This window comes from Coregonus clupeaformis, chromosome 6, assembly GCF_020615455.1.
Source record: "Coregonus clupeaformis isolate EN_2021a chromosome 6, ASM2061545v1, whole genome shotgun sequence".
NCBI lineage: Eukaryota > Metazoa > Chordata > Actinopteri > Salmoniformes > Salmonidae > Coregonus > Coregonus clupeaformis.
This window is the reverse complement of record NC_059197.1, coordinates 6,050,336-6,194,514: the sequence shown is the minus strand read 5'-3', so window position 1 is coordinate 6,194,514 and position 144,179 is coordinate 6,050,336. Positions and strand designations below refer to the sequence as shown.

The 144,179-nt window shown below is 44.6% G+C and overlaps 5 protein-coding genes across 28 annotated transcripts in view; 4 read left to right on the top strand and 1 right to left on the bottom strand.

Annotated features, from left to right (window-relative positions):
- LOC121567563 (histone-lysine N-methyltransferase MECOM) overlaps positions 1 to 14,364 on the top strand; it is a 160,205-nt gene extending 145,841 nt beyond the window's left edge. For 15 of the 17 annotated variants that reach the window (XM_041877730.2, XM_041877727.2, XM_041877726.2 and 12 more), the window contains 5 exons: positions 4,104 to 4,273; positions 7,334 to 7,478; positions 9,597 to 9,842; positions 10,089 to 10,290; positions 12,128 to 14,364. In XM_041877730.2, the coding sequence (XP_041733664.1) occupies positions 4,104 to 4,273; positions 7,334 to 7,478; positions 9,597 to 9,842; positions 10,089 to 10,290; positions 12,128 to 12,262 (898 nt within the window). In that variant the 3' untranslated portion in view covers positions 12,263 to 14,364. The remainder of the gene's footprint in view (positions 1 to 4,103; positions 4,274 to 7,333; positions 7,479 to 9,596; positions 9,843 to 10,088; positions 10,291 to 12,127) is intronic. The other 2 variants (XM_041877722.2, XM_041877720.2) reach the window with 1 other exon arrangement.
- Positions 14,365 to 25,564: 11,200 nt separating this feature from the next.
- Positions 25,565 to 123,504, bottom strand: LOC121567562 (multiple epidermal growth factor-like domains protein 6). The gene is made up of 37 exons (XM_045217795.1): positions 123,214 to 123,504; positions 121,676 to 121,810; positions 121,213 to 121,322; positions 120,939 to 121,043; positions 86,037 to 86,159; positions 80,380 to 80,502; positions 78,677 to 78,802; positions 78,101 to 78,223; positions 75,346 to 75,468; positions 74,876 to 75,013; positions 74,455 to 74,577; positions 68,658 to 68,780; positions 67,869 to 68,063; positions 67,609 to 67,740; positions 64,012 to 64,140; positions 63,504 to 63,632; positions 63,042 to 63,176; positions 62,727 to 62,861; positions 61,895 to 62,020; positions 61,394 to 61,525; positions 61,128 to 61,256; positions 60,395 to 60,526; positions 58,643 to 58,771; positions 40,505 to 40,633; positions 39,341 to 39,469; positions 38,781 to 38,909; positions 38,228 to 38,356; positions 37,362 to 37,490; positions 36,614 to 36,745; positions 31,185 to 31,313; positions 30,877 to 31,005; positions 29,732 to 29,860; positions 29,003 to 29,131; positions 28,563 to 28,691; positions 27,791 to 27,919; positions 27,360 to 27,488; positions 25,565 to 26,876 (listed from the first exon to the last, which is right to left on the bottom strand). Exons 1-37 carry the CDS (start codon positions 123,294 to 123,296, stop codon positions 26,767 to 26,769), a joined length of 4,728 nt encoding a protein of 1,575 aa, XP_045073730.1. The 5' UTR covers positions 123,297 to 123,504; the 3' UTR covers positions 25,565 to 26,766.
- Positions 123,505 to 126,284: 2,780 nt separating this feature from the next.
- On the top strand, positions 126,285 to 131,518 carry LOC121567561 (mitochondrial fission factor homolog B). Of its 5 annotated transcripts, none has more exons than XM_041877708.1 (8): positions 126,285 to 126,467; positions 127,173 to 127,349; positions 127,544 to 127,716; positions 128,040 to 128,131; positions 128,905 to 129,060; positions 129,848 to 129,904; positions 130,455 to 130,545; positions 130,662 to 131,518. In XM_041877708.1, exons 2-8 carry the CDS (start codon positions 127,175 to 127,177, stop codon positions 130,791 to 130,793), a joined length of 876 nt encoding a protein of 291 aa, XP_041733642.1. In that variant the 5' UTR covers positions 126,285 to 126,467; positions 127,173 to 127,174; the 3' UTR covers positions 130,794 to 131,518. The 5 variants fall into 5 exon arrangements, with proteins under 5 accessions (XP_041733642.1, XP_041733641.1, XP_041733643.1 ...); XM_041877707.1 differs by having other exon boundaries at positions 127,135 to 127,349; XM_041877709.1 differs by lacking the exon at positions 128,905 to 129,060 and having other exon boundaries at positions 127,135 to 127,349.
- Positions 131,519 to 133,597: 2,079 nt separating this feature from the next.
- LOC121568283 (39S ribosomal protein L44, mitochondrial) lies at positions 133,598 to 136,801 on the top strand. Its single transcript, XM_041878843.2, has 4 exons — positions 133,598 to 133,831; positions 135,314 to 135,782; positions 135,914 to 136,092; positions 136,327 to 136,801. The coding sequence occupies exons 1-4, from the start codon at positions 133,656 to 133,658 to the stop codon at positions 136,499 to 136,501; spliced, it is 999 nt and encodes a 332-aa protein (XP_041734777.1). The 5' UTR covers positions 133,598 to 133,655; the 3' UTR covers positions 136,502 to 136,801.
- Positions 136,802 to 138,759: 1,958 nt separating this feature from the next.
- The window catches only part of LOC121567560 (arf-GAP domain and FG repeat-containing protein 1), a 26,178-nt gene continuing 20,758 nt past the window's right edge, over positions 138,760 to 144,179 (top strand). For 3 of the 4 annotated variants that reach the window (XM_041877705.2, XM_041877704.2, XM_041877702.2), the window contains exon 1: positions 138,760 to 139,104. In XM_041877705.2, coding sequence (XP_041733639.1) covers positions 138,938 to 139,104 — 167 coding nt within the window. In that variant the 5' untranslated portion in view covers positions 138,760 to 138,937. The remainder of the gene's footprint in view (positions 139,105 to 144,179) is intronic. The other variant, XM_041877706.2, reaches the window with a different exon arrangement.

Below are 144,179 nucleotides of genomic sequence, written 5' to 3'. Positions count from 1 at the left end.
CATAGACACACAAAGACCCATAAAAAAAACACAAAAGCATACTGGACCCAAGCATGAACACACAACCATAAACACATACACACACTTTCTCAGAGAACGTTATCAGACACACTGATTCCTCCCAGACAGCCATCGTTCATCTATCAGACCCAGTCCGCTGCTACACGGATGTTTTCCCAGAGAATTCCTGTCCACAGTTTGGGCAGCATTCTTGTATGTTTTCCTACGCCGTTAAAAGCTTGGAACAATTATCATTCTACTAAATAATTTGCCTTATGAAAAATGGTGGCCGATGTCTTGGTGACAGGAGGGGGGTTTGAACTTGAAGATGGGGGGAGGGTGTGGCAGGGAGAGGGAAGGGGGAGGGGAGGGGGAGAGGGGGGGGTAGTAAAGAAGGAAGTTTGGTGAATAATGGAGGTGATGAGGAGTGCGGGCAGATGTCCGGGGTTAGCAGCTGGAATAATGACTGTGATGTCGGAGGGGGCGACTCGGAGCACACACACACACACACACACAGAGACACACACACACACACAGTACACAGTCCAGGAGAGGCCAGTTGACCACAGGGGAGAACCTCAGGCCTCTGCAGCCCGCCTGATAGATTGAGCCTCTACCCACTGGCACATCATTAAAGATCTCTGCTGTTTATTGCAATTTTTGCGAAGATAACAGGGTGCTCCTGAGGGACGGCCAATCGGGTGAGCTAATTCCAGCTAGAAGAAAAGATGTAATCATCTTGTATAATTTTGCATGGAGGAGGGGGGGCTATGCTCAAACAGATGTGGAGGGGTTTCTAACAGATTTGTTGCATGCCTGTTTTGTGAGAGAAGAATGTGATTTGTATTGCGCTGGCGGGAGATAAGAGACAGAGCTGGTTTCACCTTGAACGAGCTCCTCCATCATGTCTGAGAGAGAGAGAGTGGGGGATGGCGGGGGCTGGCCATGAATACGTGTGTGTGTGTGTGTGTGTTCCACTGTGAATGTGTACAGTATCATTCAAATAGGGGTGATTGTTAAAACCTCTTAAGGATCTGACCCTTTTTTTCAATTTTCACCTAAAATGACATACCCAAATCTAACTGTCTGTAGCTCAGGACCTGAAGCAAGAATATGCATATTCTTGATACCATTTGAAAGGAAACACTTTGAAGTTTGTGGAAATGTTAAATTAATTTAGGAGACTATAACACATTAGATCTGGTAAAAGATAACACAAACAAAAAAACATGCATTTTCTATTTTTCTTTTTGTTTCATCATCTTTTAAATGCAGTTTAGGCGCAATTTAGATATTGGCCACTAGATGGCAGCAGTGTGTGTATGCAAAGTTTCAGATTGATCCAGTGAAGCATTGCAATACTAGACTATTTTGTATCAAGTCTGCCCAAATGTGCCGAATTGGTCAATTGATACATTTTAAAGTACATAACTATAGACAACATGCAAAAATGATATGGTAATAGAAAATGTAAGTTTACACACTCCCAGGAATGTCATACATGATGGATCATTAGTTTATACACTAACTTTCACACATCTAGATGGCCGGGCGGGGTGGGTGTGGAGCCAGAGACAGCAGGGGTTCAAACTGTAGAACCAAGTTCCTACATTTGAATATAAAAATTGATTTGATCAAACAAAACTATGCTACATTTTATCTCTGGGACCCTTGGGATGACAAATCAGAATGTAAGTACATTATTTACCTTCAGAGGTGAATGTATCAAACCAGCTGCTGTGATACGTTTTTTGTTGTTCTGCACTCTCCTCAAACAAAAGCATGGTATTTTTTCACTGTAATAGCTACTTTAAATTGGCAGTGCAGTTAGATTAACAATAATTTAAGCTTTCTGCCCATATAAGACATGTCTACAGTGAGGGGAAAAAGTATTTGATCCCCTGCTGATTTTGTACGTTTGCCCACTGACAAAGATATGATCAGTCTATAATTTTAATGGTAGGTTTATTTGAACAGTGAGAGACAGAATAACAACAAAAAAATCCAGAAAAATGCATGTAAAAAATGTTATAAATTGATTTGCATTTTAATGAGGGAAATAAGTATTTGACCCCTCTGCAAAACATGACTTAGTACTTGGTGGCAAAACCCTTGTTGGCAATCACAGAGGTCAGACGTTTCTTGTAGTTGGCCACCAGGTTTGCACACATCTCAGGAGGGATTTTGTCCCACACCTCTTTGCAGATCTTCTCCAAGTCATTAAGGTTTCGAGCCTGACGTTTGGCAACTCGAACCTTCAGCTCCCTCCACAGATTTTCTATGGGATTAAGGTCTGGAGACTGGCTAGGCCACTCCAGGACCTTAATGTGCTTCTTCTTGAGCCACTCCTTTGTTTCCTTGGCCGTGTGTTTTGGGTCATTGTCATGCTGGAATACCCAACCACGACCCATTTTCAATGCCCTGGCTGAGGGAAGGAGGTTCTTACCCAAGATTTGACGGTACATGGCCCCGTCCATCGTCCCTTTGATGCGGTGAAGTTGTCCTGTCCCCTTAGCAGAAAAACACCCCCAAAGCATAATGTTTCCACCTCCATGTTTGACAGTGTGGATGGTGTTCTTGGGGTCATAGGCAGCATTCCTCCTCCTCCAAACACGGCGAGTTGAGTTGATGCCAAAGAGCTCGATTTTGGTCTCATCTGACCACAACACTTTCACCCAGTTCTCCACTGAATCATTCAGATGTTCATTGGTAAACTTCAGACGGGCCTGTATATGTGCTTTCTTGAGCAGGGGGACCTTGCGGGCGCTGCAGGATTTCAGTCCTTCACGACGTAGTGTGTTACCAATTGTTCTCTTGGTGACTATGGTCCCAGCTGCCTTGAGATCATTGACAAGATCCTCCCGTGTAGTTCTGGGCTGATTCCTCACCATTCTCATGATCATTGCAACTCCACGAGGTGAGATCTTGCATGGAGCCCCATGCTGAGGGAGATTGACAGTTATTTTGTGTTTCTTCCATTTGCGAATAATAAAACTGTTGTCACTTCTCACCAAGCTGCTTGGCGATGGTCTTGTAGCCCATTCCAGCCTTGTGTAGGTCTACAATCTTGTCCCTGACATCATTGGAGAGCTCTTTGGTCTTGGCCATGGTGGAGAGTTTGGAATCTGATTGATTGCTTCTGTGGACAGGTGTCTTTTTTACAGGTAACAAGATGAGATTAGGAGCACTCCCTTTAAGAGTGTGCTCCTAATCTCAGCTCGTTACCTGTATAAAAGACACCTGGGAGCCAGAAATCTTTCGGATTGAGAGGGGGTCAAATACTTATTTCCCTCATTAAAATGCAAATCAATTTATAACATTTTTGACATGCGTTTTTCTGGATTTTTTTGATGTTATTCGGTCTCTCACTGTTCAAATAAACCTACCATTAAAATGATAGACTGATAATTTCTTTGTCAGTGGGCAAACGTACAAAATCAGCAGGGGATCAAATACTTTTTTCCCTCACTGTATGTCCTGGAAGGTTTGCTGTTACTTACAACAGTCATGCTAATCACATTAGCACACGTTAGCTCAACAGTCCCTTATATGGGACACCGATCCTGTAGAGGTTAAAGGGATACTTCAGAGTCAGATTCATTTATGGATACCATTTGTATGTCTCTGCATCCAGTATGAAGGAGGTTAGAGGTAGTTTTGCAAGTCAAGGCTAACTAGCGTTAGCGCAATGACTAGAAAGTCTATGGTATCTACTAGCATGCTAGCAGTTACCATAGACCTCCAGTAATTGCGCAAACACTAGTTAGCAATTGCAGTAACGCTAGTTAGCAACTTCCTTCAAACTGCACGCAGAGATATATAAATGGTATCCATGAGTTCATATGACTCTGGGGAAGTAGATAATAATAATAATAATAATAATATGCCATTTAGCAGACACTTTTATCCAAAGCGACTTACAGTCATAGATGAAGGGCTTCATTGCAAAAATCCTGAAGTATCCCTTTAAGACCTATGTCTTTGTTTGTGTGTATGCTTTTACTGTATCTACTCCAGCATGTGTGTAGTGTATTTGTATCGTTCCCCATGAGTCCCACCTGTTTTGACCTCTAGGAGTGACCCCTACCTATCTGCCTCCTCAGGTGTAAGTACTGCGACCGCTCGTTCAGCATCTCCTCCAACCTGCAGCGCCACATCCGCAACATCCACAACAAGGAGAAGCCCTTCAAGTGTCACCTGTGTGACCGCTGCTTCGGCCAGCAGACTAACCTGGACCGCCACCTCAAGAAGCATGAGAACGGTAACCTCTCAGGTGAGAGAGCCTCTCAATCAATCAATCAATCAAATGTATTTATAAATACAAAGTAGTTTGTTACAAAGTGCTTTACAGAAACCTAGGAAATTAACCTGTTTAGTACTAGTGTACGTACATCCTGTAACTTGCAGGTGCAGGGTGTCATGTAGAAATCTTCCTAGCGTGAAATAGTTCCCAATCGTTCTGATTGTGACATCATGTTGTAAAATTTCTCACAGCGTAATAATGTTCCCAGCTCTTTATATGGATGGCTGAGCTCGTGCGGATGTCTCTCTCTCTCACCCTCGCTCACCCTTGATTTAGCTAGCTAGCTGGTGGAGATGGCTTGTTCTCAGAGGTGTGCCGTTTTAGCTTGTTTGTATATCTAAATACAAAAAATAACGTAAGGAAAGAAACACAGATACAGGTTTTAATGCTCCCGCAGTTTTATTGTGAAATGTTTCGACCCTTACGGACTCCTTTGGGTCCAAACGTTGCACAATAAAACTGCAGGAGCATTCAACAGTGTGTGTGTATCTATCTTTCTTGAAATGAACTGGTGACCAACAAAACTGCTGATGATTCAAATTGGATATATTTATATACTGCATGAGCACTCACTCACCCTCAATTGCCTCCGTAAATTCTCCAGCTGTATATAATGTGAAATGTAATTTACTTACGGTTAAATAAGGCATTTGGGGTAGCTAAGAAATTAGATTAAATAAATCTGTCGTCCGTCTCCGCGACAACACAATTGCACTCTGAATGTTCGGCAACTCAGCTGCTTTCGGCGGTACAAATCATCGCTGGTTGAGTTTGATAGGTCGCTCTACGTCGCAGCGACTCACTGAATCACATCAGAAACATGGAGGCAAGCAGGCGACACCTGTCCAGACACCTGTTGTAAAGCTAGTCCAGTTGATCAGATACATTCACTTATTAAAGCAAACATTGGCGTTCTCTGGAAACCTAGAGACTCATACACTTGGTCCCATCACTTAGTAGAGTCAAGATAATATTGGTTCACTTAAATACAGTGGCGGCTCCTGAAAAAATTCTCAGCGGGGGCAATTTTTCTGGTGATTTAGGTGACCTACACACATTTAAAAAAAGATATGTCCAGCAACAACATGAAGACAGGGGCAGCATATAAGTCAATACTGATATACACATTACTTGCTTCAAAAAGGCCTCATGGTTGAATTGGAAATATGTGCACCTGAGCATAATTCACAACAAGCAAGCAGGAGCTTTTGATAGAGGCTACTGAAAACATTGATGCAAGTTATTGGTAATAAGACATTTTTATAGACTTCCATATTCTGCCCTCTTGTATAGATTTGTGAAAATGAACAGTGATAGACATTTTGCCTGAAAACAGAATTTGAAAATAATTTCTAGAAAAGGTAAACACAGCTATCTGTATGGCTTTGTAAAAATGAACAACCATATTCTGGCCAATTGTATAGATTTGTAAATATGAACAAGCATATTCTGGCCAATTGTATAGATTTGTAAAAATGAACATGAACAGATTTTTTTTAATTTTTACTTTTTTTTAAATGAAAAATAACTATTTTAAACAACATCAACTGTGAACTGATTTGGGCGTGTGTGTGTTAAAGAGACAGACAGGGAGGGACAAAGAGAGAGAGAGGCTACATTACTTGTACTGAAACTGTTCTAGCTTGCTGCATGATCAAATTCAGCTGATGCGCATAGCAATGCACGTAATGGGCATTCTTGAAATGCTCACGCACATTTTGCTGCACACCAGCATTCTCTCCCCTCATCAGACTGGCTCCATCGTAAGCTTGCGCAATGAGTTTGACTTTCTCGTCGTCGGCAAAAAGACCGTTCAGTCTCTCCAAAAGCACACTGGCGATTGAGACTGAGGTTGATTCCGAGATGGGAAGGAACTCAAAAAAGCGCTCCTGCACTTTGTGGTTGCTATCTATGTACCTCAGCACAAGCACCAGCTGTGTCTGTGTAGAAACGTCCGTGGTCTCGTCAGCTTGGATAGCTACGAAGTTCGCCGACTTCACCTCCTCCACAATATGTTCCCTCATGACCGCTAGCATACACTCCAGTAGCTCGTTTTGAATGGTCTTTGATGTGCCCTTGAAAACTTTAGCATTTTTAAGATGGTCATCAAACACCTCATCTAATTGTGCCACAAAGTTGACAAGTCCAAGAAAAATACCAGGGTTGGTGGAGCCCTCAGTTTCATCTTTGCCTCGCAAAGCTAGCCATCTTGACAGTAGTACGTGAATTGATTGACGCTGCTACCCGCTCTTTTCTTAGTTATGTTCATGGTTACTTATGTTACGTATGACGAAAGCGCGTAAGTGCAAGCCCTCCCGGAACCCATAGAGATTGTATTGAAAGCTCTGATATTTGAAAAAAAAAAGATTTTACATGAGAGTCTATGAGAGACTCCTGGGCGATTTTCAACCTGACTGAAATCGCCCCAAAAGGGGCGGGGCCATTTGAAGCACGACTTTAGCCTGATTGGACATTTAGTGGCAGATCAGACGTCTAGATTAGAACACTGATAACTACTGTTGCCGTGATATAATTGATTAGAAAAAAAATCCCTTCCTTTTCCCGTTTGGCAGTGCGTCGCCCATATCGCCCTAATGAACACACCGCCCCTGCTTAAATATATACTTACTATACTCTCTACCGGATACTATCTTGGGGATTAGTACTGCCAGGTAAAACAGACTACAGGGTTAGGGTCTGCCTTGTCAATTCTGGAAGTAAACTGAAATTCCAATTCCAAATTGGACTGAATTGAAATGGAACAATTGACCTCAACCCTGCAGTAACTTTACTTCCGGGTAATAAGGCCAGTGTAAGTGTGCTATTCCTGCAGGCCTTGGTCTAACACCAACAGGAGATACAGTACATACTGGTACACCAGGCCAGTGTGGGATTGGTTTCTCGTCAAGTATCTGATTCCAAATAGTTTATTGTCATCCAAAGGGAAATCCAATGGGGCTGTCACTGTGGTCTTAATTGTATTATTTTAATATATTAAAACTGACTGATTATAATGTTGTCTTTCTGTAGGCACGGCTGCATCCTCCCCTCGGTCAGAGCTGGACAGCAGCAGCGCCATCCTGGACGACAAAGAGGACTCCTACTTCAACGAAATACGAAACTTTATCGGCAACACAGGCCAGAACCAGCTGTCCCCTGACCATTCTGAGGAAGGGTAAGTCATATGTTTTGTCTGGATGAGCGTGTGAATGTGCATATAATATATGTATGTGTGTGTCAAAAAAAAATGCTTTGACAAACAGTATACACATTCATCATTCATCTTATCCTCTGTAACACACACACATGCACACATGCACACACACAAACGAGAGGCCTGATTTTCTGCAGCACATATTCAGTGCTTGAGGCTAAACAGGGAGATGATTATAGACAAACATGGGTGGACACGGCCTCTCTGTGCTGGCCTGCTGGGGCATTCTGATGCACTTCAGCCTTTATTCATTTCTGTGTGTGTGTGTGTGTGTGTGTGTGTGTGTGTGTGTGCGTGTTTGTGTGTGTGCGTGTTTGTGTGTGTGCAAGCATGGGTGTATTAATGAACATGTCGTCCAGGGAGGTTCGGAGCAACAAACAATCATCACTGACGACATCTGGGATAATTACCACATTTGGAAACATGCAGGAGCTTTTTACAACTGTTGACTTTCGGCCATGCATGTGCACCGGTATCGGCCTTGCATACAATTATGTCTGATGATTATGCAAATCAATTCTTGGAAAACTATGATCAGCTTGGGGATAGCTGTTGGCTACAAGTCGGGGGGTTTATTTTTATGTGCCTTGTGTTTGATCATGTGCTAGAGATCTTTCAAAGTTTTGATTGTGTAAAAAAGGGGTTGTGGGTGCAGGCGGTGGAGCGTCAGAGAGACGTGGGGAGAGAGGGGGGAGGAGGGGGGTGAGACAGGGGGAGGCGGGAGGGGGGGTCTGCAGCCTGTGAGTGACTAGCTCCCACATCTGGAACCAACATGTCCGCCTACAGGAAGAAAGTCAGAGAAGGTGGGGTCAAGGGTTCGGCCCGTGTTTCCTTTCAAAGTGCGGCGCTCCTGACTACTTCTGATAGATACTTTATCCCCAGCAAATTACCACGTTTGAAAGCGTAATTAGCAAATCTGTTTTCTTAATCACGGAGGCTCTCGTCTCGGCCGGCGCTGCTGGTCTCGCTATGCGGTGCGCTGCGATGTCGACGACATGGCAACTACCGCCTTGGCAGCCCTGGCCCTCTCCCAGTCCCACCCAGGGGGCGCGTTGCTTTTCAACTCTGTCCAATTCCTGCTATAATCGCCCCACTCTGATAAATGCTAGAGATGGATAGCAGATAGCAGATAGCCTTGTGCTAAAATATGTACCGCAATTATTCTCCCACTCCTTCTCTTCACGACTCATTGCAAACTCAGCTTTCTTCTCCTTCAAATAGATCATTTCCTGGATACTTCAGGGTCCTCTAATCTACGAGGTGATTTTGGCGGGTGTAGAACTAGGGTCCACAGCCAGACTTTGTGTGCTAGCCTCGTCTAGAAAAAGACATAGTTGGGAGCTGACGAGAGACGTCCCAGAGTGTAATTAGTGAATCCGTCTTAATGTGGTTCCAGATGATTTACCAAATGGTGGTTTCCTGAGGCTGCAGAGACAGTTGGCAGATTAAACCCCAGTCAGGTTTTGATAGCTGGGCCTTTTCTCTCCGTGGGGACCAGGGAAATGGACCGCTTGGCAAGGCCCTCATAACTCTCCCACCAAATGGGGCTGTCAGCTAAATATTTTGCCTATTAGATGAATCTGAGATAGAAGGAAAATAAACAACAGGAGAGGCTGAGCAGTGCTGTTAAGTGCTGCAGCGATCAGTGAGACGCTCATAGAGCCTGTGCCCAGAGAGGCCCTCGAGACTCGATGACAAACGGGATTCCGGCTCTGCCTCTCTCTGCCCCAGCTCAGCTGCCATGGCTTGCTCCGCGCTGCTCTGCTCTACCTACTCGCTCTCTCTCTACCCTCTCTCTACTCCCATTGTTCACTCAGGAAGGAGGGACTCTTACAGGGACTGACTGGACAAAATACATTTCATTATAACGTTTTCTGTAAGAATGTGTGTGAGTTAGCCTTGTATCCATAAGTATATGGTGTATGGCAATGATAGAAGGTTAGAATTGGCTTCAGCACAAACAGTATGGATACAACGTGGCTAAGTGTGAGTGTGTATATTGCTGATGTAAAGGTTTTGCAGTACTCTGCTAGTGATGTGCTAGGTTTTACTCATGTATTTCCTGGTCTCCACTCCTAGGTTGAACGGTGGTTCTTTCGAGGAGGAGAAGCCCCTGATTGTCAGCCACGGGTCACTTGACCTGGAGGAGGGGGAGGGGGAGGAGCTTGGCGCCAAGGAGGAGGAAGGGGAGCAGAGAGACTCCGCTGCTGGGAAACCTAGAGACGAAGCTCCCCCCAGCAACCTAGATGATGACATCATACACAACGAAATAGAATTTGATGGACCTAGCGATTTGGAGCTCAACTGCAAGACCTCCCCAAGGAGGTAAGAGTAGTGGGGATATGCCTCCAGCATAAATATCCACTCACACAACCATGGAGACTAAAATATATGGACACATACGTATATGTACCAAGCTGAGACATTGTGACAGTATATTGGCATTCTTTAAACCCCCTGAAGGGATCATTGAATGGAATTGAGTTGATTTGAATTGAATTGAATTGAATTGAGTTGAATTAAATTAAATTAATTTAAGTTGAGATGAGAAGTTGAATTAAATGTTGACAGGGATTCGGTTGTCTCCCTCCTCTCCAGCTATGAGGAGGAGGAGGATCAGAGTAGCTACTCTGCACACGATCACATCCGTCACTTCTCTGACATGCATAAGATGGAGGACAGTGAGTTCAGTGACGGGGACGGCACTGCTTTCGGCTCCCCCAGCCTGCCTGAGGCCGTCAAACAGCCCCTGTACAGGAAATCCAAGTCCCAGGTAAAGTGTGTGTGTTTGATGTGTGTGTGTGTGCGTGTGTGTGTGTGTGAGATATAACATGATAATGTACGAAAAAGTGTGAAAATGTATGTACAGTCGTGGTCAAAAGTTTTGAGAATGACATAAATATTAATTTTCACAAAGTCTGCTGCCTAAGTTTTTATGATGGCAATTTGCATATACTCCAGAATGTTATGAAGAGTGATCAGATGAATTGCAATGAATTGCAAAGTCCCTCTTTGCCATGAAAATTAACTTAATCCCAAAAAAACATTTCCACTGCATTTCAGCCCTGCCACAAAAGGACCAGCTGACATCATGTCAGTGATTTCTCGTTAACACAGGTGAGAGTGTTGACAAGGACAAGGCTGGAGATCACTCTGTCATGCTGATTGAGTTAGAATAACAGACTGGAAGCTTTAAAAGGAGGGTGGTGCTTGAAATCATTGTTCTTCCTCTGTTAACCATGGTTACCTGCAAGGAAACACGTGCCATCATCATTGCTTTGCATAAAAAGGGCTTCACAGGCAAGGATATTGCTGCTAGTAAGATTGCACCTAAATCAACCATTTATCGGATCATCAAGAACTTCAAGGAGAGAGGTTCAATTGTTGTGAAGAAGGCTTCAGGGTGCCCAAGAAAGTCCAGCAAGCCCCATGACCTTCTCCTAAAGTTGATTCAGCTGCGGGATCAGGGCACCACCAGTGCAGAGCTTGCTCAGGAATGGCAGCAGGCAGGTGTGAGTGCATCTGCACGCACAGTGAGGCGAAGACTTTTGGAGGATGGCCTGGTGTCAAGAAGGGCAGCGAGGAAGCCACTTCTCTCCAGGAAAAACATCAGGGACAGACTGATATTCTGCAAAAGGTTCAGGGATTAGACTGCTGAGGACTGGGGTAAAGTCATTTTCTCTGATGAATCCCCTTTCCAATTGTTTGGGGCATCCGGAAAAAAGCTTGTCCGGAGAAGACAAGGTGAGCGCTACCATCAGTCCTGTGTCATGCCAACAGTAAAGCATCCTGAGACCATTCATGTGTGGGGTTGCTTCTCAGCGAAGGGAGTGGGCTCACTCACAATTTTGCCTAAGAACACAGCCATGAATAAACAATGGTACCAACACATCCTCCGAGAGCAACTTCTCCCAACCATCCAAGAACAGTTTGGTGACAAACAATGCCTTTTCCAGCATGATAGAGCACCTTGCCATAAGGCAAAAGTGATAACTATGTGGCTCGGGGAACAAAACATCTACATTTTGGGTCCATGGCCAGGAAACTCCCCAGACCTTAATCCCATTGAGAACTTGTGGTCAATCCTCAAGAGGCGGGTAGACAAACAAAAACCCACAAATTCTGACAAACTCCAAGCATTGATTATGCAAGAATGGGCTGCCATCAGTCAGGATGTGGCCCAGAAGTTAATTGACAGCATGCCAGGGCAGATTGCAGAGGTCTTGACAAAGAAGGGTCAACACTGCAAATATTGACTCTTTGCATAAACTGAATGTAATTGTCAATAAAAGCCTTTGACACTTATGGAATGCTTGTAATTATTCTTCAGTATATCATAGTAACATCTGACAAAAATATCTAAAAACACTGAAGCAGCAAACTTTGTGAAGACCAATACTTGTGTCATTCTCAAAACTTTTGACCACGACTGTACTCACTACAGTAAGTCACTCTGAATAAGACTAAAATGTAAATGCATGTGTTTGTGTGGTGGGGTGGCAATGCGTATATATGCAACTGTGCGTGTGTGCTCATGCATTTGTGTGAGTGTGTATGTACACTTTAGGTGTGTATTGGAGTCAACCTGTCCTCCCTCTCCCTCTCCCCAGGCATACGCCATGATGCTGTCTCTGGCTGACAAGGACGCACTCCACCCAGCCAACCACACACCAGCCACCATGTGGCACAGCCTGGTGCGGGCCGCTGCTGAGTCCAGTGCCATCCAGTCCCTCAGCCATGTATGATACCCCGATCCCTAACCCCTGACCCCTAAACCCCCCGACCCCGACCTATCGCACTGGGAGCCCTTGGGGGCCGTCAGCGGGGCCCCTGGCCCTTGGCCCGTCACAGACTGCTGAGCAGAACCACGGCCCATCTGACTGCTGAGCAGAATACCTTACACACGAGCAGGGTCACCGTCCACAGAGAACCACCCAGCCCAGCCCAGCCAAGCCCAGCCCTCCAAGAGATCCAACAAAACATCCCTCCTGAGACCTTAAATTGAGTCATTATGTTTAAAATCGACGACCATGATGATAATAGTGATTATTGATTGTGGTGATGAAAATAAAAATGATAATTAATAATAGCTGTATTTATTCTGTTGAGTTTCTATGTTTTGCACAGCAGCGGCAGCTGGCAGGGAGGGATGATGGAGGTGATGTTGTTAGATGTTACATTGCTAGAGCATGTCATGTGTCCACTCAATGGAACAGTGTCATGTGTCCACTCAATGTCATGTGTCCACTCAGCTGAGAACATTCTTCCTCCGTGTGAAGTCGGTTGAATTTGGAGAACCCATTCGGGACCGCGGTCCAACCACGGTTTGATATGTGTACAGAGTACAGACCCTACCAAGCCCCACATAGCCCAACCTAGACCAATACCTGGCCACACCTAACCACCCCTAGCTCCACCTAGAACCACATAATCCTACCTAGACCTACCATGCCACAATACAGCTACCTAACCCCACATTGCCCAACCTAGACCTATACCTGGCCACACCTAGCCTTCCCAGCCCCACAGCTTCAGACATTCTCAGCTGAATTGGAGTATCAGTGAAATATGTTACGAGATATGTTACCCTTTAACCCCTGGATAAAAACAGGTGTTTTCCATCAACATGTACTTATATAAATGCTAGGATACTTGGAAGGGTGGGGCTGAATAACAACTCGGGTCCAAATAAACTTCACCTCTCCAAGAAAGATGGTGCCACAAGCGCATTACGACAAGATTGTTGATGAACGAAGAACAAAAGAAAAGGAAAAATTGAAAACAGAGAACAATCTGACTGGTTTTACAACCCAAGAAAGAGTTTGCATAGCTTTGTGTGTCTGCACAATCACAGAACTGTACACGAGTGTCTGCAAACTGTGGCTCTGAAACTGCACTCCGTGTTACCCTCCTCCACTCTCTGTGAAAGGATCTAAATAGTTTGTTGTTTTAGTGGAAGAAAAGAAGAAACCACAATCTTTTTTTTTTTACTCTGAAAAAGTAGCAAGTGCTGAAGTTTATCGTTGTTAAACAGTAAAAAGGTCATCTCTCCCCCTTCTAGAAACCCCAAACTCATCGTAGTCGGCCAACGATACCACTAATTAGCCTAAATGCTAGTCGTTAGCTATCCCCATCCTCGTGTCTTTCATTTTTTAGACAATCATGTTTTTTTCTGGGGGGGTTTTCTACATTTATGTTGTTGATGTTATTGCTGTTGTATGTTGAGAATTGTATTTATTTCTTGGCAAACTGTAGTTTGTTTACTGAATAGCACTGCTCTTACCCTTAGCGAAGGGGAGATTCCTCGCTGGGGCCTACTCCAGAACTCAATGGGGTTTGTAGATGACGTTTGAGTGCCGGATAGTATTAAACATACCATTCACTCTTTATTCTTCTAATGAAACTGGTTGATGATGAATAGATATTACTTAGGGTTTTTTTGTATGACAATTTATTGATTCAATTGTAAATGGAAAAAACAAACATTATAAAGAAATGAACAAATAAAAAAATGCCAGGTATAGTTTCTTCATAATCGCATGATTGGTCTGATTAGATCTGTGTCTGACATTTTCTACGGTTGTCTGCAAGCTTGTGTGACGTTCAGTCAATGTTAATCCCTTGTGCCAATCCTATAATAAATAACAGATTATATTCATTTATCCTCCCATTTTGAGGGACCAGATTGTTTGTTTTTTGTCGTTGTTGTTTTTGTTTATAATCCATTTAAAAAAGTAATCAGCAAGTTGAGGTACTTTGTTTTAATGCTTTCTACAATGTAACTGTAATGCATTTCAATTCAATACTGTGGGAGGAGCAACTAAGAAATAAAGGACTACAATGTGGATTAAGTATGAGCTCTCGCTTTCTCTCTCTCTTTCTCTCTGTCTCCCGCTTCTCTTCCTCTCTCTGACTTTCTCTCCCTCTCTCTCTCCCTGCCCCCTTCCACTTCCCTCCCTCCCTCCTGTCCAGACAGTGTGTTAAAATAAGAGCTGGGAGTCAGAGAGACACCTGGCCCTTTCTCCTGGCTCTCCCAGGGCCTCAGAGCGCGAGACTGAACTCTGGTCCCCCCTTTCTTCCCAGGCCCTGGCACAGAGACAGAGGGAAAGAGAGATTGAGCCAGACACAGAGGGAGAGAAAGAAAGAGAGATTGAGCCAGACACAGAGGGAGAGAGAGAAAGAAAGAGAGAGAAAGAGAGGCTGAGGGAGAAAGGGATAGAGGAGCTGAATATGGTAGTGCAGGGGAAGCGGAGGCAGGAATGTGTCCTCTTTATTTGGGGCCATGTTGTGGGCCATGATGGATGAGGTGGGGAGATGTGATGACCTGGCTCATCGCTCAAATGCTCAATAAGACTTCCCATCCTGCAGGCGTCCCTGTCAGAACCCCCCTTGCCCCTCCTCATCCCTCCCACACCCCCTCTGTCACGGCTCGCATATCTTGGCGGACATTGTGGCTGGGAAGCCCCACTCCCTTCCATTGTCCAGTCATGAGTGGGTGGTTAGAGTGGGGGGGTTTGGGGGACTGACAGTGGCTGTCCCAAGCCCTGACTCTCCAACACACTTACAGTGGCTCTCACCAAGCCTAATGGATGGGATGTTTTTTTAAGCGGGCCTCGTCGATCAGCCCCGCCGTTCCGTCAGTCCTCCTCCGAGCAGCTCCGCGGGGCGTCCAGCTTTGATGAGGTCATGGCGGGTCAGGCAGCGTTGATGAGGTCAGTGTGGGTCGTCCAGCATTGATGAGGTCAGCCTGTGCGAACGGTGCAGGGTCGTAATGGAGTGGAGGTGATAATAGCCTGGAGTATAGGAGGAGTATAGGCTGTATGGACCAGAGGGGACAGTATGTATGTATGGACCATTACTGACCTGCCTCACCACAGGGTCATGACACACCCTGCACTACACCCTCTGCTGGAGATGATAATAATAACAACTTAAAGACATGCTCTGGAACTTTGGCAACTGGATGTGTCAATGTGTAGTTCATACATGCATAATCTATGAGCAGAATTACTGTCTTACCTCAATTAGCCACAAAATCCCTAGTTTAAAAGCAACTGTTTTCTGGAAGCTGTGCAGCGCCATTTTCCCTACATTTTCCCCAACGTGGGCCAGCCCCCTAGAAATTCGAGTTACAGCCAATGAGCTTCAGCCCCTTGCCATTTGAGTGACAGCTAGCAAGATGCACACCCAGCAGAGAGAGAGAGAGAGAGAGAGAGAGAGAGAGAGAGAGAGAGAGAGAGAGAGAGAGAGAGAGAGAGAGAGAGAGAGAGAGAGAGAGAGAGAGAGACAGATGAGAGCAATGACGTGCTGCACATATCTGCACAGATATGAGGTAGTACGACATTTTCGGGGACCCGTTTCGTTTCTTGAGTGATACTTTCAGAACTACTGGCTAAAAAGTATGCAAATCTTATGGAGTCTCTTTAAGTGTTTTCAATCTCATGCTCAAAGGCTAAACTAAGATACTTGTCATTGTAAAGAGCACTAGCCAGGCAATTACATCACCAAAGTCGAACCCGTAGACCAAAGAGGGGCCATTCCCTCTTGAAATAACTCCAAAATATGAATTGAAACTAGGGTAGTGTGTGTATGAATGTGATTGAGTGTGTGTGGGCGGGGGGGGGGCATGGGTCCTGGTTTGGCAGTGTACCCTGTTGGGCTCCTCAGCATTGCTAATTTGATCATGGTGGATTAGCATGTCAGTGTCGCCCATGCCTCGGCTCACACTTAATCCACACGCTGAGACCCGTTATTACCGCCATTAACCCACAGCTCCACATAAAGACCTCTGTGTGTGAGAGTGGGGCTGGCAGGGCCGAAGGGACACTGTGTGTGTGTATGCATGTGTTTACCCAGGCTGGGGGAACACAGAACAGCAGTGTGGATTAGTTAATGCGATCTGGTTTATTTAATTGCAGTGTGTGTCAAAGAGGCGGGGTGTGTGGTGCCCCCGTGGGGTGTGTGTGTGCGTGTCAAGTGTGTGTGTGTGTGTGTGTGTGTGTGTGTGTGTGTGTGTGTGTGTGTGTGTGTGTGTGTGTGTGTGTGTGTGTGTGTGAGTAGTAGTGGGCTGTGGCGGTCCTCTCCTCAGTAGGGCTGGGAGCCACTCAGCTAATGGGGAAGCTGGCAGAGGCTCAGAATCCATCAGGCCTCATTATGGCATCGCCCCCCTCCCTCCTCTCTCTGCTGCCACTGCCACCCGCCCAGTGGGCCCTTGTGTGGCACACTGTCGCTCGTTCACTGGAACATACATCACGCCCCAGAGAGAGAGAGAGGCGAGGGGCCGTCGCAGCTGGCTCTCATACTGATTAACTTGGCACCCCTGCTGACTCAGATGCCAGGTGAAACATCGTTGAAGAGGAAGGCATGGGTGTGTACAGTACAAGGGGGGTGGAGGGTGAGGGGCGTGGGGGTATGGAAAGGAATGTGCTTGCTTGCTTACAGTTGGCACCAAGCAACAGCCAAAAAGGGGGGAACTCCAACAAATCATCACACTGAGTTTTTGTCTGGTTGTTCAATAGTGGCAACACCCCCAATGTTTCCCTACATCCCTGGGTGCTTGTGTAGTGAAGGGATAAGCCAGCCATCCAGCCTGGTCAGGCTACAGACAGGACAGCCTACCCAGGCATATCCTCTCCTCTCTGGGAGCAGAGAGCTGCTGAGCTCCTTAAGGCTCCTGGTGGTTTCATTACGCTATTTGTTTTTCTCCCCAGGGGCTATTGGTCATTAGTGTTATTGATGGGGGCTTTATTGATGGGGGCTCAGCGTGGGCCAGCTAGAGGGATCAGCTAGAGGAATCAGCTAGGGGAATCAGCTAGGGGAATCAGGAAGGGGAATCAGCTAGAGGAATCAGCTAGGGGAATTAGCTAGAGGAATCAGCTAGGGGAATTAGCTAGAGGAATCAGCTAGGGGAATCAGCTAGGGGAATCAGGTAGGGGAATCAGCTAGAGGAATCAGCTAGGGGAATTAGCTAGAGGAATCAGCTAGGGGAATCAGCTAGGGGAATCAGGTAGAGGGATCAGCTAGGGGAATTAGCTAGAGGAATCAGCTAGAGGAATCAGCTAGGGCAGGGGTGTCAAACTCATTTTAGCTCAGGGGCCACATGGAGGAAAATCTATTCCCAAGTGGGCCGGACCGGAAAAATCATGGTATATATAACTTAAAAACAACAACTTCAGATTGTTTTCTTTGTTTTAATACGATCAACATACAACATAAAGCTGGAGCCTGAGGACAGTGTGTCCAAAATAGTACAAGCACAACATCACTATTAATCATAAAACACGTCAAGTTTATTTGAAAATTCTAAAGAAAAAGAACACACAAACACACAATGCCTCAGTGATTAACAGAACTGTTTCACAGATCACAGAACTATATCAGGGTGTCATTTCTCAGGCAGAAATGTAGATAAAAATAATGAAATCCTGTTCCCCAAACAAGTGCAAGAACCACAGAGTCAAGAATAGGTTAAATATACAAATAAAATAAAATCAATTAAAAACAATAGCACATCAACATAAAAAATATAAACATAAAGCTGGAGCCTGAGGACAGTGTCCAAAAGCACAACATCACTATTAATCATAAAACACCTCAAGTTATTTGAAAGTTCTGAGGACAAAGAACACACAAACACACAATGCCTCAGTGATTCACAGAAGTATATCACAGATCACAGAACTATATCAGGTGTCATTTCTCAGGCAGAAATGTAGATAAAAAGAATGAAATCCTGTTCCCCAAACAAGTGCAAGAACCACAGAGTCAAGAATAGGTTAAATATACAAATAAAATAAAATCAATTAAAAACAATAGCACATCAACATAAAAACATATAAACATAAAGCTGGAGCCTGAGGACAGTGTCCAAAAGCACAACATCACTATTAATCATAAAACACCTCAAGTTATGTGAAAGTTCTGAGGACAAAGAACACACAAACACACAATGCCTCAGTGATTCACAGAAGTATATCACAGATCACAGAACTATATCAGGGTGTCATTTCTCAGGCAGAAATGTAGATAAAAATAATGAAATCCTGTTCCCCAAACAAGTGCAAGAACCACAGAGTCAAGAATAGGTTAAATATACAAATAAAATAAAATCAATTAAAAACAATAGCACATCAACATAAAAACATATAAACATAAAGCTGGAGCCTGAGGACAGTGTCCAAAAGCACAACATCACTATTAATCATAAAACACCTCAAGTTATGTGAAAGTTCTGAGGACAAAGAACACACAAACACACAATGCCTCAGTGATTCACAGAAGTATATCACAGATCACAGAACTATATCAGGGTGTCATTTCTCAGGCAGAAATGTAGATAAAAATAATGAAATCCTGTTCCCCAAACAAGTGCAAGAACCACAGAGTCAAGAATAGGTTAAATATACAAATAAAATAAAATAAATTAAAAACAATAGCACATCAACATAAAAACATATAAACATAAATCTGAAAGCGTTGCTTAAACTCCCGTAACAGTCCCGTTATTTTATCTTTGAACCGCTTCATGTCTGCCACATGTTGGGTCGCGCACACATTTTTCAGACAGGGGAAGTGAGCTGCATCACCACCGGCAAGTTGCGTCTCCCACAATGACAGCTTTAACTTGAAAGAACGTATGCTGTCATAATACTGCGTGACAACTTTGTTGCGCCCTTGCAGCTGTTTGTTCAAGTTATTCAGGTGCTCTGTAACATCCACCATAAATGCAAGGTCCTGCATCCATTCTGCGGAATGAAATTCTAACACTGGTTTGGCCTTTTCTTCCATGAACTGTTCAATTTCTTCTCGTAAATCAAAGAAACGCCTCAGCACAGCACCTCGGCTTAACCATCTTACCTCAGTGTGGTATGGCAGGCCATAGATGTGGTCTTTCTCTCTGAGAAGGCTGTCAAACTGACGGTGATTCAGGCTTCTGGATCGGATTAAATTAACAGTTTGGATGACCACCTTCATGACGTTATCCATCTTTAATGACTTGCAACACAAAGCCTCCTGGTGCAAAATACAGTGAAAAGTCAAAAAATCACGTCCTCCATTTGCAGATTGCACTTTCTCTCTGAACTTTGTCACAACGCCTGCTTTCTTCCCGATCATTGAGGGCGCACCATCTGTAGCCAGGCTGACAGCGCGGGACCAGTCCACTCCGACCCTGTCCAGCGCGCCGACGAGTGCGGTAAAAATATCAGCTGCTGTCGTTGTATCTGTCATCGGCACCAACTCCACGAACTCCTCGGTGACGGTCAATGTGTCATCAACTCTGCGGATGAAAATGGCCAGTTGTGCAACATCTGTAATGTCCGTGCTTTCATCAATTGCAACCGAAAACGCAATAAATGACTTTACTTTTTGCTTCAACTGGCTGTCCAAATCCACTGAAAGATCGGAAATCCTGTCTGCAACTGTGTTTCTTGTCAGGCTGATATTTGCAAAAGCCTTCCGCTTTTCAGGGCACACAATCTCCGCTGCCTTCATCATGCATGTTTTTACAAATTCACCCTCACTAAATGGTTTTGAAGCCACTGCGATTTCATTAGCAATGAGGTAGCTAGCTTTCACTGCAGCGTCACTGATGTCTCGGCTGTGAGTAAACACAGACTGCTGTTTCTTCAGACCCGCCAACAGTTCATTCACCTTCTCTCATCTCCGCTGTCCTTGAAAGTTGTCATATTTGTCGGCATGAAGACTCACATAGTGGCGGCGAAGGTTATATTCTTTCAGCACTGCAACATGCTCTGAACACACCAAACATACAGCTTTCCCATTCAATTCCGTGAATAAATAGGATGACCATTTTTCTTGGAACACTCTGCACTCTGCGTCCACTTTTCTATTTTTTGACAGAGACATATTGGGGCAATGAGGGTGCCAAAGCACATAATGTTAAAAGTAGAAGCCGTAATAAATATCGCGGGCAAAACAAAGTAGCTCATTGGCTGCACGTGCTTGACCTACTTGCTCTGCCCCGGTATAAACAGTTTGCTTGCTTAACACAATTGCTATTGCGCCATCCAGTGGACGCAATTGGAACAGCAGTTTATTTAATTGAAAAATTGCAGCGCATATTTTTTTTTTTTTTTTTTTTATCATCTCGCGGGCCGGATTAAACCCGTTTGCGGGCCTGATCCGGCCCGCGGGCCGGACGTTTGACACCCCTGAGCTAGGGGAATTAGCTAGAGGAATCAGCTCGGGGAATCAGCTAGGGGAATCAGGTAGAGGGATCAGCTAGGGGAATTAGCTAGAGGAATCAGCTAGGGGAATCAGCTAGGGGAATTAGCTAGAGGAATCAGCTAGGGGAATCAGCTAGGGGAATCAGGTAGAGGAATCAGCTAGAGGGATCAGCTAGGGGAACAGGCCAAGGGAACAGGCTAGGGGAACAGGCCAAGGGAACCACCATGCACATGGTTTTAATATGAAAAGTCTTAATCAGGGCAGGCGTGTTAGTGGAACCACTTTGAGTTTGTTGTTGAAATTCTCTTGGAGTTGGTGAATACCGGAAGGAAGACTAGGCCTACCAGTCTCTGTGCGTCCCAAATGGCACCCTATTCCCTACATAGACAATGTAATGTAAATGTAAATAGCACACTACATTTGACCAGAGCCCTGGTCAAAAGTAGTGCACTATATAGGAATTAGGGTGTCATTTGGGACAGAGAATGATTCAGAACAAAAACATTCAGATATCCCCCTCACACATCTCTATCACACACACACACACACAGTGTTCTCTTGGTCAGGTAAGGAGAGTCAAGTTCATTAGTATAAAGTCTTGTTTTTTGCACCATGCTCAGCGCCATCCAGTGGTGGACAAAGAACAAATGTACCAAACTGGGTTTGTCTAGAAAATATAAATTCACAAGAGCCCCAATTCCGACCTGAGTTAAGTGCACATAAATGGAAAGCTATTGCCTTTTTATGCACTTTTCTCTCTATGGCCCGATTCTGACCCGAGTTAAGCGGGCATTAATGGAATGTTATTCATTTTTTATGCACTTTTCTCTCTATACTTATTCTAACCTTGAACTTAAGCATGAGAATAGCATGCTATTCTCTCACTATTCATACATGGTGGAGATCTAAGAAATGTAGGTGTGTCGGAGGAATGTCTACAGGAAAAAGCATCTACTTTATTTTTTCCGATAGAAATAACAGCATTCTCCATGCACTGTAATTTATAAATGGATAACAGCTATTGATATGAGCTAGGTAAAGGAGTAATCCGTTTGGAGAAGGGGATTGTAAATGCACATAGCAATTGTTTTAGATGATTTTCCCTTATGATACCTGGAGATAAATGTGAAACTAGCCACATGGACGCAAACTGAAAATTATATCAACATAACATGTATTGCGGCCCATTTTCCACAGTGAAATAGGCTATAAATAGATGTGCCGTTATTCAGATTCTTTTTGGTGTGCTCTCATAATTTGCGTGGATGAAATTTGGACACCCAATCTATAGGCTTCTGTAGAGCTGAACCTGCAGAGTTGATGTATGCGCTTTAGGACGCTTTAATTAGAGCCTATGCCCGGCCTTTTCTCCTTTTACAATTTGTATCATGTTCAATATTAGCCACTATCGGGAGCGACCTTCAGTAATACCCACATACATTTATAACTGTCACTTTAGTGTTCGTTTTCTTCTATTTGTAGCTTACATTTTGCATCATTCCATTCTATTCCGTTTACCTTTCTTTCCTCTGTCATGTCTGTGTAGTTTTTTCCTGAGGGTCGCTAACATTAGTGGATCATATCAGGCTAATGTTGCGCAATAATTTGCAACATGTAGCCTATTTGAATCATTATGGATCTCAGATCACACGTAGCAGGTTAAAGCTGGAGCCTGGGGCACGGTTCACAGACGACTGGACCGTTGTCACACAGTTCCATGATTAGTGAGAATTAGGGTAGATTTATAGGACTATTGTTCAACCATTATTGTACACTTTTTTCCACCTTCCAATATTTCATGATTTGAACTTAAATATGACATTTACATCATTTAGCAGACGCTCTTATCCAGAGCGACAACTTTCAGGATGAATCAAACATAATAATAATATAATAATATGCCATTTAGCAGACGCTTTTATCCAAAGCGACTTACAGTCATGTGTGCATACATTTTTACGTATGGGTGGTCCCGGGGATCGAATCCACTACCCTGGCGTTACAAGCGCCATGCTCTACCAATTGCGCTACAGAGGACCACCACTGTATTTTTTATGAATCAATATATTTTGTGCATAAAGGCTCTCCAAACCGGATTTTTTATGATTCATACATAATTTCCTAACCCTAAAATTTGCCTAAATAATCTAAAATATCAGAGTTTTTTTTTTATCTACCAGTTGGTGCTGAAACAGAGACAAAGATGCATTGATGGCATTATTTCATTGATCCCTATATTCTGAACCCGTTCTCTCAACGTATTCTAGTCTGTCGACAAAATACAAATTAAAGGTACACCGTATTTAAGTGATAGCTTAAGATAAATGTACTGAAAATCCTATTGAATGAAAACTCCACAAGAAAATCTGTTGGCCAGCAAGTGGGAGGGTTTTCAGCAGTTTAATTACATTTATTCAGCATGCAATGGAACCATGCCTGGAAAGCGCGTCATGCACCTGCATAAGGTGTCTGAATACCAACTACTGAGAAGCACTTAGTAGTGGGGATGTTGATGTTATAGTTTCAATGAGCAAGGAAGAGGCAAAAAGCCTGATATGGACAGTGATGGTGCAGAGATGGCAGGAGCAGTGGAATAGAGATACTAAGAGCTGGCATTTATTTCAAGTACAGAGGAAAGTCAGGGAGGGGAGGACGGCAGCAAGGGACAGAAGAGAGGAGGCTATTTTTACAAGATTAAGGGTGGGACACAGCCGGTTGAATAAGACTTTAAATGTGATAGGAAAGCATCCAACAGGAAAGTGTGATTATTGCCAGGAAACCGTGGAGCATGTATTGCTACAGTGTGGCCAGTATCAGAGGGAAAGAGAGAGGATGAGATCTAGTATGAGGGAGAAGGGGATACAGGAAATTAGTTTAAATAGTATATTGAGTAGAACTTCATTAGATATAGTCTCAAATATGTTGTTATCTTTTTTAAGAGCAACGGGGCTGGCAGGTAGGATTTAGTTTCTCCCTGACACTGGCCCACACTCCAGTACAGTAGGTGGCGGTAATGCACCATAACGTTGGATCCCAACCGCCGATAAACCCCACCGAAGAAAACAACTATTGAGAAGTGCATAGGTAAGGCGTGCGTGAGAAAGGCATAATTGTGCTCTACACTTTCACACTTATGAGGATTTATTATCATCACAGGGCCTTCTTGATTCAACAGAGAGAACATTTAGTTGTTGGAGTAGATATTGTGGGTTGATAGTGATAATAATTCAAGTAAACTACACACATTGTCAGACTAGAACAGATAAATAAACAAAGAATGCCTTTACATCCCTTGCTTTGTGTTAACGGTCAGTGTGGGAGAGTACCTAGATACCCATCTTTTAGCAGGCTTGGCATTTCACATTTATTTTCCTACGCAACAACCAAATAAGTGGCGCAGGACGACGCGTTGAAATGATTTCCTGGTGTTTTATCGGAGCCGCTTGCTTTGTCAGTTCCAGTTCAAACGACTTGCCCTCGTGGGATCTAACTGAACACAGAGGGAGAGCGAGAAGTAGGCTAGTAATCTTCACGACATAAGACAGCGAAGTGATAGAAATCGCTCTTTGCCGAGAGAGTGGAGTGTACGCTTAATTACAGCGAAAGAGTACCCAGATGCGATCTTAACTTGCAACGGGCTATTTCATCGCCGGTTTCCTGCCTACCCCTCCTCCTAACCCCCTCCTGCTCTGATCACCCTCACTTGGCCCTGAAAACCCTGCCTGCTCCCACCAGGACCACAGTGCTGTGTTGTGTTCAGGCCTGGCACAGCCCAGCCTCTGTCTAGCCCAGAGAGATTACAGTAGGTCTGTAGTGAAGGGGTAGTAGTATGGTGGGGAGGGGAGGGGAGGGGATGGAGGCCTGTATAGGTGGGTTTGGGGATGAGAGGTGGGGAAGGGATGGAGGCCTGTAGAGGTGGGGGCGGGGGTGAGAGGTAGATCAATGATGTGCAAGGAGCCCTTTAGTGATGGGAAGGAAGAGGTGGATAAAATATGGGATTAGGGTTGAGGAGGATAGATAAAATATGGGATTAGGGCTGGGGATGGAGGGTTGCACAGGGGAGACTGGGGGTTGAGAGGTGGATTAGAGATGGGGAGGGAGCTGTGTGATGGAAATGGTTGGGTATTAAAGCTGGGGAGGTGGATAAGGGCTGGAAATAGAGCCCTCTGTGGCCACCCAGGTCTGGGAGGATGGATGGCCTCTGTGGGGCTGTTTGACTGGAAACAGGTGTGTGTCATCTGAAAATGAAGGCCCGGCTGATAAACATTATTGGAGAACATCTGTTGCTTGTCATAACACGGGTCCAGGCCGAGCAGCCCCCCATCCATCAGCCAGGGGCTCGGTCTTGCGCTCGCGGCCCAGCTTGCACATCACTCACCCGGGGACGGAGGCGGCCGATGTGGGCTGCCTGGTCCACGCCTGGTCCAGACACCTGCCCGGCGGCGGATGCTGGAGACGCTCCACTGCACTTGAGAAATGCCTCGGACGGACGTCCCAGCCCCCCTCCTCCCCTCCACCTCTGCTACGCTCAGGTGCCCCAACCCCCATCCACCCACTTTCTGACAGGTATCGTACCAGATAACGGTCTGGCTCGTTGCGCGCCTCTTGACCTCCCTGGCTGATCTGCGGAGAGCCTGTGCTCCCTGGCCTCCAGTCCTCCATCACTGCTCTGTGACAGGCCATCTCGGACCCCCTCTACTCTCCCCCATCTACCCTCTCCACGCCCCACTGCAGTGCCTTTCTCTAAGCTCCCAGGCAGAGGACCCAAAACCATGCTACACTGCTCCCAAATAAAATGGCCTCTCTCCTAAATGTGGTGATGCGATGTTAGGGACAGAAATACAGACAGATGTACCACATTTAGTAAAAAGAGAATTTGATAAAAATTCAAGATGTATCAAAATAGCACCATTTACATAAAGCCTGCCATCAGGCACATAGTACAGTACATGTTATGAGTGGTATGAATGGCAATATCCTGAGGTACAGTTCAAATGCTTTGTAATATTCAAAAAACCCTTCTACATGAAAATATACTGATTAATTGGCTAAAACAGACTTCTATAGGTCATATTGTCATTGAACTGATACAGTTACAGTAACAGCAGTAATTAATTGATATGTGACTTTCCTGATCTGATAGTACAGTAAGTGATCTTATCAAATCAAACATACAACCAAAAGCAATTTCTAAATATATTAACACTTTATGACAAGCAATCAGGCACACACTGTCAAAAGAAACCAGTAAAATACAACACACAATATTCTCACTGTATATGATATGAGAGTATGACAGAGTTCAATGGACTGACAATACCAGTGGACACTTTTGGAGTGATGGCTGTTGCACAGAAGATTGTGCTCCCATGTCAGTCTGACCATTGATTCGGAGGGTAGGCCATGGGTAAGCAATAGGAGGCTGCAGGCTTTTGTTCCAGCCCAGCTCTAACACACCTGATTCCACTAATCACCTAATCATGGTCTTTGTCAATCACGTGTGATAGTGATGGTCTGCACACACTGTGCCCCTCCAGCACCGTAGTTGCCCACCCCTGTACTAGACTGTACAAAGCTGCATGGTGGGGAGGACAGAGATGTTATGAATGTACAGGAAGTGTTTGACCTGTGGTTAATGACAGGTTCGAACAGTTAACTTAGGGCAGGGGTCCAGTCCTGAGACAATCAGGCAGGGAGTGTCATAGAGCTCAGGTGACATTTCCAATGTCCATCACCCAGCAGAATATCAATGTTCCAGCTCCTCTCTCTCTCTCTAACTAAACTGGCATTCTGCACCTTTCTGCAGGCTCCCAACAAGCCATTGCACATTTCTCAACCAAATGTGCAGAATACAGGTGTAGTCATAAGAATACATTGCCTTGTGTGTCTGGTCCAGACCTGAATCACCTTCTGGCTGTATACCTCTGTCCATCTATCCATCTCTCCAACTGTACACAGCCTTCCCATGATGCCCCAGGATCCCTGGGGCGTCATGGGAATATTTAGGGCACCTTGTTCAGTGTTCAGTGTTTGAGACGTCTGGCAGGAGTATTTGGGATGTCTAGTTTGGGATATGGGGCCTCCAGCGGAGCTCAGAGTGGGAGAGACCAGACGGACTCTTCAGGGAGGGAGAGAAGCCCAACGCTGGGACCTCTGCAGTCTCTAGGAGTCCTGAAAAGAGAGAAGAGGCAGACAAAAATACATTTGGCACCTTCTAAAAATCAAAAGCAAATGTTCTTTGGCGTTCGGGGAGTTGCTGGTGTGCTAGGGTGTTTGCTGGTCGATCTGGACAGTCTCCCGTGAGCTGGGCTTGTTGGGAAAACCGAGACAGCTTCAAGCCAGACACCCCTCTGGGTGTGGATTAAAATAACTGTCAGAGGCCGGAGTGGCAATTGAGGGAGACAGGGAGACACAAAGAGCTGAAGGCCTGAGCCTGACACACTATTTCATGAAAACCTGGTTCAGCTTTACAGCTCTGGTCCTTGGTGTCTGCTGTGATGGGCGGGCGGTAACACTCACTCATCAGGGCGATGTGTGTGTGAGGTGTGTGTCTGTGCGTGTGTGTATTTGTGTTTGCGTGTGTGTGTGTATGTGTGTGCATGCATGTGCGTGTGTTTGCATGCATGCATGTGTGTTTGTGCGTGTATACAGTACCTTCTGTGCATGTAGGGCCCAGCCAGGTAACAGGACACAAGCAGCGGCCATTACGAGCGTCACACTGGGCCTGATGGGAACACTGGCACTGCAGGGAGCAGCCCGGACCAAAACGATCTCCTCCACAGTCTGATGGACAGACAGGAGAGACAGAGAGAGAGAGACAGAATGACAGAAAAGAGAGGAAAGAGTGGCAGAAGAAGACACAACGAGAAAAAGATGGAGGGAGACAGCACGCAAAAAATAAAATGGCAGATTAAATACAGTAAATGACTAGTTCTTTTTCTATTAGGTAAAGGCATATAATACATACACAAAACATTACAAATCAATATGTAGCAGCCGGTGAAGTCTCTCTTTGTTGTACAGGCCTACCTAAGATACAGTACTGTAAGAGATAGAGTGCTGTTGCATTGTAGAGGAGGTCATACCTTTTTCACATCTCTGTCCAGTCTTCCCTGGGGGGCAGAGACACTGTCCCGTGGCTGGATGACAGGGGGCCCCTCCAACACAGTCACATGACTGCTGACAGCCCTCCCCAAACCGGCCAGCCTCGCACCCTGGGACAGACACACACAGACACGCACACGCACACACACACACGCACGCACACACACACACACACACACACACACACACACACACACACGCACACACACACACACACACACACACACACACACAGGTGTGTCTCTATTACTTCATTATAGAGGGTAAACTATCTGGCTGTCTTGCAGCTGCTCTGCAGTGCTCTCCTGCTGGGGCTGAAGTGGGCATGTAGGCCCTCACACTGAGCTGAGGAGCCCAAAGCAGGCAGGAGGGAGGAGGGAGGAGGCCACAGAGATGCAACAGGAATGCATTAAACAGCCTGTCTCCGCTGTGGCAGCCTGGAAACACTTGTATCTCATCAAATAACCACGTCTGCCTGCCTGTCTGCCTGCTCACAGAGATGTGCCAACACATGCTCATATTCATACTGTATGTACTCTCTCGCTATCGTTTTCATAGACATGCACGCACACACTCACATTACCAAAAATGCCATCATAAATGCATATGTACAGTATGTTTGTAATACACACACGTATGGCTTTTCTTGTTATTAAAGAGAACTGAAGTGCTGACCCTCCTGTCTCTATATGAGAACAGAGTGTGAATCAGATTGTGTGATCTTCACCTCCCCCTCTGTCATCCAGTACTCACGTCTCTGACACTGGGAGCCATGATAGCCAGGCGGACAAACACACCGGCCCGTCACATGATCACATGTCTGTCCCGCCCAGCAGTCACACGGACGGGCACAGTTCTGTCCGAAGAAGCCAGAGTGACACCCTGGGGACAGGATGACAACACAGGAAAAAGCTTTGTTGTTAGCTTCTCATACAAGAGCACAACCAATCATCACAATCAGGGTCATGTTCATTTGGCACCAAATGTTAGAAAACAGATTGAAACAAGAAGAAACTAACAATAAGAAACGCTCATTTTCCTTTTTTGTTGGAAATGTAAAACATTGTGTGCCCACATGAACACAACCCACCTCCTCTTTCATTAGAAATATAGGACCAGGAGTTTTTCCTGGACAGGTCACATGCTGAGGAAAAACTCCTTGCCCTAACCATAATTACAACAATCCAACGTACGGTGTTCGCAGGAGTGTCCGTAGTGTCCGGCTGTGCAGCTGCAACAGCCAGTGAAGCGGTCACATGTTCCGTTGTTCTGGCAGGGACAATCCAGTGCACAGTCTGGTCCATACTTCCCCTTGGCACACACTGGAAACAAAGACATATGGTAGAGACATACAGTAACAACAACACAACACTCACAACCAACATACCTTCTGTCTGTACTTTTACCACAGGCGGCTGGTGGCACCTTAATTGGGGAGGATGGGCTCATAGTAATGGCTGGAACGGAATTAATGGAATGGTATGTGGTTTACATGTGTTTGATACCATTCCATTCACTCCATTCCAGACATGATTATGAGCCGTCCTCCCCTCAGCAGCCTCCTGTGACCTGTAACTGATACTGCACACATTAATAGTGGAATTACGTAATATAAACATAGAGACACATTGTAAGCCAGGGATATGGGAAGTTACTGTGCTCACAGTGACTGCTGGTAGCTACTATTCATAATAACACAAGTCTTCATTGTTTTGTCATGGCTGTTGGGTCATCTAACATTGTTTCAATGTTGTAACAAAACTTTAACTTCAACAAAGCAACTTCAAGAACAGGCAGGTAAACTAATGTAGTACTGAACCACAATTAAACTCAGCTGACCCTTTGCTCTGCCAGAAGCTACTTTTAACCTGACGTTATACTGACGTTATCCTGATGTTGTGTTGATGTCATCCTGAGGTTACCTGTCTCACAGCGTGGTCCTGTCCAGCCCAGCCCACACCTGCAGCTCCCATCCCTGGGCTCACACAGCGCTCCGTTCTGACACACACACGCGTTCCTGCACTGCAGGCCATAGCGCCCCCTAGGGCAGGCTGGAGGAACAGCAAGGCTTTAGATATTAGTAATTATCATCATCATCATCATCATCATCATCATCATCATCATCATAGCACTACCAAGGCCAGCATTACATGTAGTTCTGTTCTTTAGCTACCCAGCCAGCAGTGAGCCCACCACACAGTTAAACACACACACTGCACACCAACACACACACAAACACACGTTTATTTAAGCAACACTTAATTAGCGAGATGGCAAAGTGGTCTCATTTGGCAGCGATATAAAATAATAATCATGTTTCTCTGGGTAATTTAGATTGGGAAAACAATAAGCGAATCACTTTGATTCCCCTGTTTATTTATTTGTTTCCTCGCCAACGCCATCGACACGGAACATGGAAAACGAGCTACTTATAGGTCTCTGTAAACATTCAACACAGGAACATAAACAGTGGCACGTCCACAGACGTATGGTGCTCACTAGGAGAGCAGAGCGCTTACGAACACCATCATCTGTAATGGATGGAAACTCCCGTTTGCACCCCAGTGGAACTGCTGATAAACGGCGAGATTAGAGAAACTCAAGAACCCTGCTTCTGTTCTGCAGGAAAATAAGAACCTCTGATCATTAGTATTTTTCACTGAGGAAATTGAGAATGTTTAACTAAATACACATTGAAAGCTAATTTGGTTGGTTGGGTCGATTCCACAGGAGGCTGCTGAGGGGAGGAAGGCTCATAATAATGGCTGGAACGGAGCAAATGGAATGGCATCAAACCCATGGAAACCATGTGTTTGATGTATTTGATACCATTCCATTAATTCCTCTCCAGCCATTACCACGAGCCCGTCCTCAACAATTAAGGTGCCACCAACTGTCAACTGTCACCAGTTGTCAATCAGACTCTGTGTTCTTGATGAGTTCATAGCCTGCTACAAACATTTACTGGTGCATGATAAACAGTTCCGGACTGGGACCAAAAACTGGTCTTTACATCCTCAATGGCCTATAGACATAAGGTTAGTTATGAGGTAAAAGTCATTATTACCTTGCTGGCAGGACTGTCCGATTTTGCCTGGGGCGCAGATACACCTCCCAGTCACAGGGTGGCACTGCCCTCCCTCCCCACAGGAACACAGATGGGCACAGTCCTTCCCATAGTGCCCCGCCAGACAACCTGGCAGTACGAAGAAAGACATGAAGGCAGCATCTTTTCTTCCTCCCTTCGTTAAAGGACTAATTCCTAGCAGAACACTCTGTATATCTTTATTCTATATAGAAGACTCTGATTCATAGTCAGAATGACTTATCAAAGACTGTTCATTTTCACCCTTGACAGGTATGCTGCAGACTTACCAGTGCTGCAGTCAGCTCCTAGGAAGCCAGGTGGGCACTCACAGGTCCCTGTCTTAGTGTCACAGCGACCGCCATTGCTGCACTTACATCTGGCCTTGCAGTTTGGCCCATATGAGCCCTCTCGACACTCTGGTAGGGAGAGAGAGAAAGAGAGACAGAGACCATATTCACATTAAGGATAACAAAGGGACATTTTCAAGAGGTTTTCAAGAGGTTCTCGGAGGTCGCGCATGACACTCGCCCAAAAGTTGCACCCCTCTGAGCAGGGCACTGTAAACATAATTTTTTAGTTGAGCTCAACACAATACAACATACTACACTATAAATGGTAATACATTTACATTTTAGTCATTTAGCAGACGCTCTTATCCAGAGCGACTTACAGTTAATGCATACATTATTATTTTTTTCATACCCCCTGTGGGAATCGAACCCACAACCATGGCATTGCAAACGCCATGCTCTATCAAATGAGCTACATCCCTGCCGGCCATTCCCTCCCCTACCCTGGACGACACTGGGCCAATTCCGCGCCGCCCCATTGGTCTCCCGGTCGCGGCCGGCTATGACAGAGCCTGGATTCAAACCAGGATCTCTAGTGGCACAGCTAGCACTGCGATGCAGTGCCTTAGACCACTGCGCCACTCGGGAGTAGCAGAGCAATGTTTTTGAAACAGCTGAAATGTATAGACATTTCCCTTATATTTGAGACTTGTTTTATTGAGTTTTTACCTGAAATTGCAGTAACAGCCTGTTACATTCTGAAACGGTCGCAGTAGCTGCCGGCTGCACTGAGCCACGTAAAACTATGGAAGCCCATTCCCGCCACCATTTTTGAAATGTGTCATCTAGAATAAATATGTGACAACATATCAACAATTCCCTATGTATAGTGCCTTCAGAAAGTATTCAAACCCCTTTGTTATGGCAAGCCTAAAAGTTTGCTTAACCCTTTGAGCATGGTAAAGTTATTAATTACACTTTGGATGGTGTATAAATACACCCAGTCACTACAAAGAAACAGGCGTCCTTCCTAACTCAGTTGCCGGAGAGGAAGGAAACCGCTCAGGGATTTCACCATGAGGCCAATGGTGACTTTAAAACAGTTACAGAGTTTAATGGCTGTGATAGGAGAAAACCAAGGATGGATCAACAACATTGTAGTTACTCCACAATACTAACCTAAATGACAGAGTAAAAAGAAGGAAGCCTGTCCAGAATAACAATATTCCAACACATGCATTGTGTTTGCAATAAGGCACTTAAATTAAAACTGCAAAAAATGTGGCAGAAAAAATTACTTTATGTCCTGAATAGAAAACGTTATGTATGGGGCAAATCCAACACAACACATCACTGAGTACCACTCTTTATATTTTCAAGCATGGTGGTGGCTGCATCATGTTATGGGTATGCTTGTCATCTGTTTTTTTTTTAGGATAAAAATAAATGGAATAGAGCTAAGCTCAGGCAAAATCGTAGAGGACAACCTGGTTCAGCCTGCTTTCCAAAAGACATTGGGAGACAAATTCACATTTCATAATAACCTCAAACACAAGGCCAAATATCAAATCAAATCAAACTTTATTTGTCACATGGGCCGAATACAACAGGTGTAGACATTACTGTGAAATGCTTACTTACAAGCCCTTAACCAACAATACAGTTCAAGAAAGAGTTAAGAAAATATTTACCAAATAAACTAAAAATAACAAAAAGTAACACAATAAAATAACAATAACGAGGCTATACACAGGGGGTACCGGTACCGAGTCAATGTGCGGGAGTACAGGTTAGTCGAAGTAATTTGTATATGTAGGTAGGGGTAAAGTGACTATAAATAGATAATAGACAGCGGGTAGCAGCAGTGTAAAAACAAATATACACTGGAGTTGCTTACCAAGACGACATTGAATGTTCTTGAGTGGCCTAGTTACAGTTTTGACTTAAATCGGCTTGAAAATCTATGGCAAGACTTGAAAATGGCTGGCTAGCAATGATCAACAACCAAATTGACAGAGCTTGAAGAATTTTAAAAATAATAATGTGCATAATAATGTGCCCTGGCTACCACTACCCCGGCCACCAGCTCTGCACCCTCCGCTGCCACTTGCCCATGCCCCCCCGCTTCTCCTTCACACAAATCCAGACAGCTGATGTTCTGAAAGAGCTGCAAAATCTGGACCCCTACAAATCATCTGGGCTAGACAATCTGGACCCTTTCTTTCTAAAACTAGCCGCCGAAATTGTCGCAACCCCTATTACTAGCCTGTTCAACCTCTCTTTCGTAACGTCTGAGATCCCCAGAGATTGGAAAGCTGCCGCGGTCATCCCCCTCTTCAAAGGGGGGTGACACTCTAGATCCAAACTGTTACAGACCCATATCCATCCTGCCCTGCCTTTCGAAAGTTTTTGAAAGCCAAGTTAACAAACAGATCACCGACCATTTCGAATCTCACCGTACCTTCTCCGCTATGCAATCCGGTTTCCGAGCTGGTCATGGGTGCACTTCAGCCACGCTCAAGGTCCTAAACGATATTATAACCGCGATCGATAATAGACAGTACTGTGCAGCCGTCTTCATCGACCTGGCCAAGGCTTCGACTCTGTCAACCACCGCATTCTTATTGGCAGACTAAATAGCCTTGGTTTCTCAAATGACTGCCTCGCCTGGTTCACCAACTACTTCTCAGATTGAGTTCAATGTGTCAAATCGGAGGGCCTGTTGTCTGGACCTATGGCAGTCTCTATGGGGGTGCCACAGGGTTCAATTCTTGGGCCGACTCTTTTCTTTGTGATGTCGCTCTTGCTGCTGGTGACTCTCAGATCCACCTCTACGCAGACGACACCATTCTGTATACATCTGGCCCTTCATTGGACACTGTGTTAACAAACCTCCAAACGAGCTTCAATGCCATACAACACTCCTTCAGTAGCCTCCAACTGCTCTTAAACACTAGTAAAACTAAATGCATGCTCTTCAACCGAACGCTGCTTGCACCCGCCCACCCGACTAGAATCACTACTCTCGACGGGTCTGATCTAGAGTATGTGGACAACTACAAATACCTAGGTGTCTGGTTAGACTGTAAACTCTCCTTCCAGACTCACATTAAGAATCTCCAATCCAAAGTTAAATCTAGAATCGGTTTCCTATTTCACAACAAAGCCTCCTTCACTCATGCTGCCAAACATGCCCTCGTAAAACGGACTATCCTACCGATCATTGACTTCGGCGATGTCATTTACAAAATAGCCTCCAACACTCTACTCAGCAAATTGGATGTAGTCTATCACAGTGCCATCCGTTTTGTCTCCAAAGCCCCATATACTACCCACCACTATGACCTGTATGCTCTTGTTGGCTGGTCCTCACTACATATTCGTCGCCAAACCCACTGGCTCCAGGCCATCTATAAATCACTGCTAGGCAAATCCCTGCCTTATCTTAGTCATTGGTCACCATAGCAACACCCACCCGTAGTATGCGCTCCAGCAGGTATATCTCACTGGTCATCCCCAAAGCCAACACCTCCTTTGGCCGCCATTCCTTCCAGTTCTCTGCTGCCAATGACTGGAACAAATTGCAAAAATCTCTGAAGCTGGAGACACTTATCTCCCTCACTAACTTTAAGCATCAGTTGTCAGAGCACCTTACCGATCACTGCACCTGTACACAGCCCATCTGAAATTAGCCCGCCCAACTACCTCATCCCTATATTGTTATTTATTTTGCTCATTTGTACCCCAGTATCTCTATTTGCACATCATCTCTTGCACATCTATCATTCCAGTGTTAATACTAATTGTAATTATTTTGCACTATAGCCTATTTATTGCCTTACCTCCATAACTTGCTACATTTGCACACACTGTATATATATTTTGTTGTATTTTTGACTTTATGTTTTGTTTTACCCCATATGTAACTCTGTGTTGTTGTTTTTATCGCACTGCTTTGCTTTATCTTGGCCAGGTCGCAGTTGTAAATGAGAACTTGTTCTCAACTGGCTTACCTGGTTAAATAAAGGATAAATAAAAAAATAAAAAAAATAAAAAATATTGTACAATCTTGGTGTGCAAAGTGCTTAGAGACTTACCCAGAAAGACTCACAACTGTAATCACTGCCAAAGGTGAATCTATGTAATCAAGATATATTAGTGTTTTAAATGTTAGAATTTTTCTTCCACTTACAGAGTATTTTGTGTTGATTGCTGACAACAAATGACAATTAAATCCATTTTAATCCCACCTTGTAACGCAACAAAATGTGGAAAAAGTCACTTTTTTATTGATTGAAACACTATGGGATGGTACATATCATGCTAACATCATGCTTTCATTTGTGTTTGGAGCTCATTATCAGTTTCTAAGTTATAATGTCAGCAAGCTAAATGTCCCTTACCTTGAGCTAAGAGCTTGTAGGTTTTCTAAACCCTTGTGGGGCATTTAAGCCCTGAACAATGCCTGACAGGTAGCTCTGTCTCCAAAGCTGTGTGCCACCCCCAAGACCACAGCCAATCGCATGCAAGCAACAATGCAGCTAACTTGGCTAGTCTTGCGAGCGAGTGAACTAGCCAGCTAGTTAGCTAGGTAATAATAATAATATAATATGCCATTTAGCAGACGCTTTTATCCAAAGCGACTTACAGTCATGCGTGCATACATTTTTGTGTATGGGTGGTCCCGGGGATCGAACCCACTACCTTGGCGTTACAAGCGCCGTGCTCTACCAGCTGAGCTACAGAGGACCAGGTAGTCTTATTAGCTTTAATCCCACCTTGTAACACAACAAAATGTGGGAAAAAATAAGGGGTGTAAATACTTTCTGAAGGCACTGTATAAGTCTGGAGATTATGTCTAAGGATAACCAAAATAAATTGGTAAATGACGATGCCTCTGAACCGAAGACAAATGTGTTGGCTTGTGGGAAGACAAGGACACTGACTTTTGAATACCAATTTAGACCCAATCACCATCTCTTCAAAGTAAGTTACTACATTCTGTCCAGTTTGTAACATTCTTTATGAAATGGGCTTTTAAATTATGTGTGTTTCAATATAGTGAGTATGATAAACGAACAAAAATACTAATACTAATGGACCAAAATACCAAAGAATCAGAGTTTACAGGCTACCACAACCAAAATTAACCCGGGGCCATTTTTAGCCTGTCCTGCACGGAGAAACTGAGAGAGAGAGAGAGAGGACAGAGAGAGAAAGCGAGAAAGAGACAGAGACAGAGAGAGCGAGACAGAGACAGAGACAGAGAGAGCGAGACAGACAGAGACAGAGAGAGCGAGACAGAGACAGAGACAGACAGTACACTTACTCAAACTCATTCTTTGCATAGTGCACTGCAATTCCATTGTTGTATCCACACAATCATTTAAAACAAAAATCTGTTCACAACAGTAGTCACTACTTACTGAGTTCACAGCGGTTGCCGTAGTAACCAGGTAGACAGACACACCTTCCAGTGACAGGGTGACACTGCTCATGGTCCCCAGAACACTGGCACAGCTGGCTACAGTTCAGCCCGAACACACCTGATGGACACGCTGCAGGAGACACAAGCATGTACAATAAAGACTGGAGGAGATGTGCATAGAGGCATGCATGCGCGCGCACACACTAAAACACTCAATATGATCTGGTTTACATTGCAACATGGTGTGTGTATGCTTGTACATTAATTTCCAAACCCAATCTCTATGCAGACATAATAAAATGTAAGCACTCACTCACATTCAAATACCCATTCACACTCAGACAATGCAGTAGTTCACAGACACTCACATAGTCACACAAGGGAAGATAAATCTACGAAACAAACATGTTTTTTCCCTCCCTCTCTCTCGGCTGAATCCACAGCACTTACTGAGGCAGCGTGTAGGACAGATAAGAAATGACTCCAGACTAAAGAGGCAATTACAGCGCTGTCATTATACATGTCTGCCTTCCAAAAGCCCTTATCCACCCAGGAGACAAAAACAATGTCTCCTGTTTTACTTGGCAACCCGAGTGTAACATTTATCAGATGTCTGCTGAGTGTGTGAGGGAAAGAAGGGAGTGGGGGGAGATGAGAGGGGGGGATGTGTGGGGTGTGTGTGTGTGTCTGTGTGAGCATGTGTGTGTTTAAAGAGAGGGTGGTAAGTGGTAGTGATGTGCTCTTACTCTCCTCACAGCCGTTCCCAGTGAGACCAGCAGGGCAGCCACATGTCCCAGTAACATGGTGGCAGGACACCCCAGACTGGCACTGGCACCGCTGGGCACAGGAAGCACCGTAGACCCCAGGCAGGCAGGCTGGGGCACATCAGACACACATCAGACACACATTCATCACTAACTAAGGTATATTCACTTGTCACTTCCAAAGTTGTGGCAAAATAGCTTAAGGACAACAAAGTCAAGGTATTGGAGTGGCCATCACAAAGGCCTGACCTCAATCCTTTAGAAAATGTGTGGGCGGAACTGAAAAAGTGTGTGCGAGCAAGGAGGCCTACAAACCTGACTCAGTTACACCAGCTCTGTCAGGAGGAATGGGCCAAAATTAACCCAATTTATTGTGGGAAGCTTGTGGAAGGCTACCCGAAACGTTAAACAATTTAAAGGCAATGCTACCAAATACTAATTGAGTGTATGTAAACTTCTGACCCATTGGGAATGTGATGAAAGAAATACAAGCTGAAATAAATCATTCTCTCTACTATTATTCTGACATTTCACATTCTTAAAATAAAGTGGTGATCCTAACTGACCTAATACAGGACATTTTTACTAGGATTAAATGTCAGGAATTGTGAAAAACTGAGTTTAAATGTATTTGGCTAAGGTGTATGTAAACTTCCGACTTCAACTGTATCTATCTCAGTCCCAGGTAAGTATTCAAATGTGTTCAAAACATGTATGGATTTGAAAAAAACGAATGTCCATTTTTTTCTATGGTAATTGACCTCTCATAGTATAAAGTAAGTATGCATGATTTGATAATGTGTTTTTTCCAAAGTGGCCTTTCCGGCCCCTGTCCAAGTCACACTCACGTTTGTCGCACTGGGCCCCTCTCCATCCTGGGTGACATTCACACCTGCCCGTCACATGGTGGCAGCTTGTCCCGTGGTCGCACTGACACCTCTGCTCACACCCTTCTCCATGGAGACCGTCTGGGCAGGCTGCAGCACAGACATATGGATGGTGTTCAGTAGGGCACAACATAGCAATATGGTTTAGAAACGGTCTGAAAATGAAAATCTGTGTTCTTATTTGAAAAGTACAGGTAGGACTTTCCCATTTCATTATGTTTCAAAACGTTTTCTCCCTTCAGAACAAGACCCAACTGCAGTCTCCTTAAAGACAGAAACATGAAAGGAGGAGGAAAGATGCATTTGGGTATATCTCAATAGTCATTAATGGCTCTCTTTCCTCAACTCCATTCCTTCATCAACACTGATCTGCAAGAACAGGGTAGCAGAAAGCATATCTCTACGTTGGCTTCTGAGAGATTGCTTTCACCTATCCAAAGAGATGAGGGAGGAAGCCAGTCTAAACTATTGGGATGCACCCCTTGCATTTGGAAGTAGTGATGTCACAGGTCACCTGTCTGACAGTGCTCTCCAGTCCAGCCAGGGGGACAGCTACACCCCCCAGTCACTCTGTCACACTGCCCTCCATTCTGACAGCTGCAGGTTTGTGTGCACCCCTCTCCATAGGGCCCCTCCCCACAGTCTAGGAAAGGCAGAGAACAGAGGCCTCAGATCACACAATATATCCACCACACAATGAGCTGAATCCTAACCAGGAATCCATGTTCCTGACTGGGGCTTTCTAGTAAATCATGCATTGATGTCAATGGGAGATTTGCACAAAAATTCGATCCCAGGTTAGATTTGGACCAAAGTGAGTACAGCTATGAACGCCCTCAATCGTACAGACCAAACACACATACAATAAACCGTTTATTCATATACTCACCGACTGTTCTGATATTTCATCATAACTGGAATGTTTTACGTAAATATATTCTGGTAGAAGAAAGATTTCAGTTCCATGCAGAGCTCCTGATGTTCTGGGTTAGGTTAAGTTTAGGTTAAGGTTAGGTTAAGGTTAGTTTAAGGTCAGACTGGGCCCTATACTGAGTTTACCGATGAGCCACTCACCCTCTTGGCAGCTAGCTCCGGTCCATCCGGCTCCACAGCTGCAGCGGCCGCTGACGTGGTCACAGGTGGCCCCATTCTGACACTCACAGCTCCGGCTGCAGTTCTCCCCAAAACCACCCTCAGGGCAGGCTGCCTCCCACACAGGACAGGATGAACAGTCATATACTTAAATACAAGTCAGCATTTTATACAGTAGCACTCAACATGAAGTGGTCTGCTCTACTGAAGTCTGCACACAGATATACAGATGTGGAATCTTAATTTGAGCCAGTTTGCTACATAATAATTCACATTTCCTGTTGCTGCAGGATTATTTTCCTGCTGTAGCAAACTGGCTCAAATTAAGATCCTACATCTGTATGTGGTTTAGCCAACTCCTTTTGTCATTCACTGTCAAACATATGCATAAGAATGACAAGGGACACGATGGAGCGGTTGACTAAAGCAGAAACATATCTGATCTATGGAGAGATATGGCTTAAATGTACTTGTCTTGTATTTCTTGCTTGAGATATGGCCAAATCCATATGTTTGCGCGTTTGTATAGAGCACATTCATTTGACCTATCTGAACTAGTCACTAATGATCAATGTCTGAAATGAAATTACATTTGAGTAACGGGAGAGATGGGAAACCAACTAACCACAGCAACTTGTCATTAAGTCACGCAAGTGGGTTTGGGCTGACTCTTGGCTTCGGGTAATCAGGACCACAAAACATGCGTTGGGGAGACCAGGCCCTCTCGAATAAGACTTGAGAATGACATAGTCTGAACTTTAAGAGGGCATTTCACTAGATCCATTAAAACTGCATGAAGACTTTGTGGAGCAGCGAATAGAGACTTTGAATGAGAGTACCGAGGGTAAAACTGATGGTCCTAAAAGAGCTTTGCCAAATAGCTCCTTTAAATGTATCCCTATAAACACGTGGATGTATTTATCCAGAATCTGACCCAATTAACAATGTACGCTGGAGGGACATCCTACCAGCCCCCCTGCACCCCTCCCACCCCTTACGCATCCCTAAAAAAGGAATTGGCAGGGTATCATTAAACAGATAATTGTTCTCAAACACATGGGAGATGGTATTTAGGGAGAGAGGATGCCGTGATGGGTTGGTAGAGAGGCTCCCTCACACCCTGTTTTAATGATGTGGCTACCCTACCCAGAATGCAGTGTGGTCCCGACCAGCCAGGGGTGCAGAGGCAGGCTCCTGTGATGTGGTGGCAGCGGGCACCGTTCCTGCACTCGCACATCTGGCCACAGTCAAGACCGTAAAACCCGTCCGGGCACACTGCAAGCCAAGATAAAACATCCTCTGGTTAGGGACTGGCAGCTTCACACACAGAGGGAAGAATGCCAACTTTTTTTCCCCCCTCTGTGTATCTGTATCTCTCTCTCTCTCTCTCTCTCTCTCTCTCTCTCTCTCCCCCCCCCCCCCTCTCTCTCTCTCTCTCTCTCTCTCTCTCTCTCTCTCTCTCTCTCTCTCGATCTCTCTCTCTCATCTCTGTCTTACCACCTACCAAAAATACCATATGAAATTGCAGTACCCTGCTCTAGCTGTTCATTTGTGGAGTATCTGTGCCACATCAAAGCCTGCAGAGACACGGGGGCCGGGCCGCCACCCTGAGGGGGTGGGAGAGAGGGGCACACACACACCAAGGACTGGTAATTAGAACACCTGCTGAGTCCACAGGCCTGTCGTCAGGGTCTAGGAACCCAGCCCAAAACAAAGCCAGGTTACTGCGCGCGCGCACACACACACACACACACATACTGTAGATTGTGCATAGACATTTATATAGACACTTGCGCGCACACACACACACACACACACACACTCCTGATACCACTGCTGGTGTTCAGTAATGCCAGTGGCCCAGGTCTGTTTTCCATTCATAGAGAGAGAGAGAAGAGAGAGGGGGGGAGGGGGGCTGACAGTTGAAGAGCTGACAGTTGAAACTGTCTGTGGAGTCAGTAGACAACCAGGGAGTTTAGTAAACACATTGTCTATGGCCCAGAACAGGTCCACCAGTGCTGTTATGGAAAAACATTATGTAACTGTGGAGGGATATTAAGGGGGCTTTCCCAATGTGCTGTAAACATAGCCTATACGCTCGACTAAACCATGAAACAGGCAGGAATGCCAGTGTTTACTCAGTGATTCTCGTTGATTGCTCAATTTGTCACCGAAAAGTGCAAGATCATAGAGCAATAGCCCTAATGACAACACTTACTATAAGTTTGTATGTTAACCAATTTGTAAGTCGCTCTGGATAAGAGCGTCTGCTAAATGATGTAAATGTAAATGTAAGAGCAGTTACTACAACTCAGGCACAGCATCATTTATGTCTTAGTTTAGAGAAAAGCTGTGCCTGCTTGACTGTGTTTCTGATTGATTAACAGATGCAGTAGGACACACCTCCTTTCAGCCCTAGTGGTGTGTGGGGAAGGCTGGCACTGGTTTGGGCACTGGCCTCTGCCCATTCTGAACATATCTCTTGTTCCAATTGACCCTATGCCAAATAGCCCCTCTCATTTACTGTGCATACAGTAGTACTACTGTACCTGGCCTTCTATTGGGAAATACATGAGGACAGAGTCAGACTTTTGGCCTGGCTGTGCCTTTTCTCTTAGTCTGGTCCCAGATCTGTTTCTGCTGTCTTGCCAACTCCTATGGACATTGTCACGCCAAACATGACCAAAGCATAGGAGTAGCCAAGACAGTACAAATAGATCTGGGGGATCAGGCTACTTTTTCCCACACTGCCACTATAATCTGCCTATGTGGTGGTTCTACAATAAAGTTATCCAGCTGGACACTGGCTATACTGTCTCATTACAGCCTGAGCAGGGAAGACGCTGCCATGGATCCATCTGTGTGTCTGTGGTGCTGTGCAGTGGTGTAGTGCTATTTTTTTTAGGTGCTGGAGCGCACATTTCTTTTTCAATGATGTCATAATTTCTCAATCAAGGTTTGTACCGACAGACGCAGCTTATTGAATATATGATTCACGTTTACCAGTGAAATGTCACATTTTTTTTGTTGTCATTCTAGTTTTTATTGTTTCCCTTCACAATATAACAACAATGCAATTGAATAACATTTGGCATTAAACAATAATTTGACAGACATTAATATACAGTGCACCCGGAAAGCAGTTATTCTGTCCTACCTTAAACATACTGGAGATACCTCCAACAGCCTTGTTTCTGTAAATTATTCTTGGAACTTAGTTCTTCAAAAGAGGTAAAAGTGTTTTCTTGATACAGACAACCAATGTTCTTTATCCCCTGTCTATACCAATCTTTCCAGAAAACCATGTGTCCCCCGATTTTCAATTTAGGGTTGTTCCATAACGAAGCAGAGCTTGTCAAGAAAGGTGAAGATTTCTCTCTCTTATGAATCTGGCTCCATATATTTTTAGTATGGGACATTATTGCATTCTGCAGTCCCAATTTTTGTTGACTCAAATTATCTGATGCTCCGAATGGGGCATTAAGTTCCTCTTCCATGTCCACCCAAATTGGCCTAGTTGAGTTCTCAATAAAGAGAGCCTATTTGGGCAGCTACAAAGACTTCTTGATATAATTGCATGTTAGGGAGCTTTAATCCTCCCTTCTCAGTCTTTGCCTGTAATCTTGCTAGTTTCATCCTGGCCCTTTTACCGGCCCAAATAAACTCAGTAATAATTTTGTCTATGGATTTAAAAGTATAGACAGGTATGGATAGTGGTAACATGCTGATGATGTAATTCAGTTTAGGAGCTATGACCATCTTTATAACCTGTATCCTACCCCATAATGAGATTTGTAGCTTATCCAAGCTCTTACACTGGAGTTGAATGTTTTCAATAGTGGGTCAAGGTTTTCAGAAATGTTCTCTAGACCAGGATTTAAAGCGATCCCCAGGTAGCTCAAGTTTTTAGGGACCCATTGAAACCTCCAGTTGAGGAAGTCATTTCTCAGACAATGTTTTGATAGGGGCATTACTTCAGATTTGGTACAGTTTACTTCATAGCCCGATATCTCTGAGAATGCATTTACAAGGTCCAGTAAAGGAGGTATGAAGAGTTGGGGGTCTGACATTACTAGTAATATGTCATCTACATAAAGCAGTAGTTTATTCTCCCTACCTCCCATATTAACCCCTTTGATTGACTGATGCAGCCTAATGGCTTTGGCTAATGGTTCTAATGCTATAATAAATAGGAGAGGCGAGAGACAGTCACCTTGTCTCGTGCCTCGTCCTACTGTAAATGGAGATGATCGTAGTCTGTTAGTGACTACTATGGATTTGTGGTCATTGTACATACGTTTAATAATATTCTGAAAGCCCTGTCCAAATCCAAATGTATTTATTGTATAATGCTGGTAGTCCCAGCCCACCCTATCAAAGGCTTTCTCTGCATCTAGGGATAAGGCTGCCACTGAAGTATCCAAATATTTTTCCTTCCAGATAACATGCAATAGGCATCTAAGATTATCAGATGAAGTTCTGCCTTTACAAATCCCACCTGGTCTGGATTTATGATGTTCTTAATGATTTGATTTACCCTCATAGCCAGATGTTTTGTAAACATTTTTCCATCACAAGTAATCAAAGAAATTGGACGGTAGCTCCCACACTCATGGGGATCCTTTCCCTTTTTGAGGATTAGGGTGATTACTGCATCCCTCATAGAAGGTGGGAGCTCACCTGTGTCAATCGATGTGTTAAATGTTTTCAATATTTATGGGCTAAGCAGCTCTGCAAACCTTTTATAGAAATCACTGGCTATCCCATCCAACCCTGGAGTTTTACCACTGGGTGCTTGTCTTATAGTTTCGGTCAATTCCTCCAAAGCAATAGGGCGGTTGAGCCAATTCCTGTCTTCCTCTGTTAGTTTAGGAAGGTTCAAATTCTGAAAGAATGTCTCTGTTTTCTGCATATCTAAAGGACCGTCTGAAGTATAAAGTTCCTGATAGAAGTCTCAAAATATATTGTTTATTTCTTTATGATTGGTAATCAGCTTGCCTGTCTTATTTCTGATTCCACATACTTACATCTGTTTCTCTAGATTTCAATTGACTGGCCAACAGTTTTCCTGCCTTTTTACCTGGTCCTCTGTAGCTCAGCTGGTAGAGCACGGCGCTTGTAACGCTAAGGTAGTGGGTTCGATCCCCGGGACCACCCATACACAAAAATTTTTAAAATGTATGCACGCATGACTGTAAGTCGCTTTGGATAAAAGCGTCTGCTAAATGGCATACTATACTACTACTATACTATCTCTGCTTCAGCCTGTACAGTGAATATTCAGCTTTTTTACTGAATAAAGTTTTCAGCTCATATTTGGTTTTCGTCAGATTTACCAGAGAAATGTTGTTAGGATTGGACCAATATTCCCTATCCAGCATTTTGAGCTCTGTTTCAAGTTTCTCAATTTTCTGTTTATCTAGTTTCTTAATAGTAGCTGATCGTTGTATCATTACTCCACGTATGTAAGCTTTAAAAGCTTCCCAGACGTACCTGTTTTGCACTATTGTTGTTCGTTTCAAAGAATATCATAATATGTGTTTTAAGGAATTCACAAATGCCTTGTCCTGTAAAAGGCTGGTGTTCATTCACCAACCTTTAAATTTTTCTCTTCTTCTCCTATTCCAACAGTCAGATCAATGGGAGCATGATCTGTCATAGCTATCGTGCCCACACTGCAAGCACCCACTTTATCTATGAGAGAGTGTGAGATCAGAAAGTAGTCAATGCGTGAATAAACATTGTGCCTATTTGAAAATAATGTGTAATCACGAGCAGTTGGATTGATCAATCTTCATATATCATAAAGACCAGCATCTTTACACGGTGTTTTAATTGCTTCTTGAGTTTTTGAGGTCCTGATTAGACCAGTTTTGGATTTATCTACAAAAGCATCAGGGACCTGATTGTAATCCCCCCCTAGTACCAGAGGAAAATCACAGAAATCCAGTATTATTTTGTTAAGTTGAAGGAAGAAGTCTGGGTCCTACTCATTTGGAGCATAAATATTTCCCAATATTATGTTTTGTCCTGAAATCTTTACAAGTGAAATCAAGATTCGCCCCTCTTTGTCCTTAAACACTTTTTGCACTTGAACATGTATACTTTTTGAAGATAGAATAGAGCCACCTCTTTTTTTGGTTGAATGTATTATGGTAAGCACTGCCCACCCATCTGTCTCCCACCCTAGGAGCATCCTTTTGGTAAGCACTGCCCACCCATCTGTCTCCCACCCTAGGAGCATCCTTTTGGTAAGCACTTCTCACCCATCTGTCTCCCACCCTAGGAGCATCCTTTTGGTAAGCACTGCCCACCCATCTGTCTCCCACCCTAGGAGCATCATTTTGGTAAGCACTGCCCACCCATCCGGCTCCTACCTTAGGAGCATCCTTTTCCAGCAGGTGGGTCTCTTGGAGCATAATCATGTCTGAGTTTTTTTGTTTAAGATAATTAAATACCCTACGTCAAGCAAAGTTCATTCTTTGTCTCCTCGGCTATAGAAGGTTGTAGCTCAGCTTCTGAATGTCAAAGAAACTAAACAATGATATCCCAATATGCATCTGAGTCACCTCTTTGCCGGGTATTTTACAGCTCGTTTCTAGCATTGTGGACCAAAGTCCTGTTATAGATTACATTATATAATCAGATCTGTTTTATTTCTTCAAATTCTTAAGCTAACAATAGGTAGGCCTGTGCTTTTTGCTATTTTCTTTAAAAAAAGGAAGTCCTATGGCATACCCTCTCATACCTCTCTCATACCCCCTCAATACTAACTTAACTTAACAGCCCTTCACTGACACAGAGGTAGGCTATTTAAAGAGTGCATGGTGGGTGGAGGAATTGGCAGACAAATCTATGGATATAGCAGCCTATAGCCTAATTTCGTCTGTCAAACAGGTAGGCCTACCTCTTATTTCTTAAATAGGAAGACATAGGCTCCAACACAAAGCCCTCTTGTTGTTAGTAAAGTTTAATTAAAATAATGGTTGAAATTAATTATGCTTACTCGAATGTACCTACTTTCAGCACCATGAGCTGTCAATTTCCGATTGATTGTGCCATGGTTGCTGCTTCAAGTTTCAGCACCACAATGTAAGTTAATTGAATCTGGCTTATTGTGAGGTCAATAACTCTGATAAATACATCAAGGGCAAGAAACATATTGTTTATATTAAAATCAATTATAGTAGTTGCAAGCTATCAAAGTTGACATCCGGTCCTCCGGTCCTTCTAAAACTGAACAGAACATATGCTATAGGATAATATAGCATTTTCTGGAATAGCCCCCCCTCCAGAAGAATGTTGGTTAGGCAGCACAAAAAAAAGTTTGGATCAGCATGAGCAGAGCAGGCCGGGGCTCATTGTTGGAATATCCATTGTAATGTGTAATGCAGCCTAATTTTATTTACACCATCCCAGCAGCGCAAAAGACTCAGGAAGGAAGTACATTTTCTTTTAAATATAACTTTGCTCTGTGCTTCTCCGAGCATGGACTTCATAGGATTTACAGTGCCTTGCGAAAGTCTTCACCCCCCTTGGCATTTTTCCTATTTTGTTGCCTTAAAACCTGGAATTAAAATAGATGTTTTGGGGGTTTGTATCATTTGATTTACACAACATGCCTACCACTTTGAAGATGCAAACTATTTTTTATTGTGAAACAAACAAGAAATAAGACAGAAAAACAGAAAACTTGAGCGTGCATAACTATTCACCCCCCCAAAGTCAATACTTTGTAGAGACACCTTTTGCTGCAATTACAGCTGCAAGTCTCTTGGGGTATGTCTCTATAAGCTTGGCACATCTAACCACTGGGATTTTTCAAGGCAAAACTGCTCCAGCTCCTTCAAGTTGGATGGGTTCCGCTGGTGTACAGCAATCTTTAAGTCATACCACAGATTCTCAATTGGATTGAGGTCTGGGCTTTGACTAGGCCATTCCAAGACATTTAAATGTTTCCTCTTAAACCACTCAAGTGTTGCTTTAGCAGTATGCTTAGGGTCATTGTCCTGCTTGAAGGTGAACCTCCGTCCCAGTCTGAAATCTCTGGAAGACTGAAACAGGTTTCCCTCAAGGATTTCCCTGTATTTAGCGCCATCCATCATTCCTTCAATTCTGACCAGTTTCCCAGTCCCTGCCGATGAAAAACATCCCCACAGCATGATGCTGCCACCACCATGCTTCACTGTTGGGATGGTGTTCTCGGGGTGATGAGAGGTGTTGGGTTTGCACCAGACATAGAGTTTTCCTTGATGGCCAAAAAGTTCAATTTCAGTCTCATCTGACCAGAGTACCTTCTTCCATATGTTTGGGGAGTCTCCCACATGCCTTTTGGCGAACACCAAACATGCTTGCTTATTTTTTTCTTTAAGTAATGGCTTTTTTTCTGGCCACTCTTCTGTAAAACCCAGCTCTGTGGAGCATACGGCTTAAAGTGGTCCTATGGACAGATACTCCAATCTCCGCTGTGGAGCTTTGCAGCTCCTTCAGGGTTATCTTTACTTCACCAATTTGGACTATTTTGTGTATGTCCATTACATGAAATCCAAATAAAAATCCATTTAAATTACAGGTTGTAATGCAACAAAATAGAAAAAACGCCAAGGGGGATGAATAATTTTGCAAGGCACTGTAGCCTATAGGCTATGGATCATTTGATTGAGACCACACTAAATAGCCTATAGGCTTGATATTGTGCGCCCAGCAGAGAATCAGAGATGAGGGACGATTTATAGCCTAATAACCAACTAATTCTAAAACAATGAGAAATATTGAAATTTCATCAATTACAAATTACATGACCCTCCTATGGACTAGATTTAAAAAATACTAAACATTCCCCTTGACTGAAATTGAAAAAGCATAACCCTCCCCCATTTTCCTCCAGGTACCCATTCTATAAATGTTGATCCATCCCTTACATCGGATTCGGCCCGCTCAAAGTGAGTGAGCACAGAGCATGATGGACCAGGAAAGAGCTTGCCACCCAGAGCGTTCCCAATGCTCACCCTACTTTTGCCACTTGTTGCTGCAGTTTGGCAGCACACTCAGCGAGTTGGTTACCTCTAGGCTGCTGTACATATTTATTTGCTTTGTCATTCTACATACACATTTAAAATACGTAGATAGATATTGGGATGCCTGGTTTGAGGTTACCAAACGCCAATGTCAATCCTTCTTTCCACAAGAAGAGAGCGCTTGGTTTCCACTTAATCCCAGAGTGAAGTGTCAGTTGAGATTAGCCTGGGCTGGGCTGCTATTTCAACTGTGGATGGAAGGCTTAAATTGTCTGCTGTGCCTCTGTTTATAGTCAGTACTGGGAGTCCTCACACTCCACCAGCCACCAGTGTGCTGCTAGCTACATCGCCAATTTAATTAGCTATTTAAAGGGGCAATCCGGGCTTTGAAAAACAACAAACTGGCCCCACCACTTATTTTGGTAAAAAGCTGAGGGATGGGGCTGGAAAAATGTAACCACTCGCAAATTCATGGATGTAAGGACTGGTCATCCATAGATCAAAATGATAGTTTTAACCATGTTTTGATATGTGGTTTTACAAACAATGGAGTAAAACAAACTCATATTGACAGGGGTACGAGAGTTGAACTAAGCTCATGAGGCATTTATACGTTATATTCTTTAAGAATCAATGGCTATATGTCATTCATTCGAAAGTCCAAATATTGATGTACCAATCCCTGATTGCCCTTTTAAGGAAGTAATGAGGATTATTTCCAGATCCCTGACTGTGTGTTAAAGCGCTGTGTCCTGTCAGCCTAGTCAGCCTATAAACCAAGGCAGGAGACCACACAGCCAGACAGACATACAGACATGGAAGGGGAAATTCTGGCCCTCGCTGACTAGTAGAAATCACTTCCTGACTGCCCTTAAAGGAAGAGGCCCTTGTACAATATGGGGAAACTAGACACCTTATTTAAAGAGGGGAAAAACTTGAAAAACAGAACAGTGGGAGACAGAGAGAGAGAGAGAGAGAGAGAGAGAGAGAGAGAGAGAGAGAGAGAGAGAGAGAGAGAGAGAGAGAGAGAGAGAGAGAGAGAGAGAGAGAGAGAGAGAGAGAGAGAGAGAGAGAAATATATATATTTGAGTTTCCATTGTCATTGTCATTCCATTGAGGCTGATGTCTATGTTGGAAACCATTGGCTTGTTATGGCTAGGAATTGTAAATCCTGCAGGTCAGAAGGGTGTGTGTTAGTGTATCTTATGATATAATGTGACATGACTGTGATTCACGCAGGAAGCAGGCTATATTTTACAGTACTGGTAAATTATCTTACACCACAAATGTACATTAGACCGTTTCAGTCAAAGCCCAATCAAAATCAAATCAATTAGCTAGTCAAACTTGAGACCAGCTACTATAGTTGGTCTTGTTTTACTGTAACTGGATTATGTGTGTGAGAATCTGCACAGGGACCATGAGACATCCACCAGCGCCCTCCAGAGTCTAACATAGGACTTTTCATTGGAAAAATTGCCTTGGTAGTTTAAACTAAACCGCAGTGAGTGGCTAAACAGATTCTAGAGAAGGGGTATGATCAGTGGTGGAAAAAGTATCCAACTGTACTTGAGTAAAAGTAAATATACCTTAATAGAAAATGACTCAAGTAAAAGTGAAAGTCACCAAGTAAAATACTACTTGAGTAAAAGTCTAAAAGTATTTGGTTTTAAATATACTTAAGTACAGTACCAGTCAACATTTTGGACACACCTACTCATTCAAGGGATTTTCTTTATTTGTACTATTTTCTACATTGTAGAATAATAGTGAAGACATCAAAACTATGAAATAACACATATGGAGTCATGTAGTAAGCAAAAAAGTGTTAAACAAATCAACATATATTTTATATTTGACATTCTTCAAATAGCCACCCTTTGCCTTGATGACAGCTTTGCACACTCTTGGCATTCTCTCAACCAGCTTCACCTGGAATGCTTTTCCAACAGTCAAGAAGGAGTTCCCACATATGCTGAGCACTTGTTGGCTGCTTTTTCTTCACTCTGCCGTCCGACTCATCCCAAACCATCTCAATTGGGTTGAGGTTGGCAGATTGTGGAGGCCAGGTCATCTGATGCAGCACTCCATCAAATCAAATCAAATTTGATTTGCCACATGTGCCGAAAACAACAGGTGTAGTAGACCTTACAGTGAACTGCTTACTTACAAGCCCTTAACAAACAATGCAGTTTTAAGAAAAAAAGTATTAAGTAAAAAATAGATAAGTAAAAAATAATTAAAGAGCAGCAGTAAAATAAAATAACTGTAGGGAAGCTATACACAGGGGGTACCGGTACAGAGTCAATGTGCGGGGGCACAGGTTAGTTGAGGTAATTGAGGTAATATGTACATGTGGGTAGAGTTAAAGTGACTCTCCTTCTTGGTAAAATAGCCATTGTCCTGTTGAAAAACAAATGATGGTCCCTGTCACGATCGTTACATGAAGACACGGACCAAGGCGCAGCGTGGTAAGCGTACATTTTATTTGTACTGAACACAACACGAACAAAACAACAAACGATACGTGAAGTCCTGAGGTTACATACAACAAACCTATACGGAACAAGATCCCACAATAAACAAGTGAACACAGGCTGCCTAAGTATGGTCCCCAATCAGAGACAACGAGCTACAGCTGTCTCTGATTGGGAACCACCCTGGCCAACATAGAAATAAACGATCTAGAACAAAACCCATAGAAAACTAAACATAACAAGTCTATACCCTGGCTCAACATTTAAGAGTCCCCAGAGCCAGGGCGTGACAGTACCCCCCAAAGGCGCGGACTGCGACCGCGCCAACCAAACACAACAGGGGAGGGGCCGGGTGGGCATTCCGCCTCGGAGGCGGATCCGGCTCCGGGCGTGACCACCACTCTCCCTCTACCCCCCCCGTAGCGCCCCTGGTCTGGTCTGGCCCCGCTGGCCGGAGCTGGACTGGACACCGGTGGAGCGGATTGCTCTGGCTCTGGAGTGGAGCAGCTGACCGGTGCCGGACCAGGCACCGGTGGAACAGGCACGGACCGTGCCGGACTGACGACGCACACCACTGGCTTGGTGCGGGGAGCAGGAACGGGCCGGACCGGGCTGACGACGCGCACCACTGGCCTGGTGCGGGGAGCAGGAACGGGCCGGACCGGGCTGACGACGTGCACCACTGGCCTGGTCCGGGGAACAGGAACGGGCCGGACCGGGCTGACGACGCGCACCACAGGCTTGGTGCGAGAGACAGGAACAGGCCGGACCGGGCTGACTGACGCCGCACCACTGGCTTGGTGCGAGGGACAGGAACAGGCCGGACCGGGCTGGCGACGCGCACCACTAGTTTGGTGCGAGGGACAGGAACAGGCCGGACCGGGCTGGCGAAGCGCACCACAGGCTTGGTGCGAGGGACAGGAACAGGCCGGACCGGGCTGGCGACGCGCACCACTGGTTTGGTGCGAGAGACAGGAACAGGCCGGGCTGGACTGTGGAGACGGACTGGAGGTCTGGAGCGGAGAGCTGACACAACCCGTCCTGGCTGAATGCCTATTTCCACACAACCTGTGTGAGGCATCAGCACAGGACGTACAGGGCTGTGCACTCGTACTGGCACTACAGCACGTGGCACTGGAGCAGGATATCCGGGACCGAGGAGGGGTACTGGAAGCCACGAGCGTTGAGCCGGCACACTCCGTCCTGGCTGCATGCCCACCTTAGCACAACACGTGCGTGGTGCTAGCACAGGACGTACAGGACTGTGCCGGAACACTCGCGGCACAGTACGTGGCTCCGCATAACTCGGAACCTGCCCAGTCTCACGCTGCCTAGCCTGAGTACGGGGAGTTGGCTCTGCTCTACCTCTAGGCTCCGCCAACCACCCTTCCAGCCCCCCAAACCTGGTGGCCTCCTCTCCTAGATCGCCGATGCGCCCTGTAGCTGCCTCCAGCATCCCCGTCGTCCACGCCGTGTGCCCCCCCAAAAAAATTACTTGGGGTTGCCTCTCGCGTGTCCGTCGTCGGCACGGTTGGCGCCGTTTCTCCTCTCCTGCCTGGGCATTTATTTTTGCCCATGGCCCTCTGCCCGCTAATATGTCCTCCCAAGACCACCATTCGCCCACCTGGGACATCGCCAACTTCTCCTGTTTGGCACGCTGCTTGGTCCTCTCTTGGTGGGATCTTCTGTCACGATCGTTACATGAAGACACGGACCAAGGCGCAGCGTGGTAAGCGTACATTTTATTTGTACTGAACACAACACGAACAAAACAACAAACACTACGTGAAGTCCTGAGGTTACATACAACAAACCTATACGGAACAAGTGAACACAGGCTGCCTAAGTATGGTCCCCAATCAGAGACAACGAGCTACAGCTGTCTCTGATTGGGAACCACCCTGGCCAACATAGAAATAAACGATCTAGAACAAAACCCATAGAAAACTAAACATAACAAGTCCACACCCTGGCTCAACATTTAAGAGTCCCCAGAGCCAGGGCGTGACAGTCCCACTAAGCCCAAACCAGATAGGATGGCGTATCGCTGCAGAATGCTGTGGTAGCCATGCTGGTTAAGTGTGCCTTGAATTCTAAATATATCACAGACAGTGTCACCAGCAAAGGACCATAACACCTCCTCCTCCATGCTTTACGGTGGGAACTACACATGCGGAGATCATCCGTTCACCCACACCGCGTCTCACAAAGACACGGCGGTTGGAACCAAAAATCTAATGTCCATTGCTTGTGTTTCTTGGCCCAAGCAGGTCTCTTCTTCTTATTGGTGTCCTTTACTAGTGGTTTCTTTGCAGCAATTCGACCATGAAGGCCTGATTCCCACAGTCCCCTCTGAACAGTTGATGTTGAGATGTGTCTGTGACTTGAACTCTGTGAAGCATTTATTTGGGCTGCAATTTCTGAGGCTGGTAACTCTAATGAACTTGAGGACGTGAGGAGGGACAGTGTTTCTCTAGTGGGAGGTAAGCTTGGCTTCTTATAGGGTGTCGAGTAAAGCTTAAACCATGTATTTAGATTGTAGTTACGTATTGTAGGTAGTTTATCTAGGTAGTTATTTTAGGTTATTGTAGGTAATTATTGTAGGTAAGTATTGTATTCGACTGAGCCCGGTGAAGCACGAGGCTAGCTAACCCACTACCTGGACCAATAAAGCTAGCTAGCTAGCGGGTAGCTACTGGTAACTATTAGCAACTGTGGATAGTTGTTTCCAATGTTATTTCACGCTTAAGAGCACCTGTAATTATGCCAGCTAGCTATCTACCATTCAGCTGTTTTTCTAACCTCATTATCGGAAGCGTTAACGTTAGGTAGTTAGTAGCTACTGTACTCGAAATGTAGCTAGCTTGTTGCTACCTGGATAGCTAACTAAACAATAGCTGGAACGACCTAGCTGTAATATTTGGAGACGCTTTCTCTCCGTTGGGACAGACGCGAACTGGCTGAATCGATTCAGAGGCTAGCTTTGCACTACACTGGCTAACAGTAGCTACTAAGGGTAAGTTATAACCTAAATGTATTTTTGTTTTGTTTTTACATACTGGTAACCAGAGTCGTTCAAGGAAATTCAGGACATGTGTGACTAGTTAAAGTTAGCTTGGCTCTCTCTGTGTGGTTCGTGCCGTGGGAGGAGGGGTTGGTTCGTTGGCAGAGTGCAATGACTAGCTAGTATGCTAACTATTCTAGCTAACTAACTGGCTGAATAAGTTGATGACGTACTCACTCAAACTGTCAAAACTAACCCAAAACTTTACACAACGTTACGGACACAAATTATCTGTTTGGCGTGTTAAAACACTGGTGGTATGTTGTAACCGAGTATTGGTGCTAAACCGTGTTATTGGAGTCTGGCATGCTAGTTGGCTATGTCGTCATAGGATTCGGTGCCCTGGACGGTTTTCACAGAAGAATACTGTACCAAGTTAGCTAGCTGAATAAACTAAGTTAGAGTCTATTCCTAGAAAACATTGAACCGCTGTAGTTCACAACAATTATAATTTCTAAAGTGGAAGTTGGGAGAGTTATATTTGAGTGTTTCAGTGACACGTAAGTGAGGGAGGCCCCGCACTCTCGCTTTCCCAGATGTTTAGTTCATTTCATTCCGATCTCCTTTGCATTATTGTAGCCTTTTTCTGTAGCCTGTCAACTATGTGTATGTCTATCCCTGTTCTCTCCTCTCTGCACAGGCCATACAAACGCTTCACACTGCGTGGCTGCTGCCACTCTAATCTGGTGGTCCCTGCGCGCACGACCCACGTGGAGTTCCAGGTCTCCGGCAGCCTCTAGAACTGCCGTTCTGCGGCCAACAAGGCAGAGTTCATCTCAGCCTATGCTACCCTCCAGTCCCTCGACTTCTTGGCGCTGACGGAAACATGGATTACCACAGAAAACACTGCTACTCCGACTGCTTTTTCCTTGTCTGACCATGTGTTCTCGCATACCCCGAGAGCCTCTGGTCAGCACGGCGGTGGCACAGGAATCCTCATCTCTCCCAAGTGGACATTCTCTCTTTTTCCCCTGACCCATCTGTCTCATTTCTCCTCATTTGAATTCCATGCTGTCACAGTCACTAGCCCATTCAAGCTTAACATCCTTGTCATTTATCGCCCTCCAGGTTCCCTTGGAGAGTTCATCAATGAGCTTGACGCCTTGATACGTTCCTTTCCTGAGGATGGCTCACCCCTCACAGTTCTGGGTGACTTTAACCTCCCTACGTCTGCCTTTGACTCATTTCTCTCTGCCTCCTTCTTTCCACTCCTTTCCTCTTTTGACCTCACCCTCTCACCGTCCCCCCCTACTCACAAGGCAGGCAATACACTTGACCTCATCTATACTAGATGCTGTTCTTCTACTAATCTCACTGCAACTCCCCTCCAAGTCTCCGACCACTACTTTGTATCCTTTTCTCTCTCGCTCTCCTCCAACACTACTCACTCAGCCCCTACTCAGATGGTAATGTGCCGTCGCAACCTTCGCTCTCTCTCTCCCGCTACTCTCTCCTCTTCCATCCTATCATCTCTTCCCTCTGCTAAATCCTTCTCCTTCCGATCTCCTGATTCTGCCTCCTCAACCCTCCTCTCCTCCCTTTCTGCATCTTTTGACTCTCTATGTCCTCTATCCTCCCGGCCGGCTCGGTCCTCCCCTCCTGCTCCGTGGCTTGACTACTCATTGCGAGCTCATAGAAGAGGGCTCCGGGCAGCCGAGCGGAAATGGAGAAAAACTAGACTCCCTGCGGACCTGTCATCTTTTCACTCACTCCTCTCTACATTCTCTCCCTCTGTTTCCGCTGCTAAAGCCACTTTCTACCACTCTGAATTTCAAGCCTCTGCCTCTAACCCTAGGAAGCTCTTTGCCACCTTCTCCTCCCTGCTGAATCCTCCCCCCCCCCACTCCTCCCTCTCTGTGGATGACTTTGTCAAACATTTTGAAAAGAAGGTTGACGACATCCGATCCTCATGTATTAAGTCAAATGACACTGCTGGTACTGCTCACACTGCCCTACCCTATGCTTTGACTTCTTTCTCCCCTCTCTCTCCAGATGAAATCTTGCGACTTGTGATGGCCGGCCGCCCAACAACCTGCCCGCTTGACCCTATCCCCTCCTCTCTTCTCCAGACCATTTCCGGAGACCTTCTCCCTTACCTCACCTCACTCATCAACTCATCCTTGACCGCTGGCCATGTCCCTTCCGTCTTCAAGAGAGCGAGAGTTGCACCCCTCCTCAAAAAACCTACACTCGATCCCTCTGATGTCAACAACTACAGACCAGTATCCCTTCTTTCTTTTCTCTCCAAAACTCTTGAGCGTGCCGTCTCTAGCCAACTCTCCTGCTATCTCTCTCAGAATGACCTTCTTGATCCAAACCAGTCAGGTTTCAAGACTGGTCATTCAACTGAGACTGCTCTTCTCTGTGTCACGGAGGCTCTCCGCACTGCTAAAGCTAACTCTCTCTCCTCTGCTCTTATCCTTCTAGACCTATCCACTGCCTTTGATACTGTGAACCATCAGATCCTCCTCTCCACCCTCTCCGAGTTGGGCATCTCCGGCGCTGCTCACTCTTCGATTGCGTCCTACCTGACGTGCTCTCACCACTGGTGTCCCCCAGGGCTCAGTTCTAGGCCCTCTCCTATTCTCTCTATACACCAAGTCACTTGGCTCTGTCATATCCTCACATGGTCTCTCCTATCATTGCTACGCAGACGACACACAATTACTTTTTTCCTTTCCCCCTTCTGATAACCAGGTGGCGAATCGCATCTCTGCATGTCTGGCAGACATATCAGTGTGGATGTCAGATCACCACCTCAAGCTGAACCTCGGCAAGACGGAGCTGCTCTTCCTCCCGGGGAAGGACTGCCCGCTCCATGATCTCACCATCACGGTTGACAACTCCATTGTGTCCTCCTCCCAGAGTGCAAAGAACCTTGGCGTGACCCTGGACAACACCCTGTCGTTCTCCGTTAACATCAAAGCGGTGACCCGATCATGCAGGTTCATGCTCTACAACATTCGCAGAGTACAACCCTACCTTACACAGAAAGCGGCACAGGTCCTAATCCAGGCACTTGTCATCTCCCGTCTGGATTACTGCAACTCGCTGTTGGCTGGGCTCCCTGCCTGTGCCATTAAACCCCTACAACTTATCCAGAACGCTGCAGCCCGTCTGGTGTTCAACCTTCCCAAGTTCTCTCATGTCACCCCGCTCCTCCGCACACCCCACTGGCTTCCAATTGAGGCTCGCATCTACTACAAGACCATGGTGCTTGCCTACGGAGCTGTGAGGGCAACAGAACCTCCTTACCTTCAGGCTCTGATCAGACCCTACACCGAAACGAGGGCACTACGTTCATCCACCTCTGGCCTGCTAGCTCCCCTACCTCTACGGAAGCACAGTTCCCGCTCAGACCAGTCAAAGCTATTCGCTGCTCTGGCACCCCAATGGTGGAACAAGCTCCCCCACGACGCCAGGACAGCAGAGTCACTGACCACCTTCCGGAGACACTTGAAACCCTACCTCTTTAAGGAATACCTGAATACCCTCCCTACTGTTATTTTATTTTACTGCTGCTCTTTAGTTATTTGCTGAAATTTTTTTTACTTAACACTTTTAAAAAAAAAAAAAAAAAAAAATGCATTGTTGGTTAAGGGCTTGTAAGTAAGAATTTCACTGTAATGTCTACACCTGTTGTATTCGGCGCATGTGGCAAATAACATTTGATTTGATTTGAAAGTACAGATACCCAAAAAAACTACTTAAGTAGTACTTTAAAGTATTTTTACTTAAGTACTTTACAACACTGAGTATGATGATCTCAAAAAACCCAGTCAAACCTTAATCATTAAAGAGTACCTATAACAGCTAGAATAGCCTAAGCTAGACCGATCTATGAGGGACCAATACAATAGTCCCACAACAGAAGTTTATAACTTACACATATTTAATCAAAGCGCCTAGGACAACTTGACACCAGATTAATTGTCAATCTCTCCTCCATGTAGAGATCTGTTATATAGCTGTATATTGTTACACTAGTCACAGAACTGGGTGGTGGTTTGTGAATTCTGAGTGGTTTCTCTACTAGACCTTTTCTTACTAGACCAATTGGAGAGACCATAAGAGAGGGGTTCCGCTTTATTTAACAGACACGCTTATCCAGAGTGACTTACAGGAGCAATTAGGGTTAAGTGCCTTGCTCAAGGGTACATTGACAGATTTTTCCACCTAGTCGGCTAAGGGGATTTTAACTAGCAACCTTTCGATTACTGGCCCAACACTCTTAATCGTTATGCTACCTGCCGCCCTATAAATGAAGGGTTTCATTACAAAATGCGATATTTAACTGTTCAGTAATGTTGGTGAATCGACTTTAATTAAAAATGCATCTTGAGATAGAGCTATTATATTTTTCATCTTACCATGACATGGGCTAGTGAAAAGACAGACATGATTTTGTTAGAAAAATATTGCAAGGTAATTTTATTTTAGAGATAAAATGTGGTTACTGACGACCTTTCGGTTACTGGCCCAACACTCTTAACCCTTAGGTTACCTAAGTATTTGGTGACAATGGTTAGTTTCTGGTACTTACCTCAAATAATTCAAGTGTACAAACCTACACTTGTCTCAATGAATCTCAAAGAAACTAAAATGTAATGAATATGCTATTATTAGGTAAATACCAGGATGTAAAATAAAAGGTTGCCCATAGAGAATGGGGCCCCGTATTAGTAATTGGTGCTTAAATGTAGTACACTTTTTTCACAAGTCTTACTTTTCTCACAGAAGGTTCCGGCCCATCCAGAGGAGCAGGTGCAGGCTCCACTCACATGGTCACATAGAGCCCCGTGCTGACACAGACAATCCAGGGCACAGCTCAAACCATAGCTGCCCTCCACACACTCTGGGGGAACAGGGGAGAGACACATGGACAACATCAGACAGAGATACTACTAGCCAAAATATATACACATTTGCTGCTGTAAGGACATGTGTTTTGCCACAGCAAAAATATTGTCACAGCAAAATAATCCTGCAGCAACAGGATTTTAACATTTAGTCCATAATTTTGATTGATTGATGGTTAGGCTATTAGCTGGCCAAAAGTAGGCCAGTGGAGGCTCCTCAGAGGAGGAAGGGGAGGATTTCTAAAAAAGTTATCCTTTTTAGATAAAACTATACTAAATATAATCACGTCACCAAATATTTGATTAAAACACACTATTTTGCAAAGAAGGTCTACAGTTGCCTCAACAGCACTCTGTAGGGTAGCACCATGGTGTAGCCGGAGGACAGCTAGTTTCCGTCCTCCTCTGGGTACATTGACTTCAATAAAAAACCCAGGAGGCTCATGGTTCTCACCCCCTTCCATAGACTTACACAGTAATTATGACAACTTTTGGAGGACGTCCTCCAACTTATCAGAGCTGCATGAACTGACATGTTGTCCACCCAATCAAAGGATCAAAACATTTATCTAGTACTGAAAGCATAAGCTAAAGCTAGCTAGCACTGCAGTGCATAAAATGTGGTGAGTAGTTGACTCAAAGAGAGAGAAAGTTGAACAGTTTAACAAAGTAATTTCTTCCAAAATGAAGGAGAAGCAAGAGAGAGAGAGAGAGAGAGAGAGAGATTGTCTTTTTTTTTTTTTAACTTTCAGTTTCATTTACTTAGCTAGCAAATGCAGCTAGCTAGTTTAGCCTACTGAAACACCCTGCTCAAACAGAGGGATGCTATGTTAGCTAGATGGCTATGACTTTCCAACACAACACTGGAACTCTTCCAAGTCAAGGTAAGCTTTTGGTTGCTTACTGACTGTACACTGTAACGTTAGTGCATGATTGTAGCGAGTTTACTAACGTGTTAGTTATATTAGCTATGCTGACTATGACGTTACTTTAGCTAATATGGTGACAATGATGTAGGCTGTGTGTAGCAGTTTGGCTTGGAAAGCTTTTTTCGCCTGGTCACATACAGCTGATGTGTTGTGCATTGAAGTCACTGTCTGTCCATGCGTCACTGTCTGTCACCTCAAATTTGTCTCTCGACCTGTGTGCACCTACGTTGTAAACTGTCATTCATAGGCTAGGTTGTAGCAACCTCATGATGGGTATAGGGAAATTTTGAGTATCATGTAGTAGCCTAAACCTATCGCTCATACATTGAACTGGGTGAATGAAATATGAATGACAGTCATCCAATATGCTGTAATAGAAATAAGGCCATGCTCATGAAAAAAATATTGCCCTCCCTCATCTTAAACAGCATTGACTGCCACTGAAGTAGGCTACAAGAAAAGTGCAACACTATATTTTATAACCGTGTGTTAGCGTGGGTTTTCAGTGAATTTATGTAAATCACAAAGCTCATCTGCATTTCCTGTGGTGCAGGAAATTTATAAGCAACAAAAGAGTGATCAAATTAAGATCCTCCATCTGTAGGACACTTGCTTGAACCAGATCTGATCCCAAAGATGTGTTACAGTGTATTACCTAAAGATGGCAGTGTTTCCAAAGAAATGTCTTACTCTGTTCACAGTTGTCTCCAGTGAAGCCAGCCTCACACACACAGTGTCCAGTCACAGCATCACAACTCAGGGCTCGGTCTGCACACTGGCACCTGCTGGAGCACCCAGAGCCCCAGGACCCCACTTCACAGGCTGTGGAGACACGCACACGCACACACACACACACACAAAATGTAGTTTTCTTGACCAACCTGTGTGTGTGTGTGTGTGTGTGTGTGTGTGTGTGTGTGTGGACGTGTTTAACTATTCTTGTGGGGACCAGAAGTCCCCACAAGAATAGTAAACAAACAAACATTTGACCAACTGGGGACATTTTGTTAGTCTCCACGAGGTCAAATGCTATTTCTAGGGGGTTTAGGGTTAAGGTTAAAATTAGTGTTAGGGTTAGAATTACATTAAGGGTTAGGAGATAGGGTTAGTTTTAGGGTTAGGGTTAGGAGCTAGGGTTAGGTTCAGGGTTAGGGTTAGGTTTTTGGGTTAAGGTTAGGGTTAGGGTTAAGGGCAGGGTTAGGGTAAGAGTACAGGTTAGGGTTAGGGTTAGGTTTAGGGTTAAGGGTTAGGGAAAATAGGATTTTGAATGGGACTGAATTGTGTGTCCCCACAAGGTTAGCTGTACAAGACCGTGTGTGTGTGTGCGTGTGCGTGTGTGTGTGTGTGTGTGTGTGTGTGTGTGTGTGTGTGTGTGTGTGTGTGTGCACACCTGCCTGTGTGTATGTGTGATAGTGGTGCTTACACGTAGTGCAGTCGTGTCCTGTCCGGCCCGGGGGACATGTGCAGTGTCCGGTGACAGGGTCACAGCTGGCATCAGGGTGACAGACACAGGTACTCACACAGCCTGGCCCATAGGACCCTGTTGGACACACTGTGGAGCAGAGGAATTGTCAGAGTGAAATATAACGCAGTATATCATAAGGTCTTTCTCTCTCGCTGTCTCTCTCTTTCCTTTCCCCCTCACTTTAGTAAGACTGAAGGCTATTGTCGTTTATTTGTTTCACTCACCAGTCTGGCAGAGTTGTTCTGTGTACCCAGGGCTGCAGTCACAGACTCCTGTCTGCTTGTTGCAGGAAGCTCCATTCTCACACGCTCTACATGGGAACTGGCACTTCAACCCCCATAATCCCTCTGGGCAGTCTACGGGGGGAGGAAAAACTCAGGGCTATAGCTATTGACCAGTTATACACCAGTTTTAAAGGTCAGGTAATTTGGTCAGGATAAGCCCTAATTGAGATGTATGACCATCAACACCACATGGTTTAACTGACTTCAGGTCATTGGTTTAAGAGCAGATGAAGAGCAGGTCTGCTTGGTGGACCGATGTCTTCCAATACTACTGTACTGTTTGAATTTAGATCCTCACCCCAGATTTGAAAAACAGTGAGGGACAATATGGAAGAAACGGCATGAGATTAGGTGAAAGATAAATACAGTATAATAATTAGTAATAATACATTTAACAGTAATACAGGTATTAAATACTGAGTTATGAAGCATTATAACTACCTTGATGACATGCCTTTCCTGTCTTCCCAACAGGGCAGATACACTGTCCTGTCATTGGGTCACAGGGTGCTCCTCCACACACACACGTCTGGAGGCAGTTCTCCCCAAACTGACCAGCCCTGCAGGCTACATACATATACACAGAGGATAGAATGATGGAGGGAGAAAGAGAGAGACAGAGAGAAAGAGACAGAGAGAGAGAAAGAGACAGAGACAGAGACAGAGACAGAGACAGAGACAGAGACAGAGACAGAGACAGAGAGAGAGAGAGAGAGAGAGAGAGAGAGAGAGAGAGAGAGAGAGAGAGAGAAAGGGTTACACAAACCTTTTTTCATTTCCTTTATATCTCCCTCACTGGGATCGTGTGCAGTGGCAAGGCGATCTCAAAGTGGACTGATGTTCCATGTCCCCCTCTCACAACCTCACATCAATTAAAAGCTAAACAAAACCCTAAAGAGATGGATGATTTGTTTGCTTTAATAAAGGGACCCTCATGGATGTCTGGACAATGCATTAGGTCTAAAATAACCCCTCCATTTTACCTTGGCCAGCCTGTAGGGAGACAGAGTTATGATTTAAACAGAATTCCTGAACGTTCTTTAATATCTCTAGACCATAGGAGAGACTGAAGCCACTGAAACTTTCCACTGGTCTGCAGAGCAAGCTGCCAGAAGAGGAACACTACTGAAGCCTTTTGAGCAAACTAATACACACACATGTACGCACACGCATGTAAGGTCAGGAGTTGTTCCTGAATGGACCAGGAAACACTCCTGTCCCTAACTACATGCATTGTGGTTGGGGAGTCTCCTCCACAAGGGGGCTGGCTCACCTAGCTGACACAGGTTCCCATGGAGCCCTGCAGGACACCTCCGGGTGCACTCTCCACTCCTAGGGTCACAGGTCGCCCCACCTGGACAGTCGCACTGCTGCCCACAGCCACTACCATAGAACCCTGGATCACACTCTGGAGAGAAATACACGCACGCACACACGTACACACATACAGACACACACATGTACACACATACATACACACAGGAGAGGAGCTTCACTATCATCCAGACAACCATGAAACAATGTCATTTTTCTTTTTTCAATAACCTCAATATCCGTGTACAGTATTGTCTGAGCCAGAACAGCTTACCTTGCTGACACTGAGAGCCGTGGTAGCCAGGTTTGCACAGACAGGTCCCGTTCTTGGGATGGCAGCCCAGGGAATGTTCCAGAACACAGTCACACTCCTCAGAGCAGCCGACACCGTGGGTCCACCTGGGACAAGCTGGAGAAGGGAAGGTAGTGTCACTACAACTCTAGGATTAGGGACCAAGCTACAGAAAGGGAATTGACATCATTTTCTTCATCTGTCACTATTGCAGTGTTCCTAAAATCTGGTCCAAGAGACACACACAGGCAGTGCAGGCTTTTGTTCCAGCCCAGTACTAAGACACCTGATTCAACTGAACAGGTAGTTGATGTTTAGTTTATTAGTTGAATCAAGCTAGGACAAAAGCTTCAAGACGAGGGCTGAAGAACACTGCTGTACTACATTAAGATGGCAGTCATGGTGGCTGCTGGGTACTGTAGTGTAGATGATATGGGTACTCACGCAGGTGGCAGAAGCGCCCGTACAGCCCCGGGGCACACAGGCAGGCTCCATAGAGACGGTGGCAGCGCCCGTTGTTGGGGCAGTTACACTTCCGCCTACAGTGTTTCCCAAAGGATCCTTGTGGGCAACCTGTCAACATGTCAACAAGACACAGAAGAGTGTTAGACCAGATGTTGCCTTCCAGCATGTATACAGTCACCTGGTCCCCAATCTGATCAGGCACCAGGCTATGTCTACAGGGCAGAGCCAGTTCCTAACCTTATGGGTGGTGAAATGAACAGGGTCAGATAAATAGGATTAGCCACTTAAGGCAAGGAGACTGGTCTGCGTCTGGACATGGATGTGATGGAGCTATGAGATAAAACCATGCAGTGGGGAGGAGGGGAGAGGAGTGGTGGGCTACTGAAGTGCCAGTAATAAGGGAAAAAATTGCTGTGTTTGGACCCCTGTAGGAGAGCAGTCGGCTGAGTGCTGGGGAGAGTGTGTGTGTGTGTGTATCAGTCCCTACCGTCCTCACAGAGCTGGCCCTGCACCCCTGGTGGGCAAACACACCTCCCGGTCACTGGTTCACAGGAGCCCCCGTTCTGGCACAGACACACGCTGTTACAGGACTGTCCATAGGTCCCCACAGGACAAGCTGGGGGGGAGAGCGAGAGAGAGAGAGCGAGAGAGAGAGACATTCTAACGCTTTGCTTTTATATTATCTTCTCCACATGTGGGTCTTTCTTAGCTTTTTGCGTTTCCCACATGAATCCCACACGGCTTGTATAGCAATTACCACACACAACCCAGCTGGAACTTTTAAATGGGTTCAGTCAAAGCCAGTCAACATTCCATGTCACACTTGTTGTGCACAACTATTTTATGAATCTCTGAGGGAAAATGTGTCAGTTAGCAATTAGTCATGTGGCAAGGTAGACTAGTGCAAAATCAGTACATACAGTGGGGGAAAAAAGTATTTATTCAGCCACCAATTGTGCAAGTTCTCCCACTTAAAAAGATGAGAGAGGCCTGTAATTTTCATCATAGGTACACGTCAACTATGACAGACAAATTGAGAAACAAAAATCCAGAAAATCACATTGTAGGATTTTTAATGAATTTATTTGCAAATTATGGTGGAAAAAAAGTATTTGGTCACCTACAAACAAGCAATATTTCTGGCTCTCACAGACCTGTAACTTCTTCTTTAAGAGGCTCCTCTGTCCTCCACTCGTTACCTGTATTAATGGCACCTGTTTGAACTTGTTATCAGTATAAAAGACACCTGTCCACAACCTCAAACAGTCACACTCCAAACTCCACTATGGCCAAGACCAAAGAGCTGTCAAAGGACACCAGAAACAAAATTGTAGACCTGCACCAGGCTGGGAAGACTGAATCTGCAATAGGTAAGCAGCTTGGTTTGAAGAAATCAACTGTGGGAGCAATTATTAGGAAATGGAAGACATACAAGACCACTGATAATCTCCCTTGATCTGGGGCTCCACGCAAGATCTCACCCCGTGGGGTCAAAATGATCACAAGAACGGTGAGCAAAAATCCCAGAACCACACGGGGGGACCTAGTGAATGACCTGCAGAGAGCTGGGACCAAAGTAACAAAGCCTACCATCAGTAACACACTACGCCGCCAGGGACTCAAATCCTGCAGTGCAAGATGTTTCCCCCTGCTTAAGCCAGTACATGTCCAGGCCCGTCTGAAGTTTGATAGAGTGCATTTGGATGATCCAGAAGAGGATTGGGAGAATGTCATATGGTCAGATGAAACCAAAATATAACTTTTTGGTAAAAACTCAACTCGTCGTGTTTGGAGGACAAAGAATGCTGAGTTGCATCCAAAGAACACCATACCTACTGTGAAGCATGGGGGTGGAAACATCATGCTTTGGGGCTGTTTTTCTGCAAAGGGACCAGGACGACTGATCCGTGTTAAGGAAAGAATGAATGGGGCCATGTATTGTGAGATTTTGAGTGAAAACCTCCTTCCATCAGCAAGGGCATTGAAGATGAAACGTGGCTGGGTCTTTCAGCATGACAATGATCCCAAACACACCGCCCGGGCAACGAAGGAGTGGCTTCGTAAGAAGCATTTCAAGGTCCTGGAGTGGCCTAGCCAGTCTCCAGATCTCAACCCCATAGAAAATCTTTGGAGGGGAGTTGAAAGTCTGTGTTGCCCAGCGACAGCCCCAAAACATCACTGCTCTAGAGGAGATCTGCATGGAGGAATGGGCCAAAACACCAGCAACAGTGTGTGAAAACCTTGTGAAGACTTACAGAAAACGTTTGACCTGTGTCATTGCCAACAAAGGGTATATAACAAAGTATTGAGAAACTTTTGTTATTGACCAAATACTTATTTTCCACCATAATTTGCAAATAAATTCATAAAAAATCCTACAATGTGATTTTCTGGAAATTTTTTCCTCATTTTGTCTGTTATAGTTGACGTGTACCTATGATGAAAATTACAGACCTCTCTCATCTTTTTAAGTGGGAGAACTTGCACAATTGGTGGCTGACTAAATACTTTTTTTCCCCACTGTAACACATTCTGAGAAAACTGAATATTTTTGGTATAAAGATCTTTCCTTTCCTTCTATCCCTCTCTCGTTACACTGTATCCAGGCATATACATTTACATTTACGTCATTTAGCAGACGCTCTTATCCAGAGCGACTTACATTATTTATTTTTTCATACCCCCTGTGGGAAACGAACCCACAACCCTGGCGTTGCAAACACCATGCTCTATCAACTGAGCTACATCCCTGCCGGCCATTCCCTCCCCTACCCTGGACGACGCTGGCCCAATTGCGCGCCGCCCCATGGGTCTCCCGGTCACGACCGGCTACGACAGAGCCTGGATTCGAACCAGGATCTCTAGTGGAACAGCTAGCACTGCGATGCAGTGCCTTAGACCACTGCGCCACTCAGTGGTATACAGTGGTATACAGCACTGTCTTCCCATATCTAACAAATGTTGTCATACAAAATGCAATAGCATGTCTACATACACTGAGAGTACATTATGAACACCTCCTCTTTCCATGACATAGGGAAGGGGATACGTAGTCAGTTGCACAACTGAATTCATTCAACCCTTATTGATGAAGGGGAGGAGACAGGTTAAAGAAAGATTTTTAAGCCTTGAGACAATTGAGACATGGATTGTGTATGTGTGCCATTCAGAGGGTGAATGGGCAAGACACAATATTGAAGTGCCTTTGAATGGGGTATGGTAGTAGGTGTCAGGCGTACCGGTTTGAGTAAAGAACTGCAATGCTGCTGGGTTTTTCACGCTCAACAGTTTCCTGTGTGTATCAAGAGTGGTCCATCACCCAAAGGACATCCAGTCAACTTGACATAACTGTGGGAAGCGTTGGAGTCAACATGAGCCAGCATCCCTGTGGAACGCTTTTGACACCTTGTAGAGTCCATGACACGACGAATTGAGGCTGTTCTGAAGGCAAAAAGGGGGGAGGGGGTGCAACTCAATAGTAGGAAGGTGTTCTTAATATTTTGTACACTCAGTGTATAATAACATTAAGGATGGAAACATTGTAGTTGTCTTCTTCCCAAGCTAACGATTAAAACTTAATGAGATGACAAAAATTGCCATTCTCTGCTACGTTTTCAATCTTCCCCACAGGTCAGGTAAAATGGCCTCAACATAACCTAACTCTTCTTGGTGTGAATTTGAACACTAGTCCAAAGGAGGATGTTTAAATATATAAAAATGACTGATTGTAATGGATTTATCCCCACGTGGCTCCACAATTCCACAATTATATCCCTGGTTCAGGTCCAGCCCAAAGACACTCATTAATCATGCTTGGTTGTGAAACAATGGCTTCTGGCCTCTTTCTAGCCCAGTGTTTGACAGTGGACATCCCTGGCCTGGGGGCTGCATTCTGTCTGTGGGGGACTTGGCCACTCTCCAGGCCAGATCTGGGTTCAAATACCTAACCCCGATGACTAACCAATCAAATATCTGCCTGCTCAATAATAGACACTGAATAACACTGTAACTATATCAGGTGATGATTTCCAAGGGTTACAGTGATAATAAGAGATGCTGGGGAGAGAAGAGGAGAGTGACTTACTCTCATTGCAGATGACGCCAGTCCATCCATGTGTACATTCACAGCGGTCTCTGTCCACACCACACACTGCTCCGTTCTCACAGTCAGCACAGCTCACACTGCAGTCATCCCCAAAGGAGTCATCTAGACACACTGATACACACACGCACATAGTCCTGTAAAATCTTTGCCACATATGGTAGGGCCAATGTCTGAGACAGAGTATATGTGGGAAAACATTGAGCATCAACCAGACATGTATGTAAGCAATGATTGGCTACCTATGTGGCTGACCAGGGTGAGTTCCCCTCTCTGTGCCTCTTCCTCCTCATCATCACCATAGGGTGAGTGCAGGCCTGCAGTGTACTGCAGGAGCTGAGGGGGCTGTCGGAACAGCAGATCTGGCAAACTGTGCACTTCCAGATCCTCCTCTGCGTCATCCTCCTCATCGTCATCCAGGTCACTGTCGTACAGCGCTGCAGACAGGTGGAGAGGAGACACACATTCACATTCATCACACTTACATTACATCTAACTATACTATACTGTATTATAAACTGGGTGGTTTGAGCCCTGAATTCTGATTGGCTGAAAGCCATGGTATATCAGACTGTATAAAATGAAAAAATATTTAGTTTTACTGCTCTAATTACGTTGGTAACCAGTTTATAATAGCAATAAGGCTCCTCGGGGGTTTGTGATATATTAACAATATACCATGGCTAAGGGCTGTGTCCAGGCACTCCGCATTGCATCGTGTGTAAGAACATCCCTTAGCCGTGGTATATTGGCCATATACCACATCTAATTATTGCTTAATTATACTATACTATAATTTACATTACATTCATCTGAATGCTCAAAGTGATTGTTCATTACTATAGTCTGCTGTTGGAAAACATCACAAATGTCTCTCAGAGTTACTTTTATACATTTAAAAACAACGTATACAAATTCACTGTGTAATTACAGTATAGTATAGCATAGTATAGTTTAGCATAGTATAGCATAGTAAAGTATAGTATAGCATAGCATAGTACAGTATAATATTAGGATCAAATATCACTCACGAATGCAGGCTCTCTGGTCGTAGTCCAGACGGAAGCCCAGTCTGCAGAAACACTCGTAGGTCCCCAGGGTGTTCACACAGTAGTGTTCACAGGCAGAACTCTCTGCCAGGCACTCATCAATATCTGACAAGACCACAGAACAATGGGAAGTACTTTGAAAATGTAGAAGGTAGTATACAAGTGTATTATATTTGCATTATCAAAACTAGTACAATGAGTTATTAGACACTGTCAATGCATAATCATCTTCTCTGTGATCGATCATTAATCTTGACCGCAATTGTCAAATGGGTGGCTAAACATGCCCTAAACGTGCCCCTTCATGTATATATCATCATTCAAGAGTTTCTACATCACTGTGTTGTATTTCATACTAACTATACTTAACATTCAGTCATCTCTGTCTTATAAAATAATGTAAACTCAATCCAGAGTCACTTTGGTCTAAGATAATGAGTGGATACTGATCAAGGTATTGTCCTCTTAGGCCAGACAAAATTGATTCACTGTTTAATAATAAATAATAAATAATAATATGCCATTTAGCAGACGCTTTTATCCAAAGCGACTTACAGTCATGCGTGCATACATTTTTGTGTATGGGTGGTCCCGGGGATCGAACCCACTATCTTGGCGTTACAAGCGCCGTGCTCTACCAGCTGAGCTACAGCGGACCACATGTTTAACGGCTTTCCCCCCGAGAAAAGTGAGGCGAGCGAGCGAAAAAAAATCATAAATAAATAAAAAATATTAAGTGGATAAGGAATAACAGTACTTTACCACATTGTCATAGGCACTTCTGCAGGCTCTAGGCCTAATTTGAGCTTCAAGAGTTATATTATTCCATGCAAAAACCTACACAATTTTTCTTAAAAAGAATGCAGATGTTATTATGTTGTTATAACCATGAGAAATGAACCACAATGGGAAGTATAACTTGTGACAGTTTCTTTATTCCTGATTTAAAAAAAATCTCTGATAAAAATCAAGAACAGCTTCACAAGACACCAATAACTAAAGTTGGCCGTGTGCATTAGATCACCTACTTGGTGTCAACAAGCAATGGCGATTCAACATGTAGAATCGTCTGGAAATGAAAATGACGGCCAATGTTCTCTGGTCAGAGGCAATAGCACAATCACCTGCTGATTTTTACTGTTCAACAGCACGGTCTGTTTTGTCCTTTATTTGTTGTTTATTCTGGTCTCCATGGTGTTCATTTCTTTTTAAGATTTATTGGAGCTCTCGTAATGAACTGCTTTCCTTCTTGCTTACACACCGGGCACATTGGCCTGACATGTTGGAATTGTTGTTTGAGCCTCACCACCTCTTCCCCCTCAAGAACATCTGGACATCCACAATGGACACACATCTGGGAATGACACTGTGATTGCTGAGCAATACTGCGTCTCCACTTGCATTCCACAGGTTAGCCCCTTGAAAGCAACTATCTGCTTGTGATATGGATTGTCTTCTTGGAAAAGCTCTGAACCACATGTAAAAATGTTCTCATCCCGAATGCATTGGACTGCTTTCTGTTCTTCTTTAGACAGCTTGCTTTTTGCATACAAGCACCTTTGTTTCTCACATTCAACACATTTGATGGTCGCTCTCACTTTTGCACTGACCATGGCAGCAATCCTCTTTACATTTTCTATATTTGGTGTCAGAGAAGGCCTATCCTTGTCAGTGGTGTCCAAGCTGTACAGATCATCACATTTCTGGTACTCACGTCTGTCTGCTGTCAATGTTGGATCAGGCACAAACCTTCATTTATTAAATTGTTCTTCTGGCAAGCGTGGAGGATTCATTAAGCAGTACCAGCATGGATATTCTCCCTCGCATTTCTTGATCTGTACCATGTATTGTGACATCTTGAAAGGTCTGTCCTGGAATTGCTTGTACTGTTCATTGTCAAGGCCTTTTCTGCTGAGGTCTTGCATCATGTCAACTTCTGTATCAATGATGTTGAATTGTTGTGCAATATTGGCAATTTCTTCCTGTGTTGCGGGCTGATGTAGTTCTACGTGTGTACCTTTCCACTTCAGGCGCTCAAACCGGCCACTCACAAGAGCTGTAACAGGATGCATACTCTTTTCAAAAGCCTCTTTCAGGTCTGGTTGTTTGGTGGTTGTTTCACGTAGGCTTGTCATTGTGCTACACTTCTTCACACGCTTCTCATTTGATTCTTCCATCTTCTCCCTAGCCAGGGCTGTTCCCTGAAGCCCCAAGTTTAGAAGATAATTAACTATCTCGGAGGGTTGGCCCAGCTGTCAGCTGGCACTGTTCTACAGGCGATAAGCATGTCAAGATCCAGTTAAACAGACAGGGGTGTGTGGCATGCTTGAACAGAGGCATATGTGGTTCTGTGGTCTGGCCCACCATCAAATTGAATGATCAAGATTGACTTGTTGAGAGAGACATCATCTTCACTGTAGTTCTCTCCTCTGAGGATGCTGAGATTTTCAACTGTGTCGAAGGGGGCTGGATTGCTTGAAAACCTTGTCCTTGACAGTGACATGAACTTTCCCATCATATAATGAACTAGATGGAGATGCTGGGATGTCTGGGATCAACATGACAGATGGTACAAGTCCACTGATGTGGTAATCAAGGTCGGCAGCTGCTAGAACTGGCCCACTCACAGGAGCAATGCTTGGATGTCTGCCTCTGTTACAGGTCCCTATAGGCTGGCAAGGTTCTCCGACAGGAATGATTGCCTTATCATCCACACATAACATTTCACAGTCCTTCTGCCACATGCAGGCATACTGTTTAATGTAGTTCCACTGTACTGCAACAAACTTTGAGTCTTGATGTCCCTTTCTTTTCACCCGAGACTGGACCATGAACTTGAGGTCAAACCTTCCTATGTACTGGAGAGCAGACATGGACCATGGATTCTTGGGTGTAAACTGCAGTCTTAGCCACTGTATTGATGGGATTTTAGTTTCTGGTGGATGCCGCTTTTCCACTGTGTCACGTAAGTCCTCAACTGATATAGCAAAAGGTAAGTACAAGTACTCCCCATGTCTGCGATCGTTGACCTGAGCTGTGTATTCGTTAAAATACTTCTGTACTTCCTCCCAAAAGGGCTGGAATGAGGATTGTGGTTTGCCATTCAGCTTCCTTAAATCCATGATCAGGTCTGGGTCATCACCATCAAGGAGGAACAAGGATACTCTCTCATCAAGTAGGCCCTGTTCATCATCGTTTGCTGAACTCTTGTCATCTGTCAGAAACCGATACATTTCTCTCAGGAAGTAGCTGTTCACTTTGGCAGCATGTGCGTATTTGTTCAGGAATGCTTTTTGCATTGCTCTAGCGTGGTATGTTGGTATTTCTTTTCTCAGTGTGGAGATGACAGAAGCTTGCCTGGTCTCATGAACGCCATTGCTATGTGAGGATACATTCCATATGAATGTCCGAGTGCCTAGGTAGTTACCACAGGCATACTTATACAAAGTGAAAGTCAATGGAAGTTTCAAGTTGTCAATCCATTTCCTTCTATGGAATCTATCTTCAGGAGCAAAGTCCAGTAGAAAGAGGGGGTGGTATTGGGGCACTTTCTCCAAAGCTTGTAACAGAGTGCTGTACTGGGGTCTGACCGGTCTGCATGATGCTCTCACAGTGTAGCATAAAACATCAGGCTCTAGCGTATGTAGGGGAGCGGGCTGTTGGTGACGTCTGGTCATTGCTTGATTCACCTTCTCCAAGTGGGATGCATAACGCACCACATCTTCTCTGAGATCTAATGTGAACAAGGAATACAGGCAGTTTTAGTTGAGAGGTTTAAAACATAAAGCTTACACTTACTTTTGAAAATAAACGTTTACAATTTCCTGAATAAATTGTGACATTTTACAATATTAGACACAGTATGTTTGACATTAATCTACAAGGAGTAGTAGTGTGCCACAAACTTAATTGATATAGAAAAATGACACAATGCGTTCATTAAAATACCTGTGATGTGATTCCGGTGTACCCAGGGCTGGGATATTGAGATAGAGAGCTGAATGCAATGATCCTGAAGCTGATCTTGACTTAGTTTTGGTGCCTTGTGTTGTGTTTCCTGGTATCTGTTGTAGGATCCAAGGCCTGTCTGGTATGGCTAAGCCTCTCTCTTTCAACTTCTCTAGATGGGGGTCCATATACCAGAGTGCTTTTGATAATCGGGTAACGAATGCCCAGGCTATATGGACATGAAAAATAGGAGAAATATTACATTTCAGCCTGATTATTATTATTAATACACAAATTAACATGAATGAACATTATTCACATAGGATGCATAATAGGATGCAATATTCTATCATATTCAAAAATCATTGGGGAAAAAAGTAATGTATGAATGTATTATCAGTTCATTAATCTACTTAATTGTATAGCCTAACAAGGCTTTAACAAATTAAGACAATACAAATATAAAGGCATATCATAGACTACCCTTTCTTGGAAAAAATGCTATTGTTAATAAAGGGCAATCATTCGAATTAGGTCAAATGAATGTAACACTGGAAAACGTGCAAACCAATCTCGTATAATTTAATGTGATGTATAGGGTAGACTAAAAAAATTTCTATTTCAAGAATGGAGGATGCTCCAATAATAATTGTAATCAAATTAAAATGCTGATTTATAATAATGAGTACATCTCTATAACCTATAGGCGTTAACAAAATATTCATACAAATATGATTAGGCCTCTCATAGACTAGGCCTTGTAGAAAGAGGGTCAAACAAGTTAGATCTGCCAAATTCATGTAGCGTTGGAAAAAATATATACATCCAGCCATAGAGTATAGCCTATCATCATAAAAATTAAAAATGTTGTTTATAACATCGACAATTAGAAGCATCAATAGAGCAAGCTTGACTAAATTTGAGCCCAGTAACTTCGCTCACCGCATCCTCCTTCGATTGTCTCGTCTGGCTGCAACGAAGAGGCCCTACCTTGGAGACAGTTGATCACATCATTGTGGAGCTGCTGATCTGCACGAGGTGTGTGCGTGCCACTGGCGATGTACTTTGCTGGACATGCTAGATGTTTTCGGCGGCTCATCATCACTTCAAATGCATTCCATCTTGGTGTTATCGGGTGGCCTACTACTACTGGTAGTACCGGTAAAATGTAAGTTATGAATCGCAAATCACGATACAGCTGACACACTTCAATTTCATCAATCATTTTGACCTCAATTGGTTGTCCAAAATACTATCAGCTTGCACTGCATCTTTGCTGATGAATGCCCTGATCTCTGGCCAGTCAATTGGCTCAATTACATTTTTGTTTCGTCTATTAATCGCTTCTAATAGATCTGAAAATGATGCATTAACCAAATTGCATATTTGTATTTTAAAAAATGTATGCATTCACCAACTGTAAGTCGCTCTGGATAAGAGCGTCTGCTAAATGACTAAAATGTAAAATGTAAATGTAATTTAACCGACTGTTTGTTTGTAATGAGGGACGTCCCACGTTTAACCTGGACACATAAATTGTAGGAATTTGCGCTGGTTTCTGTCATGACTGCATGAGAAATTGAACATCTGCACGTCGCCTGCAGGTGCGAGCGTGTGTGTTTCACTGTCCAATCCGAGGCTCGAACATGATCTAAGCGCGTGATCTGAGGCTGTTTGGTCTCTTGCGAGAGCGGACAGTGCATTGTAAACAAAGCGCCGCATATATTGACCAAAAAAGAAAACATCTGATTATTTATTTTTTTTGGTGGGGTGTGGAGAAAAGTAAGGCGGGGCATCCGTTAAACAGTAATTCAACTTTGTCCGGCCTTACCATTGCAGCCACAGCCGTCTGCGTGGAGCCTGTAGCCAGCCTTGCAGCTGCACTCATAGCCCCCTGGGTAGTTCTTACAGAACTGACTGCAGCACGCCTCCCCACTCTCACACTCATCACTGTCTGGGGAGATACAACAAAAGATGATTGTTCATTTGGGCAGGCAACGGAAAACATTTCAAGACATTTTGCAACAGAAATTGAAATGGAGCATTTCAAGTCCAGGTGGTCCCTACCTATTTCAGAAAAAAAATACATATATTTGGTGCTTAATGAACAAGACCCATATTTGATCTGTTGCTTCTATACTCATCGTAGAGACAGAGAATGACTATAACCAGGAGTTTTTCCTTACATTATGACCTGACCAGGAAAAACTCAGACAAGCTCTGACAATGATGACCCAACAGAGAGTACCAACCCACACAGGTCTTCCTGTCCTCAGCCAGTTGGTGTCCTTGGTTACAGGAGCAGAAGGGTCCGTTGGTGGTATGTTCACAGTGGTGGGAACATCCTCCTTTGTTCTTCTCACAGCTGTTCACTATCTCCATCTCAATACCTGCAAATAGGAGGATACAACCAGTGAAGTGAAGGCTGGCACCCAACAACAGTATCTGTTTGCAATAAACCAAAACATTAGCCATATTTCACACATTAGCTTCACAAGAACATACTACAATTAGGGTCAGGGAGTTTTTCCTGATCGTGTCACCTGACCAGGACAAATTCCTGACCTTAGTTATAAGCCTACGATGAGGGACCCAGACTTCTTCTTGGTCAGAAAAAACTATTAGCCCTAACTATGATGTTACACAACTGTGATTTTGCTGCTTTAGTTGAATTTACTGATTGTAAGTCGCTTTGGGTAAGAAGAGCATCATGTGTACTCACGGTAGCACTGTTTGCTGTCAGCGCCCAGCTCAAAGCCAGGGTTACACACACAGCTGAAGGAGCCCAGGGTGTTGACACAGCGATGGGTACACATAGCCTGGCTCGAGCTGCACTCATCTATGTCTACAAAGGATAGCATGATATACTGTAAATCAATAGGGCACAGTCACATAGCACAAGTAGAGATTATATTACAGGGATCCACAGAGTAATCATTTTTATTGATATGAGGCTATGAATATAAGCTAGGTACAACATGACTACTTCCTCTGTTTCCGAGGGGGGGAAAGTGCTTCAAGTGGAACAAAATAAATTGTATTTTGTTCCACTTGACTTGTGGGTCAGTGATCTGCTCTTGACCTTTCGTCATAGCAATGCTAAAGCACAGGCCAGGTGGTGGGCTGCTCTGGGTGATTATGAAGCATACCGCAAACACACACACACACACACACACACACACACACACACACACACACACACACACAGACTGTTGTGTTTAATGAAGTTGCCTGAACCCTATAGCCTTCTAGCCACCCCATGTTATAGTAGTATCTTCCAGCCATAGAGTTAATCAGCTTTAGGTCTCCCACACACAGACAGCACAGCTCCAGTCATGGCCCATACGGCCCCAGAGGGCCGGGTCATAAAGTCTCAGCTCTAATGGGCCGGGACAAAGGCAACTCTCTGATGAATGCCACCTTTGTTTTGTCCAAGCGCACTGATTTTGGAGAATAACAAACGTTTACATTAACGGAGTGTCAGTTAAACCACCATTAAAACTCAATGTTCACATGTTGCTTTACACTAATGTGGAAACGTGAGAAAGTTCATGAGATGGATAGAGGTGATGGCTATGTTTTTCAGTGGCCAGTTCTCAATGAGGGCTTTAATGGACTAGGCTTGCTTTCTTAAGAGGGTTCAGGATGCTGGAGATTTATAGACAAGTTCGTAAAAGTCTCTTTCACTCTAGGACATTTCTGGGAAGGTATGTCTGCATGTAACAGCATATTGAAATATGAGAACCATAGTGTGTGTGTGTGTGTGTGTGTGTGTGTGTGTGTGTGTGTGTGTGTGTGTGTGTGTGTGTGTGTGTGTGTGTGCGTGCGTGCATGTCAGTGCATTTCCAGACATACAGTGGGGAAAAAAAGTATTTAGTCAGCCACCAATTGTGCAAGTTCTCCCACTTAAAAAGATGAGAGAGGCCTGTAATTTTCATCATAGGTACACGTCAACTATGACAGACAAATTGAGGAAAAAAAATCCAGAAAATCACATTGTAGGATTTTTTATGAATTTATTTGCAAATTATGGTGGAAAATAAGTATTTGGTCACCTACAAACAAGCAAGATTTCTGGCTCTCACAGACCTGTAACTTCTTCTTTAAGAGGCTCCTCTGTCCTCCACTCGTTACCTGTATTAATGGCACCTGTTTGAACTTGTTATCAGTATAAAAGACACCTGTCCACAACCTCAAACAGTCACACTCCAAACTCCACTATGGCCAAGACCAAAGAGCTGTCAAAGGACACCAGAAACAAAATTGTAGACCTGCACCAGGCTGGGAAGACTGAATCTGCAATAGGTAAGCAGCTTGGTTTGAAGAAATCAACTGTGGGAGCAATTATTAGGAAATGGAAGACATACAAGACCACTGATAATCTCCCTCGATCTGGGGCTCCACGCAAGATCTCACCCCGTGGGGTCAAAATTATCACAAGAACGGTGAGCAAAAATCCCAGAACCACACAGGGGGCCTAGTGAATGACCTGCAGAGAGCTGGGACCAAAGTAACAAAGCCTACCATCAGTAACACACTACGCCGCCAGGGACTCAAATCCTGCAGTGCCAGACGTGTCCCCCTGCTTAAGCCAGTACATGTCCAGGCCCATCTGAAGTTTGCTAGAGTGCATTTGGATGATCCAGAAGAGGATTGGGAGAATGTCATATGGTCAGATGAAACCAAAATATAACTTTTTGGTAAAAACTCAACTCGTCGTGTTTGGAGGACAAAGAATGCTGAGTTGCATCCAAAGAACACCATACCTACTGTGAAGCATGGGGGTGGAAACATCATGCTTTGGGGCTGTTTTTCTGCAAAGGGACCAGGACGACTGATCTGTGTAAAGGAAAGAATGAATGGGGCCATGTATCGTGAGATTTTGAGTGAAAACCTCCTTCCATCAGCAAGGGCATTGAAGATGAAACGTGGCTGGGTCTTTCAGCATGACAATGATCCCAAACACACCGCCCGTGCAACGAAGGAGTGGCTTCGTAAGAAGCATTTCAAGGTCCTGGAGTGGCCTAGCCAGTCTCCAGATCTCAACCCCATAGAAAATCTTTGGAGGGAGTTGAAAGTCCGTGTTGCCCAGCGACAGCCCCAAAACATCACTGCTCTAGAGGAGATCTGCATGGAGGAATGGGCCAAAATACCAGCAACAGAGTGTGAAAACCTTGTGAAGATTTACAGAAAACGTTTGACCTGTGTCATTGCCAACAAAGGGTATATAACAAAGTATTGAGAAACTTTTGTTATTGACCAAATACTTATTTTCCACCATAATTTGCAAATAAATTCATTAAAAATCCTACAATGTGAGTTTCTGGATTTTTTTTCCTCATTTTGTCTGTCACAGTTGACGTGTATCTATGATGAAAATTACAGGCCTCTCTCATCTTTTTAAGTGGGAGAACTTGCACAATTGGTGGCTGACTAAATACTTTTTTTCCCCACTGTACATGTGCGTGTGCTCTTACCATCACAGCCCTGGCGGTCTCTGGCCAGTGTGTACCCAGGTCTGCAGCTGCACTCTGCTTGACCCTCCATAGAACGACACAGCTGGGCACAGCCTCCATTCCTGTCCACACAGGGGTCCCTCACTGACAGAAAGACAGACAGACAGACAGACAGACAGACAGACAGACAGACAGACAGACAGACAGACAGACAGACCAGAGTCAGCACAGCATGTGACTTTATGACCTTCATGTAACTCAGTGTCAATTCACTGAGACAGTTTTACTTAGTAATATCCTGGCACGCCAAAACCTTTATATGTAACTCTTTGCTCTCCATTCTAACATAAAGTGACTATTGTTGTAAACTGTAGGGAAGTCAGAGCACCATATCCAATGTAGTCATTGGGGCGGCAGGTAGCTTAGTTGTTAAGAGCGTTGTGCCAGTAACCAAAAGGTCGCTGGTTCTAATCCCATAAAAAATCTGTCGATGTGCCCTTGAGCAAGGCACTTAACCCTAATTGCTCCTGTAAGTCGCTCTGGATAAGAGCGTCTGCTAAATGACAAAAAATTAAAATAAAAATAGTCAGAACTCACACTCGCAGTGCTTCCCATCCCTCTTCAGCTGGTAGTTCCTATGACACTCGCACTTGTAGTGGTCGTTGCCCATGTCCACACACTTGTGTTCACAGCCGCCATTCTTCACCGAGCAGGAGTTCACAGCTTCATAGTTGGGACAGACAGAAAGACAGACACAAGAAATGAACAACTTCACACATGACCGACACATGACTAGAGAAAATAAAATCTGTGTGCAAATGAAGTGATGTGGCAACTGTCAGGAGAGAAGTATTCAACAGCAGGGTGAGGCAGTTACATAAGTAGGATCTTAATTTGATCACTCTTTTGTTGCTGAGAATTTTCCTGCTCAGTAGGAAAAGCAAACTTTTAGTGTATTTTGAGTTTTAAAAAGGTTTCTCAAGTTTGACATTTTAGACTTGATTTGCCCCAACGAAGAATGTATCAACCCCTACAAAAATGTCCATGAATTATAATCCACATAATAATTATCATTTCCTGTTACTACAGGATTATTTTCATGCTGCAGCAAACTAGCTCAAATTAAGATCCTATATCTGTACTTCCGCTAATGTTGTCTTTGATCACCATTTGGTGAGTAAACGAGTAACCCTTCCTGTCACTAAAGTATGAATCCAAAGAAGGAAGAGCCATATTGTGGGCTACAACACTGTTGGACCAGCACCGTCTTTTCACACCGCCATAGTGGGAACTTGTGATTACAGAAAGCTCTGGAAATTGGAAAATTATGGTTCCAGGTTCCAGCTTCTCCAGAGGGTGCCCCTGGTTGGGTTCTAATGATCTTTCCATCCCTGTGTATCCCTCTTATGATTTACTCCTGTGCTGAATAAGGAAGTCAGTGCTGGGCCTTTAGGGTGCCTTAAAGACAGACCTGATATCACAGACGGCCTGTAAAACCAGAGGGGGAAAGGTTTGCTTTAACTGTGATGACTTCAGCAGATGCAATTAGGAAGCCAAGCAGAGACACCTCCCCTCGCATCCCCCTCATCCCTCCACCACCACCCACCAATCTTGAGTCTACACACTGAGGGCTGAAGACGACAGTGAACTTTGTCTTCACTAACACTAATGCTCCAACACAAGTGATATTTGTTCAGGTTTTATTGATGATAGGAATTGAAGATCACTTGTGAGAGCAGCAAATAGTGAGTGTGCATTACGTTTTTTCTACAGGTCTTTTTTGTCCAGCTCCTGTGCCAACGTTGGGAATCTAAAACCTTCTCTTGTCCTCCTCCTCAAGTTATTGATGTAGAGCCCCTCACTACAGACCAACTGGTAGTCGTGTGGTAGAGTGTCTGTGTTCTCTCACGTTGGAACTGTGTGTTGGCGACAAAAAACAAATACTCCTTTGGTGGAAGTGTAAATCGCGGTCCATTCTCCTGGAGTTTCAAAGGCAGCACCAGATGTTAGCTTTGTTAGCTATGCAGGCGCAAACCAAAAAGTAGCGTCATTGGAAATGGCAAGAAGCAAAACCTAATAAAATGAATTAGGTAGTAAGTTATGGAACAGATCATGGAAAATGTGTGGGGGAGATTGTTTGGTGAACTGTGCTTGTGTAATGAGTAACCTTGACTGAGACCTGAATATTGGAGTATTAGCTCTCAATGCGTAAACCAATGCCTTTAGCTCAGAGGGCTAACATAATCTTGAGTTGTGCTGATGACCGGGATCGAATCCGGTCTCACATGGCCACTACTCACCAATGCAGGTCCTTCCATCAGTGTGCATGCGGAAGCCCTGGCTGCACTCACAGTGGTAGGAGCCTTCCATGTTCACACAGGTCTGCTGGCAGCCGCCATTCAGCTCCTCACACTCATTCACATCTACAGAGGCAACAGATGGACAGACAATCAAACCTGGGTTCATAAAATATTTGAAATTGTTCAAACTTTGAGCATCTGCTTGAGCATGAATGGAGTGCCAGATGGGCGGAGTTTGCAGTTTTGGTTGTATTCCATTGGTTCCCTTGAGCCAGGCAAGCTGAAAAAAAGGTTTTTGAATGATTTCACATACTATTTGAACCCAGGTCTGCAGGCAATATTCTCAGACACTCTCATAGCAAGAGTGCTGCAGAACAAGTCTATTTTGATAGGAGAAGGTTGTGCCAGTGTTTTCCCTGTATCGGCACTGAAGAACAGTGAGGTGTTTTTGATGGAGTTTGAAGGAATGCTTTATAATGATGGAATAATACACAAACCTTTAGACAACATTTGTGACTTGAGCACTCTAACAGACATGAACCCAAACAGGCCACATTCATTAGGAGACTAATATTTGTGTTACAGTTTATGCATCCCAAATGGCATCATATTCCCTATATAGCGCACTACTTTTGACCAGAGCTCTAGCATTGAGGAGTACACCACATCAGTCACTGGCTTCATCAGTAAGTGCATCGATGACGTTGTCCCCACAGTGACCGTACGTACATACACCAACCAGAAGCCATGGATTACAGGCAACATCCGCACTGAGCTAAAGGGTAGAGCTGCCACCTTCAAGGAGCGGGACTCTAACCTGGATGCTTATAAGAAATCCTGCTATGCCCTCCGACGAGCCATCAAACAGGCAAAAAGTCAATACAGGACTAAGATTGAATCATACTACACTGGCTCTGACGCTCGTCGGATGTGGCAGGGCTTAAAAACTATTACAGACTACAAAGGGAAGCACAGCCGCGAGCTGCCCAGTGACACAAGCCTAACAGACGAGCTAAATCACTTCTATGCTCACTTCGAGGCTAGCAACACTGAAGCATGCATGAGAGCATCAGCTGTTCCGGATGACTATGTGATCAAGCTCTCTGTAGCCGATGTGAGTAAGACCTTTAAACAGGTCAACATTCACAAGGCCGCAGGGCCAGACGGATTACCAGGACGTGTACTCCGAGCATGTGCTGACCAACTGGCAAGTGTCTTCACTGACATTTTCAACATGTCCCTGACTGAGTCTGTAATACCAACATGTTTCAAGCAGACCACCCTAGTCCCCGTGCCCAAGGACACTAAGATAACCTGCCTAAATGACTACTGACCCCTAGCACTGACGTCTGTAGCCATGAAGTGTTTTGAAAGGCTGGTCATGGCTCACATCAACACCATTATCCCAGAAACCCTAGACCCACTCCAATTTGCATACCGCCCCAACAGATCCACAGATGATGCAATCTCTATTGCACTCCACACTGCCCTTTCCCACCTGGACAAGAGGAACACCTACGTGAGAATGCTATTCATTGACTACAGCTCAGCATTCAACACCATAGTGCCCTCAAAGCTCATCACTAAGCTAAGGATCCTGGGACTAAACACCTCCCTCTGCAACTGGATCCTGGACTTCCTGACGGGCCACCCCCAGGTGGTAAGGGTAGGTAACAACACATCTGCCACACTGATCCTCAACACGGGGGCCCCTCAGGGTGCATGCTCAGTCCCCTCCTGTACTCTCTGTTCACCCATGACTGCATGGCCAGGCACGACTCCAACACCATCATTAAGTTTGCCGACGACACAACAGTGGTAGGCCTGATCACCGACAACGATGAGACAGCCTATAGGGAGGAGGTCAGAGACCTGGCCGTGTGGTGCCAGGATAACAACCTCTCCCTCAACGTGACCAAGACAAAGGAGATGATTGTGGACTACAGGAAAAAAAAGAGGACTGAGCACGCCCCCATTCTCATCGACGGGGCTGTAGTGGAACAGGTTGAGAGCTTCAAGTTCCTTGGTGTCCACATCACCAACGAACTATCATGGTCCAAACACACCAAGACAGTCGTGAAGAGGGCACGACAAAGCCTATTCCCCCTCAGGAGACTGAAAAGATTTGGCATGGGTCCTCAGATCCTCAAAAAATTATACAGCTGCACCATCGAGAGCATCCTGACTGGTTGAATCACCGCCTGGTATGGCAACTGCTTGGCCTCCGACCGCAAGGCACTACAGAGGGTAGTGCGTACGGCCCAGTACATCACTGGGGCCAAGCTTCCTGCCATCCAGGACCTCTATACCAGGCAGTGTCAGAGGAAGGCCCTCAAAATTGTCAAAGACTCCAGCCACCCTAGTCATAGACTGTTCTCTCTGCTACCGCACGGCAAGCGGTACCGGAGTGCCAAGTCTAGGTCCAAAAGACTTCTCAACAGCTTCTACCCCCAAGCCATAAGACTCCTGAATAGCTAATCATGGCTACCCAGACTATTTGCACTGCCCCCCCACCCCATCTTTTTACGCTGCTGCTACTCTGTTAATTATTTATGCATAGTCACTTTAAGTCTACCCACATGTACATGTTACTTCAACTACCTCTACTAGCCGGTGCCCCTGCACATTGACTCTGTACCGGTACCCCCCTGTATATATAGCCTCCCTACTGTTATTTTATTTTACTTCTGCTCTTTTTTTCTCAACACTTTTTTGTTGTTTTATTCTACTTTTTTATTAAAAATAAATGCACTGTTGGTTAAGGGCTGTAAGTAAGCATTTCACTGTAATGTCTGCACCTGTTGTATTCGGCGCATGTGGCCAATAAAAATGGATTTGATTTGATTTGATTTGAAGAGGGCACGACAAAGCCTATTCCCCCTCAGGAGACTGAAACGATTTGGCATGGGTCCTCAGATCCTCAAAAAGTTATACAGCTGCACCATCGAGAGCATCCTGACTGGTTGCATCACTGCCTGGTATGGCAACTGCTCGGCCTCTGACCGAAAGGCACTACAGAGGGTAGTGCGTACGGCCCAGTACATCACTGGGGCCAAGCTTCCTGCCGTCCAGGACCTCTATACCAGGCGGTGTCAGAGGAAGGCCCTAGAAATTATCAAAGACTCCAGCCACCCTAGTCATAGACTGTTCTCTCTGCTACCGCACGGCAAGCGGTACCGGAGTGCCAAGTCTAGGTCCAAAAGGCTTCTTGACAGCTTCTACCCCCAAGCCTTAAGACTCCCGAACAGCTAATCATAGCTACCCAGACTATTTGCATTGCCCCCCCCACCCCACCCCAACCCCCTCTTTTACGCTGCTGCTACACTGTTTATTATCTATGCATAGTCACTTTAACTCTACCCACATGTACATATTACCTCAATTAGCTCGACTAACCGGTGCCCCCGCACATTGACTCTGTACCGGTACCCCGTGTATATAACCTCCCTACTGTTATTTTATTTTACTGCTGCTCTTTAATTATTTGCTATTTTAATTGTTTTCTTAAACTACATTGTTGGTTATGGGCTTGTAAGTAAGCATTTCACTGTAATGTCTACACCTGTTGTATTTGGCGCATGTGGCAAATACAATTTGATTTGATTTGATTCTATGGGGCCCGGTCAAAAGTAGTGCACTAAATAGAGAATAGGATGCTATTTGGGATGTAGTCTTTTCATGGGTGTTCCAGAGGAGAGTGTTAAGGCCGAAGTTATAGGGATGCTTGTCATGACCCATGACCGTGTCACACTTAGGAATGCAGTAAAAAGTTTCGGCACTGAAGTTCTCTTTTGTTTGACATCAATCTCTGTTAAGCATAGTTGGTCGCTGATGCAATAAGAAGGTTGGCTTGATGATGGAAGTGATGACTTCACGAGAGACTGTTTTAGGAACACAATGTTTATGACCCCTTTATAGACTAACACACCACTTTAATACAAATAAATCAACCATTAATATTGAATCACCAATTGGACACACATTCTCTTCATCAGTGGAAGTTCGCGTACAACGCTTTGCTGTTAACTGTAATGACTAGGACCAGGAGTATGTTCTGACCACATGACCTGATTAGGAAAAACTCATGGGCCCTACTTATAGCCCTATAATTGGAGTCCAGAGTTCTTCCTGGTCAGGTCATGTGGTCAGGAATTCCTCTGGCCCTAGTAATGACGATTCACCACTGACAACACAGGTTGTCCACTATGCAGCAGACCTGAGTGTTTAGGACCATTCCAGAACCATTCACATGTGGTACATCTAGGCATATGTTCCATGTTGTTCCATGTTCCAGGGAGCAAAGGCATGATGAGAAGAAAACATACCTGAGTGCTCCTCCAAGGACAGTCAATGTTTACTACCCATCTGGAGAACACAAAATGTATGCACACATGACTGTAAGTCGCTTTGGATAAAAGCGTCTGCTAAATGGCATATTATTATTATTATTAACACAGTCGAGCTGTTTCAACTACTTTCTGGTTCCTGCTAATCCTCATAATGAACTAAATACTACTTTAATTAGGTAACCTCCACTAGAAGAGGCTAAGAGGGGGTCAAAGAGGAGGGCTGTCTGCCGTATAAGGAGCCTTTTCATAACCGGCGCATAGATGAATGTGATCAGGTTCAAAGACTGAAAATTCACATGCCAATCCATCTAGACCAATCCGCTGCCTCGCTGAGTGAGGATAAAGGATATTCCAGCATCCCCTGTGGTGGATGACATATTCAGGGAAAATCCTAAACTATTTTTCTAAACCCTGTTCTTTTTTTCAAAAGACAGCCTTTTTTCTTTAGTGGATGTTTCTCAATACCTGAATGGTAATAGATGCAGCTAAGGTTCGTCGTGTGAGAGGACTTCAGCAGGATACAAAGGACATCTTTCATTCAGCCGTGAGGCTGAGACTCTGGGAGTTGGGTTGGGGGTTGAATGTTGTCTGAATGTTATTGTGTGTCAATCTTGACCTGAGCAGAAGAGGCTGGGTCTGCAGGAGAGGCTGACACCCACGTCTGTCTCAATGGTTGCCTAACAGCTGTTTGGGGAGATGTCCGCCCATCCCCCGCATCTCAACTCCCAACCTCCACTCCTAGGTTTAACACCATCCTATGTGGAGGGTCGCAGACAGAAACATTTAGCCCTGGCATGCTCTGTTCCAGAATCAAAAAGCTGTTACAGAGCACACTAGCCCTGGAACATGGCTCCTACAGACTCCTACATCATTTCTGAGATGTCTTCAGTTTATCTCTTCACTGGTGTACAGTGCTTAAACCCTCACTAGCTAGTGACAACGTCCCGTGTCAGGGGTCAAATGCTAGGGGCACCTGTTGACACATGCACCCCCTCAGAGCAACTGGGCCTTAGCACTGTCAGCTAACTCAGCCAACTCAGCATGTTTCTGTCAGAACAAACAGGCAGGGTTTTGATTTTACGGGTTGACCATGCCTGTACAGATTGTGTTCCCTGTGTGTGTGTGGTCTGCTAAGCTCTTTTGTGTCTCTGTCTCTTCCTGTGTCTCTGTCTGAAGTGGAGAAAACAGCACAATACAGAGCCTGCAAGAGGACATTTGTGGATGACCTACTCCCGATCCTCAAGGAGCTTAAGGTTTAAGTCTTTCTTTGCCCCCCACCCAGGAGGCCCAGCTCGCCCTCTTTCTCACCCTGACAGGCCTTGCCGTCCGGGCCCAGTCGACTGCCCTCGGGGCACTTGCAGTAGAAGCTTCCAATGGTGTTGCAGCAATGTCCCTCACAGCCACCGTTAGCAGTCGAGCACTCGTTGACATCTGGGAAAGAAGGAAAGACAGAACCTCAGTTTTCATAGCCTACAAACTGCACAGTCAGCAAAACTGAACCCAAATCCATTGTACACTGTGGCGCTTTGGAGCTTCTCCTTCTTTGGTTGAATCATTCCCCTCTGTTTTGTAAGACGTTTCTCTCTCAAGCATAAAGGATGTCTCTCCAAACATTCAGTGAGTCCATTTTCTCCCCCTCACTTTGTAGACGTCCCAGCTGTCCAACAAAGGGCCATCTTTAAGACAGACCCAGTAGTGCTTTGATGACCCTGTTTCTAGAGAGAAAACTAAATGTCCTAACCTTAGTCCTGTTGTTCATCTACTGGGGCCAATGTAGCTGGAAGCTCGGCATAAGGTACAGGAGAAGCTAGCTAGCTACACAATATAGTTTACATATGCAATACACTTTGGTTAGGAAGAGCCCGACAAACTCATGTTTTGAGGTTCAGAGTCAGTGTAAAACAGGTTGAAGCAAAAGGTTAAAGCAAATGCATTCTCTTTTCATCACTCCACAGACAGATGCTTTTACTTAAATTGCGGTCATTACTTTGCATGTGAATGTAAACAGGTATTTCCAATTAAATTACAATGTTGACAGAGTCAGTCAGGCATGAGAACTGTTTTCATGCTCTTCACATTGTCTCGCTTTATTTTTCTTTAATGGTTTCCAGCTTGTTGCTGCCTGGTTGTTTACCCCTTGTTCTCTTGCATTGATACTTCAGGCTCTGTGGTGCTGGTATAATGACTCCTATCAGCTCCTTTTTACAGTGAGTTTGTGCATGGAGTGTGGAATGTCTTTAAAGGAGATATCATTCAACACAATATACAGCTAATAAGATCAAGCTGTGTCAATCAACCACACACAACATTATTTTCTCATTCAGATATTTGAGCTTGCTCCATTTCAAACCCAAATGTGCATAGAGTAATGTTATGAGAAGTGTTCCTCTGGTGGGTCATATCTTATGGTGGAGGAAGACGTTTGACATTCTGTCCCTGTCTGTTTGCTAATGATTTACTGTGGACCCGTGGCTATAAATATACTAATGGTGCCATTGACCCTTAAATTACAGAACATTTCACAAGCAGAGTTCCCCAAAACTTTCAGTGTGACATCTTGAGAGAGTGAGAGAGAGTGAGAGAGAGAGAGTGAGAGAGAGAGTGAGAGAGTGAGAGAGAGAGAGAGAGAGAGAGAGAGAGAATGAGAGAGAGAGAGAGAGAAAGAGTGAGAGAGAGAGAGAGAGAGAGAAGGAGAGAGAGAGAGAGAGAGTGAGAGAGTGAGAGAGAGAGAGAGCGAGGGATAAGGAGTGGAGTTAGCAGGCTTTTACAACCATTTGGCTCTTTTTTGTTTGTGTAGATTGAGACCATATGACAAATCAGGGTCTCCCCATAGCAACACTGTGTATGTTGGAGCACAGATAATTACTGAGCGCAGTCTTAACTCCCTAACCACATTGCTGCCTGTGGCTCTTCTCTTTCCTATCCGAGGGAAGCAGGAAGCACACCACATTATTACCGTAACCGTATAATAATTATGGTCATTAATGTTTGTTTAGGCCTTGCAGGGGAGACGTTGACAATAAGGAAGTCTCCTTTTAATCCCCCTTTGAACTTCTAAAGCAAAGGGAAATCTAAAGAACACACAGCAAAAGAGAAGAGTAATACAACAGAGAGCACTGAAAGACATACAAATGCTCTAAAAACATTACAAATAAGCAGGCTGAGAGCTTGCCAATCTGCTCCTGTTGAAGTGCTCAGTGAGTTTTCACACACACACGTGCATGCTCACACACACGTGCACACACACACACACATGCATGCTCACACACACACACACACACACACTGTCCATGAGCCTCTGTGGCCTAGCGCGGAGGGAAGACATCCATCCAACAAGACAAACTGTACAAGAATTCTAAACAGACATTAGAATGACACAGTTCCTCCAACTCCGATAGAACACACACACACACACACACACACACACACACACACACACACACACACACACACACACACACACACACACACACAGCCACCAGAGCCCCTGTGCTGCTGTACAGAGACACTATCTATAAAACAGCAAATGGTGTTTTATGTCTCTACGAAGTGTTGTTGGTCATGTCAGAGTTTGGTAGCTGGCCATGTCATTATCATTGCACAAATATTATAGGCTGCCATACAGAAGACACACAGCAGCACAGCCGTTAACTGTAATCAGTAGCAGGTGAGAGCAGCAGACAGACTGTAGCTAGTGTCACGACTTCCTCCGAAGCTGCCACCTCTCCTTGTTCGGGCAGGCTTTGGTGTTCGTCGTCACCGGCCTTCTAGCCACTGCCATTCCTCATCTCATCTCATCATTCCATTTGTTTTGTCTTGTTTATTACGCACACCTGGTTCATATCCCCTCATCAGTACCTGTATAAGTGTTCCCTCTGCCCCCTTGTCTTTGTGTGTGATTGTTTATTGTGGAGGATAGTGAAGCTCGGTGGAGCTCCGTGTATTTTGTATCGCCGGGATATTTCCCAGAGTGCCTTGTATTTTCCAGTGCGCCTATTTTGCGCACTAGAGTGTTTGACGCATTTCTGCGTAACTCTGTATTTGCGGAATAAAGCCTGTTATTCTGTGATTTACCCTCCTGCGCCTGACTCCTTCGACATCACCTCATCACATCACACACATGACATGGAGTCAGCAGGAGAGGAGCACATGCCTGGAGTCGTGGCACAGGTCCGGGAGCATTTGACGATGCTAGCCAGCTTGGGAGAAGCGATGGATCGGGTTATACTGGAGTCATACTATTTGAACATCAGCTCGCCTCCATCGGAGCGGGAGAAGGTGTCCGCCCTCGTCTCCTGCCTCTCGGGGAAAGCCCTGGAGTGGGCCAACGTGGTCTGAAGTGAAGGAGGAGCCATTCTTTTGGGTCTGGAGGCGGCAGGGAGGGCACTCTCGTGTCACACCAGGTATCGAACACCCACACTCGTTCAGAGCCCTCTGCTGCGCACTGTACCCTACACATCCACTTTCCTGATTACACAGTAGTTCCCCAGTGTAAGGCGCTGGTCGATTCAGGCGCAGCTGGGAACTTTATGGACAGGTCATTTGCACATAGTCTAGGCATTACATTGGTTCCCCTATCCATTCCAATCCCCATCGCTGACCGCCAGACAGTCGACCATTAGGGTCCGGGTTCGTTAGGGAAGTTACAGCACCAGTCACTATGGTTACGCACGAAACCCATAGAGAGCAAGTCACCTTTTTTATTATTGAGTCTCCTGATTTCCCTGTTGTGTTAGGTCTTCCCTGGTTAGCACTACACAACTCCACCTTTTCATGGCCGCAGAGGGTTCTCACAGGGACGTCGCGAGAGTGTCAGGGTATGTGTCTCGGTGTTTCCGTTGGTGCAACCACGGTGGAAAGTCCAGACACTACCTCCACCGTGCGCATTCCCTCCGAATACCTCGATTTGGCACACGCGTTTTCCAAAAACGCAGGCCACCAAATTACCACCTCATCGGGTGGGGGATTGCGTGATAAACCTCCGGGTAGACGCTGTGCCTCCCAGCAGTCATGTGTATCCCCTGTCGCAGGCTGAAACGGAGGCGATGGAGACATACGTCTCCGAGTCCCTGCGCCAGGGGTTCATACGTCCCTCCATTTCACCCGCCTTCTCAAGTTTATTTTTTGTGAAGAAAGACGGAGGTCTGCGCCCTTGCATTGATTACCGAGCACTGAACAAGGGGACAATATGTTATAGTTATCCTCTACCCCTCATTACATCTGTGATCGAGTCAATGCATGGGGCGCGCTTCTTCACAAAATTAGATCTCCGGAGTGCGTACAACCTGGTGCGCGTCCGAGAGGGGGACGAGTGGAAGACAGCATTCAGCATAACCACGGGGCATTATGAATACCTGGTGATGCCGTACAGTTTGATGAATGCTCCATCAGTCTACCAGTCCATTGTGAACGAGGTGTTTCGGGACATGCTTGGTCACGGTGTAGTGGTCTACATCGATGACATTCTGGTGTATTCTGCTATGTGCACCGAGCATGTGTCCCTGGTTCGCAAAGAACTGGCATGACTGTTGGAACATGACCATTATGCCAAGGCAGAAAAGTGTCTGTTTTTCCAACAGTCCGTCTCCTTCCTCGGATACCGCATTACCACCTCAGGTGTGGAGATGGAGGGAGATCGCATTTCAGCCGTGCGTAATTGGCTGACTCCAACCACGATTAAGGAGATACAGCGCTTTATTGGCTTTGCCAACTACTATCGGAGGTTTATCCTTTGGCAAGGTCGCAGCTCCCATCACATCTCTGTTGAAGGGTGGGCCATCCCGGCTCCGCTGAGGCTGACAGGGCCTTCAGTAGCCTGAGGGTTCTGTTCACCTCAGCCCCTGTACTGGCCCATCCCGATCCATCACTACCGTTCATAGTGGAGGTGGATGCGTCCGAGGTAGAGATAGGCGCTGTCCTATCTCAATGCTCAGGCACGCCACCCAAGCTCCGTCCCTGTGCCTTCTTCTCCAAGAAGCTCAGCGGAGCAGAACTACGACGTTGGTGATCGGGAGCTGTTGGCTGTTGTCCGAGCCCTGACCGTGTGGAGGCACTGGCTCGCCAGAAGGCCAACGCTGACCGCCACGAGGCCCCGGTCTTGGTACCGGGTGATCGAGTCTGGCTCTCGACCCGGAATCTGCCCCTCCACCTGCCCTGCCGGAATCTGAGCCCGCGGTTTGTGGGGCCGTTCAAAGTCCTGAGTTACCATATTAACCCCTCGTTCCATGTGTCTCTCCTCAGGCCGGTGGTGGCAGGTCCGCTCCAGGAGTCTGAGGTGCGGGAGGTTCCTCCGCCCCATCTGGACATCAAGGGGGCCCCGGCGTACTCCGTCCTTTCCATCCTGGATTCGAGGCGTCGGGAGGGGGGCCTTCAGTACGTCGTGGAGTGGGAGGGGTACGGTCCGGAGGACCGGTGCTGTGTTCCGGTGAGGGACATCCTCGATCCCTCCCTACTGCGGCTCGCCCTGCTCCGTGTCCTCCTGGCCTCGCCCTGCTCCTTGTTAGGGCAGGCTTCGGCGTTCGTCGTCACCGGCCTTCTAGCCACTGCCGCTCCTCATCTCATCATTCCATTTGTTTTGTTTTGTTTATTACACACACCTGGTTCATATTACATTTTTTACATTTAGCAGACGCTCTTATCCAGAGCAACTTACAGTTAGTGAGTGCATACATTTTCATACTGGCCCCCCGTGGGAATTGAACCCACAACCCTGGCGTTGCAAGCGCCATGCTCTACCAACTGAGCTACACGGGGGGCTGTATAAGTGTTCCCTCTGCCCCTTTGTCTTTGAGTGTGATTGTTTCTTGTGGAGGATAGTGAAGCTCGGGTGGAGCTCCGTGTATTTTGTATCGCCGTGATATTTCCCCATGTGCCTTATATTTTCCAGTGTGCCTGTTTTGCGCACTAGAGTGTTTGACGCATTTCTGCGTAATTCTGTATTTGCGGAATAAAGCCTGTTATTCTGTGATTTTACCCTCCTGCGCCTGACTCTTTCGACATCACCTCATCACAGCTAGACATAGACAGATAGAGACAGATACTGGAACTAAGTCACTGCTACAGGCAGAGGGGGACAGAAGGACAGGAAGGAAGAAGAAACAAGACAGTGAGATAAATCGAGGGAGGGAGAGATGAAGAGAAGCAGAAGGGACATACGGATGGAGAGAAAACAGTAGTGAGAGAGATGGGGGCAGAGGGATAGGAGAACCAAAATATGTTTTTTTGACTGACCCAGCAGAGATCATATGTAGCAATCCCTTATGGGTTGAGAGTGCCCTTACTGCATAGAATTAAGGACTGGTGTGCTCAACTGAATTCTTTGCATAGAAGCAGTCTCTTTGGCTGCAATGTTAGAAGTTCATAACATAGCCTAAAACCAACTAACACTGATTAAGGCTGTTGCTGAAACACGTCTTTTCATCTCGACTCCTAAAAATGAATGAAATCGTTCACGCCTTTTTCCAAAGAGTGTGGCTAGCCATGTGAGACTCATCAGGACTATTTTCCACTGCTGTGATTAGGTCATGTCTGAGCAGCACCTGAGAAACATTGCTTACAAACACGTAATGGATGAGATGTGCAGGAAGTGTGTTTGACTGGGTAGTACTGACTATGACAGGAATGTTGTATCCCTGTTGGTGGGTTGATCTCTATTCTCAAGTCATTTGATCAGTGCTTTCACATTCATTTCTCTACATGCAAATAAACATTGACTCCATTGAGAAGAAATATATTTGCAATGATAATGACATGGCCAGCTACCAAATTGTGTTTATGATATGCTTTTGGTGTAACATGATACTCTATTGCAGGGTTTAATCAAAGCTTGATGACTAATTGGTTATTTGAATCAGCTGTGTAGTGCTAGGGCAAAAAACAAAATGTTCACCCAGGGGGGGCCTCAGGACCGAGTTTGGGAAACCCTGCTCTATTGCGTAACACAAAAATAATACCCAACAGCTCTTGAACGGGTTGAAAATGTGTATGTCCGCACGGCCTCAGAAACCAAGGATGGGTCGCCATATTGTCATCCCAGGCCACACCCACACTTGGTTTCTAAGGACAAGCAGGGTCACCTGGAAGAGAGAGAGAGAACGAAAGGAAAAGGTACCCTTGTTACCCCTCCTACTTCAACCCTGCCCTACACCACCTCACCAGAAACTGATCGACCCCTAGCCTCTACCCCATTGGCACTAGATCTGAGAGGATTGGATAGGTGTATCCAAGAGGCAAGAGGAAAGGTGGAGCTATTCCTTCCAAACTATCCGATCTTTTCAGATATACAGTACTTTAATTGTCTAGGGATAGTGGTTGATTAGGAGCTCAATATTTGAGAGTGAAAGTAGTAGGACCTCCCACCCCAACACTGCCCTATACACCACCTCAACACACGCTGCTCAACACACTGCTCAACACATACCACTCAATACACACTGCTCAACACACTGCTCAAAACACACTCCCTCAACAAACACTACCTCAACACACACTACCTCAACCAACACTACCTCAACACACACTCCCTCAACAAACACTACCTCAACACACACTACCTCAACCAACACTACCTCAACAAACACTGCTCAACACATACTGCTCAACCCAACGTTGGTTCAGCACATTCTTTCTCAGCAAGCGTTATGTAAGGAGCCCTGCCGCCCAGTGCCCCACCCAGCTTCCCTGCTCTTTTCATTAACTCATTGGGAGGTCACATCAACACCTGACCCTGTGACCCCATCCTCCAGAGATGCCCACTTTGTTCCCATTGGGACTGCAGACACTAATGAGCTCTCAATAACAGGTCCCCATCATTAATCATTATTCTCCAAGAGCCAGGAGCAGGAATAATCTAGTTGGCAGATGTCCTGCACGCTCAATTAGCATGTGCTGCAGCAGGGGGAGAGGAGAAGACCATAGGAGAGGACAGTGGTGGTAGGCAAGAAGTCAGGAAGTTATCCATTGTCTCAAGCAGGAAGAGGTGACTAGTAATAGCAAAGACGGAAGAGGACACCTCATTCGCTGTTTTTTTCTGGTTCAATAAAAGTCAATGAACTAAGTAGACCAGACCCAGCTGCTATTGTTGCATTGTTGTCTATGGGAGACACACCCAGTTAAGTAGACCGGAACCAACTATTTATTTTCAATGGTAAACTGAGTGAACTATCTTCATTTATCTACCATCTTTGGTAATAGCCAGCAGGCATGTGTTGATGGACTATCTGCATTGACCCTTTTTGCACCATCTCTTTTGACTCATCACTTACGCATGTTGCTCCTACTGTCTATTATCTATCCTGCTGCCTAGTCACTTTATCCCTACCTTTATGCACATATCTACCTCAATTACCTCGTACCCCTGCACATTGACTCTGTACTGGTACCCTGTGTATATAGCCAAGTTATCATTACTCATTGTGTATTTATTCCTGGTGTTATTTTTCTATTATTTCTCTTGTTTTCTCTCATTGTTGGGAAGGGCCCGTAAGTAAGCATTTCACCTGTTGTTTACAAAGCATGTGACAAATAAAATGGGATTTAATTTGATTTGGAGGGTTAGCATTTCCCATGCACAAGATGATGAGGACCCAATTATGACCCAACAATGACCCAAATAATGACCCAACAATGACCCAAATAATAACCCAACAATGACCCAAATAATGACCCAAATAATGACCCAACAATGACCCAAATAATAACCCAACAATAACCCAAATAATGACCCAAATAATGACCCAACAATGACCCAGATAATGACTTAAATAATGACCCAACAATGACCCAAATAATGACCCAACAATGACCCAAATAATGACACTAGCAAGCTGTTGCATATGAACAGCTGCAGTTGACAGTTTCTTGATAGTTTGAGCATCTATAGATCAATTTGAAGAATTCAATGAAATGTGCAGCCAAAAATGTCTGTAGTCTACTATCAAATCAAATCAAATCAAATCAAATTTTATTGGTCACATGCGCCGAATACAACAGGTGCAGACATTGCAGTGAAATGCTTACTTACAGCCCTTAACCAACAGTGCATTTATTTTAAACAAAAAAAGTAAGAATAAAACAACAACAACAAAAAAGTGTTGAGAAAAAAAGAGCAGAAGTAAAATAAAGTGACAGTAGGGAGGCTATATATACAGTAAAATAAAGTGACAGTAGGGAGGCTATATATACAGGGGGGTACCGTTGCAGAGTCAATGTGCGGGGGCACCGGCTAGTTGAGGTAGTTGAGGTAATATGTACATGTGGGTAGAGTTAAAGTGACTATGCATAAATACTTAACAGAGTAGCAGCAGCGTAAAAGGAGGATGGGGTGGGGGCAGTGCAAATAGTCCGGGTAGCCATGATTAGCTGTTCAGGAGTCTTATGGCTTGGGGGTAGAAGCTGTTGAGAAGTCTTTTGGACCTAGACTTGGCACTCCGGTACCGCTTGCCGTGCGGTAGCAGAGAGAACAGTCTATGACTAGGGTGGCTGGAGTCTTTGACAATTTTGAGGGCCTTCCTCTGACACCGCCTGGTATAGAGGTCCTGGATGGCAGGGAGCTTTGCCCCAGTGATGTACTGGGCCGTACGCACTACCCTCTGTAGTGCCTTGCGGTCAGAGGCCAAGCAGTTGCCATACCAGGCGGTGATGCAACCAGTCAGGATGCTCTCGATGGTGCAGCTGTAGACTTTTTTGAGGATCTGAGGACCCATGCCAAATCTTTTTAGTCTCCTGAGGGGGAATAGGCTTTGTCGTGCCCTCTTCACGACTGTCTTGGTGTGTTTGGACCATGATAGTTCGTTGGTGATGTGGACACCAAGGAACTTGAAGCTCTCAACCTGTTCCACTACAGCCCCGTGCTCAGTCCTCTTTTTTTTCCTGTAGTCCACAATCATCTCCTTTGTCTTGGTCACGTTGAGGGAGAGGTTGTTGTCCTGGCACCACACGGCCAGATCTCTGACCTCCTCCCTATAGGCTGTCTCATCGTTGTCGGTGATCAGGCCTACCACTGTTGTGTCGTCGGCAAACTTAATGATGGTGTTGGAGTCGTGCCTGGCCATGCAGTCATGGGTGAACAGAGAGTACAGGAGGGGACTGAGCACGCACCCCTGAGGGGCCCCCGTGTTGAGGATCAGTGTGGCAGATGTGTTGTTACTATGTGGTCCTCTGTAGCTCAGCTGGTAGAGCACGGCGCTTGTAACGCCAGGGTAGTGGGTTCGATCCCCAGGACCACCCATACACAAAAAAAATTATGCACGCATGACTGTAAGTTGCTTTGGATAAAAGCGTCTGCTAAATGGCATATTATTATTATGTAGCTATTGTAAGTGTGGTGACGAGTGGCTTTTATTTAAGTCTACCTCAGATTTATAGTACAGTAATTATCAGTCTGATTCCTCTGGACCAGAAAGTGAGTTTTTGAAAGAGGTCAGTAAAACAAGCAGCTGTTAGATTAAGTCCAATATCAACACATTGGTTAATGTAATCAGTGCAATGTGCCGCGAGGCCTCATAATACATGGTGTCATTTTCAAATAGAGTTGGACTGAATGATACTCAGGTGGGCGAACGCTTAAAAAAACACCCATATTAAGTGCTAAGAAAAATAAATTCCCATACATAAATTGTATTATGAATGACTCCATAGAGTACAAGTGAAACAATTTGCTTTGAGGCATATTTGAGGCAGTCTATTAGTGTGGTGCTTTGAGGCAGTCTATTAGTGAGGTGAAGTATTTGGATCTGAACAAGCTGATCCAAGACCAGACAAGCATACAGACGGTAGCGGTTCAGTTAAAATCACATGATGGGACTGGCTGTATAAGATACTGTTTATGCAAGACGGATGTCAAGGTAAAAGGTGTCAATCAAAGACACAATGAGAGCAAAGTTGATAATTACAATAATAGCTGAGGATATGGTTAATATTATGAGTGAGGTGTAAGGTATGAAGTGTTAGCGTATAAGGGCTGAAGTGTTGAGTTATTACATGTATGAGGCAGAGTGGCATGAGTCAAGTTAATATCCAGTTGGGTTGTTAAACATATTAATGATAATATGGCCATGATACAGGTCCTACATCTGGGTCCTAAAGGATTGTTATCCTTGACATTTCCAGTCAGTTGATGAGATGGCGTAGTCACAGTGGGTGGGCAGAGGAAGCCATAATGCAACAGCAGGCTGCACTGCATCATGTAGCTGGGTGTCACATCAGTACCTGTATCCTCTGACGATGGCCATCTGTTTTCCCCTAAGGGTCGGACCAGGCCAGGTAACCATGAGTCGTATGACATCAGAGTGTGGAGGGGTTTCGTAATGGATGCCATGCGGCCTGGGTTGGAGTCAGAGGGAAACATCAAGGCAACATTCCTTTTGGCACTCAGCTCATCCCTTCTGCCCAGCCTAATGTGCTACACTATACTGGTGACACTCTCCTCTGAAGCCCCCTTAGACCATGCTGAAGTCATACTCTGTGTGTGTGTGTGTGTGTGTGTGTGTGTGTGTGTGTGTGTGTGTGTGTGTGTGTGTGTGTGTGTGTGTGTTCGTGTGTGTGTGTGTGTTTACATATATACTGTGTAGATAAGTAGGTCTCCATTGAGACAATATAGTACATCCAGGGTCTAGAGGACTAACAGATGCCATAACACATACAGTTGAAGTCGGAAGTTTACATACACCTTAGCCAAATACATTTAAACTACGTTTTTCACAATTCCTGAGATTTAATCCTAGTAAAAATTCCCTGTTTTAGGTCAGTTAGGATCACCACTTTATTTTAAGAATGTGAAATGTCAGAATAATAGTAGAGAGAATGATTTATTTCAGCTTTTATTTATTTCATCACATTCCCAGTGTGTCAGAAGTTTACATACACTCAATTAGTATTTGGTAGCATTGCCTTTAAATTGTTTAACTTGGGTCAAACGTTTCGGGTAGCCTTCCACAAGCTTCCCACAATAAATTGGGTGAATTTCTACAATCTAAACTAGTTGCCCTCAATCTCACACAAATTATCAAGGAACCTACCAGGTACAACCCTAAATCCGTAAACATGGGCACACTCATAGATATCATCCTGACTAGTTTACCCTCTAAATACACCTCCACTGTCTACAACCAGGATCTCAGCGATCACTGCCTCATTGCCTGCGTCCGTAATGGGTCCGCGGTCAAACGACCACCCCTCATCACTGTCAAAAGCTCCATAAAACACTTCAGCGAGCAGGCCTTTCTAATTGACCTGGCCCGGGTATCCTGGATGGATATTGACCTCATTCCGTCAGTAGAGGATGCCTGGATGTTCTTTAAAAGTGCTTTCCTCTCCATCTTAAATAAGCATGCCCCATTCAAAAAATTCAGAACTAAGAACAGATATAGCCCCTGGTTCAACCCAGACTTGACTGCCCTTGACCAGCACAAAAACATCCTGTGGTGTACTGCATTAGCATCGAACAGCCCCCGCGATATGCAACTTTTCAGGGAAGTCAGGAACCAATATACACAATCAGTTAGGAAAGCAAAGGCTAGCTTTTTCAAACAGAAAAGATTTTGGGACACTGTAAAGTCCATGGATAATAAGAGCACCTCCTCCCAGCTACCCACTGCACTGAGGCTAGGAAACACTGTCACCACCGATAAATCGATTGTAATTATTTTGCACTATTGCCTTTTTATTGCATAACCTCCATAAATTACTACATTTGCACACACTGTATATAGATTTTCTATTGTGTTATTGACTGTATGTTTTGTTTATTCCATATGTAACTCTGTTGTTATTGTTTTTATCGCACTGCTTTGCTTTATCTTGGCCAGGTCGCAGTTGTAAATGAGAACTTGTTCTCAACTGGCTTACCTGGTTAAATAAAGGTGAAATAAAAACATTTAAAAAAATGTTTTTTGGCCCATTCCTCCTGACAGAGCTGGTGTAACTGAGTCAGGTTTGTAGGCCTCCTTGCTCGCACACACTTTTTCCATTCTGCCCACAAATTTTCAATAGGATTGAGGTCAGGGCTTTGTGATGGCCACTCCAATACCTTGACTTTGTTGTCCTTAAGCCATTTTGCCACAACTTTGGAAGTATGCTTGGGGTCATTGTCCATTCGGAAGACCCATTTGCGACCAAGTTTTAACTTCCTGACTGATGTCTTGAGATGTTGCTTCAATATATCCACATAATTTTCCGTCCTCATGATGCCATCTATTTTGTGAAGTGCACCAGTCCCTCCTGCAGCAAAGCACCCCCACAGCATGATGCTGCTACCACTGTGCTTCACGGTTGGGATGGTGTTCTTCGGCTTGCAAGTACCCCCTTTTTCCTCCAAACATAACGATGGTCATTATGGCCAAACAGTTCTATTTTTGTTTTGTCAGACCAGAGGACATTTCTCCAAAAAGTATGATCTTTGTCCCCATGTGCAGTTGCAAACCGTAGTCTGGCTTTTTTAATGGCGGTTTTGGAGCAGTTGCTTCTTCCTTGCTGAGCGGCCTTTCAGGTTATGTCGATATAGGACTCGTTTTACTGTGGATATAGATACTTTTGTACCTGTTTCCTCCAGCATCTTCACAAGGTCCTTTGCTGTTGTTCTGGGATTGATTTGCACTTTCCACACCAAAATACGTTCATCTCTAGGAGACAGAACACATCTCCTTCCTGAGCGGTATGACGGCTGCGTGGTCTCATGGTGTTTATACTTGCGTACTATTGTTTGTACAGATGAACGTGGTACCTTCAGGCGTTTGGAAATTGCTCCCAAGGATGAACCAGACTTGTGGAGGTCTACAATTTATTTCTGAGGTCTTGGCTGATTTCTTTTCATTTTCCCATGATGTCAAGCAAAGAGGCACTGAGTTTGAAGGTAGGCCTTGAAATACATCCACAGGTACACCTCCAATTGACTCAAATTATGTCAGTTAGCCTATCAGAAGCTTCTAAAGCCATGACATAATTTTCTGGAATTTGCCAAGCTGTTTAAAGGCACAGTCAACTTAGTGTATGTAAACTCTGTCTGTAAACAATTGTTGGAAAAATTACTTGTGTCATGCACAAAGTAGATGTCCTAACCGACTTGCCAAAACTATAGTTTGCTAACAAGACATTTGTGGAGTAGTTGAAAAACAAGTTTTAATGACTCCAACCTAAGTGTATGTAAACTTCCGACTTCAACTGTACCAAACACGCTTCAGTCCAGCTTGAAATACAACAACATCCCATTTATCATCCTTGACATCCACCAGCCATAAAGCATCTTGTGACCCGGTGGGCCTACAATAAACCTGCTCCCTGAACCCCTCAACTCTCCTGGGTCTCTTACACCTGGGAGTCCTTCCTCTACGTTAACCTTGACCTCCCCTCCCAGCTCACTGTCCACCTCCCTGGCCTCCACTGCACTGGGTTGATCCATGGGTTTGCCAGCTGCCCATCCCTGCTCTGGATCATTAATCATCCGCTAACTGAAGAACTGAAGGACAGACTGACTGACCCAAACTGGTTAGGGCCATTTGAGGAGGTGATGGGGTTTCTAGATCAGTTCTGTATGGAGACAGATAAAGAAACACACAAGACTGTCTCCCTGATGCAAGAGCTGTTTCTAACCACAGTATGAGCCTGGTTGTAGCCACATGGTCTTCTGACAGATAACAAAGGTAACTCCACTTGTTGAGGAAACACACACACACACACACAAACTATCTCCTCTCTCTCACGTCCCTTAGGATAATGGGTTAAGCTAGCCATACCTCAGGGACGCCACTATACAATTTGGATGCACTCATGCTTTCACATCGGTGGAACAAGTCCATGTATAAACCTGTAATAAATGGAAAGTGTTTCTCCCCTGACAGTTCTTTGACAAATGGTGATTACCGCTTCCCTTCAGCTCCCGGAACAGAACAGACAGCCTGTGGAACAACACTCCGGTGCTCCAATGGTCTTACATAGACCACAGGCCCTCCGAGAGCTCCCTCCTGCTAACCTCATTAAGTGTTATTGACATTGTCGGCCCGGTCCTCCCCCCAAATCCTTCCCCCCTCCACCCAGGACCGTCTCTCTTCCTTCCCCCAGAAGACTGACCTGTTTGAAGTGCAAGAGCACCAGATAAATCAGGTCCTGTGCTGCTGAATCCTAACATGGTCTCTTCACGCAGTGGACCACTGGTGTGCAGCTCTATGGAAACATGTAGGTCTCAAAACTCGGAGGACAGAACCGATACCCATACTTTCATTTATTATTCAACTCCTCTGAATAGCTGGAATTTGAACCTCAGAGAGGAATTAATTAGATTTCCAGCACACTGTATGTCTTGAGTTCCCACATTTATTTTGTAACAGTTTGCTGGACATACGCTGTCTGGAGACTAAGGGGGAAATATTGATCAGTGGTCATGGCAATATCTGATTTCTAACACATCCTTTAGATCCAGCTTTTTTTCTAGAGAGAGTATAAAAGGAAATACAAAGTGAAATAAGTATTCTGATATGATTAGGCCAAGGCGTCATTATTTCCCCCGAGAACTACTCATCAAAAACAAACACCATTTTCGACAGCTTGTTTGTTCCGTTGTAATGATAAATTATGAAAGATGCAAGCATAGCAATCCGATATTTCATAACTCAAACATCCGCTTGGTAAACAAGAATCCCAGACTGAATTTTGTCAGAGAGAGATAGTAGCTATGTTTCCATTAACTTGTCCAGTGATTTTTTTGTAGACATTTAGAAAGTTTGCATATAGAAAATACAGTGCATTCGGAAAGTATTCAGACCCCTTGACTTTTTCCACATTTTGTTACGTTACAGCCTTACTCTGAAATGGATTAAATAAATAAAAATCCTCATCAATCTACACACAATACCCCGTAATAACGAAGCCAAAACAGGTGTTTAGACATTTTTGCAAATAAAATAAAAAACTAAACAGAAATACCTTATTTACATAAGTATTCAGACCCTTCGCTATGAGACTCTGGTGCATCCTGTTTCCATTTATCATCCTTGAGATGTTTCTACAACTTGATTGGAGTCCACCTGTGGTAAATTCAATTGATTGGACATGATTTGGAAAGGCACACACCTGTCTATATAAGGTCCCACAGTTGACTGTGCATGTCAGAGCAAAAACCAAGCCATGAGGTCGAAGGAATTGTCCGTAGAGCTCCGAGACAGGATTGTGTTGAGGCACAGATCTGGGGAAGGTTACCAAAAAATTTCTGCAGCATTGAAGGTCCCCAAGAACACAATGGCCTCCATCATTCTTAAATGGAAGAAGGTTCCAGAGCGCTCAGGAACCACCAAGACTCTTCCTAGAGCTGGCCGCCTGGCCAAACTGAGCAATTGGGGAAGAAGGGCCTTGGTCAGGGAGGTGACCAAGAACCCAATGGTCACTCTGTGGTTCCTCTGTGGAGATGGGAGAACCTTCCAGAAGGACAACGTTCTCTGCAGCACTCCACCAATCAGGCCTTTATGGTAGAGTGGCCAGACGGAAGCCACTCCTCAGTAAAAGGCACATGACAGCCCGCTTGGAGTTTGCCAAAAGGCACCTAAAGAACTCTCAGACCATGAGAAACAAGATTCTCTGGTCTGATGAAACCAAGATTCAACTCTTTGGCCTAAATGCTAAGCGTCACGTCTGGAGGAAACCTGGCACCATCCCTATGGGGAAGCATGGTGGTGGCAGCATCATGCTGTGGGGATGTTTTTCAACGGCAGGGACTGGGAAACTAGTGAGGATCGAGGGAAAGATGAACAGAGCAAAGTACAGAGCGCTCAGGACCTCAGACTGGGGCGATGGTTCACCTTCCAACAGGACAACGACTCTAAGCACACAGCCAAGACAACGCAGGAGTGGCTTCGGGACAAGACTCTGAATGTCCTTGCGTGGCCCAGCCAGAGCCCGGACTTGAACCCGATCGAACATCTCCAGAGAGACCTGAAAATAGCTGTGCAATGACGCTCCCAATCCAACCTGACAGATCTTGAGAGGATCTGCAGAGAAGAATGGGAGAAACTCCCCAAATACAGGTGTGCCAAGCTTGTAGCGTCATACCCAAGAAGACTCGAGGCTGTAATTGCTGCCAAAGATGCTTCAACAAAGTACTGAGTAAAGGGTCTGAATATTTATGTAAATGTGATATTCCCGTATTTTTTGTTTGTTTTACATTTGCAAAAATGTCAAAACCTGTTTTTGCTTTGTCATTATGAGAAATGAATTCTCTGGCAAAAACTCTGATGGACATTCCTGCAGTCAGCATGCCAATTGCACGCTCCTTCAAAACTTTAGACATCGGTGGCATTGTGTTGTGTGACAAAACTGCATATTTTTAATGGCCTTTTATTGTCCCCAGCACAAGGTGCACCTGTGTAATGATTATGCTGTTTAATTGGCTTCTTGATATGCCACACCTGTCAGGTGGATGGATTATTTTGGCAAAGGACAAATGCTCACTAACAGGGATGTAAACAAATTTGTGCACAACATTTGAGAGAAATAAGCTTTTTGTGCATATGGAAAATTTCTGGGATCTTTATTTCAGCTGAAGAAACATGTCTGTTATCAATGGTACAGTGAGAGAAAAAAGTATTTGATCCCCTGCTGATTTTGTACGTTTGCCCACTGACAAAGAAATGATAAGTCTATGGCGCCGGAGAAGATGGCTGCCGTTTTACAGCCCTCTAACCAATTGTACTATTATGTGTGTTTTTCCGCGTTATTTGTAATTTATTTTGTACATAATGTTTCTGCCATCGTCTCTTATAACCAAAAAGAGCTTCTGGATATCAGGACAGCGATTACTCACCTCGTATTGGACAAAGATTTTTTCTTCAACGAGGCGGCCGCGAAGGATATCCTACAGACACCCGACAAGGCCCAAATCCCCGTCATTCGCATGAGGAAGAGACGGAGATATCGTGGACGTAGGTCGGGGTGCCTTGTAAGGATCTGACGGCGAGAAAGTAAACTGCCTCTCCCATCAATCCTATTAGCCAATCTTCAATCATTTGAGAATAAATGGGATGACCTAAGATTACGGTTATCCTACCAACGGGACATTAAAAACTGTAATATCTTATGTTTCACCGAGTCGTGGCTGAACGACGACATGGACAACATACAGCTAGCGGGCTATAGGCTACATCGGCAGGATAGAACGGCTGACTCCGGTAAGACAAGGGGTGGCGGTCTGTGTATATTTGTAAACAACAACTGGTGCACAAAATCAAATACTAAGGAAGTCTCGAGGTTTTGCTCGCCTGAGGTAGAGTATCTTATGATAAGCTGTAGACCACATTATTTACCAAGAGAGTTTTCATCTATATTTTTCATAGCTGTCTATTTATCACCACAAACCAATGCTGGCATTAAGATTGCACTGAATGAGCTGTATAAGGCCATAAGTCAACAGGAAAATGCTCATCCAGAGGCAGCGCTCCTAGTGGCCGGGGTCTTTAATGCAGGGAAACTTAAATCCGTTTTACCTAACTTCTACCAGCATGTTAAATGTGCAACCAGAGGAAAAAAAACTCTAGACCACCTTTACTCCACACACAGAGACGCATACAAAGCTCTCCCTCGCCCTCCATTTGGCAAATCTGACCATAACTCTATCCTCCTGATTCCTGCTTATGAGCAAAAACTAAAGCAGGAAGCACCAGTGACTCGGTTAATAAAAAAGTGGTCAGATGACGCAGATGCTAAACTACAGGACTGTTTTGCTAGCACAGACTGGAACATGTTCCAGGATTCTTCAGAGAGCATTGAGGAGTACACCACATCAGTCACTGGCTTCATCAATAAGTGCATCGATGATGTCGTCCCCACAGTGACCGTACATACATACCCCAACCAGAAGCAATGGATTACAGGAAACATCCGCACTGAGCTAAAGGGTAGAGCTGCCGCTTTCAAGGAGCGGGACTCTAACCCGGACGCTTATAAGAAATCCCGCTATGCCCTCCGACGAACCATCAAACAGGCAAAGAGTCAATACAGGACTAAGATTGAATCGTACTACACCGGCTTTGATGCTCGTCGGATGTGGCAGGGCTTGAAAACTATTACAGACTACAAAGGGAAGCACAGCCGCGAGCTGCCCAGTGACACAAGACTTCCAGACGAGCTAAACCACTTCTATGCTCGCTTCGAGGCAAGCAATACTGAAGCATGCATGAGAGCACCAGCTGTTCCGGATGACTATGTGATCACGCTCTCCGTAGCCGATGTGAGTAAGACTTTAAAGCAGGTCAACATTCACAAGGCCGCAGGGCCAGACGGATTACCAGGACGTGTACTCCGAGCATGTGCTGACCAACTGGCAAGTGTCTTCACTGACATTTTCAACATGTCCCTGACTGAGTCTGTAATACCAACATGTTTCAAGCAGACCACCATAGTCCCCGTGCCCAAGGACACTAAGATAACCTGCCTAAATGACTACCGACCCGTAGCACTGACGTCTGTAGCCATGAAGTGCTTTGAAAGGCTGGTCATGGCTCACATCAACACCATTATCCCAGAAACCCTAGACCCACTCCAATTTGCATACCGCCCCAACAGATCCACAGATGATGCAATCTCTATTGCACTCCACACTGCCCTTTTCCACCTGGACAAGAGGAACACCTACGTGAGAATGCTATTCATTGACTACAGCTCAGCATTCAACACCATAGTGCCCTCAAAGCTCATCACTAAGCTAAGGATCCTGGGACTAAACACCTCCCTCTGCAACTGGATCCTGGACTTCCTGACGGGCCGCCCCCAGGTGGTAAGGGTAGGTAACAACACATCTGCCACACTGATCCTCAACACAGGGGCCCCTCAGGAGTGCATGCTCAGCCCCTTCCTGTACTCCCTGTTCACCCATGACTGCATGGCCAGGCACGACTCCAACACCATCATTAAGTTTGCCGACGACACAACAGCGGTAGGCCTGATCACCGACAACGATGAGACAGCCTATAGGGAGGAGGTCAGAGACCTGGCCGTGTGGTGCCAGGATAACAACCTCTCCCTCAACGTGACCAAGACAAAGGAGATGATTGTGGACTACAGGAAAAAAAAGAGGACTGAGTATGCCCCCATTCTCATCGACGGGGCTGTAGTGGAACAGGTTGAGAGCTTCAAGTTCCTTGGTGTCCACATCACCAACGATCTATCATGGTCCAAACACACCAAGACAGTTGTGAAGAGGGCACGACAAAGCCTATTCCCTCTCAGGAGACTGAAAAGATTTTGCATGGGTCCTCAGATCCTCAAAAAATTCTACAGCTGCAACATCGAGAGCATCCTGACTGGTATGGCAACTGCTTGGCCTCCGACCGCAAGGCACTACAGAGGGTAGTGCGTACGGCCCAGTACATCACTGGGGCCAAGCTTCCTGCCATCCAGGACCTCTATACCAGGCGGTGTCAGAGGAAGGCCCTCAAAATTGTCAAAGACTCCAGCCACCCTAGTCATAGACTGTTCTCTCTGCTACCGCACGGCAAGCGGTACCGGAGTGCCAAGTCTAGGTCCAAAAGACTTCTCAACAGCTTCTACCCCCAAGCCATAAGACTCCTGAACAGCTAATCATGGCTACCCTGACTATTTGCACTGCATTTCACTGTAATGTCTGCACCTGTTGTATTCGGCGCATGTGGCCAATACAATTTGATTTGATTTTATTTGATCTATAATTTTAATGGTAGGTTTATTTGAATAATTTCTTTGTCAGTGGGCAAACGTACAAAATCAGCAGGGGATCAAATACTTTTTTCCCTCACTGTAACGGTGTTTTTAAAACTATATGAAGCGAGAAAGCCAAATAAATTTCTCGCTGTTGGGATAACTTGAATTAGGGTCACTCGTGGGGGTGGCCACACAGTGCATTACTCAACACTCTAACTGAGCTCCCGAATAGCTGAACGAGCATATCATGTCTTGTTAGGCAAGGCACAACAACCTAATGAACGAGACCATAGGTCAAAGTGCAATGTTAAAATATTCTAGGACGAGCAGATTAGCTTTTCAAGAGCCTGCCAGCAGAGAGAAATGCACTGAGAGCTCCAACAATCATTCTCCAATTCCGGGGGAGACAGAAGTAGAATGTAGAAGTTTCAGTAAGTAGTAGCGGAGAATGCCATATCAGGGTGTTGTGGTGAATTCTGTTCCAACAGTCGTAACAATTTAATGTTTTCGTCTATAACGAGAGACTAGCAAGGATGTGATGTAATGAATGAAAATGCACTATTGAAAATTGGAAGACGCCGGAATGTGTTGCGGTCAATATACCTTGAATTATTGGTGCACTTAAATCTGGTTTAGAACATATGGTCACTCAAGCAGAATCAATTTGACATGAGTACTCCTCTAGCTGCGCCGTGAAACTAAATAACATTTTGAGAAATATAAACACATCAAATGGAGGGTGGACGACACAGATGTGAAGCAATGCCCTAAAGGGGCAATATGCAATATTTACTACTGTTCATGTTTTTCTCATGGACTGTCAGTACTGTCAGGCCTGCAGCGGTTTGACTGAAAAACAGATAAAGGATTGTGGCATTAAAGATGACTGTTTAGTTTGTAAATGTGGCCTGCTTCTCTCTATAGCCATTGTCTCCATAGACTCTCTCTGTGCCGTAGTGTAGGACATCGATTTAGTACCTAACATAATAAGGATTTTCACAGAGTATATGTTTGAATAAGATTTTCAGGATGCTGGTTGTTTGCCGGGCTCCTTACTGTGCACATATTTTCCCTCTCTCATTGTTTTATGGAGTTCATAAAACTGTATTTGTTTTCTCTGAGTGCTGGACAAATGAGTTGAAGGATAAAAAATGTTGTATACATAAGCAATATCACACAACTGTCACCCTCGGGAGATGAAGCACTCACTCATTAAATAAACTGAAGCATATGCAGCAGATCTATGTGAAGAGTTATGGACCGAAGGATGACAAACACCAGTAGATCTTCCCAGGCCCGGTCATGATATGAATAATACTAGTGTTCCTACAAAGTTTGAGTATTCCCCTGTGTGGGTCATAATTGTGACGAGGTGTGAATGAAGGAGTCAGGCGCAGGAGGTAAAACACCGAAGTCCAGAGTTTAATCCGTTTACATAAATCAAACGCCCCAAGCGTCAAACGGAACTATACAAAGGAAAACATCCACCTTGGCAATAACACAGTGAAATGTAGCTCAACCGAGCTACACGCTCTCACAACAAACAATCACTCACAAAGACAAGGGGAACAGAGGGAACACTTATACACATACTAATTAGGGGAATGAGCACCAGGTGTGTGTGATTGACAAGACATGACAAGTGGAGTGATGAGAATGGGATCGGCAGTAGCTAGTACTCTGGTGACGACGAACGCCGAAGCCTGCCCGAACCAGGAGGGGGGGGCAGCCTCGGCGGAAGTCATGACAATAATAAAACATGGGATGGTTGAAATGTGCAATCAGAACCCAATAAATAATGACGAGCATTGTGATGGCAGCCCATCTGTGTGCAGTGTATTTGATGCAACCTGATCAATCATGTTTGAAGAATGTACAGTATTAATATGTTCAAGATTGAATAGCCAAGCATTATGTTTGTCATAGCTAAATATGGAGGTGACATAACAAGTCTGAACATACAGACCTTAATGCACTAATGTTTTGACCATAAAGATACATCTATGTCTGCGTTCCAAATGGCACCCTATTCCTTACGTAGTCACACCATATACATTCTAATGTAAATAATGTTTGTCTCTATGGATCAGGCCATAGCGTTAGCATGGAACACCTACAATGGAACACCAAGAGCATACAGTCCTGTACTGTATCTCTTATTTGGATCGGAACAGCCTTCCACTGTGTCTTCCTGTAAGGCAGTTGGCCGAGGGGGCTTTGGCTCTTCCTCTAACTCCCTAAGAGCCTCTATACTATCCTCGGCTCTAACACAGGCCCAGTACACATGGAGAGGCCATTCCGGCCCCACCAATCCATTGCCAATTCACTGGTAATGTGCTGAGGGCTCAGGAAGGGAGAAGGCCTCAGGAATCTGCTCAAGGTGACAGATGATTAATGCCTTAGACAGAAACCGGTAGATTTCTTCTGTTTTTGCTACATGTTGTTGATTTATATGAGGCGTATTGGAGGTATGTTTTGGAGAATGTTCTCTCTTATGACTGTATCTGAACATGGCCCTCTTTAGTTTCACACACAGGTATGAGGAAACTAATAATAGAATGGCACTTTTATTTTACCATGATTAAATTACCTTTATTGTAATTAGACAGAAAATCCATTACTTAAGCCCGTAGGCTGGCGCCGGGTGAGGCTAGGACTGGTTTCAATCAGGTCCTCCAGGATAAGAACCATCAATCAAATTGAACCATCAATTTGATCTGGTGTTCGACTGCTACTGAGGGAATCTCACCGCAGAGCAGATCGATGGGCATATGGTGAATCTCACAGACGATTACCTAGGATCCTCGCAACTAACGTGGTAAACACAGCACCTTAATGCACAGAGAGCAACAAGGAATAATTTGTTTAGCGTTCAGGGAAGTTAATTGCCATATAGCAGCCATTATGGCCCTAATGATGCTAATGCTAAGCACGTAGCGCACTGGGCACTCAGGGTACGTATGCCTGTCAGTTCTACCTAGAGGCTTCTATCTACACTCAGACACATGGTTCCACAGTCCATACACATCCCACATTTACAGCAGAATCACTTGCAGCTCTTACAACTGGAAAAATATCAATACAAAACTTTGAATAAACTTCTATTATCATTTTATCAGTCATATGATGAAATTATGAGATCTATATCTAAGCATGGTCAGTTCAGTGGAGGATGGTTTTGGGTCTACTAATGCCAGCAGACTCAATCTATCTCTATCAGCTTGGAAGTAAGTGAGACCTTGGCCTGGCCAAGTGACCCAAACCCTCTGTCTCCGCCTTGTCCTCACAAAGCCAACTCTGCATCTACTTTGCTTTTGAGGAAGAACTTATCTCTTGACTGTTCATAACCTACAGAATAATAATTTTTTTGCGTAACAACTAACTCTCAGGCTTTGGTGAAGACATATATGGCGGACTGCAGCACGTATCCAATTACCAAATGCAAGATATGTAGCGTTTTTTCCGCTATTAACGCCAGAACTCAGACATTAGTGATAATGGAGTCTCTCTCCTGGTGCGTGATGGTCCTATGGAGTTGCAGGAGAAGGTCAGTGTCTTGAGGTGGGAAGCTGGCGGCTTCACACTAGTCAGAGACCTCAGATCTCTACACCTTCCACATCCTGTCAGTCAGAAAAACACTCTTCGCCGGCAACATCTGTGACATCGCGTGTGGGAAAAAACCTACAGTGTTTTCTAATTTTAACACAGCAGCTTCAATTGAAAAGCCAAGCCACCTTGCCTGCCTTAGGGCCTCCCAGTGGACCAGCGCTTAGAGCGCTGAGCAAGCCTTCTCTCACAAAAGCAGATATTCATTACAGCAACAACAAAAAAAAAACAGTCCAGACTCAAACTTCTCTCAAACATTCTTTGGCACCATTGTGACCATTCAATGTTTTTGCAGCTTGAAATATATACGCTTATGAGGATTCTTGTTTATTTGATAATGTTTAAGGGTTCAATAATCCGCCCTTATTGCTGGCTTCGTCTCCGATGTGTTTGGTGAAGCCTGCCAGGCAGCGCCCCCAGAAGTTATACAACAAGGGCATTTGGCAATTTGTCCCTACAGAGCTGGAAATAATCTGTGTACAGTTAGAGTGAATCAGTTTGATTACTCCACATTTCCAGAAAGTTTTTATAAATATAACTGACGGGCTGATTACCATTTCCAGGACAATAGGGTCTAAGTCGCAACAAGTATGCTTCTAAATAAAAAGGAAGGTAGACTATAAATGCATAGTATCCAGTGATTAGCCATGTAAACAGTAATTGTGAAACCATAGAAACTAAAATATGAACTTGTCTAATGTACTAAATAGGAGAGCCTACTAAGAATGTAATCCAGTGGTTACAAAACCAAGACGTTATGAAGAAAACTAGGAACCAAACTTCCAGAGGGAAGTTCATGAAGGTTATACCTGCCTTGTTAATTGCAGCTAATCAAGTTGTCAAGCTTTTGGGGGGTTGGGGGCTGTGTCTGGGGGTGGAGGGGTGAGAGGGTTGACGTCTGTGTTCAGGAGTTCTGACCAGACCTCAAAGCTGATTTGAACAAGAACAAGGGTGCCGCCAGCCAACCCACAGACCAACCTGTCAATGGTAATCCAATGGTTCCTGCTAAAGCTTGCTACATAAACAAAGCACATCATGTCTCCTGAAACTTTATCAGCACAGGGCCCACGGAACACATTTATACTCAAGGAATCTGAAAGACATTCTTTAAAGGGCCCAGAACAAACAATGAAACCTGTACTCATTACAACCAGATGCAGGGTATTAATCTTGATCCCAAACACAGGCGGGAGAATTAGAATAACTTCAAGCACTTTCATCTGTTAACTAGGTACTCCTTCTTCCATTTAGCAGTCAGACTGATCCAGGAATTTAACAGAGCTAAGACTGGAGGAATTTGGAGCGTAAATGTTGCTTACAGATTAGATTATGTCATCCCTTTGTCAGCTGACAGGGAGCAAACTGCAAACCACAACAGTTGACTTTCCAAGCCCTTTGAGTTTAAAGGCAAATTAGTGTGGTCTTTTGTCTCACAGTCACAACATTATCAGACCAATAAATGCTCATGTTACCCAGGAGCCCAAACAAAACACTCAGTTTCCTTCAGGGACTCCTGTGGGAGTGGGACTAACCAGAGATAAACTCCATAGCAGGCAAAAGACTCAGAGAAGGGAGACTGTCCAATCATTCAACCAACACTCCCACACACACACCTGCTGAAGTGAAACAAACTCTCTCACAGACAGTCACAGGCTCTCTCTTTATAGAAATCAATAGAGGAATCCAGGGGAATTTTATCGTCATATCCACTCTGGTTTTCACTCTACTCATAATGCAGGGTTTTCAATCCAAGCTTTACAGATGTGAGACTAAGCATAGGCCTGTATGCTTAAATAAGAATGGGTATAAATGGGTCTTAGAGCACATTACAAAATTCCACAAGACTACCGGTATAGATGCCAGTGTCTTCCCAATCCCAATATGAACCCATCGCCACTGTCCCAACAGAACACTGAGACAGTCAGACATGATAGATACAGTCCACCAGGGTTCATTTCCTCAAGGTCTGATTAAGATTGGAATGTTCAGGAGCATAGTCTGACCAATACTCTCCAGAGCCATATTATACACAGACTCTCTAGTCTACACAAGTATGATTCTGTCCAGAGCTATCCAAACATACACACGATCACACATCATCACAGTCTGTGAAGTAAGGAGAGTCAGGAGACCACTAGCAGCTGTCCTCAGTGGTTGCTGATGAACAGCACGTCTCAGACCCCAGACAGTGCTACTTGACTATGGTCAGGAAGTCTCCACACACACAGGCATGCTTGTAAACACACACATACAAACATGCACAGACGTGGACACACACACATACACATGCACGCACACACATACACATATGTACACATTCACACACAGAGAGGAAAAATAGGGGGGGATCCTTGAAAGTAAAAGTCAATGTAGCAGGATGTTTGCCTCTGGGAGAAATAAACGTGGTCGAGAGGGTTAATTTCCTCCAGCTCATAGCCAGAGGAACATTATTCAAGCAAGGTACCGCAGAAAGAATGTCCTGGGCTATTTAAACAGTGAGTCAGCATCTTTTTTATAACAATTTTCTTTCTGTCTGCTAACTAGCATATCATTATGAAGAGACTCCTACACAGAGAGAGAGAATCACCTTTCAGGAGAAGACCCAGATGCAGACAGTGTCAAAGTAACAAAAGTTTATTACAAAAACAGGGCAGGCAAACAACTGGTCAGTAATCCAGATCAGAGTCCAAAAGGTACAGAACGGCAGGCAGTCTCAGGGTCAGGGCAAGCAGAGGTCAATAATCCAGGGTGGTGTGACAAGGTACGGAACAGCAGGCAGGGTCAGGGCAGGCAGAATGGTCAAAACCAGGAACTTGAGAAAGCCATGAGCAATGGGAAAACCGCTGGTAGGCTTGTCAAAACAAAACAAACTGGCAACAGACAAACAGAGAACACAGGTATAAATACACTGGGGATAATCGGGAAGATGGGCGACACCTGGAGGGGGGTGGAGACAATCACAAAGACAGGTGAAACAGATCTGTGTGTGACAGAGAGAGAGAGAGAGAGAGACTATGGGAAAGGAAGAAGAGTGTCTAACAGTGACCTGTCTCTCTCTGTATAACTGACAGATCTAGGGGACAATTGAGGACATTAGATGTGCAGTATCAGTATCTTTACAGAGTGATAAAAATCTCAGTCAGCCAACTACCTGAAAGGGACTAACACCTGGTGCCCACTCTCTTACTTGAACGTGATAAATGTCAGTCATGCTGTGACACCAGAAATGTTTATGTTTCTAACAGATAAAACTAATCTGATCAAACTCAGATGGGGTGTAGCTATCGGCTGACTTGGAAGGAACATACAGTACCAGTCAAAAGTTTGGACACACCTACTCATTCATTTTACATTTTAGTCATTTAGCAGACGCTCTTATCCAGAGCGACTTACAGTTAGTGAGTGCATACATAGACTAGTATCGACCCGCTACAGATCGGTTCAGACACAAACATATGGGCCTGAGGAACAGACAGGTATGTACACTACAGCACCTGTTGCCTATCTCTATTGCTAACTGTTTCTGTTCCACAACATCCACATGAATATACGGGCCATAACATACCATTGCGGGTGAGGCCATTAAGTATATTGAGCTGTGGCCCTTAAGGGCCCATAAAGGCTGACTGATTTACCTGTGGCACAATGGCGTGAGGTCAGTAATTCATACATTATATCCAGGGGGTTCCCTGGTGGTTATCTAATGGTTCTCCTGTGGTTCCAGGTGACCCAGGACTGGGTAAAGCACAGATAAAGCCAGTCTGAGATCCATAGAGAGGCTTGCTTGCCTGCTGTGTGAGGATGTTATCCAGAGATGTGTTCTATACAACACAGACCAGGATTAGGGAACATGGAGGAAAGGAAACATCATAAATCTACATTGGAGAGGTTAGCGCTCTCCCCTCCATCTATCTCTACTCTTTCTCCCCCTCCCCTGTTCCCTCCACCATTGACAAATCTAAAATCCACAGCAGAATATAAAAGTCTCAACATTTCTCTCATGGTCTAACAATATATATAATATATATTTATAATAATGTAAGAATATGGTGGTTGGTACCCCTATACATATATACCTCTATCACTCAGTATCCCTGCACATTGTAAATATGGTACTGGAACTGACCCTGTATATAGCTTTTTATTTCTCGTGTTCTTCTTATTTCTTAGTTTTATTTCTTGTGTGTTTTTGTTCTACCTTATGTAATTTTTTTGAGCTACATTGATATTGATTACTGCATTGTTGGGTTTGGAGCTTGCAAGAAAGGCATTTCACTGTACATGTGCACTTTACATTAAAAACTTGCAACTTGAAATAATATGGTTATATACAGTATGTCAACATTCAGACATATTTCTAATGATATGGTCTGAAGTCTACCCTACATTCTGCTACCATCGTATGCCCCTTCGCTCAACACTCCTCTCCATCTCCACCATCCAACAGTTTTTCTGACTAGCTGGGTGTGGCTCTCCCTGAGTCACTACAACTGCTGGGTTCATGGCTCCAGGTATGGAACAGAGGTCCTGGTCTAAATAAACACCCCATTCACCCACCAAACCTGGTTTGTATTAGTACTGTGGGGAGCTCCAAGCTCTGACTACAGTGTGTAAAACTTTATGTAAAACACTTTGAGCACTTGGTGGAAAGTGCTATAGTTGAATTATATTATTATAATTATTAAAGGTAGACTCAGCAATATAACGTAGAAGCAGAAAGTAAACAGCATAGTGGGTAAATTTCTGCAATAACTAAGAGCGTTGAAGCACGAGGCTCAACTTCTCCACGGTTTTGGTCCCCTGGCTCCCACACTGTAACATGCGCAGATACTGTGTGTGACTGTGTGAGAGCGAAGTCTTGCATCTCGCTCATCTCAATATCTGTGGTGCTGCTCGTGGCAACATCATTTCACTGTGTCTACCTTTAAAAGAGTTGACAGAGCAGCTCTGCATCAACTACCTCACGCTTTAACCCAAGTACTGAGTACTGGCATAGGTATACTTTCCACGTCATATTAACTAAACAGAATAAAAAACATATCTGCGTAAGCTGTGCTGGTCATTGAGGCAACACAAAGACTACACTTATCTTCTCTTATCAAGGGAGAATCGCCATAGCATTACAACCACCACACACACATCTAGGTCAAACCAAACCTGAATGCAATGCTGGAGTGAACCAATAAAGCATAACTGCATGCAGTCTTCTGGTCCTTAATAGGTTTAGCAGTCAGAAAGCCAAGGCATGGTTCTGCATGGCTAACTGTACTGCAGCAAAGCAGAGGCAGGTAGGGCAGGAGCTCTGAGCATCACAGCACAGATTCATTACTCTGAGTGAGTTGACAGAGCTCTTGGCAGGTTGAAGCCTCTCTGCTGACTGTCACGATCGTCGTTAAGAGAGGAGGACCAAGGCGCAGCGTGATGAACGAACATGTTTATTTATCATTAGCGATAAACACGGACAGTAAACACAAACGACTCGTAACGTCCTAGGTAACATAGACCAACACGGAACAAGAACCCACAAACACAAAGGGAAAAACAGACAGTTTAAATATGGCTCCCAATCAGAGACAACCAGCCACAGCTGACACTCGTTGCCTCTGATTGGGAGTCACTCAGGCCAACATAGAAATAAACAAACTAGAACTCCCAACATAGAAATACACCACATAGAAAGAACAAACCCTGGCTCAACATATAGAGTCCCAGAGCCAGGGTGTTACACTGACCTGGGACACAAAACCAAGGAAAATGCTCAGAAGCAGAGTGAAGCAGAAATTATTTGTTAAGACATTTTCAAATTTCTAATGTAATTTCTACGGTGTGCCCTAATGAACACAACCCTGGACTGGTTCTAAGAAGGTGTGGATAATCTTAAAGCCTGTGGCATAGTTCACCTGGTGGACATGGGAATATGGTTTCAGCTCTGATAATCAACACTCCACTGCTGGAGTGGGCCATATTCTGAAGCTACATGGGAATAACCTTGGAATAGCGCTTGGAACGTTGGAGCATGTGCGTATGAATGGGCATTGCTTTTAGAAAATATAAAAAAAGGGGGAAAAGTCTATCAGTGAGCTGCATTCAACCACATCCACCAACTCAAAAAACAGCTCACTTCGATCACCCCTTTAATCACAATCACACATTGTATTTATATTTTTACAACGGGTGGGTCTAATCCTGAATGCTGATTGGTTAAAAGCGCATTCCAGCCGGCGTCTATTCCACAAGCTACCACCGGCTAAATCTATGACGTTAAAATGCCTATTTACTCTGTTTCATCTGACTGCGCAATCCACTGTCTCATCAGCCCAGCCAAGCAATTTATAAACTTGATCTCCACTATAAAAAGCATCTAGACATTATCTCACATTTCTTTTAGACTAACATTTCGTTTTCAACAGCGGAGATTTGTATAAACCTTGCTGTCTGTCTCTCCGATATTTGCAACATTGTTTCAAAATTCAAATTAGATCTCCAGCTGTCCCATAGTAATGAACGTGTCGGGAGTCGGGACGAGACAGACAGGCAGGCTGTAATCCCTGCCAAAGGTGATTGTAACATGCATTGACTCAGGGGTGTGAATGCATATGTAAATGAGATATTTCTGTATTTCATTTTTAAAAAATGTGCTAACATTTCTATAAACATGTTTAGACTTTGTCATTATGGGGTATTGTGTGTAGATGGTGAGAAAGAAAATATATTTAATCCATTTTGAATTCAGGCTGTAACACGATAAAATATGGAATAAGTATGTCCATTAACCCTTAGGCAGACAGACAGACATACGGACAATCAACGCATTCAAGAGAATCGGCCTGAGCAAGGTGATGTGCAGGGTAATTGATCTTGATCTCATAATAAGTAGCTATTTTGGATGTAAGAACATTCATGGATAAGTGATTCTGCACAGAATTTAGCTCAGGCCAATTCCCTCAAACATGCAAAGTGTGATGTTCACATAGTACTTTCACATCAGGAAACAGTGAGCACAGCCTTGCGTGTGGAAGGACCATTAAAACCAATGTATGTTACTCATACTGAGATCACCTTTGCTCCTGAGAAAGAGGCAGACAGTAAGGGAGTGTGAAAAGAAAGAGAAAGGCGATTGGGTTACAGAGCCCAGGGATCTGCCGTTATGCATTTTCACCACAACTCACGCTCGCTAGGCCCGGACACAAGGAGAATGCACACTGACAGAAGCCTGTAAGTGAAGCCTGGCTCTGCCACCACGTTAGTGAGACTCAGTACACACTGCCAATTCGCTCCCTCCTCTTTCTTTTCAGCACTCATCATAGGTTTGACTTCTTGAACGGAGCCCTCTTTGGTGCGAGCGCCAAACTGTGGCGGTACTCTACGACACCGCCCACCTGCTTCTAATCACTGATGTCAGAGGACGCTATTCTAATGTAATCCTTCAGATTGTGACACGCGGGTTGCAGCGTTGATGCTATGTGTTGTGGGTTGATGCTCCCGCCGCGGCCTCAGTGCTCTCCGCAACGTGTTAAACACATGATAGGTCTGAGACATCCGAGCCGTTCTTAATGGCTCTGTTTACGGCGCTTGTGAACATTACTTTGTCTCACTTCGTTACGCTTTAGAAAGGCCGGGCTTTGTTGAAACGACACGTCGGTCCGCAGGAAGTAAGGAATCAGGAAACGAGCAGGGACGATAAAATGCTGTGGACAGGTCACATCTGGTTTTAGCCAGAAAAGCCAGATTTTGTTCAGGGTGTTTTTGTGAAAAGACTATCATGGAGAGTGCCTGGGGAATTTGCTGCTCTCTCGCTGTTGGTGGATTATGCAGCGAAATGATTGAGCTGTGGAAGTCATAGTATGTCTGGCATTTAGTGTAGTCAGAAGGAGTCACAGGTGTGTATGTGTATGTATGTATGTGTGCTCATGTGTGTTTACGTGTGTGTGTGTGTGTGTGTGTGTGTGTGTGTGTGTGTGTGTGTGTGTGTGTGTGTGTGTGTGTGTGTGTGTGTGTGTGTGTGTGTGTGTGGATAGGTGTGTATGTGGATAGCTCTGTGTGTTTGTCTGGGAGAGGGGTTAGGGGCTGAGACAATAATGCTAACTTGCATGATTGGAATCATGGCAGCGTTTCTCAGCCAGTTGAAATCATGAATCAGCTGGCATCCTTTTTATGGATATATACAAAATAAATGTCAATTGAAAAAACGTAAAACGAAATGAAGTGCAGCTAGTTTGCAGTCTTTCCAGCTTCAGTTTGAAGTGATTGTGTTAGGTGTATTGTTGGTTAGTTCCTCTGAACAACAGTGACCTGACGAGTGAGCACATTTTCTATGCCAGGCGAAATCACGCCTCATTAGGTCATTGTTATGGATGTATCCAAATAAATGTCACTAGAAACAGGTTAAACAAATGCAAATGCGGCTACTTTGCTGTTATTCTGGCTGCAATTCTTGACGTGACTGTAAGTTAGCCGTAGTTGGCTAGCTAGCAAGCAAGGGATAAGAACGTTGCCAGACAGTATGGCAATGGAACGTTTAGAACGAACGACTGGGTTGCGTCCATAGATACAGAACAAAAATACTGAACGACTGGGTCGTGTCTCTAGCAACCGAACCGGGAGAACGAACGACCAGCCGGCTTGGGTAGCAACCCAAGATTTGTGTCGGGACTATATCTTGTGGAAGGATGAAATAGTATGAATACATTCATCAAAATAACATTTTTTATGAAAATATGTCAATCATTATTTGAATATGTTGGTAACCCGTTGTATAAAAGTGATAATGCCCTCGAAGTACAGTTGGTAACCCGTTGTATAAAAGCGATAATGTCCTCTCCAGCCAGAAGGATTAAAGGAGGGCAGCAGCTCAGGCCAAGCCTGAGAAGCCGGTGTTTGGAGGATATATTGACTAATCCTTTACCTTTTTTATGCATTTGACTCCACACAGAGGAACAGTGTCCCTCTTAGTGAGAGCTCGCTGAACATGGCGGCTTGGCCTGAGCTGCTGCCCTCCTTTAATCCTTCTGGCTGGAGAGGAGGATACATTTTTTACATTTTAGTCATTTAGCAGACACTCTTATCCAGAGTGATTTACAGTTAGTGAGTTTTTTCATACTGGCCACCAGTGGGAAACGAACCCACAACCCTGGCGTTGCAAGCACCATGCTCTACCAACTAAGCTACACGGGGCCACTCTGAGAGGTGGAGGAAGGAAAGATGTTAAGGGAGAGAGGAGGAATAAGAGGTAAAAGCTGCTGTGTTCACAGAAGGAACCCAATCACAGGATACTAAAAACCTTGACGGAAAAGAGTCAAGGCTTATCTGTGTCCCCCTTCCCTGTCACATGATTAATGTGTGTGTCCCTCTGTTGTTCACCCTTCCTGGAAAACCCAAGCAGCTCTTTCCAAACAAACGAGCGGGACAGTCACCAGAAACAAACACTGATGCGTCCCTGTGAAATGTCACAGCCGGAGGAAGAGCAACAAAGAGAGCGCCTGGCAGGACCTTCCTCCTGCTGGGTGTGTGAGGGGTAGGGTTGTGTGTGTGTGTGTGTGCCTGTGTGCGTGCCTGTGTGCGTGCATGTGTGCATGCATGAGCATGGGAAGGGGGTGTAACTAATTGTTCTCTGTTCTCTCTTGGCGGGAGTCTTCCTTAGAACATCAACTAACAAACATTGTCCTCTCGCTGTTGGCCAGATGACAGAGTGTTAGGGGTCAGAGTGTCAGGGAGAAAGCAGAGCAGACCAAGAGATGTTCATGAGAATGAAAAATTATTCTGGATCATGTTACTTCTCGTATTTACAGTCCACGGTCCACTAGTATGCTTTCACCGAAGGTAAATATTATTTGGGCACGAGTGGCGCAGCGGTCTAAGACACTGTATCTCAGTGCTTGAGGCGTCACTACAGACCCCCTGGTTCGATTCCAGGCTGTATCACAACCGGACGTGATTGGGAGTCCCATAGGAGGCGGCGCACAATTGGCCCAGCGTCGTCCGGGTTTGGCCGGTGTAGGCCGTCATTGTAAATAAGAATTTGTTCTTAACTGACTTGCCTAGTTAAATAAAATAAAACAATAGAACTGTACTTGTTTCATATTTGGAAAATAAGGTGCTCGGTGGGTTCAATAATGATTGCTTGCTGATTAGCTTGAATAAACATGAATTATGAAGGATGGACCACTGAATGTTGACAAAATACCAGTCATTGGCCCATATTCACAAAGTGTCTCAGAGTTGGAGTTCTGATCTAGGATCAGCTTCCCGCCTGCCCATATAATATTATTCATTATGATCTAAAAGGTAAAAGATCCTATATCAGCACTCCTACTATGGGAAGACTTTATGTCTGTTCCATCTGTGAGAACCTCAAACTGCACATGCCCTCATTAGGATCCAGCTTGCAGACTGGAGGACCGAGGCAGGGTTGAGTTAGCCACCCAGCGCCCGGGGCACCAGCCTTCAAAGGACCCCTTTTCTCCCAGAGTGCACTTCTGCCACCACTAATTACCCAGCAACCCCCATCGAGTGGCCACTGCCAATCACAGCCACAGGAAAGGCTAATTTATGTTGTTCAAAGTGAAAGCACAAGGTCTGCACTGTGTCCATTAGGACTTTAACAGTATGCTCTCCTTTAAGGATATAGGTCAGTCTCTAGGGCTGGACTCACTTATCTAAACACAGCCTCACAGCTCGGCTGTAAAATAGGATACAACGTAAAGGGGTGGCTAGTGGGTACATGGTGGACACTGAAGGTTAAAAAACGTTGACCTTAACAATGTTGTTGAAATGTTTAGTCAAAAAGGCATCTGTGTTTCTCTCTGGCCTCTCATTCACTATTTCTCATTCTCTCTCTCTCTCTCTCTCTCTATCATTCTCTCACTCCACCTCCCTTACAAAACCCCCCAAAACCATGGCAAAGTGTCCACAACATGTTCTCTTTCTCTGACTCCATGATGACTCACTCACCATACTGGCAGCGTGTTCCTTGGAAGCCTACAGGACACTCACAGATCTGGTCACCTCTCTCAGCACACCTGCCCCCATTGAAGCAGGTAGTAGCAGCACACATCCCTGTAGAACACAACACACAGTCATCTCAGTAGCACCTGCAAATGCTCATACACATCATGGGCATGACAACACATGATCAATTCATTTCATATGTACGATAGCGCTAAATTTGTCCATAGATAAATGTGTTAATATGAAAATAATATTCAGTGTTTGTCTTTGAACTCACGGTGCAAACAGCCCCTCTCCTTGCCCCTCTGTGTCCACCCAGGGCAGCACCTGTACACCCTGTGCACATCCATACTGTACACCTGCCTGTAGGCTGTGTAGTAGCCTGTTCTGCAGAAAGGAAATGACATACAGGTGTAGGATCTTAATTTGGTCACTGTTGCAGGAGAACTTTCCTGCAATGCAGGAATTGTTAAACTTGTAGTGTATTTGAGGTTTAAAAAGGCTTCTGAAGTTTGTAATTTCCACTTCATTTTCCCTCAAACCATACAAAAAGGTCCATTAATTATAATCCACATAACAATTCACATTTCCTGTTGCTGCAGGATTATTTTCCACACTGGCTCAAATTAGGATCCTACATCTGTATGAGCCCAGTTATGATAGGAGAGACTGAGTACAACTATCCAACAACAACAACAAAAATAACAACAACAGGGTATTGGAGAAGACGTGTCACTCACTTCCTTTCGTAGCCGACACACCAGCGATGGCCGGTGCAGCCTTGCTTCCAAACCTTGACCATCCGAGTGAAGGCCTGGACACAAGGCTGGCGTGCACCCAGCATGGACAACTCCTGGTCTGCACACACATTAGGCCTGCAGAGACACAAAGAGGATGGTTTAGTCAGCAAAACTACATTAAGTAGCTTGTATACCTGTGTAGTAACACTATAATACTGTGGGTACTAGGGCTACATTGTTATATTCCATGTTGTTATCATCAATTTAATCATTGATTTACAACGGCATAAAAATGGAGATGAGCGGTTTTGATATCCTTCAAGTGATTAGTGATGGATACACAGGACAGGAGAGGGTCAGGGTTGAGGCTCATGAGAGAGAGTTTTTACTCTCCCCCCTCTGACACCAGAGTTGCTGACCCTTATCATGAACCACCCAGCAGCACCAGACCCTCCAGCGTCTTGACAGTTGCCCAGCGTGTTCTCCCCAGATGAGGTGTGTGTGTGTCACCCAGGGAGCACGCCGACACAGGGGAAACACTGACACAATCCAAGAGGAAGCACATTCCAACAGACACAGTAACATACATTACCTAGATTTACTATCTTATGTCTATTCACAGCACCAGATAGACCTGGGAAATTAGCAATTGGATTGAATTCCGCAATAACAATTGGCAATTTTAGGAGTAGCTCATTGTTTAGCTCAAGGCACACTATACGGCTTGTGCATTGCCTGCTGTGAGCTCCATAATGTAAAGTAAAACAATTCTATCAGCATCTGTACTCTGGGTTTTGGTCTGTTCTCCTTTAGAATTCCCTAGACTTATGTTCGCAAATACTCTGCTAGACTTGGACAGTGTTGCAGACACCCAATAAACATTTTGAAACAACCAATGAAACTCTCCAGGCAATACCAGATTCTAATATCATAAGAGAAAACATGTCAGAATGTGTGTGTGCTTGTGTGTGTCTGTGTGTGGGTGGGTGTATGACTTTGTGCATGTCTGTCAATGAAAATGCTAAGGGATTCAGCAGCTGAATATCTACATACCATCATAGATATATCAAGATGTTGTCAGAACAGGGATTTATAACACACTTTTGTCCAAAGGTGTATTTCTGCATCTGCACACACCATCTGGGTTCAATAGACAGTAGGCTAGGTTCATTAGCTAAGGGAAGTATTAGGCTCCTACATGAAAATGCCCTCCTGCATGCGTGTCCTTGCACAAGCTCATTCTTTTCGGGAAGTCTCTTGAGAAATGCACATTCCTTTACATCCTCAGTATAACAATGGTCATGCTTGCCGGGTAAAGTAATATGGTTTATTTTACGTGAGGTCCACAAAGGGCGACGCCTAGAGGACAAATGCATCCAGATTACTGTTGTGCAGTCAAAAAAGACAGTACATGATACAGATATAACGTTATGTGTGTGTGTCTCCTGTGTCTCAGAGACACATGAAGGCTATATATAGTGTGCTCAAGTATTAGATAATTAAACATAAAATATTCATGCAACTCTAAATTCACTCACATGTCAGGTTGTAACTCCAGAGATGATGCGATGCGCGTGGTGTCCAGTGCTATCATACACCAAATTAAAGTGTCCAAGAACATTATTCATTCACACAGAGAAGACCACAAAGTAAAGAGTGATGTGGTGAAGGTAAATATCTCGTATAGTCCCGTCAAATAATGCTGTGCATCCTGTCTCCGACTGAGAACGCATCGAAACAGGACTACAAGGCTTCGTCTCTAGCCACAAGATTGTCCCGTATCTAGTGAGCTTGAGAGAGGGTCTTCTTGTCCCTCAGTTTGCATCCTACTTCACCGTCAGGGCTCCATTCACAAGAGTGCCGGAGTACCAACCACGACCACTAGAGGGTCCCTATCATCACTAATGAGATCGATCTCTACTCCGCTCTCCGCTACTTAGAGCTTTTCAGCTGTGTATTTTGATCTATGAAAAGTGTAGCCTGTTGAACTTTAACTTCATACACTAAATTAGTTTTGATTGGTTTGATTATTGATCCATTCAAGACCTTTATTTACGAGATAAAAAAAGATACCACCCCTAAGACTTTTTGAGACTTTCCCGCTTTATTGTTTTTTCTCTGGAACCTGTAGGCCTATTTTATAGTGTTTTGTTGGAGTTTACCCCCTCCTTCCTCTTCTTCATTTCATCCTTTGCGCTCTCCACTCCCTGCCTTCTCCAACACATTGTTTTATTTCCACCTCCCTCCTTATGGATCTTCTCCAGCAGTTTGTAGAGCGCTTTCACAGTGTCTTCTATCATCTCTGCGTCCACACTCTCTTTTAACTCTCGCTATCTCCCTCTCAATCTCTGCATGTTTTTGCTCCAACCTTCAAATAATTGTGATGCAACTGCTGAATAAGTAGGCTTAATAATTTGTATCAGTTAATAATGCATCAGGCAACATTTTAGAAAAATCTATTCATTCTTATGATCAAACAATACAAAAGTTGCTCAAATATGTTTTGACCTATGGTTAATAGGTACCCACCATGTGAGTGCAGAAATCCAGTTTTGTAAAGTACTTAAGGACTATTTAAGTAGTTTTTAGGGAATGTGCTTTACTATTTATATTTTCGACAACTTTTACTTCACTATATTCCTAAAGAAAATAATGTACTTTTTAATCCATACATTTTCCCTGACACCCAAAACATTTTGAATGCTTAGCAGGACAGGAAAATAGTCAAATTCATGCACAAGTGAACATCCATGGTCATCCCTACTGCCTCTCATCAAACTCACTAAACTGTAAATTATGTCTGAGTGTTGGAGTGTGCCCCTGGCTATCCGTAAATAAATAAAAAGAAAATGGTGCCGTCTGGTTTGCTTAATTGTCACGTTCATTGAGTACAGGATTGGACCAAGGTGCAGCATGGAATGCATACATGTTTATTTAACTAAGTTAACACAGGACAAAACAACAAACGCGACGTGACGCTCACAATGGCTACACCAAAACAAGCCAAACAAGAATCACGATCCCACAACATAGGTAGGCAAAATGGCTACCTAAGTATGAACCCCAATCAGAGACAACGATCGACAGCTGCCTCTGATTGGAACCACACCCGGCCAACATAGATCTACAAACATAGAATGAACACATAGATATACACATTACATAGAATACTCACACCCTGACCAAACCAACTAGCGAACTCTATGTCAGGGCGTGACATTAATATATGGAATTTCAAATTATTTATATTTTTACTTTTGATAGTGAAGTATATGTTCTATTAAGGTATACTACATGGCCAAAGGTATGTGGACTCCCCTTCAAATGAGTGGATTCGGCTATTTCAGCAACACCCAGGTGTATAAAATCGAGCACACAGCCATGCAATCTCCATAGACAAACATTAGCAGTAGAATGGCCCATACTGAAGAGCTCAGTGACTTTCAAAGTGGCACTGTCATAGGATGCCACCTTTCCAACAAGTCAGTTCGTCAAATTTCTACCCTGCTAGAGCTGCCCCGGTCAACTGTAAGTGCTGTTATTGTGAAGTGAAAACGTCTAGGAGCAACAACAGCTCAGTCGGCGAAGTGGTAGGCCACACAAGCTCACAGAATGGGACCACCGAGTGCTGAAGCGCGTAGCTCGTAAAAATCGTCGGTCCTCTGGAAGCAACGTCAGCACAACAACTGTTCGTCGGGAGCTTCTTGAAATGGATTTCCATGGCTGAGCAGCCGCACACAAGCCTGAGATCACCATGTGCAATGCCAAGCGTCAGCAAAGCTCACTGCCATTGGACGCTGGAGCAGTGGAAACAGGTTCTCTGAGTGATGAATCACACTTCACCATCTGGCAGTCCGACGGACGATCTGGGTTTGGCGGATGCCAGGAGAACGCTACCTGCCCCAATGCATAGTGCCAACTGTTAAGTTTGGTGGAGGAGGAATAATGGTCTGGAGCTGTTTTTCATGGTTTGGGCTAGGCCCATTAGTTCCAAAGAAGGGAAATCTTAATGCTACAGCATACAATGACATTCCAGACAATTCGGTGCTTCCAACTTTGTGGCAACAGTTCAGGGAATGCCCTTTCCTGTTTCAGCATGACAATGCCCCCGTGCACAAAGTGAGGTCCATACAGAAATGGTTTGTTGAGATCGGTGTGGAAGAACTTGACTGGCCTGCACAGAGCCCTGACCTCAACCCCATCGAACACCTTTGGGTTGAATTGGAACGCTGACTGCAAGCCAGGCCTAATAGCCCAACATCAGTGCCTGACCTCACTAATACTCTTGTGGCTGAATGAAAGAAAGTCCCTGCAGCAATGTTCCAACATCTAGTGGAAAGCCTTCCCAGAAGAGTGGAGGCTGTTATAGCAGCAAAGGGGGGACTAACTCCATATTAATGCCCACGATTTTGAAATGAGATGTTCGACGAGCAGGTGCCCACATACTTAAGACCATGTAGTGTATCTTTACTTTTACTCAAATATGTCAATTGGGTACTTTTTCCACCACTGCAGAAATCATTACCACATAATATATATGTGGCACATATATAATAACAGGTATTTTAATGTACGGAGAACAAACATTTTCATGTGACGTAAAACAACTTCCTGTTTGGTTCCCCATCCATGACATTCGTTCAGGGCGGCAGTGTACGTTGTTGTCCCTTTCAGCCTCCTGGAATCAAACATCTAAGGATGCTAAATCCTCTAATGCACCCTTGAATCTCCAGCTGGACCATATCCATCTTTGCACGTATTTTTAATTGCTGGGAGAAGAACAAACCAAAGGGTAAGGCCAGCTAACTAGCTATCTACTACTACCAGCTAGCATGCTGGTCAGCTAGAAATGGCGTTTCAAAAAGCTAGCTAGCGTGCTAGTGACATGCTAACTAACTGTCGGTCATACCGACATTTCAAAGTATCTGGTCAGGCCGCAGTCAGTAGTTAGCTTGCTACTCGCTGAATACTATTTGGAATTGCATTTATGGGGCTTTATTTGGGTAAACATTACAGACTGTACGCGCACCAACATAACTAGCTAGCCAGCTCGAGACCTAGACAGCTATTTCTGTTGATATTCCAGCCATCCAAGGGTCTATTTTGGTTTCATTGGTGAAAATACTAGCTATTAGTGGTCCTCATCTGGAGAGTGGAGATACATTCAGGCCATTGATTCAGATGCTCCTTTTATCCTTATCACATGATAGCATCACGAGTATTCGTTCTATTTTAATTCAACGAAGAAGACCATCACCATCAAGATTTCCTGGGGTATAGTTAAAAAGAAGCCTATATGTGGCTACATGTATAAGCATTTATTTTAGGACCTCTTCTCTTAATACATAAAGTAACATTTGCTTGTCATTGCATTGTTGTTGTGAAGGGGAATCCCAAACTATGTTGTGTAACCAGTTAGTTGGGTTAGCTGATATTGAAAGTGAATGTATATTTTCCAGCCAAATGAACGGAGCAGCATTCCCCTCTCCCACTGCAGAGATGGCGGAGATTAACCGCATCCACTATGAGCTGGAGTACACGGAGGGCATCAGCCAGCGCATGAGGATTCCAGAGATGCTCAAAATGGGCCCCTATGGTCATGACAACCCTGAGGCAGGCTCACATGACCTGCACAACGTCATGATGCAGGTCCCAGAGAGGATCGTAATGTCAGGTAGCTACGTTGGTCCTCCATAGGGTCTCTGTAGTGTTGATACTCCTGGGCAATGTTAATTTTGCTCAAAATGTATGATTTTCTCCCAGACACTAGTTTCATTTTCCATTGCAAACTGTTTTAGGTTTCAAGTCTTACTAAACATAACCCTGTATTGGCCCTTGTGTGACACCCCTCCTGACTGCTCTTCTCAGGAGACAGTGAGGACTCCCAGTTCCCCAGGCCCAGAGACCTGGACCTGATCCAGTCCACCCCGCTAGAGAGCCTGTCTTTGAAGACCCCACCTCGGGTCCTCACCCTCAACGAGCGGCCACTGGACTTCATGGAAATGGAGAGCAGTGCAGCCCCAGTCCAGCCCAGTGAGGAGGTAAGGTAGTGGAGGCTGGAGAGTCTAGAGATGGACAGAGATAGTACTGTTGGGGTGATGTGATGGATCAGGCATGTGTGAACAAGCGGTATCAAACCCTGGTCACCCAAGCAACTCAAGACTGTGCTAGCCCTCTGAGCTAAAGCCTAGACATACGTTATTTGAGCTTACACAAATGTTCAGACATCTGGCAATGCCATTTGTCTTGTGAGCATAGTTCACAGAACCACCTCTACACTGAAAATGTGGAGTTTGAATGTGAAGTCAGTCAGTATATTACAGGAAGAGGATATCAGTATTTAACTGTTCACCCCTTCTCATAGGTGCGTTCGCAAGGGCGGTTGCGGCGGGAACGTTCAGCCAGCGAGAACACCACTGTCCGTCACAATGGCCAGATTGTCAGAAATGATTCAACGTAAGTAGCCTATCAACTGTGGTCCATACCCCAGTAGTGCCATGCACAAACCACCACCACCACACCCCTCTCCTCTTCTGCAAGCCTGTCCTTCTTTCCTCCTTCCATCTGACCAGTGGTTTTCCCTGTCTGACGGCCTGTTTGTCCATCTCTCACTCTGTTTGTTTGTTGTGATAAAGACTTGGCTGTAGGTGGGTGTCTGTATCTCACCGGTGTTGTTGCCCACTCTGTAGTCTGTTTGGTTGGTAGTTGTATTTGGGTCTGCACCCTGGGCTGTTGCAATGCTGTGTCAGTGTGAGAGTAGTGCAGCTCCCTCCTGTCCTGAGCATGGTACTAAAACTCTCTTAATTCTCTTCACTATTAAAATATTAATATACTATACTGTACCAGGGAGGGGCACCTTACAGTAAACATGGCATAGAGCTATTTAATTTGTTCAAAGCTTATTTCACTATATAAAGTCCTTGGGGATGCTCTTTTGTTTAGGGCATCTTTGTGAGGGATGATTCATTGGGACCTTAATTAGGACCTTTCCATGCTTTTGTTTCCGCATCTCCCTTCCTGGTGGAGGGTTAGGTATAGTTCAGTGGCGCACTAGTATGATTTGTTTGACATCACCCCATCAGTACCATCTCTGTCACTATTTGGTGGCTGTTATCTCGGCGCAGTGAGTAAAGTGCGGATGGTCTTTCTCCCCTCCCTCTTCTTCACTCTCTCTCTCTCCCTCTCTGCTCTGTTTTCTCTGGCTTGGCCACTCATGTTGGTGGGGGCAGTGTGACCCCAGCCCCTCTCCGTGCCTGCCCCCCTCTCGCCATGGCCGAGGACGAACAGAACCAGCACAGCGCTAGCGGCGTTCTCTCTTTCATCCAGTCCACCACGCGCCGGGCCTACCAGCAGGTCTTGGAGGTTCTGGACGAGAACCACCGCAGGTGACCCCATGACCCCTCCTCTTAAGGTCATCTATAGGCTGACCTCTCCCACTCTGCTCATCATGCAGAGATTAACTCCTCAATACAATTGTATTAATTCTCTTTGAGGCAATGAAGTCCCTGCTGTTGTCTCTTTCGCATGGACAGGTTCATCAAATAAAATCGCGGCTGTTTGGACAATTAAACAAATGTATCTTTGTATAAGTTGGATATTTGCTCAATGAACTAAATAATTTGTCTTGATCATATTTTGATCATTTCTTTTGGGGCAATGTGTAGGGAATACCTGGTAATTTATAACATTCAGTAACACAATATGTCATAATGTATATTTATTTATCATTGCAAATCAAGATTGACTTTGCCTGATGTGCTGTTATTGAGCTGTGGCCTCGCTCAGTGCTTGACTGAATTGGTTGAGAGGAGAGTAGTGTGTAGAGCTAAGTCATATTTTCATTGAAATCTGTCATTGAGTTTTAAATGAGTGCTGCTCTTGGTCTATCCATGTGCTGTAAGGCCGTTATCAAGTGTTGTCAACAGCCAACCTATATAGTGATGTGTATTGTCTACTCTGAGGAGAAGTTTGTGATTTGGAGATTCATATATTGGTAGTCTTACAGAGGTCTGTTTTACACTGCATGATCGAAGTCATGAGACATTGGAACTATGAAGTTCAAGAGTGAATGTGAGAGACTTTGGGATTGTATGTGTGAGACACTGTACATTGGTGTGCTGCTCTACCTCTCTCTTGCTTCCTCTCTCCCTTCCCTGTTTCTGCCCTCTTCAGCAAGCCATCACTGCGAGGGGGGTCTGCCTCGACCTCTAACCCCCTGCATGAATCCAGGTAACTCCACCTGGCACGTAGACTTCACTCCTCTCTTTCTCTCTTCCTTTTTCCTCCTCTCCCTTTCCTTTCATCATACAGGCCCATCATACTCAACTCTGGACCCATAAGCCAGTTCCACACAATTTTTTTCATTGTTCCTTCTAATCAGGGACTGATTTAGACCTGGGACACCAGGTGTGTACAAATAATTATCAGGTAGAACAGAAAACCAGCAGGCTCCGGACCTCCTAGGGTAAGAGTTGAATAACCCTGATATAGGCTATATTTATTGTTAGAAGAGGATGAGCGTCGTCACTGTCAGTGTTTCAAGTTTCCAATATTAGTTGAAAAGATAGTTGGGCAATGAGTAATGCCATTCTATTGAACAATTGTCAATGTATTGTGAATATATTTATAATAGAAATACATTGAAAACAGTTCAATCATTGATCATTAAGCTGAGAACTTAATTGTCATATTATGATCAACGATCGGAAATATCATCATGCCTGATCCATGATAGAAATGTTTAACCAGGATGTGTTTGGTCTATTTCTCTTCACCCAAGGCTTAACCTGGCCACTCTAGACACTACTCTGGATGTCTCCATGGCTCCTGATGACATGGCTGTCGTAGATGCAGCAACACTTCGACGTCAGGTCTGCTCCTAATACATTTTGACTGTACTGTACTTCTATGGAAGGTATCTCATTTAGCTGTTTTGTTTTGGCTATATTGGTTGGTGGTGTTGTGATTTTCATTGGTGTGCCTGTAGATCATCAAGCTGAACCGGAGACTCCAGCTCATAGAAGAGGAGAACAAGGAGAGGTCCAAACGTGAGATGATCATGTACTCCGTCACCGTAGCCTTCTGGCTTATCAACAGCTGGGTTTGGTTCCGCCGCTAGAATCCTTTCCTCAGAACCACTGCCAGAGAGTGGAGAACAAAGCCTCTCCCCTCCCCTTCTATGTGTCAAATGTTAGCAAAATGTACTCTCTGCACTTAGTCCCAGTGCTGGACGGCCTTGCTATTGGGCAATGGGATGTTTGTTTTCATCAAATTTCATGTAATTGTTATTCTTTAGAATGCTATATTATTGTATTTTTTTGCTTAAGAAGCTAAGAATGACTCGGCTGTAAATATTTCTTAATGTTACTCAAAGTTGTAGTCATTGCTCCCAAGGTATTTCCAACAGATAAGAGGTCTAAAGAAAAGGAAAAAATAAGCCACGGTGGAGACTCATCGAAATGGGCTAAATATGTTAAATATTTATTGGGGACTGGAGTGATGTGAAAAGATTTTTAAAAATAATAATAATTGTGAAGTACTGCTGTTATATTGTAAGATAATACATTATGTAACATTTGCTCATGGGTTTAATTGATATATAATACTGCAAGGAAATATACAGTCACACTATTGCTATGACACCATTTTATTAATTATGTATGGCCCCTATCCACCAAGCCATAGGCATTCATTTTTTTTCTCCTCTCATATTTATCTTCAGTTCCTACTTTTTTTTTTACGAAGAACTTGCTGGCACAATGTTTCCAAATTGGTTGTAGTTTTCAGTTGTAATGTACCAGCAGATTCATACAATTTTATTGGAATAAATGAAAAAATAGCTAATTCTGATGTTTGAGTTTAGTTATATTAGTTGTTACCGGTATTAATTAGCAGTGTTGGGGAAGCTAATCTGAAAATATAGTTGACCAATTACTTCACACTGAAAGAAGTTAAGCTACACTAAAGTTACCCTTAAGACAATTATAGTTTAACTAAAGTGCCTTAGAAAAAGTATTTCACTACGTCCAAGCTCCTTCATGAATGATTATCACATCTACAGTGGGGGAAAAAAGTATTTAGTCAGCCACCAATTGTGCAAGTTCTCCCACTTAAAAAGATGAGAGAGGCCTGTAATTTTCATCATAGGTACACGTCAACTATGACAGACAAATTGAGGGGAAAAAATCCAGAAAATCTAATTGTAGGATTTTTAATGAATTTATTTGCAAATTATGGTGGAAAATAAGTATTTGGTCACCTACAAACAAGCAAGATTTCTGGCTCTCACAGACCTGTAACTTCTTCTTTAAGAGGCTCCTCTGTCATCCACTCGTTACCTGTATTAATGGCACCTGTTTGAACTTATCAGTATAAAAGACACCTGTCCACAACCTAAAACAGTCACACTCCAAACTCCACTATGGCCAAGACCAAAGAGCTGTCAAATTACCAGAAACAAAATTGTAGACCTGCACCAGGCTGGGAAGACTGAATCTGCAATAGGTAAGCAGCTTGGTTTGAAGAAATCAACTGTGGGAGCAATTATTAGGAAATGGAAGACATACAAGACCACTGATAATCTCCCTCAATCTGGGGCTCCACACAAGATCTCACCCCGTGGGGTCAAAATGATCACAAGAACGGTGAGCAAAATCCCAGAACCACACGGGGGGGACCTAGTGAATGACCTGCAGAGAGCTGGGACCAAAGTAACAAAGCCTACCATCAGTAACACACTACGCCGCCAGGGACTCAAATCCTGCAGTGCCAAACGTGTCCCCCTGCTTAAGCCAGTACATGTCCAGGCCCGTCTGAAGTTTGCTAGAGTGCATTTGGATGATCCAGAAGAGGATTGGGAGAATGTCATATGGTCAGATGAAACCAAAATATAACTTTTTGGTAAAAACTCAACTCGTCATGTTTGGAGGACAAAGAATGCTGAGTTGCATCCAAAGAACACCATACCTACTGTGAAGCATGGGGGTGGAAACATCATGCTTTGGGGCTGTTTTTCTGCAAAGGGACCAGGACGACTGATCCGTGTAAAGGAAAGAATGAATGGGGCCATGTATCGTGAGATTTTGAGTGAAAACCTCCTTCCATCAGCAAGGGCATTGAAGATGAAACGTGGCTGGGTCTTTCAGCATGACAATGATCCCAAACACACCGCCCGGGCAATGAAGGAGTGGCTTCGTAAGAAGCATTTCAAGGTCCTGGAGTGGCCTAGCCAGTCTCCAGATCTCAACCTTATAGAAAATCTTTGGAGGGAGTTGAAAGTCAGTGTTGCCCAGCGACAGCCCCAAAACATCCACTGCTCTAGAGGAGATCTGCATGGAGGAATGGGCCAAAATACCAGCAACAGTGTGTGAAAACCTTGTGAAGACTTACAGAAAACGTTTGACCTGTGTCATTGCCAACAAAGGGTATATAACAAAGTATTGAGAAACTTTTGTTATTGACCAAATACTTATTTTCCACCATAATTTGCAAATAAATTCATTAAAAATCCTACAATGTGATTTTCTGGATTTTGTTTCTCATTTTGTCTGTCATAGTTGACGTGTACCTATGATGAGAATTACGGGCCTCTCTCATCTTTTTAAGTGGGAGAACTTGCACAATTGGTGGCTGACTAAATACTTTCCCCCCCCACTGTAAATCTGAAATAGACTACAAATTGCAAGGATAGATCACCCTTGGGTCAGATGTTAACAGAATGTGTGATTTAGCATATTAAACACCAAGCTACTGCTAAATGTAATACAATTACTAGTTGAACTAAATGTTGGTCACTACTACCTAACACTGTTAATTAGTATTAAGCATATTGTTATTACTATGTTATTACAATGTAAAATGGAACCACGTCCAGGGTTGGAAGTTGGAACCCATCTCATCATTTTTTAAACTGGAACTAACTTGGCTCTTTAGGGTTGCTTTCTGGAAGGTTTTCATAGTTACACACTGTCAGAATAGTGTCATGGCGTCCGGATACATTGTAAGTCGTGGTGTGCTAACATTAGGAATTCACTATCAACATTTTTGTAGAAATGTACTCCTCACACAGACCCGAGAGAAGAAGCGATGGATGAAAGCATATACTCTTTTGATGGAAAGAAAGTTGAAGATAGAAGGGCCTCCACTACCTAAGCCACGGTATGTAAAATGCTAGCTAAGGTATCAGGTGTCAAGGCCAATAATAATAATATGCCATTTAGCAGACGCTTTTATCCAAAGCGACTTAGTCATATGTGCATACATTTTTACGTATGGGTGGTCCCGGGGATCGAACCCACTACCCTGGCGTTGGGCTACAGAATCTGGGGCAATTTACAATAAATACTGAAATTGGATGGCTAGCCAATATAGAACAGATTACACGACATTAACAAAAGTATGTGGACACCTGCTCTTCGAACATTTCATTACAAAATCATGGGTATTAATATGGAGTCCCCCCCCCCCCGCTATAACGGTCTCCACTCTTGTGGGAAGGCTTTCCACTAGATGTTGGGGACTTGCTTCCATTCAGCGAGGAGCATTAGTGAGGTCGGGGATTGATGTTTGACGATTAGGCCTGGCTCACAGTTGGCGTTTCAATTCAACCCAAGGTGTTCGATGGGATTGAGGTCCGGGCTCTGTGAAGTCCTGTCATGTTCTTCCACACCGATCTCGACAAACCATTTCTTTATGGACCTCGCTTTGTGCATGGGGGCATTGTCATGCTGAAACAAACTGGCCTTCCCCAAACTGTTGCCACAAAGTTGGAGGCACAGAATCGTCTAGAAAGTCATTGTATGCTGTAGCGTTAAGATTTCCCTTCACTGGAAGTAAGGGGCCTAGCCCGAACCATGAAAAACAGCCACAGACCATTATTCCTCCTCCACCTAACTTTACAGTTGGCTCTATGCATTGGGGCAGGTAGCGTTCTCCTGGCATCCGCCAAACCCAGATTTGTCCGTTGGACTGCCAGATGGTGAAGTGTGATTCATCACTCCAGAGAACGCTTTTCCACTGCTCCAGTCCAATGGTGGTGAGCTTTACACCACTCCAGCTGACGCTTGGCATTGCGCATGGTGATCTCAGGCTTGTGTGCGGCTACTCGGCCATGGAAACCCATTTCATGAAGCTCCCGACGAACAGTTATTGTGCTGACGTTGCTTCCAGAGTCAGTTTTTAACTCGGTAGTGAGTGTTGCAACCAAGGACAGATGATTTTTACGCGCTTCAGCACTCTACGGTCCCGTTCTGTGAGCTTGTGTGGCCTACCACTTTGCGGCTGAGCCGTTGTTGCTCCTAGACGTTTCCACTTCACAATAACAGCACTTACAGTTGACCGAGGCAGCTCTAGCAGGGCAGAAAACTGACTTGTTTCAAAAGTGGCATCCTATGACGTTGCCACGCTGAAAGTCACTGAGCTCTTTAGTAAGGCAATTTTACTGCCAATGTTTGTCTATGGAGATTGCTTGGTGTGTGCTGGATTTTATACACCTGTCAGCAACGGGTGTGGCTGAAATAGACAAATCCACTCTTTTGAAGGGGTGTCCACATACTTTTGAATATATAGTGTATCTTAGCTACATACTGATTGCATGCACCGTGATCTTAGTTATTAATTTCCCTATGTTCTGTCACCTAGCGCTCAAAAACCTAACTGGGACTACCATGCAGAGGTCCAGGCATTCAGCAGCCGCCTTAAAGAAAGCTTCTCCCCGGAGCTCCTGAAGACAGCCTTCGTGAACCCCTGTTACATTCAGTCAGAGCAAGAGAGGAGGCAGGCACTCGGCGTGGACACTGAAACGGCCGCTCTGGTCCTGCGGGACAACATTCAGCTGCACACACAGGGCTTGGAATTCACCAAGAGCTTCATGTCTGACTGGTGCAGGGACAGCTTCCCTAGCCTGCCCAGCAAGGGAGTGGTCGCCATTGTCGGACACCTAATCAGTCATCCAGTAGTGTGCCATGTGGCGCGGAACCTCGCCATCGAGGACCTAACTATGAGCGCTCAATTCCCTGTCCCTGACGAAGTATTGCATAGTACGTTCCTCGCTGTGATCGGAGCACTACAGAAGAGCAGTGGAGCTGAGAGAGCAGGACTTTTCATTCGGGTAAGAATAAGATTCTTTCAACTTTCAACACACCCATCTAAACAGTCATGATTAAACATTTCAAATTAACATTAGTTTGCTTGTGTAGCTGAAGATGGTCACACCTCCCATGCCCTCTTTTCTCCTACCAGGATTTCCTGGTCACCCAGCTGGTGGGGAAAGACCTGTTTGAGATGTGGTCGGTGGTGAACCCCATGGGGCTGCTGGTGGAGGAGCTGTCCAAGAGGAACGTGGCCCTCCCAGAGTCTCGCCTCACCAGGTCGGCCGGCGCTGGCACCGTGCTCCCACTCTACTTTGTAGGGCTGTACAGGTACGCCTCACTGGTCGCTCCCATCAGTACGCCTCCTGATAAAGCCAGGAGATTTTCCTGACCAGGAATACGCTGTGTCCCAGGACCTAAAGTGTTTTTTTCTGGTCAGGAAAAACTCTTGGCATTACTTATGGATTATGTGTGAGGTATGTGGTAGTGTTCTGCCGGTAGTTCTTTGTTTGTTGGTCATTGTACTGAGTGAGTGAGTGTGTGTGTGTGTGTGTGTGTCCTCAGTGATAAGAAGCTCCTTGCCGAGGCTCCAGGGGAGACTGTTCTGGCTGCAGAGGAGGAGGCGGCACGCGTGGCCCTGAGGAAACTCTATGGCTACACTGAGAACCGGAGACCCTTTGACTTCTCTGCAGCGGAGCAGCCTCGGGCGTCTGTCCTCCAATCCATCAGCAGCAGCTAAAGGACGTCACCCCAAGCTTTACAATGTCTTCCATCAGTTAATGACAGCTCTTGACACGCCAGAGGGTCAAAGTCAAGCGGTTCCCTTAGCCTGTCAGGACCAACCTCTCACAGACTCATACCCCCAGACCTAGGAATACCCTCCAAACTATGTGGTCTCCTCAGCCTTGTAAATTAGAGGACTGTCCTTTGGCAAAATATTGTGTTTTTTGTGTAATATATTATTGATCTAAATGTTTCATGTCCATAATAAATATGTATCCCTGAGCACATCTCTTGAAAGAAAGTTTATCATACCATCTTTGGTTTCATCTGCTGATTATTGTGTGTTATTTATTGTGTATGACTGTCCCACAACAGATGACATTAGTCTGCTCAAAAAAAGACTGGGTTTAGCAATGTGCAAATTGTTTAGATTGAGTTCACAAGAGCAGAATCCAAGACACTATAAGTTGGCAGGTAATTTTTGGGCTAGTCAGGATCACCTGCTGTGATTGGTTGCCAGGACAATGTCTCTGCCATCCATAGTGGGAGATGTGGCTCCCTCTATCCTCCGCAAATGCCACGGCAACCAATTGGCAGAACTTGGAGTGAGAACTCGGCTTGAGTGTCTGGCCTGGTTTATTATAGCTGTATTTTACTATGAAAAGTCTGACACACCAGATTAGACACCCGTTTTGTCACTTTGCAAATGCACTTTTATTGTGCATTTATTTACACAGTATGGGACCAACTGGATAATTGCTCTTAGACCTCAACTGGATAATTTGTATTTTACATCAAATGACTTTTACAGAGAGTATTTGGATTCTGTAATTCATCTTTGTTACAAATTGAGTATTTTATCTGTAGAGATTGCAGGCAATATACACATGCCAACTGTGCTATCCTCCCTCCCTGGTCCCTCAGCATTGGCAGCAGAACCTGTGGACCTAGCTGCATTTTTTCTCATCCATTCTTTATTGAAGCTGTCATTTTGCCTTTAGAGGGAGAATGAAGGGCTCAATCTGCAGGCAGGAAGTGTAGGCCAACCCTAATAGGTCTACATCCCACTATATTCATCACTCCTCATTCATGTACATTTGTATTTTGTCTAAACATCTGCATTCTGCACATATTTTTCTGCACTGATACATTTGTATTGAGAGACTGATGTTTCTTGGCCCGTATTCAAAAAGCATCTCAAAGTAGGAGTGCTGATCTAGGATACGTTTTGCCTTTTGAATCATAATGAAAAAGAGGGGCAACCTGATCCTAGATCAGCACTCCTAATGTGAGACGCTTTATGAGTACAGGCCTAGTACTCTTGCCCTATGTTAAGCCAGTGTCCTCCAAGGTAAGCTGTCAAAGCAGATCTTCTCTCAGATGTAGGCTACTCAGTGGGACCAAGTCACCCTTGGAGTTCCAGGAAACAGCACTTGTTTTTATACAGTAGGAGCCATGAATGTGAAGCACAGTCACTCACATGGGGCATGCAAGCACAGCAGCCTTTTCTTTTACTGTCAATGCAGTAGCCCATCCACACTCTATGTACCCCAACGTTATGTGCTGTTTTTTCTGAATGATAAGAAAAGCAGTGAGAATAGCACATTCTCAAATAGTGTTCCACCACTAATAAATAAGCAATTTATGATCATTGAAATCTATAACACATCATCACCTAAGGTACAGTAGGTGACATACAAATCTTCTGCACATCTTTGACATATACAAATGTTGTACACATATCTGACATCTTCTATTCCAGGGATCATCAACTAGCCGCGGGCCGATTTTTTTCTTGAGCGGATGGTCGGGGTGCCGGAACATAATTACAAATAATTTGTAGACTGCAAATTGACCGCAAGAAGCCCAAACATATATAATGTTTGACTAAAACATCACTTCAAACCTTGCTTACGTTTGTCTATGATCACGTGTCTCTCTATTATGCGTGGGAATACTTGGGAACAGATTTCTTAAATTAAAATCACTTGGAACTTTCCTGTTTTTAGTCTTTTATGTCCGGCAGGGATGTAGCTCAGTTGGTATAGCATGGCGTTTGCAACGCCAGGGTTGTGGGTTCGATTCTCACGGGGGGGCGGTATGAAAAATAACAATAATAATATATGCACTCACTAACTATAAGTCGCTCTGTATAAAAGCGTCTGCTAAATGACTAAAATGTAAATTTATCACGAGAAGGAAAGTGCCTGGAATTAGGCCACATGATGCAATGACAAGTGTCAAGGCGCTGGGTGGCGCAGGTTAGCCCATGGAAATCAGGAGCGTGCAGTGCGTGACTCCCTCTCTTGACTACGACGCCTTGTTCAGCTGACAGTCATAGTAGCCGCTCTACTCCGATTCGGTACCCGTTTAGCAGCAAAAGCTTTTCCCGTTACTTGCAATTCCCCCATCCTTCACTGGTTTTGTTTTCTTTCCCCTATTTGTCCCAGTCATGGCGGCGAGTGCGAAAAGAAAGCAAGAGGAGAAACACCTGAAGATGCTGAGAGAAATGACGAGTTTGCCTCCCAACAGAAAGTGCTTTGACTGCGATCAGCGCGGCCCAACCTATGCCAACATGACGGTGGGGTCTTTCGTCTGCACCTCCTGCTCTGGCATACTGTAAGTAGAAATGTGATTGAATGAGTGACCTTTTAATTCCGCGTTGACAGGCCGCACTGTCATGATGCTAAATACCTAGTTACTAGCTAGCTAACCGTTTGCTAGGTAGCTAGCTATCCATTCCTCCCAGTCTCTTTCCATTTTGAGCTGAAATTGTCTTGTGGGTTGGATGTCTGCTGTGTTAGCTATAGCTAGCTAACTAGATATAGCCAAATTAACGCGATATATCTAGTATAAGAGTAGGATAGTTCGCTAAATAACCAGATACAGTTAGCATCTCTTAGTAAGCTAGTAAGCTCGCTGGTAGCTAACTAACGTTAGCTAGCCACATACTGTAACGGCAATTTACCAGTAGTTAGCTACAGTAGCTAATGTTAGCTGGCTCCAATCAATTAACGCAGTTAAACAGTATAGTTAGCTACTGTAACTAACTAAATAGTAAACCGCTAAATGTGATCAGTGTGAATTGCTAGTTTGAGATCTGTGGACAAGATGAGCATCATTAAGAAACGTGTCACACGCTGCAGTCGTTTTCACACTGCAACCTGGACTCAGGGGTAGATGCAATATAGTGAACGAAAATCCGGGAGACCTAATTAGTAAATGTTACATTTCGTATGCAGGGCTCTACGCTGACCTTTTTTACAAGGAGCACATGTCCGCTTAAGTTGAAAAATGTAGGCACACACAAAGAAATGTAGGTACACAAGAAAAAATATTTGAGATAATAAAGCTACAATCCTTAATTTCTTATGAGATTCGAACACAGGCTGTATGTATGCAGGAAGCCTGGTGTGATTCTAGTGTGGGGAAGTGGTGGCATGGCCCATTGGCCCCGTTTCGCTACATCAGCAGCATGCAATAAAAAATATTTGAGGTAATAAAGCTAGAATCCTTAATTTCTTATGAGATTCGAACACACAACCACCCACGTTTCGGTTTTGCCATAAAGGTAGAATCAGTTAAATGATGTTGCCACTAGCAGCGCCACAGATATTGAGATGAGCGAGATATAAGACTTTGCTCTCAGTCACGCACAGTATATGCGTTGTGCACTGGATCGCTTCACACTGTTCACAGCGTGGTAGCCAGGGCGCCAAAACAGCAGAGAAGTTGAGCCTCGCGCTTCAACTCTCTTAGTTGTAGTGGAAATGTATCCACTATGCTGTTTACTTCCTGCATCTAAGTCATATCGCTGAGTCTACTTAATTGCAAATTCCACACAAAAACCATCCTTTGGTATTTGTTTCATTAGTCCATTGTTGATATAGTCCCAAACAGAAATACAGCTGATATGAGGCATTTTGCATCATATTTTTTTTTTTTTTTTTTTAGTCATTTAGCAGACGCTCTTATCCAGAGCGACTTACAGGAGCAATTAGGGTTAAGTGCCTTGCTCAAGGGCACATCGACAGATTTTTCACCTAGTTGGCTCGGGGATTAGAACCAGCGACCTTTCGGTTACAGGCACAACGCTCTTACCCACTAAGCTACCTGCCGCCCTGGCAAAACGTATCATCATATGATTCAAAACATATCATACCGGCTGTATTTCCGTGTTTTGAAGGTTATATATCTTGAAAACTTCATTGCTGACATGCAAAACATTTTGGGACTATATCAACAATGGACTAATGAAACAAATACCAAAAGATAGTTTTTGGGTGGAGATTTCCTTTAAGTAACCAACTGTCTTATCTAACCATAACAAAGGTAACATATCATACTAATTTGAGTGTCCCAGATTTTTGTTTACTGTGTTACGTCTAGTCTGAGAGCAGCCTGCACACTAGCCAGTTAACTTTGCTCCTCAGGTGGCTAGCTAGCGATTTTATTGTCAATCACCCAGTTTTTTCTAGTTGACCACCCAGCTAGCTATCAAGCCAGGCAATGTCGACCACATTAAAACAAGTGTCATCTGCCTAGCTATTAAGGTGGTAGGGGAAACTCATTTTCAAAATGGCATTTTACTATTTAACATAACAGTATTTCTGTGATGCAAGGTTGATGCTGTTCCTCTGGCTTGTACTGTTGTGTAACCAAGCATCTGTATAGCTTGGGATTGAGGATTAGTGGGACTGAAGCTGTGTTTTTCTCCTCCCTACTCCTACCAAAATAATGCAATCTCAGTTATATGTAAAATGTTGTTGAGGAAATTAATTTTTAAAGATCTGGGAAAAAAGAACACCACACAGGCAGAGAAAAAAACAAGATCATTTTCTAGATTTTTATGTGCCACTCAGCTTTTTCATGTCAACCTGACCTTGTTTGTTCAGAATCTGACAATGCCTGGTAGTTGCATGCATGGTAAATAATGACTTGTTACATATCTCAAACAGAGGACATCACTGGTGTACTGTTCACCATTTCCTGGTTTTCAGCTAGGTTGACGAACATCAGGTGTCTTCAACAGCAGCAAGCTTGTTTGTTTTTTCACCATTGAAAGAATTCCTGCTGACGTAAATGAGATGATAATATAATATATAATAATATGCCATTTAGCAGACGCTTTTATCCAAAGCGACTTACAGTCATGCGTGCATACATTTTTGTGTATGGGTGGTCCCGGGGATCGAACCCACTACCTTGGCGTTACAAGCGCCGTGCTCTACCAGCTGAGCTACAGAGGACCACAATGAACATTACCCCAGACCTCCCTGGTTTGCTAACCTATAATATTCTGCAGTAGATCTATATAATGTCATTATGCTAATCACTTGCAGAACATCTTTCATCTCAAGTCTTTGGGGGATTTCAGTTTTTACTCTTCCTTACAGTTAGGCCTAAAACCACCCATGTTGTGCTAGTCAGTACATTCGCCGATTCTTCTCTAGCATCATAGTTTGTGTATGAGGTTGGCTGTAGCTTTCTGCTGAACTCTACACCCAGTTTGCATAGGCTACACTGCAGAGCTAGGCTAGCAACCTTTATCTGTCTCTGGTGTGTCTTGACACAAGTTCCTGAGCACCAGCCTCGCCCTTGGGACACGAGCCCACAATGTCCTGATTACTTCATCAATGCTGCGCAGTGAGACGCCATTCGCCGGACTTAGCTTTCCTTCCTCAATGCCTCACTGAGGTCAACCTGTTATGGTCCATTAGCGGATAATGGTTAGCTTAATAATGGCAGAAAAGGTGAAGTGTGTGTCCCTCCCTGACTCTGTCCTTCATAGCTCCATTAATAGGTAGGGGAACTGAGACTGACTTAGCTGCTTCCCAGTCTGGTTTTAAGGTGCCCCTGTCTCCTTGTTGGGTTTCCCCCATCAGAATTGTTCTCTTGCACCCCAACCCTTTTCTCTTATTACACACACTGGATCTGTTTTAGGTGTGTACTTGCATCATTCGGTCTAGCCTAAGTGGTACTATCTGGGTGGGCGGTGTTTATAAGGTCTTTGTTTTGGCAGCTAAGGGGTGTGTGTGTGCGCTTCAACTGTGAGAACACTGTGTGAGAATCATTGTCTGCAGATGGACAGTTTGGTCCTTCCCTCTCTCATCTCTAATGGTTCTGCAGGGATTCCACTGTGAATTTCCCAGTGGTGCTGTGGTATTAAACTTTGATGTGGGATAATGGAGTTATTTTCTGCGCTCAGACACACAAGCTCCTCTGAAGAGTTTCACACTGTCTCTCAGACAGACTGTGTAATGTGAAAAATAACCCAAGATGGTAGCCAAAACTGTAAAGTCTACCAACTGCAAAACTACCAAGTCTTACCTACCAAACATATCCCTATAGGCAAGCCATATCAGGTAGGTTATTAATGTCTTGTCTAGCTAGTGGTCTATACCTTGTTCCAGTGTAATAACACAATAGCTAGGCGGTCCTTCTTTAGTGCTAGCAGGATTGGATTTGGTTTCCCAGCAGAACGATGACCGATCCTCCTTTCTGCTGATCAGGCTATCCATTTTACTTATGCGGTGGATCTGAGTCTTGTGCAAATCTTTCTTGGCAGGACTGTCATGTTGCTGAGATAGAGAGACGTGGGAGGCAGGGGAAATGACCGCTTTGCTGTCTGCCTCGTGGTACTGTATGTATGCAGGAAGCCTGGTGTGATTCTAGTGTGGGGAAGTGGTGGCATGGCCCATTGGCCCTGTTTCGCTACATCATCAGCATGCAGGGTAGTTAAACAGGAAGCGGAAAATTCCGGAAGTTGCAAATTGACTTCTTATCTCACTTTGGTTCCCAGGAAGGGTAGAGGAGGTTAGCGCTGACTGAGAGACATCAAATTACTGTATGCGGGACAATTTCCCAGACCCAGATGTCTTTTTCTTGGAAAACACTTTCAGTGGGGACTCTGCATTGAGCATGCTTTTTAGTCCAGGAGTAAACTTAATCTGGGACTGGGAAACTTGCTTATTGTGTTCTTTGAGACCCTTTTGTGCTTGCCGACTTATGCCGACATAGGCTAATGATAGTGTTACAAGCTACTGGTTTAGGCCTATAATTTAAGGATATGTGTGTTTGTATTTTTGATAGGATAGCTCTTAGAGCTGCTGGCATGTCTATCCTTCCCACACCCTTTAGAGAATTTATTTTATTTTACCTTTATTTAACTAGGCAAGTCAGTTAAGAACAAATTCTTATTTACAATGACGGCCTACACCGGCCAAACCCGGACGATGCTGGGCCAATTGTGCGCCGTCCTATGGGACTCCCAATCACGGCCGGTTGTGATACAGCCTGGAATCGAACCAGGGGGTCTGTAGTGACGCCTCAAGCACTGAGATGCAGTGCCTTAGACCGCTGCGCCACTCGGGAGCTGAAGGAATGTGACCAGTTCCACGACCATCTTCCTGAGCTCTATCTCTTGTTAGCCACTTACTACCCCCCCTTCCCCTTCCCTTCTACAGGAACCTACCTTAAAGACCCTCTGGGTCTAAGGTCAACTTCAACCTAAAACACAACACTATTTCAACGCTCATTCATAAGACTGCTGCTTGATTGTCTTTCCTTCTGTTGATCCTAATGCCTTTTGATTTGGTTTGAGATTAATAGTTGGTATTTTCTTGTCATCGATTTGAGTAGTTAACTAGGCCAGTTAGTTAGGCTAACTCAGTTGCGTAGTTATCTAGGCCAGT

Coding starts and splice junctions, on each gene's coding strand:
- LOC121567562 (XM_045217795.1), bottom strand. CDS start 123,296: ATGTTCTTGGACACTTTAATTTGGTGTATGATAGCACTGGACACCACG. Junction 75,469..78,100: donor AGACCGCCAGGGCTGTGATG/GTAAGAGCACAC, acceptor TATCCTTTGTAG/ACATAGATGAGTGCAGCTCG. Junction 68,781..74,454: donor AGACGGCTGTGGCTGCAATG/GTAAGGCCGGAC, acceptor TGGTCTTGTCAG/ATATTGATGAGTGCCTGGCA.
- LOC121567561 (XM_041877707.1), top strand. CDS start 127,139: ATGAACGGAGCAGCATTCCCCTCTCCCACTGCAGAGATGGCGGAGATT. Junction 128,132..128,904: donor ATTGTCAGAAATGATTCAAC/GTAAGTAGCCTA, acceptor TGGTGGGGGCAG/TGTGACCCCAGCCCCTCTCC. Junction 129,061..129,847: donor CTGGACGAGAACCACCGCAG/GTGACCCCATGA, acceptor TGCCCTCTTCAG/CAAGCCATCACTGCGAGGGG.
- LOC121568283 (XM_041878843.2), top strand. CDS start 133,656: ATGGCGTCCGGATACATTGTAAGTCGTGGTGTGCTAACATTAGGAATT. Junction 133,832..135,313: donor CCTCCACTACCTAAGCCACG/GTATGTAAAATG, acceptor TCTGTCACCTAG/CGCTCAAAAACCTAACTGGG. Junction 136,093..136,326: donor TACTTTGTAGGGCTGTACAG/GTACGCCTCACT, acceptor GTGTGTCCTCAG/TGATAAGAAGCTCCTTGCCG.